Source organism: Lemur catta, chromosome 5 (assembly GCF_020740605.2).
Source record: "Lemur catta isolate mLemCat1 chromosome 5, mLemCat1.pri, whole genome shotgun sequence".
In the NCBI taxonomy this organism is placed as follows: domain Eukaryota; kingdom Metazoa; phylum Chordata; class Mammalia; order Primates; family Lemuridae; genus Lemur; species Lemur catta.
The window spans coordinates 11,910,290-12,043,932 of NC_059132.1; the positions used below are offsets into that span (position 1 = coordinate 11,910,290).

General features: G+C 36.6%; 2 protein-coding genes across 2 annotated transcripts; both read left to right on the forward strand.

The window, feature by feature from the left end:
- Positions 1 to 31,503: 31,503 nt before the first annotated feature.
- SPINK5 (serine peptidase inhibitor Kazal type 5) lies at positions 31,504 to 94,251 on the forward strand. The gene is made up of 34 exons (XM_045552672.1): positions 31,504 to 31,558; positions 32,715 to 32,740; positions 37,150 to 37,277; positions 37,962 to 38,025; positions 46,798 to 46,925; positions 48,222 to 48,285; positions 49,361 to 49,488; positions 50,934 to 51,000; positions 53,724 to 53,851; positions 55,165 to 55,252; positions 56,938 to 57,065; positions 58,284 to 58,365; positions 59,503 to 59,630; positions 60,405 to 60,483; positions 60,818 to 60,945; positions 63,615 to 63,663; positions 64,990 to 65,117; positions 66,162 to 66,249; positions 67,371 to 67,498; positions 68,165 to 68,231; positions 69,838 to 69,965; positions 71,451 to 71,547; positions 72,915 to 73,042; positions 76,318 to 76,390; positions 77,325 to 77,452; positions 77,615 to 77,693; positions 79,710 to 79,837; positions 80,637 to 80,706; positions 81,397 to 81,486; positions 81,595 to 81,722; positions 82,509 to 82,608; positions 86,677 to 86,807; positions 89,527 to 89,617; positions 93,953 to 94,251. Exons 1-34 carry the CDS (start codon positions 31,504 to 31,506, stop codon positions 93,959 to 93,961), a joined length of 3,261 nt encoding a protein of 1,086 aa, XP_045408628.1. The 3' UTR covers positions 93,962 to 94,251.
- A 22,683-nt stretch (positions 94,252 to 116,934) lies between these two features.
- On the forward strand, positions 116,935 to 120,046 carry SPINK14 (serine peptidase inhibitor Kazal type 14 (putative)). The gene is made up of 4 exons (XM_045552575.1): positions 116,935 to 117,001; positions 118,120 to 118,163; positions 118,905 to 119,041; positions 120,001 to 120,046. Exons 1-4 carry the CDS (start codon positions 116,935 to 116,937, stop codon positions 120,044 to 120,046), a joined length of 294 nt encoding a protein of 97 aa, XP_045408531.1.
- The last annotated feature ends 13,597 nt before the right edge of the window (positions 120,047 to 133,643 follow it).

A 133,643-nucleotide genomic window follows, 5' to 3' on the forward strand; every position in this document is an offset into this window, starting at 1 on the left:
TTAACTTTTTACAGTCTATCATTAAATATTATGCCTCTCTATTTATTATGTAATAATCTTATAATAGTATACTTTTATTTTCTCTTTCCCATCCTTTGTGCCATTGTGGTTATATATTTCATTTCTCTGTATGTAAGAAATTCCAAAATGTATTTAACTATTTTTGCTTTGAGGTATCACATCTTTTAAAATTATTAATAATAAAACATAATGTTTAAACTTTGTGTTCTTTGACAAAAAGCTTTTTATAAATTAATGAACTTTAATTTTTTGCTGCCATATGTAAATTATACTTTGAAGGACCTCTCTATGGAAAAATTCCAACCAAAGATGAAATGTACCTTTTTATTAACCCAGTAAGTATAACTAACTGAAATTTTAGAGCATAATTTCCAAGATATTCTATAATAATTTTAGTTTTGTGAGATTTTAATAAATATTTCAATCTGAAGAGTATTTAGTGATCAAATTATTTTAGAAAATGCTTCCTACTTTATTTTTCTCTAGGAATTTCATGTTTTTAGCAATTAAAGGAAGTCCTATGGTCAAGCAAAGTTATTTATTTAATTTATTTAAACTAAGATTGGCAAATGCATTTGATTGTAAAAAGCATTTTTCTAATAATACAATTGTAAATATCTAGTGTTTTATTAAATATATTTTGAGGATTACTCATTTAGAATACACAAATGGTTTTCATTTTTATTATTCCTAAATTCAAAAAGGTTAGATAATTTATCATATTTCATTTAATCATTCATTCATCCTCTTAAAAATCAGTTGAATGCTTACCATGTGCCAGACATTGTAATTCATACAGATAATGGTAGAGATGATCTTTAAATACAAATTATCTGGCTTCAAACTCAATACCCTTTCTACTGTGATTTTTCTACTATATCACAGGGGTCTTCATCAAAGCTTATTTATAACACCAGGTATTTCTAAGCCATTATGGAGTGGAAATGTAAAAATCTAATTCTAGCTAGTTCCTTATGACATGATCTTGAATAAATTTCTTCTCTACTCTGTATCTCAATTTTTCTCATCTGAAATTATAAATGTAAATCTAAATGTACCACAAAAGGAGTCTCTGAGTATTATTCAATAAAGGGTGAGATTCAGACAACTATCTTAATATACATGCAGTTATTTTATTTTTAGATATAATCTACATACACTAAAATTTGCAGATCCTAAGTGTGCAGTTTGATGAATTTTTGTGTGTACGTATATCTATATATAATCCCCATTCAGATCCAAGAATAGAACTCTTCTGTTGCCTCAAAATTTTCCTTGTGCCTCTTTATACTTAATGCCTCTTCCCCCAGCCATAGAAGTTAGCATTGTTTGAACTTCTATCACCACAGACTTGTTTTGTCTGTCTGGAACTTTTTATAAAGAAAATTATATGCCATGTAGTCTTTTGTTTCTGGCTTCTTTTATTCCACATAATGTCTTTGAGATTCATTCAAGTTGCTAGCTACCTCGTGTTGTAATGTCAGCAGGGCTTCAGTTTCGTAATCTACACAATGAAAGGGATTGGGCTGGAATGAACTCTAAAAACTTTTTGAGTTCTGAGAGTAACTGGGAGGCTCTTTCCACTGTTTTGCAAGAATTAAAATGCAAGAATTCTGACCTGAATCGGTTGCCATGATACCGTAACAATATTGGGAAGGACAGCTTTGAATGTGTAATCTGGTGAGAGGATGACGTTGCATGTCTGGGCAGGGAACATTTCATGCACCTGTGTTGCAGCTCAGGATGCCCTCATTGACTTCTGAGCCCTCCCACATCCAACATTCTTCCCATGTGACTTACTAAATTGAATTGTCTATATCACAAATTTGAAAGTCATTGATAAACAGGCTTACAACAAGACTCTATGCAAAGCTCTTACGTAGTTTTTTCTGGCAAGCTGTATTTGTAGTGTCGAAGAATAGTCTGTGAGGTCAGACAGACTCATATTCAAATCCTGGTGCTTCACTTCTATCTGTGAGACCGTAGACAAGACACTTACATTCACCCAGTCTATGTTGCCTCATCTGCAAATGGAGGCAATGATAGCTACTACACAGGGTTGTTATGAAGGACTGAACAAGATAACTCATGCAAAGTGTTCTCAGTGCCTGGAACATGGGTTGTGCTCAGCCAAGGATGGCTCTTAGTGCTGGCTGTGGCTTCCCAGCACAATCTGTCACCCTGTGCTCTTGCAACTGTGATTCCTCACTGAAGTGTCCTTTTTGTGCCCTTCCTGTTTGTTCACATTTGCTGGGACAAAGGTGGGTGTAAGCAGTGATAGTGAACAGCCACAGGATTTTTAACCCTCTTCATAGGGTAACTTTCAACAGAGAATAGACTGGGGCCGTTAAATGAGAAGACTGAGCATGGCCTGGAAGATGGGAGCCTTGGGTCTAACAACTTTCCTAGTAAGGAAACATTTCATGACCTGGACTAGGGCACTAAATCTCTTTGGAAGAAACTGAATAGTTAATGGTTTGGAGTATAGTTGTCCCTCAGTCTCCAGGAGGGATTGGTTCCAGGGCTTCCCCCATGCCAAAATTCATGGATGCTCAAGTCTGTCATATAAAATGGTGTAATATTTGCATATAACCTACTTACATCCTCCTGCATACTTTAAAATCATCTGTAGATTGCTTATAATACCTACTAATATAAATGCTATGTATACAGTTGCTATTCTTGTTGTTTAGGGAATAATGACAAGCAAAAAGGTCTGTACATGTTCAGTACTGAGGCAATTTTTTTCCAGATATTTTCCACCTGTGATTGGTTGAATCCATGGATGAGGAACACACAGTACAAAGGGCTGAAAGTATATGTTTTTCATTCAAACCACTTACTCTCAAATTCAAGATCTCCCCTCCCAAATTTTCTCATAAGTGAAAGCAATATAACATAGAAGTTAAGAAAAGGATCTGTGATCAGATGAATTGGATTTGGGTGCTGATGTTGTCATTAACAATATTTATAAAATCTCAGACAAGTTACTTTATTTCTCTGCTCCTTGGCTTCAGGATATGTAAAATGGGATGTTATGAAGATAGATTAACATAAGAACACTTTTAACAGTGCCTGGCATAGAATAATCAGTCAACAAATGTTAGCTATTACTCACAAAATGGGCATCATGCTATCTACCTCTTTAGGTTGTTGGAGATCTTTAAATGAACTAAGATAGGTTAACTGACTGGCACAGATTCTAATTATACTTCAAGCCTTATGCTATGTAAACATCGCACTTCATGAGAGAGTGGCTGGGGATGTGATATGATGATAAGATTTGAGGCAAAATCAAAATCAACAGTAGAAAATTAATGGATTTGCTATGTTTTAAATGAAAGAATAAGAAAAATGAGTGGGAGAAATTATATTTATGGTTTAATATATCTATGTAAAGGAATGCTCTTATTTTTGCTCTGATCTAGGGAAAACAGTTCTTTCTCAGGTGAGGTCCTTACTTTATGGAGCTTATATTCTAGTGGAAAAGACAAATAGTAAAGAAACAAACAGGTTAATAAAAAGAAGACTCCAGGTAATGATTATTTTATAAAGGAAAGAAAATAAACCATGTAATAGGAAGTGACTGGGATGCAGTGGAGAACCTGGTTTAGATTTGGTTGTAAAGAAAAGTCTCTGAAAAAACAATATTTCAGTTGAGCTGTATAAAGGAAACAGCCTCTCACAAATCTAGGCTAGGGGCTTTCTGGGCAGAAGGAGCATCTGGTATAAGATGCTAATGTAGAAATGAGGTTGGCATGTTGGAGAAACAGGAATAGGGATGATGGTTCTGGAATATACACGTGCTCCCTGGGTTATGGATGAACTACATTCCTGGGAATGTCTTTAGGTTGGACCTGTATGTAACTCAGATCCCTGGTGAATAGCGTGTATACAGTAATACTATTAATAAAAATAACAATACTATAATGGCTCATATGTGGTAATAATACAGTGTAATACTATAATGGTAATAATAATAATACCCCTGTACTGTAATAAGTTACAGAAACTAGTGTGCTCTTTCTTTTCATTCCTAGGGCTAATAGGAATGTTATGCTTATTTTGATCTTCTAACCAAATCAATAATAACCTTTCCATTTCAATAATTAATCCACTACATTACTTAGTAATAACTGATGCTTTCATTAGGACACTGCCTTTCACATATTCCATTATTCTCACTTTATTCCTTATAATTGTACTGATAGTTGAGCAGCTAAAGCCTAATGCTTTCCCAATGAATGATGGTATATGGCCTTTCTCCAAATGCTTAGTTATTTCTACTTTCGTTTCCATTACAATCACCTTTCTCTTTGCTGTACCCTCACCTGTACTATCAGTGGACTTTTGCTTTGGAGGCAGGGTCATAAGGGTAAATGCAAAATTGAATAAAAAAGTTAGACCAAAGTGATGCTGTGCATAAGTGACCATATAAACAATGAGACTAGCCGCTAGTGTACAGATGCTGCACCAACTAACTGCTTATATGCTTACATGTTTGCATGGGTGGAAGAAGTACGGAATGCTCCAAGTCAGTTGTCAGTAGCCCAGGGACTGTCTGTAATAGGCTAGGGGAAGAAACAACAGTACAAGCTGACATTGGAGAGATTCATTAGCACCTTGTAGGTGCTAATGCTGGAAGTTTAGATCTAATTCCACATGTGAGGTTTGATGGAAAAGAATCAGAAGGCTCTAAGAAGGTGGTTTAATTAATCTGGTTTATATTTTTAAATAAAACTACTATGTAAAAATTCAAATGGCAGCAAGGAAACTGATGAGGAGAGTGGGAGTAGCAGTCTACTTGAGAGATGGTGTGTCTAGTTCAGTAGGTAGCAGTGGAGAGATTCACGGTATGTAGTAGAGCAGTGGTCCCCAACCTTTTTGGCACTAGAGATGAGTTTCATGGAAGACAATTTTCCCATGGGGGGGGATAGTTTTGGGATGATGTGCAGTCAAACCTCTCTGCTAGTGATCATCTGTATGTGCAGCCGCTCCCCAGCACTACCATCACCACCTCAGCTCCACGGCAGATCATCAGGCATTAGATTCTCATGTGAAGCACAACCTAGATCCCTCGTGTGCACAGTTTACAGTAGGGTTTGTGTTTCTATGAGAATCTAATGCCGCCACTGATCTGACAGGAGGCGGAGCTTATGCCATGATGGGAGTGATGGGGGGCGGCTGTAAGTACAGATGAAGCTTCACTCGCCTCTCACCTCCTGCTGCCTGGCGTTCCTAACGCCACTGGTCTGCGCCTGGGGCTTAGGGACCACAGCTGTAGAGGAAGAATTAATAGGACTTACTAAAAGATTAGACAGAAAGGACTCATTTAAGAATCCTTGGTTTTTGGTTTGAGAAATTGAATCAAAGCTGGAGACATTTCTTAAGATAGGCTATGATAATGGAAGATTAGGATTGGACTGTGGATAGGCTCAAGTATAAAGAGCTGTATCATGGATATTCTATGGTGAATTTCACCATTTTTTTGGTATATGTTTAAGTTGTTATTTTCTTTTATAAAGAGTACTGCAATTACTCAACTTCTATGTTCAGGATAGCACTCTTGTTCTATTCCTTCATTAGCATAAAGAAGTTAAATTACAGGATTGGTGATATGCCCATTTTGAATATTTATAGACCCTGTATATTGCTCTTCAGAAATGCTGTACCAATTCACCCTCTCACCGCAGCACACAAACAGTGGTAGTTTTCACAAACCTCTCCTAGCATTGTCAGCATCTTTCTTTATAAGTCTTGTGAATTCAAATAGAATACTAATTCCAGTAACTAAGTACTGAGGGCCCTCTCTTTGCCTAACTAATTCTGAATGTTTTGGTAGGGAGTTGGGAGAGGATTATCAGAGAGAACACAGAATGAAATAATAATAGTAGCTGATATACATTGAGAGCTTATGATTACCAAGAATCATTTCAAGCACTTTATATATGTATTCATTTGTTTAATTTTAATTATTTAATTATGAAATAGCTACTATTACTATCCAGAATTTATATATGACTAAATGGAGGCAAGGAGAGGTAAAGTAACTTGGCCCAAGTTTATACAGTTAGTGGCAGATTCAAAGCCTGGCAATTTACCTCCAGAGTCTATGCTTCTAATCATTATATTCTATTGGCAATCTACAAAACATCTAGTGAGTGAATGTTTTATTTACATAAAGAAAACAGCATAAGATAGTATATGTGGTTCAGACATAAGCTACTCTAGTACCTCATTACTTACTATATTCCAATAGTAAGCAATAGCAAAATTAGTGGGCTGTGAAAAGCAGAAAAGAGTGGAAAGATCTTGATTCCAAGGCTCAGAGGAGTCACTGGAGGATTTTTGTGGATGGAAGTCACAAAGTAATGATTTTTTTTAAGGAACTAATAGTAGTTACTATTTATTGAATACCTAGTAAATCCTAAAAATTTTAAAATATTATTTAATTAATACAACAATCCTATGAGATAGTGTAATTTCAGCTAAAGCTCAGACATTTTAAGTAATTTGCTAATGCTCTGATGGTTAGTAAATGGTAGACGCAGGGCTCAGATCCTGATCTGCCTAATTTTAAAGCCCATGTTCTTTGCTTCCCTGCTTATAAATGTTACAAGGATGCAGATCAGACAACACTGCCAGACTGGAGAGTGATAGAGGCTGGGCAACGAGATAGCAGCTCACAGAAAAAGCCAATATCAATCCCATTTCAAAGGAGGAACATATAGTAACTCACAGTTTTTCTGGTTGGCTGTTTTATTTTCCTTGAAAACCCCACGGATGGCATATTCTGAAATTCTCTGAATTTTCTAGTAGTATACTGGGGACACTTGAACCACCTTTTTAAAAATGCAAGTTTGGTACACGATAAAGAAATGTGTGTGCTAAGTGTTTGGGGGAAGAAATTACATCAAAATTTAGAGAAAGCATCAGTTGGGTCCTGAGAAATAGAAGAGATTTAAATGGACTGTGATGAGAAAGTGGATATTGAATTAAAAGCAATTAACTTGCTTATATGGATACTTAGGAGGGGAAAGAAATCTAGGACTAGAGTCAGAATATATGTGGCTTAGTCTTGACTGTGACATTTCCTAGAAATTATATCCTGAAACTTAATTCTTTGGAGCTATCTTTCCTCATATGTGAAATGCAAATAAAAACGTTTACTTCACAGAGCTGTTGAAGTTTTGAATAATTAAGGTAAAAGCGTTTTACAATGTCTGAGACCAACATTAATGACAGAAGCTTCTCTGCCTGAACAAGGCAACATCCACAATTTTAAATATGTTTCAGGTATTTAAATTTTTAAATCTTAGGAAGACAAAAAATGAAAGATTCCTCTTATTAAGAAGAATTTGTTGCCTTTAGATACTCTATTAGGTATTGTGATTACAGAAATGTATAAGACATTGAATTTGCCCTGTTAAGATACACAGCTACAAAAAGAAAAAGCAATTCATAATTTAATCATTAAAATAGCATGTTGAATAGGTGATCTAGTTGATATGTGTGTGCTAGATGTATTTGAAGGAGGAAATGGTCCCTGAAGCCAGGTAGACAGAGAAGTTTCTTTGTAGCTGATGAAACTGTTTTATTTCAATTTTAAGGTAATGGACAGGTTCCTTAATTGATAATCTGCTGTTGTAATAACATTGTGTCATAAATTTGGGAAGAAAATGATGAACCAAACTAATCTTTCTCCCTCATTCATAGATATGGAAACTGAAACTCAAAGAGGGTAATTTTATGAGAATCTAGCTTTTTTAGATGATAAAAATCAGTACTCAATTCTAAATATACCTGGCTTCCAGATCACTGTACCTCAGCACTGTTTTCCTTTTCTGTAGGTAATTGTTTCCTTGGGATACTGCTGAAAGACTAAGCTCTATCATGTTTATGTCACTGTTTATATCCAGGCAATTTGATTTAAGAGTTGAGCTGTCTGCCACAAATGCTTTTTAGAACAAGGTGGGGTGGAAATAAATTAGTAAGTGAGCATAAACAGACATGAGTAGTCCTGGACAAAATGACATTCTTTAAATCTAAGGAAATCCTGTAGGATGAATCATATTTCATTCAATTCACATTATAATTTGACCTTGGAGAGTTTGATGGATATTAAGGACAGTGTTATTTAATTTTTTAAAAGGGGGATAGTGGGATCTGAGATACAAGGGGAAGAAAACAGTCATTTATTGAACACTTTTTATTTGCCAATTATTAGGCTAAATTCCACTTAACCTTAATTTTCACATTATTTTATGAAAACAATGCTATTATTTGTCCTCTTTTTAAAAATTTTTTTTAATTTTTTTATTTTTAATTTTATTTTCCTAAGTTGGATAAGAATATTTGTCCTTCTCTATCCGTGACATGCTGAAGTTCATGCACCTCGTAAGTGGAGGAGGCAGGCTCTAAAGCATGTGCGCTTTCTTATGCGCTGGTTTCCTTTGTAGTCTCCGGATTGGGTGGGATCTTACGTTTTCTCATCTATAAAATAGGAATGATATTAACTTTCTCATCTGTCTCCCACATAGGAACAAGCAAAGCAGACTTAGTATCCAATGGGCTAAAGATATGACCGTATTTTGAAAACTATTATCCTATTGTTTTCAGTTAGAGATGTGGGATCACAGATTTTTGGAACTTTAAGGCTGGCAGGGAGCAGGATGGCATGGCTTTGTCGGCACACCTTTCTAGGTTTGAAGCCTGTCTGTGCCACTCTCTAGTTTTATGATTTGGGGTACGAAATTTCATCCCTCCAAGCCTCAGTTCCTAATCTTAAAATGGGGATAATAATATCTCACAGATTTATTCTAAACATGAAACCAGAAGACAGGTGCAAAATATTAGTTTTCTAGTTCCAAGGAGAAGAGATATTACTACGTTACCTCCAGTAATAGGAATGTATTGTGAGATAATATTTGGCAATAAGAAGGCAGGATCCTAGGGGAAAATGTGATATACACATACCTGTAAGGGAATATTATTCATCCATAAAAAGAAGGAAATTCTGTCATGCTACAACATGAATGAACTTTCAGGGGATTATACCAAGTGAAATAAGCCAGTCACAGGAAGACAAATACTCCATGATTCCACTTATATGAGGTGTATAAAGTAGTCAAACTCAATGAAACAGAAAGTAGAAATGAGGAGATGCTGTTCATTGGGTGTAGAGTTTCAGCCATGCAAGATGGAAAAGTTCTAGAAATCTGATATACAACAGTGTGCTCATAGTTAACAATTCTGTACTGTACATTTAAAAATTTGTTAAGAGGCTAGATCTCATGTCATATTTTCTACCACAATAAAAGGACAAAGAAGAAAGAGGAGGAGGAGGAGGGGGAAGAGGAGGAGGAGGAGAAGAAAGAAGAACAAAAAATAATCTTAGGGAAACTCTGGGAAAGGGCTTTGGTTCAAGACCCAAAGCAGCTCAAATAAATTGTCCAATGGGATGACCGAGAATGTGCTTAAGGACCTACAAAGCTGAGGTACCAGAATTTTTTTAAAAAAGGTTTTGGTATTTCATTACAGTTAGGGTGTAGTCATGAAGGGAAAACTCACACGTGCTGGGCTGCTGTATACATGTTTTGTTGTTTAGTAATTTATAATTTTGAACTCCATATTTCATAGAGAGGCATGTCAATATAATTGCAATACTTAAAACCCCTGCCTTCATTTCTAGGAGCAATGGATGCTTTTTGCTACACCTTTCACTAAGTCTGACTCTGCTACTCCCTTGGCTTTGGCTACTTTTTTGAGTCTTATTTTTTTTTCCATTGCCAGTTGATTTTCTCCATATTACACTGCTCAAATTCTAGCAGGAGGGATTGTTTAGCTAAAATAATTTACATCACCCTTATTAAGCAGAAGTCTTTGTGCACAGCATCCTCAGGCTATGGATAGACGGCCCTTGGACGACATGTCCACTCTAGTCCAATTGGTGGCTGTCATCCTCATGCTCAAAGAGCAGCCTAGAGCTTCTTTTTAATCAATGGAATCAGGTGAGGTAATTTTCCATAGGCATGTCAGGCATCACAGAAGATAAAATTACGATTATTGTCATTGCTTGAAATTATTAGGCCATTAAATACAAAATGTCTGATTTCAAATCAAAAGTGTAGTTTATATCTCAAACAAGAAGCAGTACCATTAATCAAAGTGTACGCCTGAACTATTGACACAGTTTTGCCATCTTAACAGTGGCATGTTTATGCCAGCAGCGAGGAAGCCTGGAGAACAAGTGGTGATGAAATCACAAAAGGCGTTTTCCACAGCTTGTTGAGAATTGAATATTTTTCCTTGGAAGAAGGAGTTCAAAGCCTGCAAGAAGTGAAAGTCAGTTGGTGCAAGGTCTGGTGAATATGGTGGATGACAGAGAGTTTCCAAGTCCAGCTGCTGTAGTTTCAGCAGCATTCTTTGTACAACATGTGGTCCATCGCAACCATCCTATCATTTTGTCCAGTTGTGTGCAGTAGACATCCACTGTAATCAATTGACCAGGTTTCATGAAGCTGTAGTGAATAATACCAGCGCTGGACCACCAAACAGACACCATTAGCTTTTTTTGATGAACATTTGGTTTTGGACTGTGTTTCAGCACTTCATCTTTATCCACCATTGTGCTGAATGCCTGTGATTGTCAAAAAGAATCCATTTTTCCTTATACGTAACAATACAGTGTAGAAATGCCTCACCTTCCTTTATGTCATGACAGCAAAGAAAGGCAGGCTTTGAGACAATTTCTCTTCTGACACTCATTTAATTCATGCAGAACCCATCTATCTAGTCTCTTTACCTTGCCCATTTGTTTCAAATGGTCCAATATTGTTGGAAGAGTAAAGTCAAACCTTGCTGCGAATTTACATGTAGGTTGAGGTGGATTTGCTTCCACTACAGCTTTTAGCTCATCCTCTTCCACCTTGGTCTCAGGTGCAGGGAGTTAGCTACGCTCCCAGCAAAAAATCGGGTCCCTCAGCCAGGGGTTGTCACAAAGGATAAGGAAATAATAGAAAATAGAAAATAATAGAATATAGAAATAAAAGAATACACAGAGACGAAAGTACAGTTTTATAAAGAATAGACTTTATAGGTGGAGGCTAGGGAGTCCCCACAGCATTTCTGTGAACTGTGAGGTCACGAGTGAAGTGTCACATCAGTATTTATGGGTATAGTGATTGGTTGCCAGGGGTAACAGATTTACATAATAACAGGTAGTTCGTTTTATGTTAAAAATCTCCCAAAAGGCTTCTATAGATCCCTTAATTAACTCTATCTACGTGAGCAAACAGTTACATTTAAAGATGAAGAAAGGAGGCAGCAAGTCTGAATAATGTGTTCAGTGGGAAAAGATACAATCCTTCATAACATACCGCAGAGCAATTGAGATACAGAGGAAAATGGGGCAGTGAGAAATTGTCCACATTTGGCATCATTGTAATTTTCAAATTGTTTATGTGTATTTTCTCTTTCATTTTCATCAACAAACCAATACATTAATAAATATCTATATACTTCTTTGCATACACCCATTGTTCTAGATGCTGAAAATACACTCATGATTTAAAATGTACATTCCCTACACTTGTGATAAACGGGGAGGCTGGATGAAGCACCCTGTTTCTCTCACCTCTACTTGAAAACAAAACACTTATATTTAAGTTATTATTTAAGCAAATTTTACTGCTTAAGCATTGAGATATAATAAAAACAGAAACAAGTGTCAGAGAACGACCAGAGGATACCTAGAAAGATTCTAAAGCAGCAAGTAGTGAGGAAGTTAGGAATGGAAATGCTGGAATAGAAATTTGAGATAGACTATGGTTATAAGAGTGAAAAGGTTTGTAAGTTAGATCTCAGAGCTGTTCAGCCTTGGAGATGCTTGAAGACATAATAATGCTTGGAAAACTTAGAGGAGAGGGGTAGAAAGACCAGGGTGAAAAGTCCAATATTCTACATCTTCTTTTTAAAGTGGTCCTATCTCTGGCTGAAATGGTTTGTTGATAGATTCAAGATTTGTTTGTGCATTTTGCGTTCAGTAAAGTGAGGATGTGATTTTAAAAATCAGAGATGAGAAACTGGCCGATCTAGTAGATTATTCAAAAATAAGTGTTACCTAGCTTTTTCAATCAGTACCCATATCCCCTCTGAGTATCATAGTAGAGTCTCTTATTATAGAATCAACTGCCTAATCACCAAAATAGTTAACAAAGCTTTGAAAGCTTATTCTGGTTAATAAGCATAGAGAAGAGTTTCCAAACCACTGTGTTGGCATTTCGAACTGGATGATTCTTTGAAGGATGGTGGAGTGTCCTGGGCATTGTAGGGTGTTTAGCAGCATCCCTGGCTACTATCCATCAGATGCCATAGCTCCTCCCCAGTTGTGACAAACAAAAATGTCTCCAGACATTGCCAAATATCCCCTGAAGGGCAAAACTGCCTCTAGTTGAGAGCCATTGGAATAGGGTAAAGCTAATAAAAAAATGCAACTAGAGGTAAAACTCATTACATACAATGCTGTATATGATGTGAGTCGGTTTGTTCCCTGAAATACAGGGTGATGAAAGAAGAGTCAATCCCCAAATCAGGCATGAATGGGTGATTGAAAAAGAAGTTGTAGTTTGGGAAAATCATCCAGAACTGGGAGTCAGGAGAAATGGAATGAGTCCCAGCTTAGCCACATTCTAGTTATTTGTCCTTGAATCAACGACTTCTCCTTGTCAGAGCTTATTAATAAAATGAAAGGATTTGAATATACCATACTAGAATACACTAAGGACCATCCCAGCTCAAAGGCTATGGTAAGTTTGTGACTACCCATATATCTACGCCTGGTCATTTGGGTATTAAACTCTCTCCAAAACTATACAATCCAAAGGGCTGAGTGTGTTTTTTTGTCAGAGTCCAGCCTAACAGGTTTTCCCTCTTCCTTTTTTTCTTGTCTCATGAGGAGGATCATTCCTACAACTATCCTCACTACTTAATGAGACAACTAATTTTTCCTACAGCGATACTCATTTTTTCCTTTTGAGAGGAGGCCTGGGGTTAAACAGTTTTGGTTATCAAGCATTTTTGTTGTTGTTGAGCTCAGAAATATAAGCTAAGTGGGCAAGGAATCAAGGGTAAACTTCCACAGGAATGGTAGAGCCCAGACCTCTACACTTGCCTCTCAGAAAAACGGACATCAGAGGACATTCGGCATTTTCGCCATAAGTAGGCTGCCATGTTTCCATTTCATCACAATTCTGAGACATTACTTTGACTCCCAAGAGTTGTTTTCCAGTTCAGCTTCATAGCATACCAGCTAATTAGGCAACACGACAACAGGGTGGAGCGATACTTGCATTCTGGATGTCTCCACACCCACAGTGGATTTGGCCTGGTGCCGCTGCCAGCCACCCTCAGAGCAGTGGCATCTCAGAATGCAACCACACCCAGATGACAACAAATTACATTTTTTAAAAGATTCAGTTTAATGAAAAATTGCACATATTAATTAATCTAGGGGCAGAAGAGTGTCAGCTCTTTTCTCCCTCTTCTCATCCCCCCACCTTTTTTTTTTTTAGATTTTGAGGTGTAATGAGCTAGGCTTATTAAGCGAGTACACCTGATAAAGGCAGGAGTTGAGATGGCTTGATGGTCACAATACCAATTTGGATCAAATCAGGCCTTGCATTAGTAGGAACAGTGACTAGCTTTTGCTTAGTATTGTATAGCTCATGGAGTACTTCCACGTAAATTGCTTATTTATATATTCATGACAAATCTGTCATATGTAGTTGGTATTATTTTATAAATTAGAAAAGTGGACTCAGAGATGTCAACAAGCATATCTAAAATCACAGGTTGAGGGGTCCAGTCTTTTGACTCCAAATCTCATGATTTTTCCACTGTTTTTCCTAGCTGTTCTCTATGTAACTGAATGGTGGAATGTTCTGGTCAGAGAACTCATCCATTAATTCAGTATATATTGAGTACTAGTATGTTCTAGGTACTGCTTCCTCCTAAGGCAATATTTTTATTACACTCGCTGATATACTTGATGAGCACAGTTTCATTTGTCTGCCTTCTTTCTGTCTCTTTTTTTCCATCTTCCAATGTGCCTCACCTCATGAGTAATTTAGGAATTTATTCCATGCTCACAGTCCTGCCTCAGCTAAAAGTGAGGGCTGAAATTAAAACACAGACTTCCTAACTCCATACCAAATATTATTTCGACTACATTCATGACCTTGCTAGTGAGTTAAGGGCATAAGATCAACTGATAACAGCATTAAAAAGCATTATTTTCTCCAGCTGGGAAGCATGACATTTCCTTTCTTTAAAAGAAGATAAGATGTCTGAACATTTAAGAGCTTAGAATGAGCTATTTGATTTTCTGACTTATTTAAAAAGATGTCACTTTTTTTCTTTTCTTTCTTTTTTTTTTTTTTTTTGAGACAGAGTCTCACTCTTGCCCAGGCTAGAGTGAGTGCTGTGGCATCAGCCTAGCTCACAGCAACCTAAAACTCCTGAGCTCAAGCGATCCTTCTGCCTCAGCCTCCCGAGTAGCTGGGACTACAGGCATGCACCACGATGCCCGGCTAATTTTTTTCTATATGTATTTTTAGCTGTCCATATAATTTCTTTCTATATTTAGTAGAGACGGGGTCTTGCTCTGGCTCAGGCTGGTCTCGAACTCCTGAGCTCCAACGATTCGCCCGCCTCGGCCTCCCAGAGTGCTAGGATTACAGGCACCCGGCCAAAGATGTCACTTTTTCATGACTCAAATGACCTGTCAGTCCATTCAGCCATGTGTGGCTATTTTTTGTTGAGGGTGACCCAATTCCTTGCAAAGGCCTCACCACCTGGAGCAAAATAAGCTGTTCAAAGGAAGGGGCACTAACAAGTAAATGACTCCTTAATCCTAGATTGCTATTAATTTGTACCCTTACACTTAAGCACTGTTTTCTTTTTGGCACTTCCCACAAAATTTTCAGTTCTTCAAGAGGCATACAGGTGAATTTCCCCATTGTGATCTCTAATTCAGTGTAATGAACAGGCTAACAAGAGACTTCTAATAACAGTTTATAGTGAGCATTCCCCACGTACCAAATACCATCTAAAGGCTTTACATGAATTAACTCATTTAATCCTCATGGCAATCACTATTATAATTCTTGGTGTAGTGGTGAAGAAATTGAGTTAGAGAGTTTAGGTAAATTGCCCATCTTTACACAGCAAAGAACCCAGTATTTAAATCAGGTAGCATTGCTCCAAAGGCAAACACTTAACTTCTAAGTTATATTTCCTTCTGATTCTCAAGTAGCCTTCACTATATATGATTTGAACTGTTACCAATAATAGTTGCTTCAGCTTTTTCACACAATCATCCCAATCAGCTCTCAATAATCCTGTCAAGTGTGTGATACTCTTACCGTGATTTGCCTGAAGTCAAAATCCTAGCAAGTCATACATTTCCAAACCATTGTTGATCTTCTATGGTACTGATCTCTGTCCAGGTACTGTCTGGATCCACCTACAGGAGACGGTCTAGGAAAATCCTGAAATAGAGTTATCCCTCAGCACATGTGGGGTATTGGTTCTAGGTCCCTGGCACATACCAAAATCGCAAAGTCTTGCAGTTGGCCCTGTGGAATGTGTGCAAAAAGTTGTTCCTCCTTATACACAAGCTTCATATTGCATGAGTACTGTATTTTCAATTTGCCTTTGATTAAATAAAATTTGTGTAAAAGTGGACCTACGCGGGTTAAAACCTATGTTGTTCAAGGGTCAACTGTATTTTGCTTTGGAATTATGAAGTGGGAGTTTTGGAAGGATGAGAATCATTCCTACCCCTGGTTAAAATAAATTATGATATTAGTAGTTGAATCATATAGCTCAGGAAAAGGTGGTACTTAGGGAGTGTGTTGCTTATTTTTAAATTTAAAATAATTAGGAAAAGTCACTGTTTGTTTCAGCTCTCTTATCTTCATCTATAAACTAAAGGAAGGGGTGCAGGATAAATTTCAATGTCCTATGCATCCCTCAAAATATCTATTTACTTTGTCAAAAATAGCATTTTTGTTCTTAAAAATAATATCTACTTTGTGCAGAAAATTTATCAGATGAGAAAAGTGGAAAGGGAAACATAAAAAATCATAATTCCACCCACCAGAGATAACAAATATTAGGATTTTTTGGAAAATCTATTTCTGTCTATCTTAATACATTATACACATATAAATGCTTTAAAATAGTATGATATTAAATATAAATGTTTTCCAGAGTCAGGTTCATTGAGATAAATTTTATAATAGCAAAATTCACAATTTTTGGTGTGCCATTACATGAGTTTTGACAGACAGAATCACATATATAACCACCAGCACAATGGAGATATAGAGTAGTTCTATCACCCAAAAAAGTTCCAATATGCACTTTTGCAGTCACTCCCCTGATCCCCAGCCCATGGCAATTACTGATCTGATTTCTGTCCCTATAATTTTGTCAATTATGAAATGTCATATACATGGAATCATAAAATATGTAACTTTTTCAGTTGGAGTTCTTTCACTTAGAACAATGCTTTTGAGGTTCACCCATGGATTAGCAGGTATAGTAGTTCATTTCTTTTTATCTTTGAGTAGAAATTCATCGTATGGGTGTACCAAAGTTTGTTTACCTATTCATCAGTTCATGTACATTTGGATCATTTTCAGTTTTTATTGATTATGAATAAGGTTGCTATAAATATTCTCTTAAAGGTTTTGTATGGACATATGGTTTAATTTCTATTGGGTAAATACCTAGGAGTTAGATTGCTAGGTCTTATGTTAAGTGTACATAGGATTGTGTAATCTACTTTTTAAAAACTTGTTTTAAAAAATAATTATTCACAGGAATTTTCAAGGTATTACAAAGAGGTTCTGTGTACTCTTTACCCAGTTCCCCCCAATAGTTAAATTTTACATAATTATAGTATAATATTAAAACTAAGAATTTGACTTTGATTCAATGCATGTGTATATTCAATGCCATTTTATTGCATGAATAGAATTACATAATTACCCCTGCAATCAAGTTATAGAACTTTGCATCACCACAAAGATCTCCCTTATGCTATCCCTGTAAAGTCACACCCAACACTCTTTCCACCACCATCCTTAACCCATGACGACCACTAATTTGTTTTCCATGTTTACAGTTTTGTGACTTTGAGAATGTTATATAAATTGCATTATACTATATAACCTTCGGAGATTTTTTTTTTTAGTCAGCATCATGCCCTTGAGATTCATCCAAGTAATTGCATGTATACATAATTGATTCCTTTTTATTGCTAAATAAGATTCCATGATGCAGTGGAACATTGTGGTTGTTTCCAACCTTTGGCTATTACAAATAAAGCAACTATGAACAATTGTGTACAGGTTTTGTGTGGATATAAGTTTTCATTTCTCTGGGATAAATAACCAGGAGTACAATTGCTGGGTGGTATGATACCTGTATGTCTGGATTTTTAAGCAACTGCCAACCTATTTTCCAGAGCGGCTGCACCATCTTACATTCCCACCGGCAGCAGATGAGAGATTTGGTTTCTCCAAATCCTTACCAGGATTTAGTGTGGTCCCTATTCTTTTTATTTTGGCAATTCTGGCATTCTACTCTTTAAAATCATTTTCAACTCTTTCCCTTATATATCTATCACAGTTGAAAGGTACTACATCGTTTGTCATGGAGGCCCAACATTACTTTGTTCTTGGGTCTTTGCTTATGTTGTTCCTTTGCTGAAGTATCAGTCACATTCCCATCCCATGTTCAAATATCCTCAAGCATCAAGGCCCAATTTAAAGCCACATCTTCCAAAAAAAGTCATTGCTAATCTCTCAGCTAGAAATCATATATCTTTCCTGGACACTTCATCTGTGCTTCTTTTATGCATTTACTATGTTCTATTGAATCACTTATTTTCTGAAACAAGTATTATCTTCTTCACTAGGTTGCTAGATTCTTTAGGGTGGAATAATCTTTTATGTTGTTTTTTCTCTCCTTACCTTCCATACTTAGCGTTTTCAAGCTTTCAATTAATAAAACTCGACATCAATCCTATAAAGTGATTTTGATTTGAATTTTTTGATTGGCATTAATCCTTGCTGATTAGAGTATAAGAGAAAAGTGCTTAATTTCAAATATCTGTGTTGAACATTTTCTTAAGTTTATAGCATTTTCATCTTTACTTTTTTAAAGCTAATTTCTATATAACATTCAAAGTTTATAGTTTAAAATCCACTTATTCTATCATAGGCTCAGATAGTACCAGCCCATTTCCAGGATCCATAGTATCAGCTATAATTTTTCTGCTATCTACAGAGGTGTAAAACATAACCTCCCTAACACAAATCTGGATTTATTTCTGGTCAGATTTCATTGTTGGAGAGCTGTCCCTTTCAATGAAGTCATATCTGCCTCTAACTTCAATCGGATTCTACCTTTGCTTTCTTGGGTTGCATGGAGTAAAACTTTTTTTTTTCCTGTTTGATCCCCAAAATTTCAAGTCTTGCCTAAGTATTTGAAATGCCAAGGGATGACAATTCTGGATTAAAGTGAGTTGTAAACAGATACTGTGAATTCTATATACATTATTTGAATGCTTTATTTTCATCTAACAAAACAATCAATGGAAAACATTCTCTCATCCAATTTTTATAACTCTTGGCTACCTCTCATTTATTAAGTATAAACCATTTAGAATTGGAATGTCCCCTTGGTGAATTGATTCTTTGTCATCATAACATGATTCTCCTTATTCCTGGAGACATTCTTTGCACTGAAATCTATTTTGTCTATTAATATAGCTACTCAAGCTTTCTTTTCCTTACTGTTTGCATCATGTCTTTCCCCATCCTTTCACTTTTAACCTAGTTATGTCTTTAAAGTGTGTTTCTTTAGGCAGCAAACAGTTTGGTCTTGCTTTTTTTTGATCTAATCTGACACTATCTTTTAATTTACATATTTACATGTGCTACACATATATTTATGAATAATACATTTACACAGAATATATTTACATTTAATATACATATAATTTACATAAAACAGATTTACGTATTATAACATTGATATAGTCAGACTTGAGTCTACCATCTTATTGTTTGTACCACCTGTTTTTTTAATTCCTCATTTCCTCTTTTTTGTCCTCCTTTGGATGAATGAAATATTTTTTGATATCATTGTATCTTTTTTGTTAATTTACTAGCTATAAATCTTTGGTTGCTCTTACTATTTAGATGGTTATATTTAAAAGATATTTAAATAATAAGACAAAATATTATATATTTATACATGTAGTTACACTTTCTAGTGATTTTCTTTCCTTTGTGTAGATCCATATTTCCATCTGGTATATTTTTATATCTTCCTTTAACATTTCTTCTAGTGCAGGTAATCAGTACTCTGCTGAATGCATAAGAGATATTCAGATCTCGGGGGTTTCTGCTTTGTTCAGCTCTCTCATCTCCAGTTCTCTGTCCTGAGAACTCCAGCTGCTTTGTTCTTCCTGGAATCTGAGCTTTCCCCTCAGCACAGTCTGCACGGTCTGCAGTCTGTAGTGTCTCGGTTTCCCAGACACTCAGCTTTGTATCATCATCTCAGGGAAACTTTTGGGCTCTACCTGTGTTCTCCTTCCCTATACCATAGCCTGGAAACTCCCCATAGGCAGTAAGCCGTGGCAATGTAGGGGTACCTTGGCTTGTTTTCCCTCTCCCAAGAATCATTGCCTACACCATATGATGCCCAAAGTCAAAAACTATTATTTCTGTGTTTTTATTCTCATTGTTTCAGTAGAAGAATAAATCTTTTCTCTCTTACTCCATCTTAGCCAGAAGCAGAAATCTTATTTATCATTTAAAAACAAACTGAATATATCCCTTACCTCATACATTAATTTCTGCTTGTTTTTTCAGAATATAAAGCAGGTATTTTAATTTTCTCATCTTCCTTCTCAAAGTCTTCTCATCATTTGCTTCCTAATGAAGTTATGAAAGCTCTATCTTCAAGCATCTTTCACACTGTTAGGAAAGTTGAAGGCTATAGGGAAAAGACAGAATCTTGATTCAATAGACTTCTATCTGATTGCAGCTTTCAAGACTTACTATTTGTTCCTTTGGGAAGGTTTCTATAGCTCTCTAAATTTCAGTAAATTGGGAGTGATAACAATAATACATATCCAACCTACTCAACAGATTGATCATGAGGACATATGAGATCATATACAGAAATTATAGTTATCATTTCACTTATAATTTATAAAGCATTTTTATAAATGTTAGTATTTACCTTCATCACCAAGACTGGTTTACATTTATTTTTCTCTTTCAGTGTATTTGATGTCTTTCTATTTTTTTTATTTCTCTGTGAATGTCTGCCTCTCTTTTGTACTATCTTCATATTTTTTCTTTTTTTCCTAGCCTAATATCACTGAATTGGTGTTTAGAACTTGTTGAATATGAAAGAACAGAACAAAATATGTCAGGACAAGAGTCAGAAGGCCTGTGTTCCTGTCTCAGCTCTTCCATTTATGGCTAATATATTTGAGGCAAATCATTCAATCATGCTGATCTGTAACCTTCTAGACCATAAAATGTAAATAACTCATTCCCTGCTTAAATTAAAAGAGTTATTTAGAGGATCAAATATATAAAATAAGTAGTATATAAATATTTATATACATGTATATTGTTTACAAATTGATATTGTATAATGTTATTCTATAACTAAATTATTCATATAATTGCTCTATGGTATAATAATATAATAAACAGATAAATGCTATTATTAATGCCAGTAACTGTAGGGAGTACTTAGGTAATTTCCTACATGCTTTTAAAATCCTGTTCCCAGTAACAAAACTAGCATTTTCTATCTAGAAGAGAGAGAAGAAATAATCCCTATCTTATACTGCAGACTAAAGCTAGTTACTGTACTTTCTAAGGTTTTTATGTGGTTGGCAAATAAATGTCCACTATGTATATAATTTAAATATTTTAGAATATTAAAATTACTTTCTAGAAAAAGCTTTCATAAGTACTTTTATATTTAGGATTGAATGATGGAACATATTAATATCACATGGGAGGTGTCACTCCAAATAAACAAAAAACCCCACTAAGTGCAAAATAATTTTCATATTCAATTTTAATTTCAACCGTGCTCCCCATGTAGTGTTAGATAACTAACAGTGATATAGTGGGTTATATATCCATAATATAGTAGGTAGAGTGGATGATATAGTGGGTAAAATAAAAATATCAGATAAAAGAAGTAACCAGAGCAAAATTTTGGTTTGCATAATTATTTAAGGAAAGATTCATTGCAATTAGGTGAATTTTTCAGATAGATGAAACTATACCTTTTTAACTATCTTTTTACATGTCCTATAGATTGCCCATCCTATCCACATATGTTGGCTTACATAAATTACTTATCTGTTATATGGTTGAATTGAAGGTTACCTATTAAACCAGGAACAAGAACAGCAACAACAAAACCCTATTAATCGATTATAAAGGTATAGAAGGATTTAAACAATATTTCCAGGAAGTTGCCAATAAGATTATTCATATTTCATACCAGAATCAAAAGAATTGTCTGATCATGGCTTCAACTTGCTTTTAGGATAAATGCAAAGGTGTCCTTATAATGGGTGTAATATGCCCCTACGCACTTGTCCAGTTGCTATTCTTATTATCCTCTCCCTCACTTCTTGCTCTAGCCTCTTTGGTCTTACTCCAGTTCTATGCAGTGCAGTGTTTTCTTTCTTGCATGTGCCTGGAATGCTGTTACTTTCCTTTCAACTGAGTTTCACCAGCTGATAACATCTCTCTCTTTTTTTTTTAATAATTGAGCCTAATTTTATGTGAAAAACCCCCTCAATAGGTCAAATCTTCCTATTAAATGCTAGCTTTTCTCTATGGACATCTTCTTAAGATCTCTTCTGCAAATTCAATTGAACAATAATTTGTATGATTAATTTTTTCCTTCTAAACTGTAATCTCTTAGAGGTCTGCAATTGTATTTGTTTTGTTCACAAAGTTAACCCTGGGCTCTAGCATAGTGCCAGGCAAATGTGGGCATGTAGTAAATATTTGTGACACTCATGTGAAGAGTTTTATGGAATACCCCTGGAATGCCATCACACTCTTCTAACTTTGGGCTTATATTTTTAAATTTTTAAATCACATTTTAGTAATTTGGTGCCATGCCCAAGAATTCCCTGATTTTATACTTATTACTCATTTGCTTCTTCGTTTTTATTCTGCCTAATGAATCAAGGTTCTGGTATGACACAATGACTGTTGCTTTTGAACTTGGCACATTCTTAATTTTTAACTCTTAAGACTTAGATATGAGTCTCAGCTTGATCACTTACAAAGCATGTGGGCTGTTGTGAGTCACTGATCCTCTCCGTGTCATTGTTACCTTCCTTGTAAACTCGCCTTTTTTCTAAAGCAATTGAGATCTGTTAAAACAATAATTGTAGAAATGTATTGTAAATTATAAAGGTGAATTCAACTTTTAGATATCATTTTCACTCATTCATTCAAAAAAATGTAATCTATCTAATTGGAGAGAGAGACAAGTCAGCTGGCAGTTGCAAGCCTGTGTCACGAGTGCAGTGTGTGGAAGTGGGCACGGGGCACTACAGGAGCACAGATGACGGACACTCCAGGAGGGGCCAGGAAAGGAGTCCCAGGGAAGGTAATGTCCCAGCTGAGTCCTGCAAACAAAGAGACAGCCAAGTGAAGAAGAAGGGAAAGGTCATTCCACAATGGGAAGAAGGAATATGTAAATGCTTTAGCAGTGAGAAAAAATATGGAGCAAACTCTTTGAGTGGATGGTGTTTGGGTTACAGTAGGGGAAGTTTGAGACTCTGTCTAGCTCCGTTAAACAAATTAATGAAGGGCAAAACACGTGGGTGAAGTTGGAAGAGGAAAGATAAGAGTCACACAAGGAAACCAATCAGGTAATAACAAGTGACAAATATGAACTCCATTCTGAAAGTTTGCCAACATCAGTTTGCTTTCTACTTTATCTGATGACAAAGACTCTCCCCTTGACCAAAATTTAGTCAGGCTCCTCTGAGCTCTCTCCTCGACTTGGCCTCAACCTTTGCCTACGAGAACAGCAAAATCTCAGCACAAAGGATTTTGTTTGCCCCCGTCCACACTGACAGGATTGAAAAAACACTAGCATAGTTTCCAACAGCTCACGAACACAACCCTGGGATAAACCAGCCTCCACGTAAGTTTCTGCCTGAGGAAGCTGAATGCCGTCAAAAGAATTTCCTGCTTGCTCCAGGTTAAGCCTGACTATAGGTTCCTGGCTTTATCTTGGAGTATTTAGTTTAAAAAACTTGCAATTGCTCCAATGGCGCTCCTGTAAAGAAACCGTAAGGTTGGTGGGGGGCCGTGTAGCCGCCTCCCCTACTACAAACCCCTCTGCCCTAAGCTCCATTTTCCGCTTGAACAAACACCTGGTCCCCCCCAAGCCCAGCGACATCCTGTGACTAACACACCCGGCCCCCACGCTGTCTACCCGACCCTAGAGACATCCTGTTACTGAGAACTTAACAATCCACTTAAACAAACACCTAAAAAACAAGCCCCCCTGCACTTATGCCGCTCACCACATATAAATACCCTTTTACCTCAGTCCCAGATGACTGCGACGTCTCGAGTCCCTCATTTCTCCCGGCCCCGTTTCCGGGCCCCTCCTTTGAGGCCCGTTACCCTCACCCGGAAACACGCCAATAAAGCCTCTTTACTTATCCCTTTCAACCCTACCGGTCTTTCTTTCTCTGCCCTCACCTTTGGTGCCAAACCGGGAGGGGCGTCCGGGTGGCGCCGGCCCCTCCGACGGACTCTTCGGGCTGCCGGAGGGTCCCTCTTCGGTTCCTCGTCAACGGTGAGTCCTCCTGTGCTTGCCCGGGGCAGACCGCCTGCCCGGGACCTCTGTTTCCTCTCGGGCTTCACTCCCCACTCCAAAATGGCAGAGCTCGCCTCGGAGGCCCTCCCTCGGCTCCGGCCTGGGATTTGGGAGTTTCGGGGACGCCTGATTTCCCTCTTCCTGCTCACAGTCATTCGTGGCAGTGTGACCCGAGGGGAGACGTCCCTCCGCTCCTCCTCGCCACTAGGGTCCCGGGTCCGGCCCGCTCTTTCCGGTCTGAGTCCGGCACCGTGGGCAGCCAGATTTCTGAAGTTCCTCGTGAGACCCCCCTCGGGTGTCGCCTGGCCACTCTGAAAGGTCTGGGTTGGGACATTCGGCAAAACAGCTCGTGTTTTACTGCAGTGCGGCCTGGCCGATGTACGAATTGGACAATGACGCCCGTTGGCCCGAGAACGGGACCTTCGACTTTAAAATACTCCAAGATGGAGACAATTTCTGTCACAAAAACGGCAAATGGTCGGAAATCCTTTACGTTCAGGCTTTCTTTTTACTTCGCTCCCGTCCTTCTCTCTGGTGACAACCTGTCACCCAGCGCAGATCCCCCTGGCGCGAGGGCCTGCGCCGCCTCCCTCTGTTCCGCCCGGACCTTGTCCCTCAGCTCTCTCCGACCCCCGACTCCCCTCGCGCGGCCACGCCGCCGCCGCCGCCGCCATTTCCCGGTCCCTCCGGGCCTCGTCCCGTCCTTCTGCTCCGCGCGGCCACTCACCGCCCCCATCCCCGTCAGTCAGCGCACTCGCCCTCACACAGACCCTCCGACCAGTCTCTCCTCTGTCCCTGGCCAGAGGTGGCGGGCGCTGAGGGAGCCGTACGTGTCCGTGTCCCCTCTCTCAGACCGAAAAGCCAATGGGGTCCTTTTCCAATGACCCAACGGCTTACACCAAAGAGTTTCGCTACCTGACACGGGCTTATATCTCACTTGACATGATATTTGTGTCATTCTCTCCTCCACCCTAATGATAGATTTAAAAAAACGTGTCTGGACGGCAGCCCAGGCCCATACTGATGAGGCCCATCTTAGGGACAGCTCTATGCCAGTCGGGGCTGGGGCTGTCCCTCGCGGAGGGCCGGGCCGGGGGTACCAACGCGACACCCCGGCCTGCCGGGAGGAGACAGCGAGGCGCATGTTACGGTGTGTTCTTGCCGGCCTCCAGGCCGCTGCTCACTGCGCTGTTAACTAAAAAAAAATTACTCAAAGGCCCGATAAAAACCCAGCAACTTTCTTAAACAGCCTCACAGATACTCTGGTCCAATACACCCGCCTAGATCCGGCCTCCCCTGCAGGGACCACTGTCCTTACCATCCATTTTATTACCCAGTCCTCCCCCTCCCTTGAGACCCGTTACCCTCACCTGAAACACTCCGATAAAGCCTCTTTACTTATCCCTTTCAGCTCTCTACTCAAGTCTGTCTTTCTCCGACACCGACCATCCAAAAACCTTACAGAAACAAAAAGCAAAACAAACAAACAAATAAAACACTTGCAATTGTAAATTCTTTCTCTGCCCCTTTCAGGGATAAATCTTCTGCAACTCAGAAAGGTCTTTCTCCAGGACCTGGAAGGCATACTTTTGAAATGCGGTCATGGAGGAGGAGAGGGCCCCTGTCTCCCAGTCTCTGGGGAAGGTAGGAGCCAGACTTCGGTAAGTGCCAATCAGCAAATACAGACGGCCTGATGGCAAAGCCCAACCCCACCCCACAACGTCCTTTAGTTCTTTTCCTTTAGCATGCTCCAGGGTTAAGAGAGCCTCCTGCCTGTTGTTTTAGTTAGTAGAATTGAGCTCAGTTCACACTGGAGTGTCTTTCTCCTACTGCAGTAGCACGGATAAAATCTGTTGTGCCATGTTTGACAAATGCCCAGCACTGTTTCTCTTCGACACTATTCTACAGTTCGTAAGTTTGGTATAATGGTTACTTAAAGAGAAAGGGGCCTACCTAAGACCCAATTCTCAACTGTACCCATATATTTTTACAGTGTGCATGTGGCTGTCAGTACATATGGTGAGAGTATTGCTTGCTATGGCTTCCATAACCAAATACCACAGACTGGGTGACTTAAACAACAGAAACTTATATTCTCACAGGTCTGGAGGCTAGAATTCAAGGTGTCAGCAGGTTTGGTTTCCTCTGAAGCCTTTTTCCTTAGTTTGTAATGGCTAGCTTCTCACTGTGTCCTCACGTGGTCTTTCCTGTGTGCATCTCCGTGTGTCCAAATTTTATCTTCTTACAAGGATATCAGTCAGTTTGGATTAAAGCCCACTCTAACAATCTTATTTAAACTTAATTACCACTTTAATGGCCTTGTCTACAAATACAGTTGCATTCTGAGGTATGGGGGGTTAGGGCTTCAACATTTGAATTTGGGGGGGGCACAATGCAGCCCGTACAGTGAGTGCCTGAGATAAGTCAGTCACAGATACAGGTAATGTGGTTATTGCATGAGTAGTGTTTACAAGCCTGGGCTGTGGAGTTTGCTTTTATTGCATTGATGGTCATCATTTGCAAAGATCACTGCTTATAAGCTGTATGGAAAGTAATAGAATGTCACCAAATCTCAATTTCTTTACCTGTAAGAAAAGAATAAAATGATACATAACCTTTATATTTCTTGTTGTACCTAAGTGCATAATAAATGCTATCAAGTTTTATATTTATTTACAAATTCTTTTATAAAGATAGAGATTATCTTTTCCTCACTTTAATTATAAATCTATCAGTTTTATTATTGTTTACTGTACTCACACACACACACACACACACACACACATTACACATATAAAATATACACTGCTCTTTTCCCAAAATTTAGTATAGTCTTAGCTACTTCAGAATTAACTCAAATGATTTTTTGAAGGACTGTAGCTCTACAAACCTCTGTTTTCTATTGCCAGGATAAATCTTAGCAGACTTTAGACTATACTAAATTTTCAGGTGACAGAGTCCACGGGTTAGGGGTTCAAGTAACACCAACTATAGGGAGAAGGTGAATGTTGTTTTTAAAAACCAAATATAACCCCATATATAAAACTTAACACAGCTAAAAATTAGACATTGAGATGGCATGATGGCTCACATCTGTAATCTCAGAGACTCTGGAGGCTGAGACAAGAGGATTACTTGAGGCCAGGAGTTCCAGACCAGCCTGGGCAACAGAGCAAGGCCCCTTCTCTAAAGAAACCCTATATATAAAAATTAACACAGCTAAAAATTAGACATTGAGCCAGGCATGGTGGCATGTGCCTGTAGCCCCAGCTACTTGGGGGCTGCTGTGGGGGGGGGTCACTTGAGCCCAGGAGTTAGAAGTAGAGGCTGCAGTAAACTATGATTGTACCACTGCACTCCACCCTGGGCCACAGAGCCAGACCCATTCTCTAAAACCAAACCAAACCAAAACAAAAAACTAGACGTTGAAGTTTTCCTGTTTTCTCAATCCTAATCTAATAAAAGCAACAATTATGCAATTATATCTATAAATAGCAGGGTCTATATATTCACTAAACAAAAAGTGCCCATCCCATTCTATTCTTAGATAAAACAAGATGCTTATCTCTGTAGTTTCTTAGTCTTTCCAGACAAACAGAAAGGAATTCCCACAGAGGGAGTGAAGTTAGTTGATAATGGAGCACTTCCAGATAAGTAGGTGAGTAAAGGCTGTTTTCTGGTTAGTGTTTTTCACAAAGGAGAATATAGACATGTTTAATTGATGAGGGAAATTATTAGAACTACAGGAAAGAAGATCAAAAGTTAAGAAAGTGAAAAAGAAATTATTTCGTCTTCTAAGATCTATTAGAATATGTACTTTTCAATGATACTCACGACATACATCTTTTTGCCAGAGTGATTATGGGTGTATAGGTTATATGTGTGTGTTAGAGATTAGAGACAAGAAATACATCAGCAGTAGAATATTGCACCCAGTTTAAAGCACTGTAATGTCTGGATTCTCCTTGAAGTGTGTGAAGGTTTGTGAGGTAGCCACAGGGTCTTAGGAAATGAAGGGTCTAAAAGGTGAGAAAGTGTTAAGTTTGGGATGACCATCCAAACTAGTTGCTATTCTAGGGTTCTTTAATGGTACCATTTTTGGCAGGTAAGGAAAAGATAACAACACTGACTTTGCTACGTCACAACATTGCATAAACAAATCAAGAAAGCTAATGAATGGCAGATTGTTTTGAAAGCTGTGGAAGGTGATTTAATCATAAGGGACTATAGTTATTTATTAACTATTACCATCAGCAAGGAACTCTTTCTGTATAGAAAAAGAGAAGACCTGAAGGATGATATGATAACTTTGGATTTTGGAAATGATCTTTGTCTTCAGCGACATCACTGGTCTACAGAAATCTTTATAATTTTCTCATTTTTTTCCCTCTGACTCAATATCCTTCATGTGAGTTCAGATTCTGGGCAACTTGATAAATGTGTAGGAATGTAAAGTTTATAGTTTTTGTTATCTAATCCCACTCCTTTCTAATGGGAGGAAAGAGGGTTCTACATGTTTGATGAATCATTGAAAGAGTTGAAAACAAAAGATGGAATTTTGAGTTTGAGAAAAACGCTGTGGTAACCTAACTGTAACCCAAACCCAAGTTCTCCAAGACTTCAATCTCATTCAGGTAAATTTAACGTCCATGGTGATTTTCAGGAATGAGGAGTGATTAACAGAGGATGTGATGAATCACCTCTGCATTTACAACATTCCTAAAATAAAATGGAGAAAAGGCCCGGATGACATGAGCTAGCGGATGGGTACTTCCAATTTGGGGCGTGCTCACTGAATCTTCCTTTGGCTAACCTTCTCCTCTTGAAAAACATTATCAGTCTCAAACCTTTTGTTCATCATTTCGGAAAGTTCTGTATGTCAGTGAGGAGCTCTGTTCTGATAAGAAGGAAACCAACTCCTGCAATGTTTCCTCATGGCAGAGATTCCTCAGAGAGGCAGTCATCACCTGGTTCTTCTGTTCCACCCAAGCACCATTTCCACTCCTGGGAATACTCTCCATCTCAGCTGGATTTGGGGCCACTAAAACATATTACACAGTCACCAATTCTATTGTAGGGCATTAAACTTTTCTACCACCAATAACAGATTGTATGGTTGGGACACATTTCATATGGCCTGACAGGACAGATGAAAGATACAAAATTAGTATTGGTATGTTAACATTTGGAAGATGCTTTGAAAGATAAAGATAAGAAATCAATGATAATTGAAACCTAGCAATAATTTTGTTAAGTTCTAAATGGCTAATGATTTGATTTGTTCTAGGCATTGCAGTTTAGAATACAATTACAAAATGAAAAAGGGAATATGTAACTTTATGTTTTAACTTCACAATGTGTTGCGGGCATTATTCTAGGCTGAGTAAACTTAAATCCATTCATGAAATATACATTTAAGACATGTTGACTTTTCTTGGAATCTTAGAAATTATGTAATACAACCATATAATTATAATGACATAAAAGTGAAAGACTGATGAGCTATCATTAACTATAAACTTTATCACATACTTGGTATTGTTCTAAGCATCACACACACACACATATATGAATTACCTCTAAACCTTAGAATAATTGTACAATGTAGGCATTGTTATCTCTATTTTACATATTAGGAAACTGAGGCTCAGAAAAAATAAGTGACTTTCCCAAGGCAACATAGCTAGTTAGTGGTAAGTCAAAATTTGGACCCAGATCTACCTAGCTTTAAAGCCAGGTTAATTTCCATTATACTGTGTAGTTGCAAAGACAGGAATAGAAACAGATTTTCTGACTCCCTGTCCTGTTCTCTTTCCATTAAGCTATGACGGACTTTGATTTTCTAGACTCTAAGAGTAATTCAGTTTGAACATGCTCTCTGTAGTCACTAATTTTACTCTACCATTGGAAGGTAACAAAGCTATTATAATAGTGCAGACCTTAAAAGCAATGATTATATTTTTATGAGAAATAAATTATTTCACGGGGAAAAAAAAAGAAACGCCATACTCTCACTTTGATGGGTCTCAGAATACTGACATGGTCCCAGAGTTGGCCAGCCTTGATCAATTTTCTGGAATGATCATAAAATGACCTTTGACTGCACAAAATTGAAAACCTTCTTTCTATGGATGTGAAGACACTGGGATGTACTGGAATCAGCCACTTTGACTCTGGCTTCAGTTTATCTTTGCATGGTTCTTCAGGTGCTTTCTTAAGCTGGTAAAGTAAAATAAGCTGGTGGAAAAAGGTATTACTTGTAGGATGAAAGAAGAAACTAAGGAGAATAAACTTTCTCTAGAAAAAAATGTTATGTTTATATATTTATAATTTTTAATACCTTATTTCTTCTTTTCTTCTTGGGAGACTATATAACACAGCAATTCAGGAATCAAACTCAATTTAGCAAAAACTGATTGAGTCAAATTTTTCTTTTCTTTTTTTTTTTTTTTTGGTAGGGATTGGATCTTGCTATGTTGCCCAGGCTGATCTCTAACTCTTAGCCTCAAGTGATCCTCCTGCCTCAGCCTCCCAAAGTATTAGGATTACAGGAGTGAGTCACCATATCTGGCTGATTGAGCCACATTTTTCAAATAGTAATTTGAGTAGTGATGGGCTATAGAAAGTTAAACTTTTGAGTTTCTAATGTTTATGATTATGATATTTGGTTAGAATATAAGATCAGATTTTAGGATATCAAATATCTTTCCTATTGAGAATATTAAAGAGTAGTTGTATACAAACTTTGTTTTCACAAAATTTCTGTCTTTACTAATGTATATGGGTGAAACAGCATGTGGAGTGGAAAGAATATTGAACTTGTGGCTGGCTTGTGGGTACTGGCTCTGCCTCCTCCATCTAAACTGTGTGCTCTTGGGAAAGCCATTGCTCCTCTTCCCCGTATATTCAATGTTTGAATTTTGCTAGTTATCTCTTAGGGTCATTCAACTTTAACGTATATATGCGTCTGTGACGTTGAATTCAGATGCTTCAGAACATCTATGAATGGAAGCAGCAGGAAGCCTGTTTGTCCACATGGAAATCTTTAAATCTTTACCTGACTGGTAGGACAACCAATCTGTCGTCTTTTCCCCTCCTTTCCCGCTTATGAAGGGAGTCCAGTTAGAAACGTGTTTGTCTACAAGGTGGTATGTTTGATGTTACTGGGGAATTCAGTTCTTATATAGGATTATGGAGTATTCAACTTTGAGTAGGGTCCTTGGACTTAATTTATTGCCTTCTGGGGGAGATATCATGAAAGCACATTACTGCTTTAGAAATAGACATTATCTGTTCAAATCTGCCACCTTGACAGGATCCTAAAGGATGGAAGCTAAAGTGGTGTGGTACAGTAAGTCTAGCACGACCTTGAACAACTGGTTTTATATGATTGTCGTCACCAGTACTGATGAGTATATATACAAGAGAGCTACATCTCCACGAGTTCAGACTTGGAGCACCAGCTGAGCAATGCACGGAGCAGACCTGTAGCCGACTTACATCATCTTCAACATGAAGATAGACACAGTGCCTGTGCTTTTGACCTTGGCTCTTTGCCTTATACAAGGTGAGTAATTTGTGTGTAATCCAAGCCTCTTGCCACACATCTCGAAGCCGTGGGGAAGGGACTTTTCTCCCCCCACCTCCACCAAAAAATATTTATGTATGTATAATCCTAAAATACCTTGCCAGACGCAGAGGTTTTGAAGATTTATGTATGATATATGTAGCTTTATAACTATGTTATCTTTAGAAATGGCAAGTAGTTTGAGATAATCTGAATTTTTTCCATGAGAAATCCTTCCATTTTTTATTAGTTCTGAAAAGCTAACAGTATATATATATATATATATGGAACAGGCATTTAAAACTTATATGTAAATAAATATTTGTGTTTTAAATAAAATATTAAAAATACAAATTCAATAATCTGTTCTTATTTTAAAGTAGTAGTGCATTCTAGCTTATTTTATTTTCATGTTTTCAAATCCTAAATGAATTGAAAGTCTTACTCCTAAGGAGTGAGGGACTTTTGTGGGAGCTAGGAGAGAGGTTTTTGCATTTGCTATTTGACTTTGAAGGGAATGTGGATTGCCTAGCATTAACATTTTTAAAAGGAGAACCTCAGAGACAGAAAGTCAGTGAGATTACATATAAACCTAGTGCTCACTTTCCTAAAATAAGTGTGTAGGTACAAAAGAGTATGTTAATGAGAGAGTATAATAGTCTGTGATTTTAATTAATTTTAATTTTTACCAGATCTTTAATTTTTGTATCTGTAATAAGGAGGCAGAGTTGCCAGAATTCAGAAAATTGAATTTTGTGTGTATGTATGATGTAAACTTCATGTTGGATTATACTTTTAAATTCTACTATAATTGGTATAATATTTGGCATGTATTTTATGTTAAAATTTTAAAAGGGAGCTTGCCATACTGTACTCTGAGTGGAGCTTCTGGAAATTTGCTATTTTGATGAGGTCAGAAAGTACATGATTATTAATTTCAAAGTACTTGGAACTTGCTGAGCGGTTGGGCCTTCGTGAATCTCCCAGTGCAGTGCCCTCGTTTTATTTGCCATGGTCAATCTTAACGTGTTCAAAAATAAGTTGTGGTTTGACAACATATTGTCATTAAAGCAATCAAGACACTGTATCAAGTGAATTATTTTACTTATTAAATATTTTATATTTCCTTAACTTTGGTTTCTGTATTTTTGTCCAGATGCTGCCAGTGAGGATAAAGATCAGGTTAGTCCTGCTTTTTCTGTTCATTGAATCCATTCCAAGAAGTCTAAAGTAAAACTGTGGCCAACACCTTCAAGTTAACAATGCAAACCTATTATACTGATAGGTACTAATAGCTTTTCTTAAAAACATAGAAACGGGTCTTTTTGAATCAAGGTATGATCTCTCTCTCTCTGTTGCTCATGCGCACACACACACACACAAACACTCAACATGTCGATGATGATGGATGTCTGCAAGAGGCAATTTACCCTGTTAAAGGAGTGCTGGGGAATTTCATAGACAAACTAAAAATAAATCAACTTGTGAACTACTATCATTCTGTTTAACATCCAAACAAACCAGGATATACCACATAGGAAGCTAAAAGAAATTTTCTGGTAATCATTATGGAAAAAGGGGTTGTCTGTATCTTGTACATAGTGAATGTATATAGTTCATCTAATAAATATTTATTGAGCGTCTCTTATGTTCTATTATGTGTCAGACCCTAATTGAGATGCTGGGGACATTCTAAAGTAAACAAAATAGATGAAAATCCTGCCCTTTGGAAACGTACAGATTAATGGAGGAAAACAGATACGTTAATAAGTAACTTAGCGGGATATATAGTACTTTAGATAATAATTAGTGATAGGAGGCAAATAAAGCAGGAGGCAAAATAGGAATTCCTGGGAATGCAGGTGGCATGTGTTCTCATTGGATAGTCAGGAGAGTTCTTTCTGGAGAGAGTATTTGAACAGCAAACTGATGGTCATGAGGGAGTGAGCCATGAAGATATTTGCAACTTACAGCAGACTAGGCAGAAGCACTTGTGCTGGCAGAGGCCCTGACCCAGGAAGGTGCTTTACCAACTCTTGAAACACTTTTCTTTGAGAAATAAAAGAATCATTTTCTATAGAAGTTAAATTGTTCCATCTATTTAAATGACAAGTTAAAAGGCCAATTATACACACACACATGCATTTTATATTTACATATGTATACTGCTGTGTGTGCCATTAAGCACTTAAAACACAAATTTCAAGTGTTTCAAGTGTTTTGCTAAGTATGTAGTAAAATTTGCTGTCTCTCAAAGGCCATAAATCGACTCTTCTTTACATCAAAACTCTTAGAACCATGGTTAGAATACTCTCTTGCTGCATTTTATTGCAACAGTTGTATTAAAAAGAAACTTCTTACAGGAATGTTTTAGAGAATTTCATCATAGTCTCTGTTATTTCATCTAAATTTGCTGATTAAGAAGAGGTCCAGAAAGTACGGTAGTGTGAAAAAAGGCTGGATTTGGGGGAACTAGAGAGCCATTCCCACTTGGATGTTTTATAGTGGAAAAAAGAAGGATACTGTATAAATCCCACTGCACATAAAGCCATCATTTTGTTTTTCAGAGTCTGTGACAAGGATGGTGGATTTCCTGCAGATGGTGCAAATTTTACACCAATATTTTTCATACCATTAAACTCTATTTCACTGAAAAATGTCTTAAAAACATAAGTTTATCTATTTGTTATATTAGTGTAAAAGGCAAGAAGAACACAAAGAAGTAATCACTTATTGGAAAACCTTTCTAATCCTAGTCTTTGGATACTGTGTCAGAAATGACAACTATTGATGTAGTCTTTCTTATGGTGCTGGAATTTTTGTTATTTTCCAAGTTTAGTAGATTGGGTTCTTTCTAGCACCATAAAAACATGTTGAAAGTTATAAACATAAGCCAGAACATCAGGGAGAAGCACTGTCATAATCTGCAAGGATCTTGACCATATGCTTAGGTTTGACATCACAGAGGGTTATTATAAAAAGCCCAAAGCAAACTTCTCAGTGGTCTGACACCAAGATGGGGCAATGCCAGCTCCTGGAGGATTCTGTCATGATGTCCAGGGATGGACAATGGAAGGCAGCGAGCTAGACCCCAGCCAGTGAGGGAAACAGAAAGAACTTGGCCCTGCAGGGCTTCAGTGTTTTTGAGATATGAAGAAAACAAAACAGCAACAATAACAAAACAAAACAAAAACAAGGCAGGAGCTGAAAGTTATACTGCAAGTCAACAATTGCTGAAAAGTCATTTCCCACCTCAGGATAACCTGTTAGTTTAGATATGCTCCTGTTTCAACCCTTTCTATGATGGTAATTGGAAGGATATTCCATTTTACTCAGAGAAAAACCCAACTCATGCTTTCAATTTTTGTGATCTTTTCCTGTTTCACAAGAGAGTGCATTGGATAATTTCATAACTCAGTCAAATAGCATTGAGTCTCATCTAAGCCAATTAAACACGGTGAGCAAGTTTCTTAACCTACTCTCTGGGCCTCTGATGCTCATTTGTAAAAAAGTGGGTCTTTCAGGAATTAGGTTTTCATCAAATTGTGACATTGGAAAAGTCCAATTGAGGAATTATCCTGATTGATGCTATTCTTTTATAATTAGCCACTTGAAATTATTTAGAGCTTCATTCCAATATTATCATGACACTTACCTCACAAAGGGTATATTTCTATTACAAAGATACCAAGCTCATTTCTGGTTCTATTATAAGGGTTTTAGGACTTTATTAGAATCAGTTACATCCAGCCAGGTAAGCAGTAACTTGCAAAGTTGGCATAAGGTACTACAGAGTCAGCGATCAGACACAGACCTCAGGATATCCAGTTGTTAATCTGTTGCCAGAAATTACTACTGTGCTACTCTGACAAGATCACTGGGTAGTAATAATAATCTTAGAGGTATTTTAGCAGGTTACCCTCAGCAAAATTTTCCACCGCTGGTCTCTGATATTATTTAGTTATTCTTTTTCACCATTAACTATTCTGTAAGTGCTACCAACTGCCTACCGGGTTTAAGAGGCTAGATTAGGTACAATATTACCCATTCAGACAAGGATACTTCTTCCCTATTTGCTGCTGTATCTGTGGAACCTAGCAAAGTATAGTAATCTCATAAATAAGTGATTGTCAACTGATCAAATGATTATTATAACGACGTAGGAGGCTAAATAGAATCGTATAATAAATCCTTTGGAAGAAGTTGTGTTTGCTGGAGTTGAAGCAAAAGCTATTTTCTTTTAAATTTTCCAATATAAAAATCTTGAAGCAGAATTGTTATTTTTGGCAAAATCAAAGCAATAAAAAATAAACAAACAAAAACCCTTTAGATTCAGAAGACTTGCTCTAAAAGCCTAGTGAATTTTCTAACCTAATAGAGAATATAACAATTTAAATCAGTACTTTACTGAGATAGCTCAAATGCACAAATAATTTAAAGCTCCTAGAAAAGAGTAACATGTATCAGACTTTCAATAAAATATATTTAATGAATGAATGACAAGAGAGAACCCTCACTTGTGAAGATTATTCCACTGTCTTTCAGCCACCAATTCTATTATTCAAAATGGTTTCCACTCTCCTTCCTAAGTGTGTCATAATAGTCATTGGTATTAAAAAAAAAAAAAAGCCCACAGCATGTCTTCAAGGATGTCACATACAATAGTAAAATAGTGGTTCCAGAGGACGTGCCAAAAAAAAAAAGGGGGGGGATGAAAAAAGGTTTAAGCAAGTTTTGAGAAAATTGCCCTGTATTTCTATAGATTCACAAGCTTTGATTTTGATGGAAGTAATAGTGCAGGTAGCGTTGGTGGTGATGGTGGTTGAGGTGGGACTATGGGCACTTTTTAAGAAAAGAATACAAATATAAAAATGCAAAATGGCTAGGTCTCTCACAGGAAGGGGTTGTGACAGTGAAGGGCCCTGAACCTTAAGTTTTATTAGTTTTAAGGTAAGTCGCCCGGTGCTCATATGACAAATGATATGTCAAAGGATCTGAGGTCTATATTACCAAGGAATATATCACACTCCCACCCCCCGCTGCCATTTAACAGCTGCTAATATTTCTAGGAGCTGGTATCTTGCAGTACACTTTATGGAAAATATGGACAGAGGCACTTTAGAGTTTTCCATGCTCACAAACCTTGTCTCAGTCCTCCAGCAATATTCTCATATTCTTTCTACAGCAATTACTCTTGGTCTACAGCGTGCATCTTAATATATGTGTCATCTTAATATATTCTAATAGTAATAATGGCAACTGCCACCACCACCACCACAATAATAACAATAAAGGAGGAAGAAGAGGAAAGAGGAACTTACTTTGAATATTGACTCCAAGTCCCTTGTTCTTTCCATTTCACTAATTGTTTCACATAAATGCTTATTAGGTGAACTTGCCATCTCCATCAGACAAGCCAGAGTCATTATTTTTGTTTATGTTATTTGTATCAACTGACTGAATGGCTTCTGTACAAAGGGGATAGTGAGCATTATAGTGCTCAAGGAGGTTCTACTTAAAAGAAAGCCTTGTTTTAATGAAGTTTCAATAAACAGAACTTTTTTTTGTTTGTGTGTTTGCTTTTTCCTCAGGAAACATGCAGTGAATTTAGGGCATTGATGAAAAATGGAAAATTATTCTGTTCCCAAGATAAAGAACTTTTTCAAAACCCTGATGGAATAATGTTCATCAACCAATGTGAGACATGCAAAATGATATTGTGAGTAAAGGTTTTCTTTTTTTCAAGTGTTTGAGTTACCAGCTATTCTCTGGACTAGTAAATATATCCTTTTTCTTTTCTTTCAAATGTATTTTTCTAAGCCTAAATGGTTAAATAAAAATGCTTAACAGATCACTCTGACACATTCCATCCCATAAAGTTGGATAATTGTCACCCATCTGGAAAGGTTTTAATAATCATTCAGATGGGATTCCAAAATCATTGCAGAGGGCCCAGTATTTATATAGCACTCTGTAGTCTTTTGAGGATGTAGTTCCTCTTTGAACTTCTTGGTACTGGGGAAAAAATGGATTTCAGAAAGAATGTCAGATTCTCTTGGCCCATTAATACCTGGTTCTGTTGTAGCCTAGGGCCTGAGAAGATCCCCTTGAGAATAATGTCAGACTGTCCTGGGAGCAGCCAGCCTGCAGAAGGATTTAAGTAGGTAGGATACATCCTGATTCAGTGAGCTGCAAGTGTCTTTAGACATCTGGGATTATGCTAGATATTTTTCAACATTGAAGAGAGATTTGTGGTACTGTGCCCATTCCTGGACTTCCCTCCACTTCTGACACACCAGATTGGGCTAAGGAGAGCAGTCAAAATTAAGTTTATCATGGAAGCTGTTATACCTAAAAGGTGGGCAAGCAATGTTAAGCTATGCTATTCCTTTTTCTCTTCCAGGGAGAAAGAAGCCAAATCCCAGAAAAGGGCCAGGCATTTAGCAAGAGCCACTGCCCCAGCAAAGGTGAGACTATTTAGAGCCAGCCTGTTATGTTTGCTTTCCAGACGATGTTGATTCTATTTAGAGGTATCTGTTTATTTCCTAATTACTAGGTCATACCTGTTGTGAAGCCAACTACTTAGAAGGGAGGGAACATGGCTTAGTCCAGGGGTGGGCTAAATATCTGGTACATCTTGTCCATAAGCCCAACCCATGACCCAACTCTCTGAAAACATTTTGGGCACTGACAGACGCTAAGAGGTGGAGTGAGCCAGTGTGATGTTTGCCTTGCGTGGCCATTTCTCATTCTTCTTGTCCTGTCTTAGCTCCAAGAAGAGCCTTCCTGGGACTGTGCGATTTAAGTTCAAATTTCAGAATTCTTATTTATCCTCTATGTAATTTGGGCAATTTATGTACTTCTGGGTCTCAACTTTTTCATCTGTGAAGTGGGTTGTCGACCAAATGAAAAACTAAGTTTAAAAAGCCAGCCTCAGTATTAACATGTTTTAGCAGGCATTCAACTCATTCTATTGCCTTTCTCTTTTCTTCTTTTGCTTCTTACTGCGTATCTTTTCTAATATTGGAGGCTTTTCCTAATTCAAGTAGAGTTACTTGTTTATATCTATTTTACAGATTGGGACTAATCTAATATTAGGCTAGGCTAATATTTTGTTTGAGAAAAGTGTTCTGTGGTAAAAAAAAATAAATAAATAAAACATTAAGAAGTAAAAGAAAGAAACTGCACAGATTTTAGCCCACTGAGTAGCCATTCCATTTTATAAATGCTTTTATTCATACAACATTTTTTATTTATACAAAAATATAAAAATAAAATTGAAAAATAAAAATTTGGGACCCAGCTTGGTGAAAATTTCTGATCTGCAACATATCACAATTAGGTTATCAACAAAGCTGGGACTGGGACTATCACCAGCTATTCTGAAAACTACTCACATTACTCCAAGTCTCCCATGCAGCTTCTTCTCTAATTTCTCTTTTTCTCTTCCTCCTCTCCTGGCCCCAACACATAATTAAAATGATCAGTCAGAGTAGGCACACCCTAATTACTTATGACCTCCACGGTCTAACCAAGCTACCATCTTTCTCAGTAGTGTTACTCAGGAATGTCTGAGAACCTCAGCCTCCGCAGTAAAGATAGTTAACTAAATTCCTTGCCCAGACTCAACCAGTCTCACTTTAAAACAATAATACAATCACTGCTCAATTTATCAGTAATTGCAAATCCTTTATCTGTAGCAAAGGGAAGCTGGTTCTGTACACAATACAATGGGATCCAGAAAGGTTTAGTGACAATTTTTAAACCTGCCTTTATTTGTTACATTCAGAGAGAAGCTCACTCTGTAAGTCCATTCTCCTTTTCCTCCTCTGTCACCTTCAAAAAAAATGACACATCAATGGTGTTCAAAAATATAAAATACAAGCAAATGACAAACAAAAAACCAAAATACACACATAAGCATGCACACATATGCACCAGTCTTAACAAACCTATTATTTTTAAACTGTTACTGGTTAGAAATTTCTATAGGTAGTCACAAATTTATTGAATTTGAATTAAATAAAAGTTTTAAGAAATAAAATTATAGAACTTTAAGACATTATACCTTTCTGTTAGTATTTTATGCCTGAGTTATAATTTTTACCCGTAGATAAAATTCTTACAGCTATATATTAATAGTTTACTATCTAGGAGATTACCTACATATAAGTTAAGGTAGTTAATATTTGGTTGTGTGCCTTTCAAGTAATTTCTGTCTAAATTTTTACTTGCTGGTGTTTCAGTGGATTCATGCAGTCACACTATATTTTTGTTGTTTTTCTTTCCACTGTAAAAGAGAACAATCTACTCACTTTCTCTTCTTAGATTCCTCTAATCAAAAATCAACCATATTATTCACACTGAGAATAAGGTGCTCTACCTTTCAAGAATTTTCCTCCTACAGACATCCTATCTCTCTCTCTTTCATCATCAATTTCTTCTTCATTAGCATGTCATCCTTTCACCTCCCAACTCTAATATTCACTCCTTCAGGAAGTCTTGGTACTGCCTCCAAAATATATCCCCAATTTGACTTCTTTTCACCATTTCCATCTCTACCACCCAGTCCAGTCATCTGCCATTTCTGATCTCTAATGTCTTTGGTCCATGTGGAGATTTTTGCTTTTTAATTAATGAATAAATTCATTTAATGTTTCTCATGATTTAGTTGCCAACTTTATGGGATATTAAGTTCATATGACAGTATGTGTATTTCTGAGTTCCCTATTCTTGTCAGATTAGTTCATCTTTTTAATAACTAGTATAATAAGTCTGCTTTCTTAGTTCATATTGAAAGTTGACTTACCTATGTGTAGATATTTATTTTCCATGTACATATTAGAAATAAAAAATTATTCAGGTTATAACAAATCCAACTTGAATTTGGGAACCCAATGTAATTAGGGATATAAAGAACTTATAAATTAATTTGGGTAAAAACTTTTTGTAATATTAACTTGACCAACTAAAGCAAATAGAGTAGCTTATAATTAATTCATAAAATTTCTATGTACTTTATGCAATTTATAAAATATTCTTCACAAAGATTCTTATAATTTTTTGTTAATGCCTAGAAAATGTATAATTTTGTTGCTACTTAGAATGTATTTGTTTTTTACAGTATGTTTATCTGTTTATTGTTGGTATAGATAAATTTCTATAGGTTGGTCTTGTATCAGACAAGTTTATGATATTTTTTGTTAATTTTAGTAATGTATTGATTCTGTTATTTTTTTCTTGGTAGTTGATCATATCGTCTACATACAATAGGAGTTTTATAATTTCCCTTTCAATCTTAGCACTCTTTTATTTCTATTTCTTTCATTATATGATTGGCAAGGATCCAGAGTTGAGTAAGCAGTAGTGATAATGATGAACATCAACCTGCCTTCCCTTTCCCCCATATTAAACGGAATACATATAAAGCTTTTCCATTAAATATAATGTTTACCATAGGAGTTTTTACCTATAAACATTAGCTAGTTTTGGAAAGTCCTTTCTATTTGTAGTCTGCTGCATATACATTGATTATTATCAAATGTCTTCTCTGCAATATTAAAATAATTTGATATTTTTCTCTTTTAGTTTACCAATATTTCAATTTTCTGGATATATTTCCTAATGTTAAACTATCATTGTTTTTATAGAGTAAATCATACCTAATTATAATGTATTTTTAATACATTGTTGAATTTAGATAGTAATATTTTATTTAGAAAATTTGCAGTTGTGTCCATGAGTAAAGTGAGTCTATACTTTTCTCTTTTTAATTGTTCTTATCTGGCTTTGGAATCTATATGAAGTTCCCCTGAGGGGTGGCACTTCAGGCTATGAGTGAATGAGGAGGTCAGCAAATCCTCTCCCCAAAAGCAACTACAAAGCTAGGCAAATTGACCAAAACAAATATTTTAGCACTCTGAAAAGTGACAAGCAGCCTATGCCAATCTGAGAAGAATTCATGCTTGAAAAATTGCTGAACTTTGGATAGAAAAATGGGAGTCTGTGATATTCTTGCTCAGGGATACTCCCATCTCACCCTCTGGTTTGGTTGGAATGGAGGTTCTATAGAGGGCAGACTATGAACATCAGCAATTGCACTGCCACTGTTGAAGGAGGCTTATCTAATTTGAAGTAATGGGCAACAGCTATGCCCAGAGGTGCTTTCAGTGTAAGTGAGGATTTTCACTGAGAGTAAGAAGATGGCCTGAGGTTGCAGTCATGGTTGGGGCAAGTATATTTCTGGCTGAGTCTTCACACATGGGTGGAGGAGAATAAAGAGGGGGCAAAAGATTCAGAAACTCCTGATCAACGGTAAGCCTGAGCAATATGCATTAGAAAACACAAAATAGCCCAGTGGGAAGCAAATGCTAGGGTAGATGCCAAAGCGTCCTGAACTTTGCATGCCATCCCCTATACACAAAGGTCTATCCGCAAAGCATAAAAGCCTTATTAGCTTGAGGTATTTGAGCACAGATTGTGTCAAATCATTAGCTGGCCAGTAAGCTATAAAGATTTAGGGGGGAAATACCTAAGAATCCAGGCTTAAAAAAAAACTATAAACATTTTCTTAACAGACATATTAACAGTTACAAATTATAGGAGAGAAAGATTTAAAGATTTAGCCCAGGCAAAAAAGGAAAAACAAAAATGCAACAAAAATAACCTCAAGGGGAAAAATCTTAATCCCGAGTCCCTAAAATATTTTACCTAATATGTCCTGTTTTCAGTAAAAATTATGAAATATGCCAATTAACAAGAATATATGACCCATACTCTAGACAAAGAAGTCAATGGAATTTGTCTTTGAGCATCTACAGATGTTAGATTTAGCAGACAAAGATATGAAGCAGCTATTAAATATGTGTTCAGTACACTAAAAAAAAAGTTTGAAGAATTACAAGAAAGTATTAATATTATAACAATGAATAAGCAAATAGAAACTTTCAATGAAAAGGTATAAATCATTAAAAAAAGACCAAATGAAAATTTTGGAGTTGAAGAGCACAATAACTAAAATGAAAAGTTCAATAGAGAGGCTCAAAAGCAGATTTGTGATTGCATAAAAAAAGAAGAATTAGCAAACCTGAAGAAAGATTAATAAAAGCTAACAATGGAAGTACAGAGAACCAACACTGAAGAAAAATGAACAAATTTACAGATCTTTTGAGCAAGCAAGCCAACAGGTGTATAATGGGAATACCAGAAATATAGGAGAAAGAAAAAGGATTAGAAGGTATAATGACCCAAAATGTCCTAAATTTGATGAAAAAAGTAATCTTAACAATCAAGAAACTCAACAAAACCCCAAATAGGACAAATCCAAAGAGATCCACACTAGACCCATCACTATTAAAATGTTGAAATCAAAAGACAAAGAGAAAATTTGGGAAGTGGCAAGAGAACAATGACACATCCTATATACAGGCTACAATTAAAGGCTGGCTTCTCTTCTAAAACAATGAAGGCCAGAAGGCAATGAAATGACTCAAAGTTAATGCTGAAAGTGCTGAAAGAAAAAAAAAAAGGATTAGCCAATATTCTACTCTTGATCTTAGCCAAAAAGCCAAGAAGCAATAAGATTAGTCAATATTCTATATCCTCTAAAACTATGTTCTGGAAATATGTTTATTTTCTGTTTCTTGGATGTGGTTTTCTATAAAAATCTAATGGCTTAAGCTTTATATTTTTTTAATATAACAGTTCCTGAGAAGTGTTTGTTAAAATCTCTAACTTTGGTTATTCATTTATCTAAGTTTTCTACATTTTGTTGATTACTGTTTGACATATTTAGAGACTGTATCATTAGCTGAATGTATGCTCAGGATTGCTATACTGTCTTGTTCTAGTCTTTCTTTTACTTTATGTAATGTCCTTCTTTGTCACTTATAATGTATTTTGGACTGAATTCTATTATTAAGTGTTAACATTGATGCATCTGCCCTCTTCTTATTCATTTTTGTCTTATATATTTTTTCTCATCTTATTGTTTTAATACTTATTTAACTTTTAGTTTTAATTTTTCTCTAGCTATCAGTTCATGGTTGATTCTCTTTCTAAAAATCCAGTCACTAATTATCTTTTAATTTATGGATTTAACTCATTTACATTTATTGTTATTTCTGTTATTTTAGGACTTGGCTCTCCCAACTTTTTATATTTTCAGTTAGTCTACTTTTCTAAAAGTTATTTTTAAAGTAGTTTCTTTTTTCCAGCTTTTCTTTGATGGCAATTTAAATGTAACATACCTATTTTTATTCTTGTTATGACTATCCTTAACCAAATACCCATACTTTAAATTATTTAGTACTATTGCTAATATCTGTGTCTATTGCCAATATCTGTGTCTTCTCTCATAATATATGCTAGCCTTCTCTCAATTCATTTATTGTAAACACCTAAACCTCCACAGTTTTGTTATTAACTAGATTTTATCTTTGAGTTATGGCTATTTTTCTCTCATTCTTTCATTTTTTCATTAATTCTAGAAATTTTTCCTATTTTACAAAATATTTCTTCTTATGTTTTTTCCCTCCTTTGGGGGACTTCTAATTTAATTCTTTACATTCTTTAGCTTTTCTTTTCTATTTTAAATAGTTTTTCATTTACGTTGCCTTTTAGAAGAGTTCATTGATTTGATCTTCTGGTTTACAAGTTCATTATCTATTTGTACCTATCCCACTTTCATTCTTTATATTGTTGGAATTCTTACCATTTGAATATTTTCCATATTCAAAGCTTCTACTTTGTTTTTCCTTTATAACTTCTTTTTTTTTCTTGTTTTATATTGTAGACATATTCTTTTATCTCTTCAAAGCATAGTCATTCTTTTAATAAATTATTTTTCCACCCATTCCAAAAATTCTGCTTGGTATATGTTGTTTAGTATATTGTATTTCTTTTAGGTTGTTTTATTCCTCAGATATACAGATTTTTTTACTGTAAGATTCCATAATGGCTTTATTTTTTCTGCTAAAATCAATTAGCTAATGTTCAAGGCCAAGCTTCAGTCTGTACCCCTCCTGGTAAGCGTAAGGATAGAACAAGGAATAAGGCCCAGAGCTAGAAGTTCTGGGACTACTACTACCGACTGCAGTTTGCTGCCACTCCACTAGGTCAGAAATCCATCTGCAAGTTCTCAGATATTGTCAACATCAGGAAGAGGTGTTTCCTGTAGGTTGTGATCCACTACTTACCCCTTGGGGTTTGGAGGGGCGGGAGGTGGAGTCATAAATCCTTGCACCTGCTCTCATCACCTCCCAGATGGCCTTTTGACCTGCTCTGTCATTCCTCTGACTACACCTGTGACCTACTTAATGTGTTGCTGTTGATTTTCTGGTGAATGGGGGACAGCAGTGATTGTCCCAAATAAATTACTCTGCTCCATAATTTCCCCATGCTTCTGTAGTATTTCCAGAAAGGATTTTTGAGAGAAAACTAGCAGTCATCCTGCTTTTTCTTTTATGCTCCAGTCACACTTCTCTTCTTTTCTGCCTTTGCCTTAAACAGGATAATCTAGTTTCCATCACAAATGCTTCAAAATTGTAGTTCTCTATGTCTAGAATGTTCTTCCCTTAGAGATTTAGCAGTTTTCTCCTCCTCATCAATCTCATCTCATCTCAAATGTCACCTTTTGAAGGAAGACCCTTCTTGCCACTATATTTAAAATAGTCACCATTGTAGGCCCTGTTGTATTCTTCCATTTATTTTTCAAAGTACTTACTATAATCTAAAATTGTTATATATATTGTCTGTCTTTTTCTATCAGAATGCAAGCTCTTTAGAACATGTATTTCATTTCTCTTTTTTGCTATAACAGCCTCACAGTCTAATAGAATGCCTAAATCTAGTTAAGGTGTAATAAATTTTGTGGAATAAATTAACAAATGAATTAATGAAGTAACATATATGGCTATTACTTATCTTACTTCCACTCTATTTTTAACTTCTTCCTAAACATATAAATAGTGGAGTATGTTCTATAGCTTTTCTTTTCTAAGTTCTTTTTTTCTTTTTCATGGCTTTCTAGAAGAGTTTTTCAATCTGGTCATCTGGTTCAAAAATTCATTATATATTTGTATCTACTCTATTTTTATTCCTTATAGTGTGTGACATACTAGGCCATCACAGGTCTATATTCTAAATGTTTCATAGTTAGCATTAAAATATTTGTATTATTACAACTATGACATCAACAGTTTTATTTTGCAATGTGATATCCTAAAGAAAAAATCTCCACTTTTATTCTCTGGTTTTAGATAGAAGTTAAATTTAAGTTAATTCTACATCTTCTTTAGCTAGCTTAGGTCACAATAATAATGAGTTGCCAAATAATGTTTCATAAGTATTCCTTTGATCCTTACCACCAATCTGGAATGTGGGTAGGGTGTGAATCCCCATTTTTCAGATGAGGAAAGTGAGGTTCAAAGAGGTGGAGTGAGTGGGAGGCAGACTTGAGATTTAAACACTAGTCTTAAACACCAGTCTTCAGTTATTACCTGATGCAGTTGTTTTTCTTACCATACAGGTTTGTCCCTGTCATATTAGAGATTTGGGGATTTCTTCTGTCATCCCTAAAAATTTACTTGGCTTGATTGTCAATCGAGAAAACATTTAAACTAGCAACAACAATAAATGGTTATGCTGTGCTAGGCACTGCTCTAAGTGCTGTACATGTATCAACACATTTAAATTTCTTAATAGTCCTGAGAGGCTGGTGAAATTATACTCTAATTATTTAGAGGGCACTAAAGCATAGAGGGGTTATAACTTGTCCAAATCACACATCTAGTAAGTGGTAGAGTTAAAATTATAGACCCAGCAGTTTGGCTCTTAATTACTATCCTAATCATAGAAACTTTATTATAGTTTATAGTTTACAGAGAGATTTCATATCCATCATCTACGGGGCCTCACTGGGTCTCCGTGTAGAGAGCAGGCAGGATTTGATAGACAAATATTAATAGTATACTAAATTTCAGAGAGGTTGTTTGGCCTACCTCACCCAGACAGCAAGTAGCTGAAATCATACCATAATCCTTTCTTTTGAAATCTATTTATGTCTCTGTTGTTGGATCATGTTTTATTATCCTTGATTTTATTAGCTCACTATGGTTTCCATAATGTGCCTTTTTTCTCCAACGACTTATATTACTGTGGGCCTAAAATGTTAACGTTTATGTACCTAAGAAATATTTTATCTCTTATATTTTGATGTTCCTTGATCATGTGTCTTGCAGCTGAACTGTGAAGATTTCAAGAAAGGAGAAAGAGATGGGGATTTTATCTGTAGCCTTGATAACGCAGCTGTTTGTGGCACAGATGGAAAAACATACAGCAGTAGATGTGCGCTGTGTGCCGAGAATGCGTGAGTATCCCCTGAAGCAGGCTTTCTCCCTAAAGCATGTTCTCTGTGTAATTACATGACACAGCTTTTTCCACAGTCTTTAAAATAACAATCCATTTTGTGGATTAGTACAAAAACTATTAGTACCACTTCTTTTACAACGCTTAATATGAAAAAAAAGTGTGTAATGTAACACATTATATTTTACAAATAACTTTTGTGTGTAATCTATCAGATAGTTTTCACTGTCTCTATGAAGGATAGGGAGATTTTGTGTGTGTATATATATATATAAACACACACATGTAAACACACACACATATACATGTATACATATATATGCACACATATATACACATACACACATCTACTATCTATCCACCATCTATCATGACATAAACAGAAAACAAAAAATAAACACATGAAGAATATACAGGTTTTTATTAGATATATATATTATTATACAACTATGAGCACACTGTATATTTATTCTTAGTATGTCTTATGTAGGGAATCCCGTTATAAATCTTTAAATGTCTGGTCCAGATAAAAGTTTCTCTCGAGAATCATACTGCATCTTGTATTTCTTTCCTAGCAGCTCTGGCTACTAGGAGACTCCATAATAACATTGGGATTTTTTAAAATAGTTTTCCTCATCTAATATCCTCTCAAATAACTTTTTTTCTTATCACTTTTTAATACTTAGGTTTTTTCTTTATGTTGTTTTTATTGATTTTTATTGTTATACAGATGCAATCATTGTAAGTTGCCTCATCTTTTTAGAAAGTAGGATCTATCACATTTATGGTACTATGTTTTTAGATATACTTTAAAACTCTACTGTACTGAACAAAGTTAATCATCAGGACTTTATGTACTTTCTGTGAAAAATAAAGTACTAGTTAGCATAACCCAAATAAAGAGTACTATGATAAGATGCTAAAAAATACGAACTTGAATTTGTTTATTTAAAACAACAAAAGCAACAACAACTAAGTTTTTGAGGGGCATCTAGTATCTGGTTACAAGCTTTACTTTTGTCCATCTTTACTTGAGGATCCCTACCCTAGACATAGGGGAAAAAAAGATTTCTGGAAATAGTATTTACATGTCTAAGTTGTATCACCCCTTCTGCATGACTCCATTTCTTTGACTTCAAGTTATAAACAGGCTCTTATTAGAAAAAGTAAGTAAAGAATGCAATGTGACATCTGTTTTCAGGAGCAAAGGAGAATCACAAGACTAGAGAAGTTCTGTTTGAATACAGGGAAGTTCTTTGATAATTAAACTGCTGTGTCTCCTGACTTTTTATTATAGGAAAACCAGGTCCCAAATTGACATCAAGAGCGAAGGGGAGTGTGAGCGCAGTAATCCCGAGCAGGTGAGGACCAATGTCAGAGTGGTGGGAAATATTGGGCTTCTGACTTCAGGAAGAAAGCAGATGTGCTCTGTCCCTCTTGGGTGGGAGGCTTGGAAGGAAGTAATTCTTGCTTTCCTTGAAATGGGATACTGAATCCTGCCTGCTAAAATGAAAAAGCAGAAGATAGTTCCTGAAATGGGATCAGGTCTATTTCTGCTTTCTATTAAAAAAAATTAGAATTCAAAAGGAAACTCCATCAGAGTGCTAAGGTGGTCATGTTAATTATTAAACAGCACTTTCTAACTCTAAACTTTAAACTTCAGTCACTTACCCTGAGTTGAAAGCCCAGCATTGTCACTGGCTATCAGGAGACCTTGGGCAAATTACTTAACCTAAAATGAGATTTGGACTAAATAGCTTTTTTTCTATGCTAAAATGCTGTGAGGCTATAATGGTAGGGGAAGGGGAAGGAAGAAATTATCTATATGTGTCACACGTGAATTTTTCTAACTGAATAATTTTCCTAATTTTCAAGATTTGATAACCTTTTTATACACTCCTAGCGCATCTGAAGTTACCTCCACTAAGGCATTTAGCAAGTTTTGGGGCAGAGAACCTGCAGCATTGTGGGCCACATGTGTCCTTCTGGATCCTTGAGTGTGGCCTTTTACTGAATCCAAATTATACAGAACAAATCCCGTTATTAAAAGGGAAAACATAAATCCTTTTATTAAAAGGATTTGTACTGTGAAGTTTAGATTCGGTCGAGGGGCCTCACTTGGGGACCTGTAGGGCCACATGTGACCTTGAGGCTCCAGGTTCCCCACCCAGTGGGGCAAAGACTGTGCTCTTCCTGAGTTCTAGCACACAGCAGGTTATCAATGTTCACTAAATAAATGAATAAATAAGTAAATGAGCTCCATGCTTAACCGTATGAGTCATACAATACTTACTGAGCTACTGCTACGTGACTGGTACTGCTATAGATGGCCCATCACGATGGCAGAGGCACTAAGTTCTGTAAAACTTCTGACGACAGTGTTGAAGGCATGACAGTTAGCATGGTGAATGCCAAGTTCCTTTCTCTGTCCTTCAGGATGTATGCAGTGCTTTTCGGCCCTATGTCAAGGATGGAAGACTTGGGTGCACACGGGAAAATGATCCTGTTCTTGGCCCTGATGGGAAGACACATGGCAATAAGTGTGCGATGTGTGCTGAGTTGTTGTAAGTATTGGCATCCCCAGGTGGACCCAGTGAGGGGTGCACGTGGTTGCTGTCCGAGTCACTCCACAGGGAGATAAAGTCCTTTTCATGAAGCATGCGATCCTTTGTCTTTATAATGTAAAATAGCTCTTTCTTCCAGAAGGGCTTCTATTCTTTTTCTTCATACCATCTACTGAAGTTTCTTAAAAGGAAAGGATAAGGTGATCATGTTAGTTATTAAATTTGAGACTCAATTTTTTAAAATTACAATGACTTCAAGACACAAATTGTTTTATAACACACAATATTTTAAAATTTAGAAAGCACTTTCATGTAGAATAATCTACATCAGTCATTTGACGTGCATTGCTTCGATTGAGCATGTGTAGAGATCCTTATTGAATATTGACAGTCTAGTTAAAATAGTAATAATAATAATGTCATGTGTCTAAATTCAGTATAAAAGGTGAAACATTATGAAAGGGTAGAACTATTGAGTTAATCCTTCTCTGAGTGCCTGGCACTGCTCTGGGCACTGAAAACTCAAAAGTGAATGAGATCCAATTAGTCTTTCATATTCTTGTTGTTAAACAAGGTATAGCCTCTCTGATCCCATGTGTCAGCAAGCCTCAAAGTGCTATATTTACATCACTGGATCTTTAAAACCAGGACAGAGATTTAACAGATTAATAAACTTCACACCTGCCTTTGAAAATTATAGTTAGCCGTTGTAGAATTCAAGAGCATGTCCTATCAGGTTCATAAAACAGTGATTAAAACTGGTTTGCAGACAGGAAATCAACGTGATTTTCACTTTCCTATCTAGGAGGCATGTGTTTTCAGTGTTCCAACCTGCCCTGATTCTGTGGTTTTGCTTCTTTTCATGCACTAGCTGAAAAGGAGAATTTAATTTCTTTAACCTCTGGTTTCTCCTTCTGTAGAAGTGAGGTAGCTGAGCCTGTCTCCAGGATGAGACTGAAATCAGACAATAGATGTAGAAGGCTTAGAAGCCCAATTCTAATGCTGCTTTCATTAGCAACCATGCTTTTACATGAAAGAAAACAAGTGCTTTACAAGGTATACAAAGTTATGCTTACGGGTGTGGATGGCAATACCTCAAATGCTCAGTTGGGTTTCACCCTTGTCACAGCATTGTGTTAAAGCTCTTGGTTCTGCCTGTTAAAGGGAATTTTCCTGACAATCTTCTGTTTGTCAATCAAGGTGTCACACCCTTCCAGTTTTACAGAACAAAGCTCCTAATTGACTGTCAGTGAGTCAGTTTCACACCCTTCCTTATCTTTGGCAATTTTTCTGGCTCAGGCACTAAAGACAGGGAAATGCTAGCCTCTTGTAAGTGAATCAGTTTCAACAAGTTATGGCAGAGAATATGAAAGCGTTTAGCACAGGACTGGACACTGAAAATATGATCGAGCCATAAACTAACCAACTGTTTACTTTCTTAACAGTTTAAAAGAAATTGAAGAAAGTGCCAAACGAGAGGGTGTAATCAGAATTCGACGAAATGCTGAAAAGGTAAATGACTTCATATAATTTGGTTCTTGTGATCATAAATATTAACAAACTTATTCTTGAACTTTTGAGGTCATGCAATAAAGTCATTGTCCTTTATTATCACATGAGTTTTTTTTCTTAATATCAAATTCCCCAAATTGACTATTCCTAGGATATTAATGATTAGATTCAGGTTTTAAAAAGCATTTCCCACCTAAGGTTCAAAATGTACAATTTCTACCCTTGCTTCTTCCCCCACCCCCAAAAGATGCTATAAAATAGAAAGTTTATGCAAACCAAATTCTGCTTAATTTCCACCAGCTATCTATCTGGTTTAGTGTAAACCCACTTTACTTTGAATAAAAATTTTTAAAAATTGCAACCAAATGTAATTTAGACAGGAATAACTTTAAAATATTTCCAGAGTCTTTTAAATAGCATGTCCACTGGAAATTTTATGTATGATTCCATTGTCACAGTTGGAGTTACTGACTTTTCCACTATGGTTATTACATTCAATAAGACCCACATGTGTAAAGGTCTTATTTCTGCTTAAACAAAAATCTCAGACAAATTTTTAGATTATGGTTTTAAAAATACCCTTAAAATTAAGTTTTTTCCCAAATTATTTTATAATTTAATTTCATTTAGTATAAAAAGTCATTTCTTTTGTTAATTGAAGAAACACTGTAGATAATGCTGCCTGGATTTCTTAAATCATCTAGTTTCAAGAGAGGGATAGTCATTACTTTGCCTTTTGTTGGGAAGTCCAAGCAACTGTGTTTTACCCTTAGTTCTGTCATGCTGTGGGTGTGTGACACTGGGCACATCATTTCCTCTCTGGGCCTTAATTTTCTTGTCAGCATAATAAGGAGGTTGGATAAATGACCTCAATTTTACCTTCCTGTTGGATTATGATTCTACATCCTGTACTCTTTGGTGCAGATACAAGTATACCATTTTTGTAGAATGTAGGGCTTGTGTTTTACTATGGGAAGAAAGTTTCTGGTAGTTAAGAGCTGACTCTTCACTTCATAATACTATTTAATGAAGCAAAGCTCCCACCCTAAATAGGGTATTCAAAGTTTAAATTTAGAAAAACAAAAGTATTCGGAACTGTCTATAGTTTGCTCAACACTCACCATGGATTAAAAAACAATTCTTTTGTGGTGGTTGTTAAATTTCAGTCTAAAACTTTGGGTCATCCTCTGATGTTTACTTCATAAACATGGAGAGTTCTTTTCCTCAGTTTTTCATCAAGTCTCAGTTGTACTTCCCTTTTCCTCCCTGTGGCTGGGGTCATTGTTTTGGTGGGGCCATTTTGCATGACGGTGTTGAATAGGACTGCTTTGTAGTGATGGCTCAATATGTGCCCCATAATTAACCTGTCAGTGGGTTGTTCACAAAAGTGTTTCTTCAGAAGCTCCCTGGATGAATCACAGTTTATAAACTGAAATTATCATTGTTTCTCTTATGGGAATCATTGAGCATTAATTTTATTACCATGCTGTGATTATCAGGTGACTCTGCTTCTGCATCTGTATTCCTAGATGGTTACAACTGGGGAGTTGGGAGCACACCCATTGCTCCTCCAAAAACAAATATCTTTTTATTAGGAGGCAATTAGCATTCTCTTTAAAAGTGCCCCAATGGAAATTTGAATTATTAAACAAAAATCAGAGAATACTAGATCTAGAAAAGCTTCTCCAAAGCATCTGTTCCAAAAACTCAATGTGGAGATGGTAAGATTGAGGTTCCCAAGGGGATGGGACTTGGCTATGGTCTCCCAGTGAGTGAGAGCCACAGTCTGGGGGCCCAGGTCTCCTGACTCCCAGCCATGATCTTTATACTCATGTTTTCTTGGCTGAAATGGCAAGATGAAGATGATACAGCTGAAAAGAAGGTTATAGAGCAGAATTTTTTGTAGGTCATATTAAGCCTAGAGTAACTTGGAATATATTTTTTGTTAAGTTTAGCCTTCACCAAATATTAATAGTAGAATTTTCAAAACGTAGAGGAAAACCTTGAAAGTACTGAACCAAAGCACCAAGAATCTGAGAACAAATCTCTCTTGGATTTTTTTTGGAAGGTACAACCTTTTTAGGTTTTCTAAATAAACATCAGCCTTGATGGTCTACCTCTCTAAGGTGGGGGTGAAAGGAAATTAGATTCACTCTCTATGAGGTTTCCAATGTCAGAAATAATCATCAATAAAGCAGACAGAATATATAAAAATTGTCCACAGATCCACAGAGAAAACAAACTAAAGCATAATGCTGTTGGATATCATCTTGGTCCCTTTTCCTTTCAAACTAGTATGGATCGTACTTGATTTAATCCATATTAAGTAACTTTTAAACATCTCATCTCACATTTTTTTTTTTTGTCTTGGCTCTGTATTTTGTTGTGTTTGTATTGAAACCTTGTGAAAGATCTCTTCCACCAGCCCCTCCCATGGATTTGGAAGTTGAAAAGTACTGTTGAGTTTTGGTTTTAGGAAATACTTGCTCAGCCTTATTCTTTCCTAGGATCTTTTGCCTTTTAATAAATATACTACATAGCAGATACAAGTGCCAAGTAATTTGACAAGATAATTACTATTTGTTATTAAGTCTCATTAATATGTCGTATGCATTTGCCAACCCTTCTAGACCTGAAATTTTATGATTATAAATCTATCATAAGGTTTCGAGATTAAAGAGTAGAAAAATAGAAAATATAATCATTTGGGTTTTTTTTTAAAGGACTATTGCAAGGAATATGAAACACAAGTGAGGAATGGAAGACTTTTCTGTACACGGGAGAGTGACCCAGTCCGTGGCCCTGATGGCAAAATGCATGGCAACAAATGTGCCCTGTGTGCTGAAATTTTGTGAGTATAGAAACAATTTCTGTAGAGTGAGGCAAAAGACAGAAGTGGAGATTAATTGGAATGATGAGTAAGAGTAATGTTCAGGGGAAGTTTTGTTTTTTTGAGAACTATTTGAGCTGTGTTATATCCTCTGCAGATCATAACACTGTCTAGTGAGTAGGCACCAATGATGTGTGTATATTGCTGAGTACAAATGGGTTCCATTTTCCACTTGGAAGACTGGCTTACAAAATGCGTCTTAACATTCTCCCCTGTGACTTTTGTGAGCTTCTTTGTGAACTAATCATAGTACAGAATGGGGGTAAAAGCAGGGAACAAGACTTTGATTGTTTTTCTTTGGTAATTATCTCATTGTGACAGAGTTGATGGGACACCCTCAAAAAATTCATATTTTTACATTAATTGGATTATGCTCATCTTTTCATCTGGGACATGGGACATGGGAACTAGGGCAAATCCCACAACATATAAATTATGGTCTTTATGAAGACCTCAGATGAGGTCTTGTGACACTTTCTGCCAGATCCTTGAGCTCTCTAAGCCCTTCCCTATGTTCTCTCTTCCTGCCAGTTCTAATGTCCCTCCTCCTTGAGATTACATTTTCAGATTATCCTTCCTTGGATAAGACCTCTTAAAGTCCCTAACTGAAATTCAATGCTAATAATTCTTAGCAATTGTCTTTTATAATAATCACAATTGCTGGTAAATATATCGTTATTTCTCCATTTGTTGACTATCAGTCTTCTCCACTAGGCTCAAGAGTTCCAGGAGGACAGGGTGTGTGTTCGTATTATGCACTATGGTTTGCCCAGGGCCCAGGCCAATGCTTGCCAAAAAAAAATAGTTACTAACTAAATGATGAGTGAATGAATGAACTAAAATATGAATGAAGATCCCTGTTTTCAAGAAGCTTAAGGTTAATAGCAGGAATAAGCCATGGGCATGTACACACACACATATTTATATATTGCAAACAAGATGAAAACTGTTCCATAAGAGAAGAATATTCAGTTATGAAAAAAAACAGTGATAGATGTAGAGCCCATTTCTATTTGAGATTTGAGATGTCTTCTTCAAAAAGATAGATTTAAACGGGGGAGATTTAAAAGAAAAGGAGATAAAAAAAGACCATTTAGTGGAAGGAAATGACGTATATACTATAAAGGCAAAATTAAAGGCAAATTGGGGATTTAAGGTGATTTGAAAGTATACTAGAACAGGAAAACTTAGTTGTTTTGCCATCTGTACCTAGCGATTATTTTTTATGAAGATATGAAGCATCTGTACTCATTTATTTATTTTTCTTTTTCCAGCAAGCAGCGTTTTTTAGAAGAAAACAATAAAGGAGATCAAAATCTAAGAAAGGATGAAGAAAAAGTTAAAGTTAAAAGAGAAATTGAGGTGAGGATTAGTTTGCTAAATCTAGTTGTGACGTTTGTGTGTGTGTGTGTGTGTGTGTGTGTGTTCCTTTAGTATGCATTTTCAATATTGGTTAATATTTTCCTTACTACTAATAGTTTACTGAAAACTAATTTATAATTGTTTTATAAGATTCAGGAGAAAAATTATGGCTTTACAATTTCTAGCTCTATTTGGAGGAAATTAATCAAGTCACATTAGTAAAATAGTTTCACACTTCTAAATGAAGGTGATATATCAAAACATTTTCTGAATTGAAAGTGTGATATGTACTCTTCCAGTATGTGGTAGCTGTTATGGAGGTATTCATTTTAACAACAATATCAATGTAGAATTTTAATGTTCTTCCTTTAAAATCATACTGTATTCTGCTTTTTAAACATCTCTTAAACTAGTCACCTGAGTGCTTTTCTGCTGCTATCACTTTAGCTCAGAAACCTAATAATTTTCCTTATGAAGGCATTAGCATCTTGCCTGGTCTATGTAATTTTAGTCTTCGTCTTCTTCAGTACTCAAGTTTCAATTCATCCGCTATATTTTTTTCATAGACTAGGAGATGTTTCCATGAGTCAATGGCATTACAAAATGTCTGAGGATATCCTAAAGTATATGGGGAACCTTTCATTTTGTGTAGAAACCCTATCTTACTTATTTGTTATTCGTAATTGTCTATTCTTTTTTGATGTGTTGTTTGTAGTTTTACCTTCTTCCTTGTGTAACTGTGTCTCATTGTGAGGCCTCATTTTCAACTGTTTTCTACCCCTCAACCCTAGATAACAAAGTTCTTTTAATTTTAGTATTCAAATGTCCCTCCACTATTTTTTATATTTATTTCAAAATTTCTCCTCCCTCCCTCCCTTCTTTCTTCCCTTTCTTCCTTTTCTTCCCCTACTTTCTCTCTCTCTCTCTCTTTCTTTCTCTCTGTCATTCTTTCTCCTTCTGTAATCTAATTATTATAATTCCTCTAATTTTATCTCTATTCACTCAAATTCTCCACACATCTAGCTATCATTCTTTGTTATAAATATTTATCATTTTCCCATTGCCCTAGAATAAAATCCAAATTCCTTTCAAAGTTTAGCAGTCTTATTTTTAATTGATTTTCAGAGTCTCCTTTTTGACCACTTCCCAAACCTTCATCTATTTAAACAAACTAATTCTGTAGCTACTATACTCATGGATATGTTAGATTATCTCAAAAGAAGATGTTCTTTCACACTTCTATGCCTTTGCATATCATAATTCCTCTTGGAGGACCTTTTTACCACATTGTGTTTCTGGATACATCCTCAAGATAGAACTCAGACATAAGTCATTCTCTGAAATTCCATGAATCATTCTTTTTTTGTACTTGTGCACCCTTATTTACTTCAGACCTGTGTTACATCCCTTAGCTTTTTATATTGCAATTACTTATCCTGTCTACTGATTGATGAAGGGCCTAAATAAATCAGATTCATATTTCCCTAACTTAATATAGTTTGACCACCTAAATGGATGAATATTACAAGGAGAAAAACATCACAAAATTTCTGGATAATTCTAAATCTTAAAAGTTTTATTTTTTTCATCCTTAATTTCTCTTTTCCAAATTATTTGTAAAACAACATTTGACATTTATAGAGAATAGAGAATTATACCTAAATTGTCTCATTTTCATTATTCAGAAACGCTGCAGTGAATATCAAGCTCAGGCAAGGAACGGAAGGCTATTCTGTACCAGAGAACATGACCCTGTTCGTGGTCTAGATGGAAAAATGCATGGCAACTTGTGTTCCATGTGTCAAGCCTACTTGTGAGTATAGAGTGTTAGAATGTCAGAGGAAGAAGGGACCTTGCAGATAAATCTAATAGAACCAACTTTTTTCATAAATGGAGAAACTGTGGCTTCAAGTAGGAAAGTGAGTTGGATAAGTTACACAGGGAATGTCAGTAAGAGCCCTGAGAGTAAGTACCTAGAGTTATTTATTTCAAGATGTCTTATTTTCTCTGATGCTCCCTCTTTTGGCACCGGAACATCTTGACAAACATGACTTTGTGCAAATATTCATTGCCTTCTCACCCCTGAAGCTTCACAGGTGAACCTGTTTTAGTCAGCAGCTTATAGGCATCTGATCTTCCATGGGGGTTTAGGGTCCAAAGTTAGCACTTAACGCAGAAATTGAATGAAGTCAAATTGCCCATGAAACAACCAATGGATGTTACTTTATATAAAGTGACATTTCTCAAAAAATCAGAACTGCCAGTTTTCTTTCAAAATTTAGAATAGCTCTTACTTTATTTGGTTGAGTCAGATTAAATATTTGATTTATGGCTTTTTGTTTTGATTGACAACCAATATGGTTGAAATATCATCAGTTAACTGTACGTACCATGCAATTCCATTGTACAAAGCAAATTTAGGATTATTTGGTTTATCAGTGTATGGAAATTCTTGGCTATTTTCCATCTGCCTCACATTTTGTCTTTTGGCTACAACAGCCATAAGTAAGCAATACACTGAAGTTTAAATAAAAGCTAGGATATACCTAATATGATAGATAGATCCTGGATTTGAGAGAGGGGTGGTTGTAGTCATATTCTGAGAGTATAGCCAAGGCCTTCTCTGCCTCTCATCCTCTCTGAGAGATAGTGGGACAAACTGATGTGCTTTGTTAAGGTCACTCTCAGCCTCCAGGTGTTATGTCACCATGGTTCTAATTTTGATGTCTCTGTAGTGGACATTGATGATGCTCCTTTTCTCACCAAATGCAAGAAAGCTAGTTTATCGAAAGCAAGTTTTCCAGGCCCACTGTTATTGCCTTTCTTCCAACATTAAGTAGAAACTATGAATAAGTCATGGTATCATACCATACTGGAGGATGTTTAGTTGCTTCTCATTGATATGTAGTGATAAAGGAATAACATTGTTTCTCCCTAAGAATGGAAAAACAGACTAGTAGTGCAGGGGTGTGGAGAAATCATTGCATGCGTTTGGTCCTAATGGATTGCTTTCATTTTCTCTCTTGTTTAGCCAAGCAGAAGCTGAAGAAAAGAAAAATTCTGAAGCACAAGCAAGAAATAAAAGAGAATCTGGAAAAGCACCCTCATATGCAGTGAGTGGAATCCATCCAATAAATCCTACTTGGCACTATAATTTGAACACACTTCAAAGAGCCTAAAGGGTGGAATTCTGCTCTGTAAAAATCCCTAGGAGCCCTACACTTCAAACTGTGGATGACATTGAGATGAATGTTATGGAAGATTCATCCATTCTGGTTGCTTCAGAGGCTAACCGTGTAAAATGAAATGAACTTACTTGAAGTCTGAAAAACTGGGTTCTACTTCTAGTTTCATCACTTAGAGACCCTGTTAGCTTTTGCTAGATACTTTGCAGAGAAACTCTACATGTATACTTTCTTCACATGAATTTCTGAACTCTCACATCTGATTTAAGATAAAAATACCACGATTCCCAAAAAAGCATGATTCTTATGTCTGAAGTATTAAACTACGAGTTTCCAAAGCCTTAGGTCAGTTATCATCACCTATTGCTTTGATGATGAAAGTCTCCTAATTCTCCCTCTGGATTTTGTCCTTTCTCTAATCCATCCATTCTCCCTAACACAGCTTGAGTAATGTTTCAAAATGTAAATCAGATCATAATAACCCTTAAGTGGCTCATCATCAACTGCAAGAGGTATTCTAATCTCCTTACTTCTCTTCTTCGGTTCTTTACCTTCATTCAAAAATTCCTGCTCTGCTACGTGCCATGTAGTTTCCCACCTGTGCTTTTCAGTTTATTTTATTTTCATAATCTGGTGTGTATATTTCCCAATCTAATTTTGCCCAGGAAGATCCTATTCACGCTTCACACTTACCTAAATTATTCTTGCTCCTTGACATCTTCCTTGGTTTCCACATTCAGATTTCATGGTTCTGACCTTTGAGTTCTCAGATTTTCTTGTACCTCTGTGTTTGCACTTATTTTATTCTATTTAGATTATAGTGGAGTTTGCTTGTGTGTCTTTTTTACTATATTGGGACAACCTATTATGCCTTATCGGTTCCTATCTCTTAGCAAATGGTAAGATTTTTATTGTTGTTGAATTAAATTTTATATTAGAGAGAAACACAATTAAAATCCTGGCTCAAGGAGATATAACATTAGTTTCTGCCAATGTAGATGTCTGAATTTTCTTCTCTGAATAGAAATAAAACAAATGCCCAGCTTACTTTCTTTATCTTGGCAGGAGCTTTGCAGCGAATATCGAAAGTTCATGAGGAATGGAAAACTCCCTTGTACCAGAGAGAATGACCCCATCCAGGGCCCAGACGGGAAAACGCATGGCAACACCTGCTCTATGTGTGAGGCCTTCTTGTGAGTAGTACTGCGGCTGGGAAAATGAGGGGAGGGTTTTGTCTTTTCTATTTAATTTCTATGTTTAATTAGGAGAGGGCCACTTCAATAGGAAAATAAAATAATTAAGGGATATTTAGAAAAAAATGCCTGATTGGAAATGTGTAAAAACCATGTCTTTTGAGGATTGTGAAGACTTGGGCACACTTAGGCAAGGGGAGAGTCATTGTCTTGAAATATTCAAGTAGTTTTTGTTTTTAAATGGGGAAACAGGATTAGTTCTGGGTTATCTCCATGGATTAAAGCGAGGCCAATGGGCCAGTGAATGAAAGCTCTGGAAAACAGGTCCCAGCTCAGGGCCAGGAAGAACTTCCTACTAGTTTGAGGATTTCAAAGATAGGATGACTTACCATTGGCTGTCAAGGATGATGTAGGTAGAGATTTTACTGGCAGATTAAAGCGAAGGCTAGTCATCAGAGACACAATAGTGAGCTCTGAAAGTTTAGAAAACCACCTCTAGCTAGGGTTTAAATCCCTAGTCTATGCTTATTATCTCTGTGTCCTTGGGCAAGTTATGCATTCTGTCTCTCAATTTCTTATTTGTAAAATGGGATTGTAATAATAATTTTACTATATGCCATGATGAAAATTTCATAGTATGAGCACAGAGTGGGTTAGGTACATTATAAGAATTTAATAAATGTTAACTGTAACAATTCAATTATATTTGAAATCACTTCCAATATGGAGATTCTATGATTTTTACTTATCTCTTATTTAACCACTCTCTTTTAGCCAAGCAGAAGAAGAAAAGAAAAAGAAGGAAGGTGAAACCAGAAATAAAAGACAATCTGAGAAAACAACTTCTTTTGAGGTGAGGGTACCTTCTCCAACAAGTCAGAGGCATATGGAGGTGGCATTCAAAGAACACATAAGTTCCCTAAAATTGTATGAAACATTTATACAGTTTGTATTTTTGTGTGTATTTGTATGTGTGCAGGCACACATGTGCATATGTGACCAATTTCTTGGTTGAGGGCTCATTGCTTTTATCACCTAAAAATATCCACAACTTCCAAATTAAGAACTATTCTAAAATAAGCCAATTGCTCATTCCCATTTAGGAGAAAAAAGTCTAAACTTCAGCTTTTTTGCAATCTGATCCAACCTGTGTTCAACACTTCCAACCTTCTTCTCCAATTTCATAGGAATTGTGTAGCGAATACCGCAAAGCCAGGAAGAGTGGACCACTTCTTTGCACCAGAGAGAATGACCCCATCCAGGGCCCAGATGGGAAAATGCATGGCAACACCTGCTCCATGTGCGAGGCCTTGTTGTAAGTAGAGCAGTGGCCCCAGGGCTTCTGAGGGATTGAGAAGTAGGAACTGCCCTAGGAAGTTTTCGAACAATTGTGCATAATGCATTTCCTCTTCAGTGTAGTGTTTAGTTTTGGCTGTAACATTTAAATGGGCTAAAAAACAAACAAATAACAGCAACAACAATAACAAGAAAAAAGCAAGTGGAGGGTTTTCAGATTATATAATAACTCTTGTGATATAAAGAGATGCAAAATAAGCCAGACAGAAAAACAAATACTGCATGATCTCACTTACATGTGAAATCTAAAAAAGTCTAAGTCTTAGTAGAGAGTAGGGTGGTGATTACTGGAGGCTAGAGGTGGGGTAAGGGTGGGGGTTGGGAATGAGGAGATGCTGATCAAATGGAACAAAGTTTCAGTTAGGAGGAATAAGTTTTTGAGGTCTATTACACAGCATGGTTACTATAGTTAATAATAATGTATCATATATTACAAAATTGGTAAAAGAGTAGATTATAACTGTTCTCATCACAAAAAGAATGATACGTGAGTTGACTATGTTAATTAACTTGACTTAGTTCCATAAATTATACAATTATTATTTGTCAGTTAAAAACACAAATTAAAAAAAAATGAGATGAAGAAGAAATAATCTAGAATCTTTCACCCAGAAAAGAATATATGCCATGATAATCACACTAATTGTTTTTAGTTTTCCAAAAAGCTATCAGCTAAAATAGGAAATAGATGCAATTACATGTACAATATCATTATAGTGCATGGGAGATTTTTATGAATTTTTAAAGTTTATTATCTTTCTACTTATTCTGTGTGATTTTAAGGAATAGAATTAAATGGGTAAGAGCTACTACTGAGAGACAAATTTGTGTTCAACTTGAAGACTGATCTTGTAAGAGAGTAGGGAAGGACTCAAGAATGGTGATTTTGTTTTGTAGAAGTTGGATGCCCATTTATAGAGGGCTTAAAGTATGGGACTTTAGAATGGATGCCAGGATCCTGAAACAGGAGTTTATGAGTTTCTTATACTTGATTTTTGACCAAAGGGATACCCAATTTATTTTCTATGTGTCAAGAATCAGTGAAAGGGTTTAGTTTCTCAGTCTTCCCTGGTAGAGAGCAATATAGTCCCACAGGTTTCTCCCACAGTGTTGGAGAAACAGAGCGCTCAAAATCTATTAGATGGTAAGTTAAGAAGATGACTATATAATTGTTATAACAAACATTTATTGAGTTCATGTAATTGTCAGGTACTAGGAGCTTTGCAACCTAATCTCATTTAATCTTCACAACAACATATGAAATAGATTCTGTGTTGTCACAAGTTACAGATAAAAAAAACAAAGGCTCAGAAAAGTTGAGAATGATGGAAGAGTCAGGACGGTATATACGACATGGAGATGAAGAAAATGATAATGTATGTCTCACCGTAGGGTGTAGACAGGATATAATCACTTAGCAAGGCCTTTACCAACTTCTGGTAGATATATTTGCTTATATTCAGGCTTGTCTCAACCTGTTTTCCTTTTTCCTCCACATTAATCTTTTGGTAACAAGGAAGTAATTCTGCTATCTAGTGTTCAGACTTGTTGCCTTCTCTGACAATTTCCCATTAGGAGGAAAAATGCTGCTTAAATTTTTTAGTCAACTTAGACTTGTGGTAAAGTTTATTAATAGATCAGTTTTCATATGAAAAAGTCTGAAAAAACCTACAATTTTGAATCTATTTTATCTCACATGTTTATCTCACAAACATAAAAATTTCTTATCAAAATAAATCTTTTATCACCTCATATTTTGTAGATATGTTAACAAAGGCTATTGATTTTCTTGAGAATCATTCTACCCACTGTAGTCATTTTTTTGCACACTCTCATACCATGTGACCATAGTCTTTCCAACTTTTTAAAAAGTTTTAATTTGATCGATGAGCAAGTCTTATGTTGATTGGAACACGTTAAAGCATTTTCACAAATTATATAATTTTTGTCTATACATGATTGAGTTATTTGTATTACATATACAATTATGCTATAGATCCAATCTGTTAAACTCAATTTGCAACACTGTTAGTTATTCAAAATGTAAGAGCTATCATTTTCACTTCATTTCCATTGTATGCCTATTTTTGGAAGGGTTACTTTCAACAATGATGATGATGATGATGATATCAATCTCTCATGTCTTATTACTTCTTCTACTCCTCCGCTGCCCCTCAACCTTCTTACCTCTACTTAAAAATGAGGAAGGCACAGAGAGGTTAAGCTCTTGTTTTCCTCAGACAGTCTGGCTCTGCAGCCTTTCCTCTTAATCACCATGCTATACTGCCTCCCAGAAACCAAATAGTGGCACTTTATAAAGAGTTATCACAGATACAAAAGAATGAGCAAATGAGAAAGTATTATTTGAGTACATATGCTGGGAAGTTAAATATGTGTACTCCTTAAGTAAGGGCCTTTCTCTTGCTCACCATTCTCTTGAGGTGAGCCAAAGCATTCTTGTTTATTATTTAATAAAATTACAAACTACTATGGGAATATCTTTGGAGTTGCTTGAGAACAGTCAAAGCACTGAATGATCAATCTATGAATGTTAAGGATCTGCTATACTGCATTAAGATCCATTTCTTCTTCTCTCTTCCTTTTTTTTTTTTTTTTTGTTTCTTACAGTCAGCAAGAAGAAAAAGCAAGAGCAAAGGCTAAAAGAGAAGCTGTGAAGGTAATTTTCTCTGGAATGCTGATGCTATGTTCTGACATGTTTTTCTTTATAAGAGCATTCTAGTTATCTCGTTAGAATAAATGTTTCTTGCTTAATTTTCATGCCTGAAAGGAACAAAGAAAACTTTTAACCAGAAGTTTCCCGAGTACCAATTTTGTTTCATGATTATTCAAATTTTGAGGTTCATTTCACAAAAAGTATAGTGTTAACTTTGTAAGGGATTTTCCCCATATTTGGCTTTTATTAGATTTCTGTTGTTAGGCACAGACTTTTAATATTAACTTGTATAGTTTACTAATTTCAATTTACATAATTCACATATCTATTATTTCAAACAGTGCAAGATCCTAATCATTCCAACATACAAAACAAGTGCACATATGTTATTATATTTGATCTTTGTCACCACCCAGCTATGGAGGAAGTACTGGGTTCCTTGTCCCCAATCAACATCATTAAGTAGTTTCTTTGACTTCCCAATTATTTTTAGTCTACCTTCCGTGCTTTTATAATTTTATAATTTTACAGATAGCAGAGCCCTGTGTGTAGAAGTTGGATTGCTTTCATATAATAGCCATATACAAGATTTACCTTTATTTATTCTATTTCTTAACAACAGTTGCGTAAGTACAAGCCTAATCATTATTTGGGGAAAAGTTGACAGTTTAAAAGTTTACCTTTGAACTGACTCATTTTTTTCAATAGCTGTTTCTGTTAGCCGGATCTATCTTTGTATTGATAACTTAGAATTGAAAATTTGTTTCAGCCCTCATATCTGACCAGTTGCCAAGTCCCCTGAAGATATTTCCAATGGTCCTAAAACACTCCTCCTTCTCTCCATTCTATTGTTACTCCCCTCATTCAAATCTACATCCCCCATCCCTACACTTTATCAGTTCACTCCCAGGAAGATGTCAGTTTCTCCAAGGATCAGACTTACTTTCTTCTCTCTCTATAAAGATATATCTTTATTTCTTAGTTTAAGCATGTTTTTTGTCTTCTTTCTCAGCCTCCTAAAGAAAAAACATGGCTCAGCAATATTCTCTGTTCCTCCAAGAAGGCACCTCTTCTAGGCCTGCCTATGGACTCTCCCCACCTCTGATCTTTCATAGCTTTGATAGACTATGATGTGCACCCCAACACAGAAATGTTTTCTAGTGGTCTGTCAGCCTTCTTCTGCATCTTGATCGTAATCACCCTCAGGAGAAGGATGACAAATATTTCCAGGTCTGCTACACTGCCAGGACAATTCTGTATTCATGATGGAAGCTCCATGAATACTTACTGATTTACTGCTACCTGTTATCACTTTTCTTAATTTTCCAGGAAACCTGCAGCGAATTCCGGGACCAAGTGAGAAATGGGATGCTCGTCTGCACCAAGGAGAATGATCCTGTCCGTGGCCCAGATGGTAAAATGCATGGAAACAAGTGTGCCATGTGTGCAAGTGTGTTGTGAGTATCCTTCCCCATCTCTTCCACTGAATTTCTTCATCATTGATCACCCCCAAGTTTTAGATTTTTCATACATGTGTAGAGTATATGCTATGGGTTGTATGATAGTGTAGGGATGAGGAGAAACTTGCCCTTTCCCCTGAAAGTTAGCTGAAAGATCTGCTCACAGTTGAGACAGATTAATAAGAGAAATGTTTATTTACCAATACCATATGCATGGGAGAAATCACAGAGTAATTACCCAATATCCCAGTGAAGTGGAGATATTTTTATACATGCCTTTGAGAGGGGAGGGGGGAAATGAGGAGTATAGGTAGGGGTTGTTAGGGACAACGAATGGAAGGGGAAACAGATTGATTTGTAAATTAACCTAAACGACAGGTATAGTGTTTTAAATGATTTGGGTTAGGTATTTCTCCTTTCAGGGACATTACTGTATGTAGATGAAATGTATACTTTGGTAAGTGGCTTAGTGTAGAGTGACACGCCTTAGAAGCAGGCTCATATAGTACCTGTTTACTGAAAGGTTTTCTCATTAAGCATGCCCAGGGCCTCCTAGGCCTTTGCTTTGCTGAGCGGTGCGGGTAACACCGTGACCAGAGGTCCACTGTGTAGGGCAATATAGGAGAAGCTGATTATTACCATCTCTGATTCTTCTCCTTCTTAGTCTCCTAATCCCTTCCTGAACTTTAATATAAATGTTGAGAAAAAATATTTAAATAATTCCTGTTTAAAGAGGTGCAAAGTTATTATCTCTTAACGTTCACATGTCCTGGTCCAACCTTAAATATATGTGCTTAGTTTCTTCAACAGAGAGGTCGACAGCACAGGCAGTAGAATAAAGTAGACTTTTTAGCGGGGGACCATAAACAGCTTTATTTATCGGCATCATTGGCCGAAGCAACAGCACCTCTTGGCCTGAGTAAATTTATACTGAAGACTGAATCTGACATTTGGTTTGGAAGATCCTCCTTCCTTCTTAAAACATACTACCAAAGAGAATGGGGGATTTTATTTAGCCTGTGTCATCTTTTTCTGTTGCAGCAAACTTGAAGAAGAAGAGAAGAAAAATAACAACAAAGAAGAAAAGGAGAAAGCTGAGGCTGAAAAAGTTAAGAGAGAAGCAGTACAGGTAGGTGTTTCAGATCACAAGAGCCACGTAATATTCAGTGATCACTCTCTATAGACAAGTCTCCTACCCTTCTCATCACCCCTGCATCCTCAGTGACTGCAAACTGAGGATAGGTATTTGGGTCCTCATGTATAAGAGGAGTCCTTAGTCCTTATTCAATTTATTTGCACAAAAATCTATTAGTTGCTTATGCATTGGAGAGGGGATCAATTATTTTTCTCTATCATTTACAATATTATGCCATCAATTTTCTTTATTTTTTAGTTATATCATTTGCTTTATTCTAACTTACAGTTGCTTCTGTGTATTTTCTCCAAATAAAGTAAAAACTCTGTATTAGTTTTCTGTGGTTGCTGTAACAAATTGTCACCACTTGGTGGCTTAAAACTACATAAATCTTATGGTTCTGTAGGTGAGAAGTCTGACAAGGGCTAAAATCAAAGGGTTGGCAGGGCTGCATTCCTTTCTGTGGTCTCTAGGACAGTCTCTGTTTTTCTAGTTTCTAGAAGCCATCCGTGTCCCTTGGCTCTTGGACACCTTCTTCCATCCCCAAAGCCAGCAACGTTGCATCTCTCTGGCTGTTCTTCTCCCAGTCGCATCTCCCCCCTCCCTCTCTCTTCTGCTGCACCCTCTCAGTTTTAAGGACTGACCCTGTGATTATGTTGAGCCCATTCGGACAATCCAGGATAGTGTCCCCATCTCAAGGTTCTTGAGTAATTATGTCTGCAAAGCCCCTTTTGCCATGTAAGGTCATATCCTCACAGGCCCCGGGTATTAGGACTTGGACACACTGGGTGTGCGTGTTGGGGAGTGGGGGTGCTATTTTGCATAGCACAAGTTCCTTAACCAATTTAAGAGACCATAAATTAGTCTTCTCTGTATCTCTTGTGATGCCTAGCACAGAATAACATTTGAATTGAAGGTTTTCTAATGAGATAAATAATAGTAATCTTAAATTCCAAATAATGTGTGGCCCAGGCCTCTGAAAAGCATCTTAGCTAATATCAACCTTTTGTATCAACCATCTAGATCCATTATTTTTTCAGTTTTCAAAGACGTAATGTGGAGGAAGCTTTCCAATGTTCAGTTATCTGATTCTTAAATCCTCCTTCTTTTGACAGGAGATGTGCAGTGAATATCGTCACTATGTGAGGAATGGACGGCTGCCCTGCACCAGAGAGAATGACCCTATCGAAGGTCTAGATGGGAAAATCCATGGCAACACCTGCTCCATGTGTGAGGCCTTCTTGTGAGTAGAGATGCAGCCACTGTTGCTGCTAAGTGTAGGGGAAGATAAGCCCTGGGTGGACAGAAGGGATGACACCACAGGCTTTCTCTAGAGGTGGATAACAAAGGCTGTCTTTGCATTGAGTTTGGGGATTTATTATTTATTATTATTATTTAGAGTCATATACTCAGCACATTTCTTTTTAGTGTTCTCCAGTGTTCTGAAAGGTACTTGCATCACCATCAAGAAAGGACCATGTGCTTAGGACAAATTACCCGAGCTAGTGGCATAGAAAGACTAGGACTTCTGTTTTCTGCATTTATAAGTCATTATCATGAATAACCCAAAGGTGTAATCATTAGTTGCTAATAAATTGAAAATTTTCTAACATTTAATCAATATTGTAGTTGCTTTCTGTGGAGAAGGACAATATCTTTATTTTCCAAAAATAACACAGTGGTGAAAATGTATTTACTGGTTTGCGATGGCTTATGTGTCTTATTCTTTAAGAAACATAAAATACAAGAACAGTGGTAGGGAGGAGCATGCATTTGCCTTTCTACTCTCAAGCTAAGTGGTAGATGTACAGAAGAAGTAATGGATTAGTTTTTATCTAGAGAAATTTCTTCTTAAGATAGTATGTATTGGTGCTATGAATAACTGTTTTTTTCCTCCCTCCTCTTACAGCCAGCAGGAAGCAAAAGAAAAAGCAGAAGCTGAATCCAGAGCAAAAGTTAAAAGAAATTCTGAAAAGGTAGTTTTCCTGGATTGTTCACACTACACTGAAAGGATACAGTTTTGCAGTATTTCTGTAAAAATAACCCATGGAATCATTGAAGGCCCTCACTGTGAGGGAACTGGGAGTTCATTTAGTCCAGGGGATGAGAAACTTTATCTTAAAGGGACAGATACTAGATATTTTAGGCTTTGTGGCAATATAATCTCTGTCACAACTACTCAACTCTATCATAGCTCTAAAGCAGCCAGAGATAATGCACAAACAAATAAACATGGCTATGTTACAATAAAACTTTATTTCTAAAAGCAGGTGGTTGGTCAGATTTTGCTCCAGGTCACAGTTTGCAAACCCCTGATTTACTCTATTCCTATATTTTAAAATGAAGATTTGGAATTCAGAGAGAGAAGGAAGAATTTGCTTACAGAGTTAGTGGGAGTATTGTTATCATATCTTCATATTTCAAAGTTCTCACAGTCGAACACTGGAAATAATAGAATACAAACCTAGACTTCCTGACACCAATTCCAACATTCTTCCTATGTGTTTTGAATTATCCTATTTGGTCAAACCAGGAATAAAATGTTCCTTGCTTTACCTTTGATTATTTTCTGGTATCCGTATCTGGGGAGATAACAAAAATGTAGCATCCCCAAATAATATTTTTTTTAGTTTAAGAAGACTAACTCCAGGTAAGTTATTCTAGCTTGTGGTGATTTCCCTGCCCTCATCACAAACTATTGAAACAGCATGTTAAATTCTTTAAGAAAGGGGTAGAATTCAGAATGAAAAATAACGTTGAAACCGTGTCATACATAGAATGACTGAAGTATCTGGGCATATTTAGCTCTTGAAAAGAATATAGGGAGGTGTGGGAGAGCAAAAAAGCTTTTCCCAAATATCTGAGGGACTCTCATGGAGGAGAAGAAAAATATCCTTGATTTCTCTGAAGGAAGTCAAATACTTTAACATTGCTGGTATGAAGAAACATACTCATCCCATTTTTAATGATGAAGAAAATTAAACCCATATAGCAGAGATACTATAGGATTTATAAGAGTTATTTTCTAAGATTCCCCAAAAGTAAAGCTATTGCTCATTTTTGGGAACTGTCTAGTGGATTGAACTGTCTGGAAGGTAGTGGAGTCTGTATCACTGCAGATGTTTCAACAGAAGTTGAGAGACTTGGCAGGCAGGACATAAAAGGGATTGAGAGATAGTGTGCATGGTTGACCTAGATACACTTTGAGGTCATATCCACACCTGAAGTTTTTAAATTCTGTGTCATGTGCAGTATCTTTTTGCATTCTAACATGAGAGATGAACAGTAAAGCCCTGAGCAACAGCTGTGACCAGTCCTCAGAAAAATTCAGTCTAAGTCTTATGTGCAATGGCAGGTATAGTCTGGATTTGGGGCTAACTCTCAAAGAAAAAGAAATATGAACCTCTTTTTAAGTCCTGTGTACTTAATAGGAATTAAACAATATAATTACCAGGAAAAAGAATCCTCAGGTCATTTTCTCTCTTTCTCCACCGCCCCCCCCACCAGGAAGTACTTAGTAGGAACCCAACAAACTAATTTCCAAGAAAATACCCAAGCTCTTGCCTTTTCTCCTTTTTCTAGGATACATGCAGTGAATTCCGAAGCCTTTTACAAAATGGAAATCTTTTCTGCACACGAGAAAATGATCCTGTGCGTGGCCCAGATGGCAAGACTCATGGCAATAAGTGTGCCATGTGCAAGGCAGTCTTGTGAGTGCAAAAAAAATCCTCTGCTGTGGACTGGAAGAGTTGGGGAAGCAATGAGATGGGCAGATCATATATGTTATTTGTCCTGGCCTTATACACAAAGGAAACAAATAATTATCTTTAAAGTATTTGAGATGAATCTTCCTTTATAATGATTCACAGGTCTAGATTCATAGTTCCAGAAACAGATAATGTATTACTAGGTTATTACATTCTCTATTGTTCCAGGGTAGAGCCTACTGGTAGATCACAACATTTCTTGATAAAATCCTAAGTCCTTTGCTGTCAAGTGGATCCCTTCCCTGGATTGTCTTGGAATTCTCATTGGGAAGAAAACACACAGATTTTACTGTCAATCTAACTCCTCACTTACATTTCTGAAAATATCACATTTTCAGAAAATGAAAAGTAGCTCTTTACATAAAGTTTGGAAGTACACTTAAGATATTTAAGTCATTTAACAGTCATTTGCTGAACATCTACACTATACAACACATATAATAATTATACAAAGATGAATCAAACAGACACTCTTCTCAGAAATCAGGTAGTCCACGAGGGATTAGACATGGGCATAAGGTAATATAATACAAAGGAGAAATTTTTAAATGACAAATTACATGTGTTGTTTATTATGTCACTTCAGGGAAAGGACAGTTAATAAAAAGTTTTATGGATGGATAGAACTGGACCTTATAATTTGGATAAGATATGGACATGATAGGAAGGAATGAAAGGAGAAACAGAACAGGATAGCTGAAGATCCAAAATTAAGAAAACTGTAGTATATACAGTCAAAAGCAAGTCATTTAGTTTAGTTAGAACTCACCAACTTTACCAATTTTGAATGCTAGAATGAAGATTTTGAGGTCAATTCTCTCTGTAATGGGAAACCACTAAAATTTTTCAGGTAGGAGAGTAAGTGGCATAAATGTAGTTCCTTTGGGAAGATTCATATGTCAGCAGTAAAAAGGAGAAAAAGAGAAGGAAGGGATGTAGGATAGAAGGTGAGCAGATCACTGTGAAGGTGGAATCAGTGGTACATGGCAATAGCCATGTGAGCTGAAGGACAGGGAGCAATTAGAGATGATTCCAGTGTTTTGTTCTTTGGAAAACGTCAAAAATCCAATTGAAAAAACACATTTAATATAGAAGTAATTATTTGGGGGCCTCTCGAATATATGTATGATAAATACAGCTGGAGATCCTCGATGAACATATAGGAAGTGCTAATTAATTAATACTGTCTGTCTTTTTTGTGGTAATGTACATGTTGGTTTTCTTTTACTGTAGTAAGAGCTCTTCCAGGCAAAGGACTCCACATAATTTATCTTTTTTGTTCTTGGAGAAGGCCTGCAACATAGTAGATGTTAAGTCAATGCTGGTGAATCCTATACATATCTTATTCGGTCGTGTGATGAGAAACACAGAAATATACCCCACTCTCTGTAATCTATTATTGCCTACTGCCCACTTTCTGATTTCCAGCCAGAAAGAAGATGAAGAAAGAAAGAGGAAAGAAGAGGAAGATCACAGAAATGCTGCAGGACATGGTTCCAACGGCAGTGGAGGAGGGCATGCTGAGGTGAGAGCTACCACTAATTTCAGTAACCAGAGCGGGCTCAGCTCATTGACAGTGGGGCTATGAGGTGGCCTGCATCGCCTAAGGCAAAGGTGAATGTATGCAGTGCTGTGTCTGGAAGCATCCTTGGAAAAACAGAGACATTTCCCCTTAATTAAGGTTGTATGGTAGGATATGGGCAATTTTTCACCTCCCTAGGCTTGTCTGGAGTTCTTTGCACCTGAAAATAATTAACAATATGCAGCCTTTACCCCAGTCTCCTGAGTTCTCCTTGCAGTAATCTCATTTCGGTAATCTCATCAGCATCACATGTTCTTTCTTGCCCTGGATGGAGCCACTTTTTTGGGATATCTTCTCTGTTGATCCAATGCAGAATAATATGGCGAAAGAGCATAGGCTTTTGAGTCAGGTAGTCTGGGGTACGCGATCCTGCCCATACCACTTGGATTTGTGAAACATGGAGTAAATTACTTCATCTCACTGAACTCTAGTATCTCTAATTTAGCAATAATATTCTAGGGATAAAATAAAATAACTTAGGCAAATGTTTAGCACATTTCTTGAGACATTTTTAAGTGTCAGCATGACAATATTGCACGTGAGGTCATTCTTTGATTGTGAACACAACATCACAAGATGACAGCTATCTTATTTATCTTCTTACAACTCTGGAATACCAAGACCACCTCTTCACTTCCAGGTTTGACACAGGCCTAGTATTTACCTTCGATAAACTCTAGCCTTTCTGATTTTTTTTTTCATCTTTTCTGCTTTAGGAGGCTGAGTTCTCCTAAACAGGAATAGACTTAAGAGTTTTTGTCTGTCTTCTCCATAGTTTGGTCAAGCCTACTTTCCTTAACATTTCGTATAACTTTGTGCTTTCTCCTTGCATTTTTCTCTCCCTTTTATCTACACCAGAGGTCAGCATGTTTTTTTCTGTAAAAGTCCAGATAATAAATAGTGTAGGCATGGTGGGTTGTATTGTATCTGTTGTGGAAAAGAAGCCATAAATAATATCTAAATAAATGAATGAGGATGTGTTTTGATAAAACCTTATATGTAATAACAGGCAGCAGGAGAGATTTGGCCTGTGGGCTATAGTTTGCCAACCTTTAATCCATGCTATTAAATTCCAGCCATCTTTATAATTTCCTTCTGTAGAAAGCAACATTAGTAGCCGTGACAACTGACCTCTTTTCATTAGAATAAGGATGATTCTAGCCTGTCTTTCTCTGGGGCTAGCAACCCTAGATGTTATATTTCTTTTAAGGGGAGGTTGATAAGAAATTTCCTTACACAAATTGTTTAAGATACTTAATAATACAGTAGACTAAGTGATCCAAGAGACCTGCTTTCTTCTCCCTTTTCAGGACCAATGTGCTGAGTATCGAGAGCAAATGAAAAATGGAAAACTCACCTGTACTCGGGAGAGTGATCCTGTACGGGATGCTGACGGCAAATCATACAACAATAAGTGTACCATGTGCAAAGAAATTCTGTAAGTACTTCTCTCATAGGCATATCTAAAAGATAGTCACATATTCCTCCTGAATTAATGGCTATTTCTCATTTTCTATTGTTCCTTCCATGAAAATTATTCTTTTTGTTAGTTTGCAAATATTACCATTTTCTCTTGCAACCCCTAAGGAACAATAGACCCTAGCAAGGGTAGCTAATCAAGTGGCTGATTCCTGCTCTATTCCCTATTATAATTCTGTGACCTCTAAGTGCCATCATGATAAATAATTATTCTTCCTTGTGCCTGAATCCTCGGAAGACTTTATGATGGTCATTTGGAATAGTTGGCGAACACAGTTTAAGAGAGCTGGTTTCTTGTCATATGCATGGGACACACTTTTTGCATAATCCAGGTTCTATTCTTTCTATTTTTCTCTGGGTGAATGATATTAAGTCAGAGTACTTTATGATCTGGCTCGGCCTCTTCTGATGTGTGTTATTGGGCAATATAACTACTGTTAATCCCATCTATAAAATGAGGTAGTTCTAGATGACCTTGAAGGGTACCTGTAGTTCTAAAACTTATTACAATGCTCTTAATTATGGCATTCAATTGATATGTATTTCATAAATATTTATAATGTTCCCTCTTCTCACAATACACACGCATTCTTCATCTTTCTCACCGGAAAAAAAAAAAAATGACAATCTTGTAGTAGTACAAGCCATGTGAGAATATATAATCCAAATGCTGGATTTTACCAATGAGAAAAACTGAAGTTGGTTTACTCAGGTTTACTGAAGGTCTCATGGGGAGTGAGCTATAGAGATAAAACTACAATCAGGTTCTGAATACTAGCCTAGTATTAATATTTATTTATTCTACATCATTAAAATTCTTCGGTAGAAGCAGGATGGCAGAGTAGGGTAGTGCTAGAGTTTTAGCATCTGATGGCTATTTCAGGTCCATGTTCTTGGGCAGGTTATTTAACTCTCTTAGGCTTCAATCTGCTCATATTTACAGTGAAGCATTGCTTAATGATAGAGATACATTCTGAGAAATGGGTAATTAGGTGATTTCATCATTGTGCGGACATCCTAGAACATATTTACACAAACCTAGATGGTATAGACTACTGCAAACCAGTATATGGTATAGCCTATTACTCCTAGGCTACAAATCCATACAGTATGTAACTGTACTGAATACTGTAGGCAACTGTAACACAATGGGAAGTATTTGTGTATCTAAACATATCTAAACATGGATAAGATACTGTAAAAATATGATATTATGATCTTATGAGACCATCATCAGTATTACAATTTTATGAAACCATTAGGTATGAAATGTCTGATTTCCTTAGGTGCCAAGTTTGACAGTTGATATCTCTGACATTTCACTTTGACAACTCTTGTTTTATTTTTATTGTGAAGGTACATCCTCAGTCTTTCAAACGCACATTTTGGCTTGTGATTATCTTTCACAATTTTTAAGAGCAATTTCTGTGAAACCAGGGATAAGTCAAAAATTCATGTTATTTTCGAATATGAATTCTGTTGTGGAACCAGTGCTGCACAGACAACTTGAAATATCAACCTAGTGTTTGAGAAGGATGTGGTTAATGAACACACAGTATGTCAATGGTTTGAGAAGTTCAGTTCTGGTGATTTTAATCTTGAAAATGAACCACGTGGACAACCTGACACCAAGGTGGATAATGATGAGCTGAAAGCTGTAGTGGAAGCGAATCCATCTCAACCTCCATGTGAATTAGCAGCAAGGCTTGACGTTACTCTTTCAACAATATTGGACCATTTGAAACAAATGAGCAAGGCAAAGAAGCTGGATAGATGGGTTCTACATGAATTACATGAGCGTCAGAAGAGAAATCATCTTGAAGCTTGCCTTTCTTTGCTGTCATGACATAAAGGCAAACCATTTCTACATTGTATTGTTATGTATGATGGAAATGGATTCTTTCTGACAATCACAACTGTTTAGCACAATGGTTGGATAAAGATGAAGTGCTAAAACACAGTCCAAAACTGAATATTTCTCAAAAAAAGCTAATGGTGTGTGTTTGGTGGTCCAGTGCTGGTATTATCCACCATAGCTTCATGAAACCTGGTCGATCAATTACAGTGGATGTCTACTGCAACCCATTGTATGAAATGGTAAAGATATTTGTGATTAAGTGGCCGAGATTGGTCAATGGAGACAGGTCAATTCTCTTGCAAGACCACGCTTGACCACATGTCACACAAACAACACTGCTCAAACTACAGAAGCTGGACTTGGAAACTCTCCATCATTCACCATATTCACTAGACCTTGCACCAACTGACTACCACTTTTTTAGGCTTTGGACCCCTTCTTGCAGGGAAAAATATTCTATTCTCAACAAGCTGTGGACAGTGCCTTTCTCTATTTCATTGCCACTGGCTCTCTAGGCTTCCTCTCTGCTAACGTGAACAAGCTACCATTAAGATAGCAAAACTGTGTCACCAGCTTCACATGCTTTGATTAATTTTACTGCTTCTTGTTTGAGATATAATGAACTAAACCTTTGATTCAAAATCGGACATTTCATATTTAATGACCTTTAACATATGCTGTTGTCATTGACTGAAATGTCATTATGTGGCACATAACTATACGGGAGGGAGGAACAACAATAATCACAGTAGCCATGTAGTGTTTCTTTTTAGAGTTAAATGAGATGAACCACGTAAAACTTTTAACATAATGGCTGGCACAAAGTAGACACACAATAAATGTGAGTTGTCACTGGTAAGTAGTGTTGTCATTAGTGTTCAGTAAATATTAGATATCACCATTTACAGTAATAAATAATGACTAATATTATGGTCTCTTATATTATACTATACTTAACTGTACCATGTTACCCCTTTGTACAACCAATCACTTTGCAGATATGATGAACATAATTGAGATAGCTCTTCATTTATGACTTTCTTTCTGCATCACACATTAATAATACAGAATTTTTTAAAAGAATAAATGATTCTTAAATGCAGAAAATTACTAAGATAAAAATTTACTATTATAAAATACTTACCTGAAGTAGTTAACAAAAAAATGGATTTTTTTTTAATAATCTTTGGAGACCATTCATCATACAATAAATGGTTTTCAACTGCCTGGTATGTGACAGGCACTCTTCATGGACAGGTACTTTTCAAGTGAAAAAGACAATTTCCTGTAAAGAAGGTGGTTAAGGATACACAAACTCTCAGGGTCCTTCCAACCCTGAGTCTGTGTTAACAAGATGTTTTCTGACTCTTATCTAGGCATAGAGAATCAGAGAAACAAAATGAGCATTCTGGCTTGAGATCAAATGGGACTGGATCAGCATCAGGAAAGGTGAGTCATTAACTATGCTTTCACAAAAATGGTCTTTCTATAAGTCAACACTGGGCCATCAAAAATATGGGAAGAGGATGTCAATGTGGTCAACTGAGATCTTGCCCTTAGAAGGCCAGGAGCCATCATTAATGTGAACATCACTAACTTGTTCAGTGTAGAAATCTGACATCAAATGAAAATCTTTCAGTCTAACACTTTACAAAGCACTTTTATAAATAGTAGTTTATTTAATTTTCTCAACAGCCTGGACAAATAAGACTTTTTAATCTTATTTTGTAGATAAGGAAAATGAGGCTCTGGAAGTATATTAATTTGTTATCGCTACCGTAACAAATCATTACCAACAGTGGCTTACCACAAAACAAATTTATCATCTTACATTTCTGGAGTTCAGAAGTTCTAAATCGGTCTTACTGTGCTAAAACCAGTGTTGGTAAGGTTGTGGGTTTCTGTTGTCGTCGTTGTTGTTGTTTGTAAAGGCTCTAGGGGAGAATCCATTTCTTTCCTTTTTCTACCTTCTAGAGGCTACCTGTATTCCTTGGCTGTGGCTACCTTCAAAGCCAGCAATGGCCAGTCAAGTCTTTCTCAAATTGTATCATTCTGACATTGACTCTCCTGCCTCCTTCTTTCATGGATGAGATCCTTTGTGATTACATTGGGCCCACTCGGATAATCCAGGATAACCTCATCTCAAATTCAGCTGACTAGCAACTTCAGTTCCCTATTCAACCATAATTCCTCCTTGCCACATACAGCAACGTATTCATAGGTTCCAGGAATGAGAACGTGGATGTCTTTGTGGGCCATTGTGCTGCCTATTCCAGCAAGCTTAAGTGGTTGCCTTACTTTTGGATTGGAATCTTCTGATTCTCAAAGCAATCAAATACTATGTGAAAACAGCATTTCCAGTGTAACCTTTTCATCCTTTCAGGATATGTGTGATGAGTATAGAAGCCACATGAAAAATGGCAAGCTTATCTGTACTCGAGAAAGTGACCCTGTCCGGGGTCCAGATGGCAAGATGCATGGCAATAAGTGTGCTATGTGTAAGGAGAAACTGTGAGTATTTTTCAAAAATGAGTTTTTGACCATGAGTCTTAAAGTATAACAGCCATTTCTCATCAGTTTGAAAAAGTGACAATTGCTTAAAAAGCAGATCTAGTAATTAATGAGGTTCTTGTTTACTTTGGTTGAAATGCTTTTTTCCATCTCTTCTTCCAGGGAAAGGGAAGCAGCTGAAAAAAAAAAGAAAGAGGAAGAAGGTGGGAAAAACACAACAGAAAAGAGGAATGATGAGGAGGTAATACATGTTAGACGTGCTTATTTGGGATATAATGGTAAATGAGAAACTCATGGCCAGATCTTGCAAAGAAATAGCATGCTATTCAGTGCCCTAAGAGCAACTTTGATGCAATTAGCATACATTTGTAGGACCAGTGAAAATTGTCAAACTATTGTGGTTACCCAGTTAATTTCATTTTTGAAGTTTTAAAACAAACAGTCAAGCAACCAAAAATTACAAACAAGAAAGTGAGTATCAAAAATTTGGAGTGCTAAATAATATTAATAAATTCTTGATCTGGCATTTCAGTGCCACCTAGTGTTCAATTTTAGGCTTTCTAAATAATACTCAACTCTTTAGAACACCAGCACATAGAATATTACACAGCACAATCTCTTCTCCCTTTAGGGACTCTAATTAGAAAAGCAAAATGGTAAAATTTCCCCAGGAAGATTTTCCTATTAATGAGGCACCTTTTCATTAGGCTTATCCTAACTAAACAAAGTGAAACATTAATAGTGATTGTCATTATTTGAAAATACTTCGAGAATATCTTTTATGCATTTTGGTAGATGAATGGCTTTGAGAAAATACTTTATTGTACAACTTCAAATGATTTCTAAAGGCCATCTATTTAAAATCTTGGTCAGCTTTCAATTTTATGATATTTATTTTAGAAATTTCGGACAGAAAAAAGTACTATATGTTTGTGTATAGAGAAAATATTGAGATTGTGTGTGTATATGTATCTGTGTCAAAAAGAGAGCTACAGTTTTATCTATACATGCAAAGTAAAATAAACTTTACAAATTATTATATTTAAACCTCTTGCAAATCTATGCAGTAGGTGATATTGTTCCAATTTTATAGTTGAGAAAAACTCAAGAGAAGTTACCTACACATAAATAATAAAAAGAAGAGCCAGAATTTAACCCTTAAAGTAAGGGTTGCAACATAGGAAAATGGGTGCTATCATAACATATGTGGTATTGTGGGCACCTGGAAATGAAAGTAATTCTAGTAATTTCTGAAAATGATGGTTGTGAGACATTTAATATGCTGATCACATATTCAATTCCAGAGAATTTTTTAAATGCTGCAGTTAAAAGCAGGCCTAGAATTGTTTATGGGCATCACAAGTTTGAAAAAGAAGGGTAAGTGCAATCTAGGTTACTAGTGGTATTTTTTAAGGCAATGCTCCTATATTTCTACTTTGGCTCTTTGGCCTTAAAGAAAGTTCAAGAGCCTTCTGTAGATCTCCAAAGATTTTAACAGAGGCCTGATCCCGTGGACTCAGTTCTATTAGCTCCTTTTTAAGGTCCTCATTTTTCAATGAACAAAAAGGCATCTCCATTTCTTATGAATGGAAATAGGAGTTTTATTCCCTGGTATGTAACAACAAATAAGTGAAAAGGTATAGCTTGGTTGTTAGCAGATTTCTGATCGCAAATCTAATATTGACTTTACTTAATATCTCTGAGATATATTTTTCTTATCTGTAAATTAGGGAGAATAAGCATTTATTTTATAGGATTTTTATGACCACTAAAGGAAATCCATTAGCACAAACACCAAAGTGCCTGGCATGATAAAAAAAATTTTTTTAATTGTTGTTGAGGAACAAAGCTGAAAGTTTACATGTTTGTGTGTATTACCAGAGGGTGTCTCTTAGTTCCTTCCAGGACTTCTGAATTATAAGACTTTTTATGTGTGGAATAATGAGTATGGTTGTAGGGAGATAGGTTTGTGGCTCAGTTTCATAGCAAACTGTAAAAAACTGGAACGGGCTGCTTTAAGCAGTATGAAATTCCCACTGGGGCAAGACAATCATTTGAGAGGATGCTGTGAAGAGGATACAAACTTCTTAAGCAGAGATTGAATAAAGTGCCTTTAAAACACATTCCATCTCTTAAATTATATTTTTCCTATTTTTTCTTTCAAGTGTTATGAGTTCCTATCTAATCAACCAATCATGTTCTCAGGTTTTAAAGATCAGACTATTGTAGCAATATCTTTTTTTACTCCTATTGGCAGGACCAGTGCCAGGAATTCCGGAGCAAGCAGAGAGATGGGAAGCTTGTGTGCACCAAAGAAAATAACCCTGTCCGAGATCCATATGGCAAGATGCACCCCAACAAGTGTGCTATGTGTCAGAGCATCTTGTACGTAAAGAAGTTCATCGATGGTTTTGATAATTGTGCCTGTTTGCCAGAAAATAGCTTCTGTTACTTTTAGAACCTAAGGCACTTAGCATCACACTTTAAAGATATAATAGCCCCTCGATTTTCAAGAGGATTAGGTTAGTTTCCAAACACTTTCATAAGAATTTTTTATTTTGATGATAAGAAGCATAATCATAACTTGAGCCTCTGGGGAAGGAAGACAGTTATTGTGTGGCAACAAAATCACTGACTTTTAAAGAGGAAGCTTATCAGCTAAGTAACCTGGGTCAGGCCAGTTCACTTTGCAGAGCCTCAGTTCATTCTATATTTTAATATAAAGGGAACAATAATTGCACAATATAGTTTTTGTGGGGATTTGGGAGATCTCATTTTTAAAAATGTTTATAAACTTCAAACCACTATACCTATGTAAAGAACAATAAAAGCTGAGAGTTTAGTTATAATTTAATTAGAAAAGTAAAAATGAGAAATGAAGCAACTGTCTAAATGAGAGCTATAAATATATTATATTAAGGGCAAAAAAATGACCTTTTGGGATCATACCATTCTGGATAAGAGTACAGTAACTGAATCTATAACCATTGGCTGCATTGCCGCAAATATATTGTTATGGAAATTTCAACAATCAGAACTGATTAGTAAAAAAAAAAGCATTTTTAGATTTTTTTTAGGTTTGAGAAATAATATTAGATTTGCAAATGTTTATACTTGGAGAAATACTTGGTTAAAGACAATTCAGTAACAATGCTATTGTTAACATTCTTTTTTTATTTTGCAGTGAGCGAGAAGCTAATGAAAGAAAAAAGGATGAAGAAAAATCAAAAGCCAAGCCCTCAAATGATGCAAAGGTTATTTCTTAAAGAATACCAAAATAAATATTTTACTTTTCACCTTTAGAATCCTGCATGCTTCTCTAGTTTTTGGATAATAAAGACACTAATATTTACTTCAAAGAAAAATGATTTTGCCAATATTGTCACTTTGGATCATAATAAGATGTTTTTTTCCTTCTGGCTTTGGAGTTTGATACTTTTTTTGATTTTATAGGGAATTCTCCTAGAGTATTTGGCAATTATTTCTTTAGTCTTTCCTCTTTGGGAGAAATATGAATTAAAAAATAGGGGACAAAATTTTTGTCCACCTCAACTGCATGCTTGTTTCTGACACTTTAAATGTTAAATGAGCCTTCAGGAAGCTTATTGACATTGATTGCAATAATTCAGCTAATAAAAACTAATCTCAAGCCTACCCTTTTAGCTTCCCTCTTTGATGTCTTTTTTTCTGTTTTCTCCAGATGACTTTCTAAGCATCAACGAATCAATAATGTGCATGCTATGTATTTTTCAAGCCTGCAAAGAAGACATCCTCTTTCAGTTCTTTAACAATAGTAATCACATTTGTAGAGTTAGATTCCTTTGAGATTGTCCTTTGGTCGAGAACACCTCATGTGGAAAATGGGGGAAAGGAAGGATGAATGAAAGGAAGAAGGAGATGAGGAAATCCATCAAGTGTTGTTTTATGTTTCCCTACGGTTTCAGGACCAGTGCAGAGAGGCTCAGAATGAAGCAAAGGATGCAAAGTTTGCACGATCTGAGCGTCCCTTGGCCTCTGTTGCAAGGATTAGTACAGTGAGTCTGAGCCCAGGGCCAAGAGAGGATATCCTAACACCAAGTTTGAGAAAATCACCCAGCAAAACAGGGAAAAACCGTGTTCACTTCCCCGTTCTCATTTTCTAGGACGAGTGCAGCGATTTTCGAAAGCACGTGAGAAACGGTGAGCTCATCTGTACTCGAGAGAACGACCCAGTGCGTGGTGCTGATGGAAAGTTCTATAGAAACCAGTGCCACAAGTGCAGAGCTGTCTTGTGAGTAAGAGGATTCTGCTGCCCCTTCACATAGCAGGGGAACTGAATTTCTAGAAACTGCTGATTGAGCAAGTATGTGTGCTCATGAATCCCATGGCACCCTTAAGATAAGTCTTTAGCATCAACCCTTAAGTTGAGAACACCTAATATAGTAGAAAGAATAACTGGACTTAGAGGCAGGAAATCCAGATGTAAGTTCTAACCATGAAACTTACTAGCTGTGTCATTAAAAAAAAATTTTTTTTTAACTTTCAGCCTCATAGCTATAAGAAATTATTTCAGATCTTTTTTTCACAACTAGATCAGACTCAATTGAGATGTCTTTTTAAAATAAAATACAGATTTTTACACCCCCCAAATTACATTAAATTTATTTTTTTGAAAAGGTTTATAGGTTATTCTAATGAAGAAGCAGATTCTGGACCAATGGACATGATAGATGGTAATGATGATGGTTATGAAAACACTGTGAACACAATAATCAAATTTATTTAGCTTTTCATAGTAAATGTTCTTTGAAGTAGGAATTTCCGATGCTACTCTCTTTTTATGTTCTAGAAAATTGAAACCCAAGGATTTTAAGCCACTTGTCTAAGGTCACACATCTGTTAAGTGATAAGAGCTCTAAGCCAGCTCCTAATTGTGCACTTAGTATATCATCCTGGTCACTCTGAATGTTCCATGGTTCTATCATTTTTTATGAGGATTGCATAACTTCCCACTGGAAGCTATACGAGTTGATCCCTGTGCATATCATTTTAAATTATTTTTTGTTTTCTATTCTAGTCAAGTAGAAGCTTTGGAAAGGGCAAAACTTCAAGAAAAGCCACCCCACTTTAGAGCTTCTGAAAAGGAAGAGGACCCAGACTCCTCTAATTCTTCTCTGGTAAGAATGACTATTTCTGAACAACTATTTATTAACTTAATTCACTTGACTTTTTAGACATGTTACCACTTGCCCTCCATAAACACCACTTCCATAGAGGGGTTGGGGGTGGGCTGATTCAGTGCAGCCATAAGTCCTTTGAGAACTAAATGGAGTTCATGCTGGGTGACAGTTCTGGGATTTCCCATCAGTGAATTATTCTATACTTCTTGAGATTATTAGCCCTGCTTCAATGTAGTACACTGGTGGCTGGGTGCAGTGGCTCATGCCTGTAATCCTAGCACTCTGGGAGGCCAAGGCAGCAGGATCATTTGAGCTCAGGAGTTTGAAACCCCATCTCTACTAAAAATAGAAAGAAATTGGTTGGACAACTAAAAATATATGGAAAAAATTAGCAGGGCATAGTGGCACATGCCTGTAGTCCCAGCTACTGGGGAGGCTGAGGCAGAAAGAATGCTTGAGCCCAGGAGTTTGAGGTTGCTGTGAACTAAGCTGATGCTACGGTGCTCTAGCCCAGGCAACAGAGTGAGATTATATCTCTAAATAAATAAATAGTACACGGGTGTGTAATGAGTGTGACTAATCTCACATACAGTCAAATATGTGGTCAGGTGCCTCGATTCTGCAGTTTCAACAGACCAAAAAGGCTCATCACCCAGCTTCTGCTCACTGTTGTCTCCCAGCCAAATCCTTTCCCGGTAGCCAGAATCACTATGCTGAGCACACTCACACTGGTGAATTTCCACCAATCGACAATTCACAGTAGATAAAACTTCTTATTTAAGATATAGGTTGAGGGTCACCAGTAATACATGTCTTAGTGTACATTACCATAACAGCATTTCATTTTTAGAGCCTTGACAAGGTGAGAAGTAGAAAAGACAAAATGGGATATGAGAGCATGACAAGGTGAGAAGTAGAAAAGACAAAATGGGATATGAGAGCATGACAAGGTGAGAAGTAGAAAAGACAAAATGGGATATGAGAGCATGACAAGGTGAGAAGTAGAAAAGACAAAATGGGATATGAGAGCATGAAGTAGATGCATGAAGTAGCATCTCAGATGGGGCCCTACAAGAGAAATTTTAGCACCTAGGCTGATGACCCAGAAAGGAAGAAAGAAAAAGATATCAAATGTGAATTTTACATAATTCTTTACCCAATTCAACTGATAATAGATGACTTGCACATGTGAAATAAATATGTGTTAATTACATATGTCTAGTAAACTGTTCTCCACATCAGGAACCCCTAAGCATGGAGAAAAGCCAGTCACAAAATCTGTTCTTCTTAAAAAAGATTTTACTAAAGTATAATAGTCACAGAGAAGAAGTATGCATATCCTAAGTTTATAGCTACATGAAATACCACAAAGTGATCACGCCTGTGATACCAGCCCCCAAGGTCAAGAAATAAGATATCACCAGCAGACCAGAAGCCCCCTCATGCTCCCTCCTAATCTGCAGTCTGGTTTGGAGCTAAGATTTCTTTTGGAGAAGAGAGTCACATTCATTATGAAATTTTTTTCATCAATCCAGCAGTCCATTTGTCATTCTACAAATATTATTGAACACCTACTATTCTTCTAGGCATTATTTAGGCGTGCTAGATCAATAGCCATAAACAAAAGACAGAACTTTCTGCACTCATGGAGCTTCTGTTATACTGGAATAACAGAGACAATAGATGATATGAATGAATAAAATGTAACGCCAAGGAGGAAATAAAGCAGAAAAATGGTATAATAAATGCTGAGATGGGGAGAGGATACAATTTTAAGTAGCATGTACAGGGAAGGACTCTTAAAAAGTGATATTTGCACCAAGACCCGAGGGCATTGATTCTGTAGGTGTATCTGAGGAGAGCACGGGCCAGGAAGGAAACATAACAGCAGAGTCCAGTGTAGTTGGAACAGAGCAACGTCAGAGGAAGTTGTAGAGGAGGAAGTCAGGAAGGTGATGGGAGGTCTTATTATAAAGGGTTTTGTAGATAATTTTAAAGATGTTGGCTGTTGTTCTGAATGGAGGTTTTGAGAAGAGTGATATGATCTGATTAATGTTTTAAAAGAATAATTCTGCCTACTGTATTGAAAGTACACTGTGGGGAGGCAAGGAAGGAAACTGGACAGTTAGCTATTGCAGTAATCCACGGAAGAGATGTTGCTGGTTTATACCATGGCTGTAGTGGCAGAACTCTTGAGAAACGATTGGATATGGAGGCTGTTTTGAAAGTGGAGTCAACAGAATTTGCTGAGTTGATGTATGACGTAAAAAAAAAAGAGAGAAGCATTCTGTCTTTGTTGCCTCTGTTTGCCTCTTTATTATAGTGCTTTATCCTGGTACTTTTGGAACATTGTACCAGCAGTTACCTGAAAAATACAATCAATATACCTGGTTCAGCCATACCTTTGCCAAGGATTCATAGAGGTTGCTTATCTAAATTCTCCCCGAATAGTTATATCAATATGGAACTCACCACAATCTAAAGCAGTTTGTTTAAATGTTTGAAATATTTATCAAAACAAAAGAACAAGCACATAAGTCCTGCTTGACTCCTCTGAAATGAATATTAACATATATAATATAATTAAATTTTCTATTTCTTCTTTGTATCTGTTTTAGGAAGTAATTTTCAAGGAATTTATTAATTTCATCTATGTTGTCAAATTTATTGGCATATAGTTATTTATAATTTCTACATTATCCTTTTAATATCTATAGTTCATATACTGATGTCTTTTTATCTGTAATATCAGTAATATTTGTTTTACTGCCTATCAGATTCTTAATCTTTTCAAGCAGGTAACTTTTGACTTTGCTGTTTTTTTTTTTTTTTTTGTCTCAATTTCCCATTTGTATTGTTTCTTTTTTTCTATGGGCTTAATTTGCTCATTGTTTGCTAGCTTCTTGAGATGGAAGTTTAAATCATCAATTTTAGAACTTTCTTCTTTACTAATGTATGTATTAAAGTTGTAACTTTCCCTCAAATCACTGCTTTGGCTGTAGGGATTTGATGGGTTATATTTTCATTATCATTTATTTCAAAACATTTTTAAATCTTATGATTACTTTGAGTCATGAGTTATTTAGAACTCATCCTTTTACTTTCAACCTGCCTGTTTCCTTATATTTAAAGTATATTTCTTATAAACATATAGTTGATTCTTTCTGTTTTTCCAGTCTGATAATCGGTCTTGTAACTGGAGCACTTACTCATTAATATTTAATGTAATTACTGATACCATTGGATTTAAGTCTGCCATTAGCCTATTTTCTTTCAAATCTGTTCTTTATCTTTTGGTCCTACTTTTTGCCTTTTTATCCTGATAAGTCAAGTTTTTATTATTATTATCATCATCATTAATTATTGAACTTATACTTCTAAAAGACTATAAAGAGCAAATATGTTTCTTCTTTTACATGGAAATTTTTTTTTACCATGGAAAACATACTGACAACTAGCATTTACTGAGACTTATGTGACAGACACTGTGTTAAGCATGCATTTACATGCATTATCTGATTTAATACCCTAAAGCAATACTATAAGGTAAGAGCTACTATTATTCATTATTTTCAAGTAAGAAAATTAAGGCTCAGAAAAGGTAGATAAGTCACTTCTCTAGTTAGTGGCAGAACTAGGACTCAAATATCCATGCAATTAACTAGTATTTACCTCTGAGTCTTTCCTTTCTACATTGCATATAACCAATAATTTCATTTTATTATTATTATATTATTTCTAGCATGATTATCATCCTAGTTTTCTTCCTATGGTCATGCCCCAGCTTATTGTGTCCCTTATGATATAGGAAGGGTTTTGCTTTCTTATTGCTCTGTTCTTCCTTGTTTCTTTGTTTACTTATTTTCTGTAAATAAAAATTACCAAAACCAGGAAGTTAAATGCACCTAATATGGTGTGCAAGAAATATGAATTCACATGACTTACATCACAGTTCCTTTACTATCATTTATTCAAATTGGATTAAGGAAATCAAGAGGTTCTTTTAAGCCCATCCCTCCCCTTGAATGCCACTAAGCAAGTCTGCTTTATGTTTTCCTTGTGCAGGATGCTGACATGTGCAAAGACTATCGAGTATTGCCTAGGATGGGTTACCTTTGCCCCAAGGATTTACAGCCTGTCTGTGGTGATGATGGCCAGACATACAACAATCCCTGCATGCTCTGTCATGAAAACCTGTAAGTAAACAAATTGCACCATCACATCTTCAAGTAGAGAAGTTCTTGACTCTAATGTCAGTCCTTAGTAGTGCACTGATAATAATTTGAGGGGCGTTGCAAGTAATTCATTAATCATAGAAGTTAAAAATTCAAATTTGTAAATTATCTTTCTTATATGTAAAATAGAAAAGATTTAAGGTTATTCCTTTAGTAAAACTGCTTATATGCATTGTTATGTACTTTACTAAGTAAAAGAGAAAAGAAAACATGGTGGGGTTACAGAACATCTGTATGAGACCGAGTGTGGTGGATCACTCCTGTAATCCTAGCACTTTGGGAGGCTGAGGTGGGACAATTGCTTGAGCTCAGGAGTTCAGGAGACCAGCCTGAGCAAGAGGAAGACCTCTTCTCTACCAAACATAGAAAAATTAGCCGGGCATTTTGGCACGTACCTGTAGTCCCGGCTACTGGGGAGACTGAGGCAGGAGGATCACTTGAGCCCAGGAGTTAGAGGTTGCAGTGAGCTGTGATGACATCACTGAACTCTCCCTACCTGTGGCAACAGAGCGAGATTCTGTCTCAAAAAAAGAAAATCCATATAAAGTGTAATATTCATGGCGGTGTGAACATCACCCATACTGTGTGTATAAGAAAAACAGTTGAGAGCCATTGCTAGAGAGAGTCAGCCCAACCGATAATATCTAAAAGGTCCTATGACTACAAGACAGTCACTGATTTCCCAACTTCCTCTTGAAGGAAGTGGTACTCTACAAAAGGAAATTGGTACCATACAAAAGAAAAGTGCTCTAAGATAAATGCCAGACCTGATGTCTGCTTTCAGATTTATCCGTGCATCTCTAGGTATATTATCTCATCATTCTGAGTCTCATTTTCTTCATTAGAGAAATGGAAACAGTTCTCTGAGCAGCTAACTTCTCAGGTTGTTGAGAAGAACTGCTAAATATAGAAATATTTTTATTTTAGGTTAAACATAAAAGATTCATTTTAATACTTTTATTATTGGCTTTAGCTTTTTGGTTGCTTTTCTGCTCAAGTGTTATCTGATTTGGGTAATGATTTCTTCTTGCCTCTGTACATACTCTCAACTTCTCCCAGCTTCTCTTTGACCAGCTTTCAACGAGAGCATGGTGGAAAACCTTGGTTTTTCCATCCCACCTACTCCAGACCTACATTGCAGTCCATGCACTACTTCATCCTGCTTAGGGCACCATAAGCAAGGCCCAGGGCCTGAGGATAGGACTCCTTGGTATCCTGCTCTTTAATCCTGGGAAAATACTTAAATTTGCATTGATTTCCTTTTGAATGGAGTAACTCATGAAAGAATAATCTGGTTCCAAGTTCATAGACTTAGAAGCGTAAAATCTGAATATGAGTGCTTCACACGTTCCTGCATCTGTAGGTAAGTTATTGTAGATAAGACACTTTCACATTCACTCGGTGAATCCCTGTGACCTTCTGTGGAGTGGTATCATCTTCATTATACAGAAGGTTAATATGAGGCTCAGAGGGTGCAGGTAATTTGTTTAAAGTCGCAAAGCTAGGAAGTAGGACAGACAGGATTTTAACCCTGTTGATTTGTTATGGTTCAAAATATGGTTTTCTTTTGTTGTTACTATACTACAGTTGTATCCAAGGCGTAGTCCCTTAAGTATTTGGGGATCAAAGATTCCTTTAGTAATGTGAAGAAAGTTACCTCTTTCAAGAAAAGAAAAAAAATAACATGAACATGAACAATTTGTACATATAATATTCATGGGCTCATGGACCACTTGAAATTTGTCCATAGACCTTACAGAGTTTCAAGAATTAAGAAATTCTTATTTAAGAAATGAACATAACTATTCAGGAATTTAGTTACTATATATACCTTATCCCAGCCCCCAAATCCTTCTTCTTTATTATAAATGTCAGGGCCTAAATTATCCATATGATTTTCTTCAAAATTTCCATTAACTGTATAGATCCATAACAAGTCATCTTCTGCTCGAGGAAACTTTAGAGTAAGAAACTCAAATGATGAAAATATTAATAAAACATGTTTCAGGATGGCTTGTTTGGATAAAGGAGCTGGGAGTATATATTACAGAGAAGATTCAGGTTATACCAGGGAAGAGGAACCAATATTAGTTTCTGTGGTTCTAGAGGAAGATATAGGGGGAACAATTTCAACTTAAGCAATGTCCAAAGACAAATTGCACTGCCATGATAGATAATGAGTTTCCCATCACTAGAGGCAAACAAGTAGATGTTTAATTCATAATATGTCTTAAGTGAGAGGCATTAAAATTCATACTCTTTAATATTCCTTCCAACTATAAAACTCAGACTGTATTATTGTGTCTTGTTATATTTTATATTGCCCAAGTCACATTATAGATACAACATAGTCCAACTTTTCTCCGTGATCTAATTTTCCCATCTATAAAATAATGACTTTTGGACCAGATATGTCCAAGTTTATTTCCAACATTGAACAATTCTATGAGTATATTAGTGAATGAAATGTGATGAAATAGGTCCAGGGCTTGGGAAAAATCTGGAGCGGAACAGAGAGACTGAACCTGGATGATACCTGCTACAAATGGCTGAATACAGATCCCTTTCTCTAATTTCAGTTTGGTTTGTTACTCAAACATCACTCACATCGGTCCTTGTTTTTTCTCTTTATAAAACTGTGGATTTTCCTGCTGTTGAAGCTCCCTCTGATCTGTTTTAGGGTACGCCAGACTAATACACGCATCCGTAGTAAAGGGAGGTGTGAGAAGAGCAGCACCCCAGAAGCAACATCTGCCAGCGTGCCCGCATCTGTAAGTACACTGGCCTCCGTGATCATGATGCGGGGAGCAGTTGGTTCTGCTTTTATTCTCTCGCACTGGGTGATGGACATTTCTCTGGCCAGAGAAGTGATACTAAGTCAGGTGACTCCAGAATTGGTCACATTTTTACTGTGAGGATAATTAACTAGTTATTGAAATATGTGGGGATAATGATATGGCAGTTAACATTTTAAACTGTTTCCTGGGCTCATTAATAGATTGTTGAAGAGGAAAGTCTCTAGTGTAACATTACTTATTTCAGGGTAGGTTTTCGTTCTCTGTGATCTACAATAAAAAGATGAGACAGAAACAAAGAGAGGTCAGATAGTGACAAAGCTGGATTTAATTCATTTCTGCATAACACCCGTGTCTTTGCACTTTTACATTGCATTACATTTTTTCCCAATATTTAAAGTTGATGTCTTTCATTAAACCCCCTAGAAGGATGTTTCAACATACGTTACTGAGTTTGACATTTTCCCTGGTGAATGTATTTGAGTAGTCTCTTCCTCAGGCAAAATGGTATGTCTCTTGGAAAAACAGGAATTTTCAAACAAAAGAAAACATTTTACAATAAGATAAATATGGGTTCAAATTCCAGTTTTTGATATTCTTCAACTATGAGACCTTTGGCAAATCACATAAATATCTTAAACCAAAGATCTTAATGAACTATGAAAATATTCAGGAAACACTGACTTTTAAGTATCTTGGCACAGTGTCTGAAAAATTAATGGCATATTTTATTAGTATTATCACTTTTATTATGCCTAAGATGCTGCAAAATATGAATTTAGAGAAAGTTCAAAGTAGGAACCTAGAAAAACAGCCCCTGGCACAATGCTTGTTTATTATTAATAAATTATTTCCCATCAATTATATATTAATAAAATTATGTTTAATATTTATATTTTAAAAATAAGCAATATTCTAATAGATTATATTTAATAAAATGATTTATTATTATTCACAACTGTCTTTACTCCATTCTCTTGCAACACAAAGCTTTGGCAATATGGGATTGGAAACTATGTGGCCAGATTCAGGGATCTTAGTCAAACAACACTACATGAGGCCATATTCAAAAAAACTACTCAAAAATCCTTGATATGGGAAATTGGGAAAACAAGAGCTATAAGCTAGGGTGTTTCTGGTTTCACACTCGCAGCTAGAAGGCAGAGTAGAAAAGGCTGAGGCCCCAGTGGACTTAACAAAGTCTACCCTCATGTGAGCTTGACAAAGTCATTTATTTATACTGAATTTTTTTTATTTCAGAATATTACAGGGGTACAAATATTTAGGTTACGTATATTGCCTTTGTCCTGCCCAAGTCAGAGCTACAAGTATGTCCGTTGCCCAGATGGTGCGCACCACTTCCATTAGGTGTGAATATACCCTTTCCCTCCTCCCCCCAAACCTGCCCGGCACTTGATGAATGTTACTACTATATGTGCACATAAGTGTTGATCACTTAATACCAATTTGATGTTGAGTACATGTAGTGTTTGTTTTCCCATTCTTGAGATACTTCACTTGGTAGAATGGGCTTCAGCTCTATCCAGGATAATACAAGAGGTGCTAGATCCTTACCAGAATCCATAAAAAAGGGAGTTTAAACTTTTACTCTAGTCCTCATGTTGTGTTTGCTATCTTATTACATATAAATTCGTTGTGGTTTACTCCCCATTTTATTGACAGAATATACTGTTCCCCATCCTCACAAACACACCTACTTACATATATCTCAGGGCAAGGAGGTCAAAAGAACTTTATGCAAGTCCAGTAGACCACACCTTAGACCACACTTCCCTGTGACTCCCATCCTGTGTAGGCAGCTTGTCAAAAACTACTTTATGAGACAATCTCCATACGGTTATACTGATAAAATGTATTTCTTCCGATGATGAAGAATCTTGTCAGGGTTCAGCACATAAGGTTTTGTGAGGGAATTCTTTCCTTTCATGTCTGGGTGTTTGCTTTCCACCAGAGTTCTGTAGCAGGTATTAATAATGACAGGAATTATTGATGATGTTAGTTAGTGGAACAAATCTTTATAGCAAAAAAGTATTCTGGACATGGGTAAAATTTCAGTTCCTTTGTCTGATTCAGTGGTGTGATCTTAGGTACCAGATGTACAGAGAGGTGATGGCCCAACATTATTCTGTTGGCTATTATGGATGTATGTATTGGGGGGGGGTGGTTTGGAACCTATCGCTGGAATTTTATTCCTGGGTGGAAGATTCTCTAAGAAAGCCTGGAATCCTCAAGCAAATCAGCAAGAAAAACCTAAACGATCCCATTAAAAAGTAGGCAAAAGACATGAACAGAAGCTTTTCTAAAGATAGGCTAATGGCCAATAAACAGATAAAAAATTCTCAATGTCGCTAATCATCAGAGAAGTGCAAATCAAAATTACGGTAAGATATCACCTAACCCCAGTGAAAATGGCTTTTATCAAAAAGTCCCAAAACAATTGATGCTGGTCTGGATGTAGAAAGGAACACTCGTACACTGCTGGTGGGACTGCAAATTAGTTCAACCTCTGTGGAAACTAGTATGAAGATTCCTCAAAGAACTAAAAGCAGACCTACCATTTGATCCAGCAATCCCACTACTGGGTATTATCCAAAGGAAAAAAAGTCATTTTATCAAAAAGACATTTTCACTAGAATGTTTATAGCAGCAAAATTGACAATTGCAAAGATGTGAAATCAACCCAAGTGCCCATCAATTCATGAGTGGATTAATAAAATGTGGTATCTGTATACCATGGAGTACTACTCAGCCATAAAAAATGAATTAATACTTTTTGCAAAAATCTGGATGGAACTGGAGACCATCCACCTAAGTGAAGTATCTTAAGAATGAAAAACAAAACACCACCTGTACTCCTTATTAAATTGGAACTAACCAATCAGCACTCATGTATGGAGATGGAAGTAAAACTCAACGGAAATCATGCAGGTGGGAGGGAGTAGAAGGGACGGGTAAAATCACACCTAATGGGTACAGTGTACACTATGTGGGTGATGGGCACACTTATAACTTTGACTCAAGCAGTATAAAAGCAATCCATGTGACCAAAACATTTGTACCTCCATAACATTCTGAAATTAAAATAAATAAGTAAATAAAAGGCCGGTAGTCATAAGTTTCCTGGAAATGTATGTTGAGGATCCTGGAACCCATACTCCGCTTATTCTCTAAGTATATAGTACTTTCTATTATACAGTAACTATTTTCAGTAACTACTTACATTTATGTAGGTCTTTAGGGTTTTACGTGCATTTTCCTTTTGCATCCTCACAATAGTCCTTTGATTAGGGAAGACATCATCATCTTCCCCATTTTACAGAAAATCAGCCTAGAGGAAACTTTGTCATTTATTAAATTTTTTCAGTACAATGTCTTGGGTCCAAATGTAGATCTTCTAATTTTATTCCATGTGCTTTGTCACCATTCCTTAGTTGTTTAGGAGATTCTGAAAACAAGGAGCTCTAGAGAAGACATTATCTCAATTAAAAGATTTGCTATATTGGAAGGAAATTCATGTATTAAGGAAAATACCAGTATTATTTTGTGAGATGAATGAATGACTATTCTCAATTTCATGACAAAGATTTTCAAGGATTCAACAAAATCACAGCTTTCCAATTTCAAACCAAAGGAAACCTCACAGAGTTGATATAAGCACTAAAATGGAGGTGTGAGTTTGCAGTGACAAGTGTTGCTCATGCCCTGGATGGTACTAGCTGAAGATATGCAACCACATGGAAGGAAACTTCCTGAGGCTCTTGCCCCCTTTCAAAAATTTCTTAAATGTTGATTTAATGTTTTAAATGTTGATTTCAAGAGTATATCAATACATGGATGAGTCAAGCAAGGAAGACAGCTGATTACAGTCTAATAACCTAAAACAAACTAAAATAGAAAAGCATTAGTGTTACAGGAATTGGATTCAACTCATGACCTAATGTGAAACCTTGGCAAGTCACAAATATCTCTGAAGCTCGATTTCCTCATTTGCAAAATGGTGTTAATCATACCTACCTCTTTTTGTTACAATGAGGGTTGCGTGTAATCAAGAGCAGAGTTAACCCATGTTCATTTTTATGTCTTTCTTAAGAGGTAGCACATACTAGGTGTTCAATTAATATTAACTGAATCAAGTTGGATAAAATGCAAAAGTGATTTAAAATTGCTATTTCTTGGCAGAATGCAGGAATCTATGGATTTCTTGGATTAAGATGCAACTGTAAATATACAGCTCATATTTCTGTGGTATCCTTGAGTTCCAGCATCTAACCTACCCATCTTCTCTTCTAGGACAAATGATGGAAGGATTGGTGAAAGCCATCAGGAAAAACAGACACCCCAATTCTGAATAGCCTACTTCACCATCTGTATATACAAAGAATTCTTCAGAACTTGCTTTATTTACCGTAGAAAACAATACAGAGCTGTTGGGAATGGACTCACTGATTTTCAGTCTTTTCCATCTTTTTCCTCCTAGACTCTGTGATCTGAGAGCACAGAGACATCTCCATCCAGTCTGTGCTCAGGAAATGTCCTGATCACAATGCTGTCTGTCCAACTGCCTGTTCAATAAAAGTAAACTCAGCAGAGCACCCTTCCTAGGATTTCTTTGTTACTGCCTGGAACATTGGAATTTGTTTTTACAGAAAGGAATAAACTCTACCTTTTTGTCTTGCTAAGCCCATTGGTGGAACAGAAAATGCTCATTTTTTTTTCATATTCAAGATGCTGTCATAGTTGGGAAGGAGTGTCTAGGTGAGAGGTGGGGAGATATGGGCTCCTAGGCAGCCAACAACTGTGTAAAGCTAAATGAGCTATGAATCAGCCTCACCTTGACTACCCATCACCATACCAGCTCCTCTACCTGGCTTCTAAATTGGCATGGATGGCATAACTATTTCTCGGTTATGTAGGCCCCATCCAAAGAAATGACCAGTAATTCTTCATGTCCAGTCATGTTACCTCTTGACAATTTCCTATGTCAGGATCTTGTACCCATAGTCTGGCGAAGACTAAGAAAATGAGTTACCAACATGTGCAAGTCTCTAAAGAAACACTCTCCAACAGAAATGTAATGCAAGCCTCACGTGCAATTTTAAATTTTCTAGTAGTTACAAAAGAAATGAGTAATATTAATTTTAATAATAAATTTTATTTAGCCCATTGTATCAAAACTATTAATGTCATTAATATAAACTTTTTTACTTACTAAGTCTTTGATATTGGTGTATATTGTATGCTTACAGCATGTTTCAGTTTGGACCAGCCACATTTCAAATGCTCAATAACTACATGTGGATAGAGGTAGATTAGATAATACAGCTCTACCATGAGCTAATGGCATGGGAAATCTAAGGAGGGACCCAAGCATTAGATAGCAGTGAGGTGAAACAACTTATAAGCACCTGCCTCCATGACGAAGCTGTGTCATTACCTGGTCTTACCTAGTCATTTTGTTCACTTAAAGATTCTGGGCTGGTGCTGAATAAACTCCAGAGGGAGAAATTATATGCAGACTCCATCATAGCCCAAGGTGTTGTCAGCTACAGAAGAACTGTGCCTGGTGTGGGAGACCTACTTGGATTTGGGGAGTTAATTTTATACTTTTTCTTCTTGTTTTCTTTTTTTAAAATAAGTCTCCACTAGACCAATGAAAGTAGGATTTTGTGATCTTTGTCCTTTGTAACTGAGTGAAAATAAACCAATCTCTGTTCTGTGTTCTTTCTATTTTATCATTAAGAAAAAGGGAAAACAGCCTGGTAAATCATTTTCAAGCATGGAAAATATAGACTTCCTTCAGAAAAAAAAAAAAAAGGGAAAATTCTGTTGAATTATTTTCTTTGCCAATTCCAGGATGTACAAGATGGGTTTAGAGAGAGTCTGTGACCTATGAGATCATCTCTCCTGTATCTCCTTTCTGTTCATTTCTAGGAAATCCAGAAACTCTTTTTATGGCTAAGTCATATATGCTTTTTTGAGAAGATATTTTGTTATGACATTTTGAACATTTTATTGAGCTCTAAACAAAAATGCTTTACATTTATTTTATTATTATTAATAAGTAATATGCTCAAAAAACTTTTTTAGCCCACCTTTAAGGCCTGACCAATCCTTGGTAATCATCCTGAGTCCCAGAGGGAGAGTGTGGCTTAGGGACAGAGTGGTGTGGAGGATGGTCTTCTGGAAGAGACAGGGGCTGGGGAGAGGCCCAGTGACCTCAGGGGTGAAGGTCGAGGGTGAGGTGGGGGGTGCAGAGGTCAGGAATAGCACAAGGCCAAGCCAAAAGAAGTTGAGAATGGAGTGCGGCTCAAGAGTTGGGTTCAGAGTGTGCATGTATTGAACACAGTAGTTGGGATTTGGAAAGCTGAACATTGATTTCTTTTTGGATATACAAATGAGCGGTGTTTATAGGATGTCATCTGTGTCAAAGCACTAACAAATATATAGTTGCACTAAATATCAAGTAAACTAGTCTTTGAGTTACTTCTTGAGTTATATTCTAATGAATAGAAGGCAAATTAAAAGCAGACTCATCTTACCGAGGTTTCAAAATGAGCTCTAAAATTCTGAACCAGGAGGTGACAAATGATCCTAAGATGGAACTAAAGAAAGCAAAAATATTTGTATCACCCTACCTGGCTACTACCACAGACTTATGTATTTCTCCATAATTGCTACTGCCAATTCCATTTTAGAATATGAGTTTTCAGAGATCTGTCCCTTTCAAACTCCTTATTTTTTCATGTGAGAAACTTTACAGAAGGCATCCTACCTTTCTCAGGCTTCAGAAATACCCAAGGAGAGCACTTGTCTAGGCTATAGTTCTCCAACTGTTTCTAGAAAGAGCCAGATATTAAGTATGTTAGGCTTTGTGGAACATATACTCTCTTTTGGAACTATACAATGCTGTTGTTGTATACATAAATGCAAATACATAAATTTACATTATGTAAATACATTCCCACAGCTGTGTTCCAGTAACATGATGTTTACAAAGTAGATGGTAGGCTGGATCTAGCCCATGAGGCTGTGTTTTCCCTGGTGTAGACCAGCTCAGTAATGGACAAGCATCTGTTGCTTGCTCTTATTTGTAACTTGGCTTCTCCTCGCCCCCTTTTTTAACCTTAAACACCAACCACACTCCTCATTCTATGACAGTGATCATGATAACAGAACAAAAATAGAAGCTGACATTTATGAAAATTTAATATATGCTTGAAACTGAGAAAGGCACAGGGCAGAGCTCACATTTGTACTCCAATCCTATGTATTGTGTTATGGATTGAATTGAGTTGCTTCAAAATTTGTAGGTTAAAACCCTAACCCCGCAATGTGACTGTATTTAGAGACAGGGCCATTAGGGAGGTAATTAAGGCTAAATGAGGTTATAATGGTGAGGCCCTAATCCAACAGGATTAGTGTCTTTATAAGAAGAGGGGGAGATACCAGAGATGTGCATGTGCATGAGGCAAGGTCACGGGAGGACATAGCAAGAAAGAAGAGAGCCTTCACCAGAAACTGACATTTTTGGCACCTTGATCTTAGAATTTTGGCCTCTAGAAGTGTGAAAAAATAAATTTCTGTTGTTTAAGCCACCCAGTCTATGGTACTTTGTTATGGCAGGCAAGCCAACTAAGGCACGAAGCTCTTTCCTTTATACTTTGTGGCCTTCTTGATTGACTTTGACCAAGGTCAGTCTCATAATCTAACCCAGTTAGATTATCAACAGGGCATCACATGACACTCCCTGAGGACTTTACCAATGGTGGGCAGTCTCCCAAACTGTTCCCTACAGAAAGAAGCAGAACAGGATGTCCTAGTCTTCCTAGGACACTATCTTGGCACACAGATTCCTTTTTCTTTCCAGTATTGAAACTAAAGTTCTATCTAAATAATTAATATATGACTATGAATCATTCTTAAAGCATGAAGAGAGAACAGAGAAAAAGACTGTGTCAATTTTAGATAGGTGCCAGGGAAGAAAATCAAGAGAAATATTTGTCTTTCGTGATGGAATTTTCATTTGATTCTGTAGCCCCTCCTGGATTATTTTGAGGGATGCTGTGTAGTCTTCCTCTAGGTCATTCTGTGCACTTTATTCTAATCTGTCGTGATGATTGTAAATCTTTCAAGCCTATGGACATCTTGCATTCTGCCTTATGTTTTTTTTTTCTTTTATAAATTTCAGACCCTCTTTTTCTTTTCAGTAGACTTTTGCAATCATCTTCTGAAAGATTTGCTTGTCTCCACCCTTTACAGTTCTTTTTAAATTTCCAAATGACTTCTTTAAAAGACAGATCTGTTCAATTCCCTGGTATAAATTATTTGAAAATGCCTACTAAGCAGCCACGCTGCACTAGAACAAAGCAAAACTAGATAAACCTAAAATCTAGGCATTATCCTTTTCTTCCCCTCTCCCTGTCATCCTCCATAAGTTAATCATCACATTTGACAAAGCCATAATCATCCTTTCCTGGTTGACCACAACAGCCTTAGAACTGATCTCCCTGCTTGAGTCTTCTCCCCTTCATTCCATCCTGCACCGTAGGCTGAGTAATTATCTAAAATTAGAATTTCAGGATATAGTGCTTAAAGCCTTGAAGTGGCTTCTCTGGTCTCCAAGATTAACTCCAAACTCCTTCAAGGCCTCTGTTCAGCTCTTCTGCCTCAACTCTTGCATGGTCCTCCTTCCCTTCTGCACTTGAATGATTTTTTTGAACTCGTTTCTACCTGTCCCCTCCTCCTCACATATCCTCTCCACCCACCCCTGGTCCTGCTCTTCCCCTTTTTCCTTCTATTTTATAAATTCCATCTCTCCAAAGTCTAGACTAATTCTCCTCACCTCAGGAAAGGCACAGCTTTATTCTGGAAGTCTTTTCTGACCTTGCTCCCCTATGAATGGGAATTATTTATCCCTTCATTATGCTTTTATAACACCTGTCCTTACTCCTATATTACCACTGTCACTGTTCAGTAATTGCTTATTTACAAGTCTGCCTCTCTCACTAGACTGTGCCTTCTGTAAGAAAAAAAGACATTTTAATGTCCTTGTTTATACAAGAACATTGTGCCTAGTACAATGCCAGGCATGGAGCAATAGCTCATTAAAAATTGTTGGGTAAACTTAGACCTTTAAGATAAGGATTTTAAAAGGGAATAATATTTAGGACAGACACTCTTCAGTTCTGGTCAAGGACATAAAGCCTACAAAGATAAGGGAGAGACATGATTTTCTAAAAATTTAGGGATTTTCGCATTCTCCTTCCTGGAACAAATTAAAAATTGCTAGCACTCATGGCAACAGCTGGCACTGTTGAAAATAAGCTAGTTTTGTGGAATACGAACTTATCAAATGTATCTACCTCTCCATGAGGAAGGCTATATTTATGAAGTCGGTCTCAGAAATATACAAGCTGAAACTAAAAAGAATGCAATAAGCAGCATGAGCCTAGAAAAATATCCTGTGAGTTATGTTTTTGGTAATTAACATTTTATTAACTTTTAACTAATTAATTTTTATCATCTAAAGAAAAGATATGTACTTAACATAGATCTCAACAAGGGAAAAGTATTTATTTCAGGTTGATAAAATCTTGGATTGAAAGAGCTAGAAGAGACTTAGAAATGATTTTGCCAATATCTTTACTATATGGAGATCCTGAAGCTGAGAGGAAAAGCCATTTTCTGAGCATACTCTAAAGAGTAATCAGAAATACAAATTCATGTAAATGGCTTATAATTTCATGTTCCTTACATCACATCCTTTAGCCTCATGAACCCCAATCTCATGTTCTTTGTGTAAATAATATTGTCTATCTTATTGTGGTTTTAGCAAAAAGGAATGGAATTTATATTCAGTGATCTTAGAGAAAATTGTTTGTTATCTGAAGAAATGGCCACTTCTTCATATTTGTGATATACTTCAATTCTATATATATAGAATGTCTGTAGAAGAAAGTACACTTGCAGATTTATTCAGCATATAGTGATGGGATTAGTGATTAAAACATGAATTCCAATGCCTTGACTTACATGAAAGTGATCCAAAGTGGCAGTAACAAGATGAATAGTTGCCAGCTATTATATTATCATATCTGGATCCACTTTAATTCCTAGGGCTTTAAGCGAGAAAGTTGCCAGAGCCCCTGTTGCTATGGTATGTAAAAATGAGCTCTTGATAAGCATATTTGCTTATGTTCTAGCCATTGTTTACAGAACAGATCTTGAGGAGCTGACCGGGAAATGCCACATCCTTTTCCAGCCACAGGCTATTCCTGTGCTTGTGGAAGAAGCAGCTGGGTGAGCCCCAGCTATGAGGGCTTCCTTAAGGACTTCTGGTGGGGCTGCTCACCCTCAGATTTGCTGTCTTAGTTCATTTTGTGTTGCTGGTATACAGAATACCTGAGGCTGGGTAATTTATAAAGGAAAAAGGTCTATTTACCTCATGATTTTGTAGGCTGGGAAGTTCAAGAGCATGGCACCACATCTGGCTGGCTTCAGGGCAGGGCCTTGCACTGGGTCAAAACACAGCAAAGAAGTGAAAAAGTGCGGGACCCTGTGCAAAGAGATCTCATGGCAAGAGAGGAAGCAAGAGGGAGTCTAGGAAGCTAAACTCACTTTTACGACAATCTGCTTTCTAGTAAAACTAACCCAGTCCCATGAGAGTGAGAACTCACTCATTCCCAGGGGGAGGATACTAATCTATGCATGAGGGATGGATAGATTATTTTTGGGTTCTCATGACCTAAACACCTTTCACTAGGCCCCACCTCCCAACCCTGCCACACTGGGGAGCAAATTTCAACATCAGTTTTGGTGGGGAAAATTCACATTCAAACCATAGCATTAGCTTTTACCTAGAAGCAAAAGATAAGATTTTAAGAAAAAAATGGAATTTGATACTGTCATTTTTATGTCAATGTGTCAAACAAGAAACAATAACACAACATCAACAATGAAAGCAATAGTTAATATCTATAAATTAATGTTCCTTGTATTTTTTCCTTACTTCTATCACAAAGCTATCAGAAAAAGGTATACACTTTTGCTTTAGAGTATGATTGAGTTAAACAAGACAAAAGCATAAATAATGGGCAAGAAATTACTCTTAGTGGCTTCAGTACTTTGGAAAATAACCAAAAGATAAGAAATAACATTTCAAGAAAAATAAAAGGGACTTGACCAAGAGTGCTTCTTGGTATGCTTTCCACAAATGGTATTGGGAAAACTTGATGTCCATATGCAAAATAATAAAATTAGAACCTTATACCATTCACAAGAATCAACTCAGAATGGATCAAAGACCTTAAATATAAGACCAGAAACTGTAAAACTCCTAGAAGAAAATACAGAATAAAAGCTTCATAATACTGGTCTTGGCAAAGATTTCTTGGATATGACACCAAAAGCAAAAGGAATAAAAGCAAAAATAAATTATTTGGATTACGTCAAACTAAACACCTTCTGCAAAGGGAACAGTCAACAGAGTGAAAAGGCAACCTAAACAACTGTATAAAATATTTTCAAAATATATATCTGATAAGGAATTAATGTCTAAAATATATAAAAAATCCCTATAACTCAATAGCAAGAAAACTAGTAACCCAGTTATAAAATGGGCTAAGACTTGAATAGATATTTCTCTAAAGAAAACATAATAAATGGCCAACAGGTATCTGAGAAGATCCTCAACATCACTAATCATAAGGGAAATGCAAATCAAAACCACAAGGAGGTATAACCTCACACCTGTTAGGATGTCAATTATCAGGAAAAAAAAAGATAAGTGTTGGTGAAGATGTGCAGAAACTGGAGCTTTTGTGCAGTCTTGGCAGGAATGTACAGTGGTGCAAACAGTGTAGAAACCTGTATAGAGTTTCCTCAAAAAATTAAAAATAGAACTGCTATATGATCCAGCAATCCCACTCCTGGGTATATATCCAAAAGAACTGAAATAAGGATTTTGAAGAGATAACTGACTGTACTCTCATGTTCACGGCAGTGGTATTCACAATAGCTAAGACATGGAAACAACTTCAATGTTCATATACAGATGAATAAAGAAAATATGGTATATACATACAATGGAATATTATTTAGTTGCAAAAAGAAGGAAATCCTATCATATGCTGCAACATAGATGAACCTTGCGATATTATGCCAAGTGAAATATGCTAGTAACAGAAGGACTAATATTGCACAATTTCATTTATATGAGGTATCTAAAGTAGCCAAACTCACAGAAAAAAAAAAAGTAGAATATTAGTTGTGAGGGGCTGAGGGGAGGCGGAAATGGGGAGTTGCTGTTCAACGGATACAGAGTTTCTATCATGTAAGATGAAAAAGTTCTAGAGATCTATTCTGCAATATTGTGCTCATAGTTAATACTGTACTTAAATTTTGTTACAAGGGTAGATCTCATTCAAATGTTTTTGCCAAAATACAAAAAAAATCTTCTGTTTGGTAGCATTCTGAGGAAGCAGAAGACTCCTGACTCTATGACTTCCAAAAGTGTCTACTGAACCACAGATTCAGGTGCTCAGTCCCAGTTGAAATCACTCTGTTCCATGTGTGCTAGGGAACCAGAGAGCAGCCTCAGAGAAGGGAGCTGTTAATGACTGGCTTGGACCATCAGAATGCAGGAAGCTACCATGATTGTGCGGAGATTAGAGGGCCTGCTTTCACTTTTTATGCACTTGTAAAGCACCTCACATCCTCATAAACTCCAATAATGAATAAGACAAAGTCTTCCCAAATCCAGGCAAAATCAGATGTAATTTTATTTACAAGAAAGAAAAAAAAAGAATAGATAATTTTCTATACCCAAATTTATTGATCAAAATGCACACCTACCATGTTTGGGATCATATATGGGACAGCTAATGCATTCTTTTGCATTGTATGTTTGAGTCAAAGGCCAGCTTCCCTAGAATCACAGCCAATTTAGTTTGAAACAAAAACTTTGGGCCTGTTAAGCAATGGAGTAAGTAGAGATGGGCCTGGATTCTTTGAAGTAACTTTTGGTTTGAGCAATGCATTGTGATGATATTGAGTTTAACATAATTCTATGTATTGTTTATACATCCTTAGATAGTTACTACGTGGGTGGCAAAAGAAAGGAAGAAAGGAAGAAAAATGCAGGCTGTTGACAGGATTAATTTCTCTGTTGTTCCTAAAAGAATTCCTGGAAAGGAATAGACATAGGAGATGGATATAAAGGCCATTAGTCTTTGACTCTGAACTTTAAAAGGAAAGTAAACATAAAACAAAATTAAAAAAAAACAAACAAACACATTCTTCCTGGAAAGGAAGGCGCGTGCGTGAACACTCACACGCACATGCATACACACACACACACACACACACACACACACACACACGTGTCAAAACCTACTTAGTGAGTGTGAAAATCAGAGAGGAAATGAAGATTCCTAGGTTTCCTGGGTTAGGTTACTACTGACAGATATTGACAGAGTGAAACTGGAGAGAGGCCACTTAAAATGAGATTTAGCACAACATGTTGGCCTGGAAGATCATATAAAATGTCCAGGAGGCGATGTCCAGTAAGCAGCAGAGAAGTGAACCCGGAACCCAGGTGGAAGATCCTCCCTCATTGTCTTTGGGGAAGAAATCAGAGGCAGAAAATCCACGTGGACACAGGACTGTGTGTGGGCGTTAGAAGGTGTGGCACAGCAGAAAGCATCTTATACTGGAATCAGGGGACCTGATCCATTGAGTGGCCTTGCATAAGATACTCCCCCTCTCAGGCCCTCACTTGCTTTTTCAGTGTGGTTTAAATCAGAAGTTTGCAAATTGATTTCCACAGAACCTTGTGGTATGCGGTCAAAATGCAGGTACCCTGGAACCGTGACTTGCTTCTATTTAAGTGACTGCCATTCAAAATTCTGTTTCACTTGGCTGTTTGCTTCCTAAAATTACATTTGAGAAAATGAAGTTGTACTTTTTAATTAAACAACAATAACAAAAAGCTTGAAAACCACAGACCAAATGTTTGTTTAGAGTCTCTGCAGCTCTAACATCCTGTGAGTGAGCCGTTGTTCTCACTTCTGTTATCTACCTGGAACATGGTTGGTCTGACCAGGTGCTTCACTATGACTTGGGAGGACCATTCGTCCCATTCAGAAAAGCTTTTGGAGAGCACTTTATCTTAGTATGTAGAGTTCAAGAGCTGATGAAGCATCAAAATAAGGGTGAGGTGCATGTGTTCAAATTCCAAAATGGCAGAAACTATTAATAACATGATAAAGTTCTATCTGGTATTGGAAAATGGAAAGTGTGAATGAAAGACACACACCTTAAAAGAAATTAGAAACAGACTCAATCAGTTACTTGTGACCACAAAATCTGCAATTGGAAAATCCAGTTTTGATTAAGATTCTATCACTCTGCAGCTGTCTGCTTTGAAGAATTGCTTGATTCCTCTAATATCTGGACTCATCATGTGTGAAGTAGAGATATTGTATTCTATCTTCTACAGAGACAATGTGAGGACCACACGAGATAATATGGGTGAAAGTACTAACTGATCGGAAATCCCTAGGCTTGTATGATGGAAAAAATATTAAAGTTAGTTGCATGTAGTGGTTGTGTGGACAGATAAAAATATGTAGATAATGGGCATAATGGAATGTACTCAACAATTTCATGGTTATAACCTTAAGATATATGTGACAGTATTCTAAAATCAGAATTTTCATTTTGAATATCCGTTTTAGTAATGAAGTGGTATAACTTAGTAAGGGAAAAATGTATTTTAGAAGAGAAGCACAAGCCTAGGATTTTGGAGACCTGGCTCTCCCTATGGTTAACTGTGTTACTAATAGAGTACACATAATCTTTGTGAGTTTGTTGCCCCATCTATTAAATAACAACAATATGATCAGCATTTTTCACGCATTTATTTTAATCATTGAAATGATTAAATCATCATAAGCAAATGCACATTATGTGCCTTCATAGGACATTATTGAGGGAAAAATGCAGGTTCCCCACCACATAACAGAAACACTGTACTGCGCTAGCCGGAGTGCTCAGAAAAATTGTTACAAAGCAGTTTAAACAAGTACCAAGATAACTGCTGGCCCCAGGAAAAGTGCCCAGCACTTTCTTGCCTTGAAGTAGCCAGCTTAGACCAGCCCTGACTGCTCTAGAACTGCGTTAGTTGTCCTGTAGTGCCCTTTCCCAAATTGTAATACTAAAATCCCCACCTGGTGGAAAATTGTAACATCCTTAACGTAACGTGAGTGGCATGTGCCTGCGTGATTTGTTTCACTGTGAATAAGCAGAAATATGATGCAAAAACTCTGAATTACTCCCTGGGAAGGGAGTTAAGGCAACACCAAAGGGCAGGCAGATGTGGATTTTGCTAGCAAGAAGCTCCTGTGGGAAAAATTCCTTCGCTGGCCAGGAGCAAGTACCCTAGTAAGTAACCTCTAATAAACTCAGTTAACTGGCCAAGCTGGACTTGTTGGAGTCATTCTTTGGTCTCTCAGCTCCATCTCAGTTTGGGGGCAGTTTTTCTATACTGTCCAGGATTTTCCTGAAACAATAGTAAAGTATCTTCATACTCTAGAAACAAGGAATTATCAGTGCCAACTACTCATGTTATCTACCACTGTTCATTTTAACGAGTGTCCTCATTGCCTCTATTTTCTATTTCAACTCACCTACCTGTAATAAGACATTTATACATGTAATATCCTTTACACGTGTCATTTCAATGTTTGTTTTCTCTTACTACGCCAATTATTGAGTTTGTTCTCAAGTACAGCATTGTATTTGCTGACAAATCAGGAGGTCATTATGCAAAACACCTTTTTGGTAGATGACTGTCATGGTAAAACTGTTCCAACTGTCTATAAATCATGATAATAAGGAAACTTTCCTTGACAAAGAAAACAAATGTCCTATCATGAGTTCACAGCCAATCATTGAAAAGTTCAATTTCTAATGAAGGCGGGCCCCCGCCTGTCTATGAGTATATGTATGTACGGGGCAGACTGCTCTGTCTCTCTCTCGGACTCCTTGCCCCAGCGCAGTGTATCTGTCACCGTCATTCGCCATCACTATGAAGGGCATTGCTGCTTTGGCCATCTTTGCTCTGGCAGCCACTGCATGGGCTACCCCTCCATCTGGTGACTCAGGATTTCTTTCAAAAATTCATGCCTTTATGTTAACTGTAATATATTCAATCTTCATTAAATTATAAAATATTAAAGTCTGAAGATACTTTAGAAGGTTTCTATTTGGATTGGCCAGATTAACAAAGCGAGGTGGGTCAGACCTTCAGTGAGAGGAAGAGAGACTGAGACGAGGAATAAAAGGGTAGGGGCTCTCTGTGCAGTTCCTGATCCGGATCTTTCAGGTTTATGATTTACCCTTTCAGGAACAACTTATGCAGCTTGGGGACCATGACCCACCCTACTCTGGTCATGCCCCCAGGAGCTCCTGGACATCTCTGACAGCCCTTTCTCAATAACCAGGGCTTTCCTCTCCAGATTGTTTGTTTGTTTGAAATCAGGGCCATATACATCTTTGTCTTCATTCTGAGTTTGGCCCTGAGTAAAGAAATGACCTCTGTTAAGGCTGGATTGGGCTGAGCAAAGAATATTGTTGGGAGATGGGTTTGGGTTACTGTGAACAATGGATTTAGCTTTGCGCTTCTAACTGTGAAATATGTTCTTTCTCCAGTTCCTTCTTTCCAACAGCTCACTTCACTCTCTGCTGGTGATCAAGCCAAAGGGACAGAGGTGAGTGCAACCTTCTCTGTGTGGTCTTTATAAAAATGGAATCAGAACTAACGTGTAGAGCGAGCTGTGAAAGTAGCTAAATTGACTCACAGTGGACTGAAATAATTCCTCAGGAGTTAAAAAAGTTCCTGCTCTGCATCTTTCTTTCTCTAAAGATTGCAGAGGCAACCTCCTTGCAAAAGGAAAACAGCAGATAAAGTAAACTTTTACCTTTGGGCAGCATTTTAAACTTTTCTGAGTATTTTTCACATACGTTATTCTACTGGACTCTCATTACAACCCTAAAAGGAGACATTAACATTTCCTTGTTACACAGAGAATTCTATTATGGGGTATGTTCTGGTCTGATTTATTTCTGTAGCACAACACCTGGTCCATAGAAGATCTTCCAGAGCTGTTTGCTGAAAAACTAAATAGACTGATGTTCTTTCTGCTCTCTTCTTCCTCTTTCACCATCTGGATATGAGAATGACTGCAGAATTGAAGGGACAGAATGCAGGGTATTTATTATATTTTGTTTGAATTACAGGTGGACTGTTACCAATACAACATGAAAGGCTCACGGGTTGCATGCCCAAGGATTTTCAGACCAATATGTGGCACAGATCAGAAAACTTACAATAATGAATGCCTGCTTTGCATGCGAAACCAGTAAGTATACTTGATTTGGAGTTCCCTCCTTTTTTTTTTTTTTAAAGATTATAAAGCTCACACTGGCCCAAATCTGCATGGACTTTTAAAACATGGTTTGACAAATGCTACCTTTTTGTATGTTCCTCCAGTATTTCTTGGACATTGCTCTTTTAAAATAATGAAAAAAGAAAAGTTTAGCTGTATTTCTAGTGTGTGTGTGTGTATATGTGTGTGTGTATGTGTGTATTTATGAGGGTTGTCCAGAAAGTATCCAGCTATGTAATATGAAAAATATGTATTAACAATGGCTGGATACTTTCCTGACAGCCCTCGTATATCTTTGCTATTTAGCCAAATTCTCATTCACATTATACACTATCTTTGGGGCATTAGCCCATAAGACATTTTTATGCCCACATTACATTTATGGAAGCAGGATCTCAAGCAGGAAATGTATCTTGGTCAAATTTCCATGAATCTCCTGTTACATCTTTGTTTTTGCATTTGGGAACTTTGAAGATGGCTGTCTCTATTTTGTCTGTTAGTCATGGATACATAAAATTTTGAGAACTTATATGGAAATATAACACTTTGATCTAACCTTCATACCCCAGAGAAAATCTGTGCAGCTTCTCATAATCATCTAGAAAATTGTAGGAAAGAGAATTATAGTACAAATGGGTAGTTGAAATTAGCATATCCCCACCACCACCAGCTCCACAAATTTAATATTAAGTCTTTACCTTTAATAAGATATGAGTCTTTAGAATAATGAAAGAATTGTTGTTACCAGGCTTTCAGTAGTATAAATTCAATGCTTTATGGTTAGTGGTTAAAATCATGAGTTTTGGTGCCAAACATCTGGATTAAAATCCAGATTTCACTTAGTAGATTGGTGACATTATGCAAATACCCGAGCCACTACAAGCTTTAGTATTCTCATCTGTAAGATAGAAATTATAATAGCATTTAGGATTCACTGTGATAAAATGTCACAAATGTTAGCTAAACTGACACAGAGTGAATACATGGAAATAAGCTCTTCTTTCTTCTTATCCTCTCCTCCTTCTTTCTTCTATTTTCTAGCCCTTCGGAAAATTTACAGTTGAATGTAATAGCAAGCGCTATTCACAATAAGGTTTCTCAGGACTCGCAAGTTGATGCACTAATTAATACAACCAGAAGAGATTAAAGACTGATGAGATCTTATTGATTATATTATCTCTTCTTTTTAGATGGCATGAATCTAATACTCAGCAAGGAGAAGTAACTCCTTTCTGAGTATTAGATTTTTGTATAACAAAATTGTGCAGACTGTAAGAGCCAGGAAAGGATTTGGGCATATTTTCTTTTTCTTAATCTCAGTTTTAAGAATATTTTCACAGTATCTTATGCATTAGATTTTCATCTGAATATTCATGGGCTATTTTTAAAAATGCTCAATTTACTTTTAGTGTTGATTTCTTTTGTTATATTCTTAGTTTTTAAATGTTCATCTATTAAAGATATTTACAGTCAATATTAGCCAACTGAAGTAGTAATTCAACCAGAGAGAATTCAACCAATGGGCATTCAACCTCATTCTCAGTCCAGGTCAGAAAACAGAGAAATAACATATGACTGTATTTTATTGTATAGTCTATGAAACCTCAAATTATTGCATTACATTTAATAAAATCTTCTCTTCCAGAGAGCAAAAATTACAACTCAGAAAACTTCATGATGGTAACTGTGTAAGTATATGCAGAAATTTTATTTACTCTTAATGTAAAAGGTTACAATAACTCCTCACTTTCATAGAAAAGAACTATTTTAAAATACATTTTCTAGAAATCATTTATGACTGTGTATGTTCATAGATAAAGCGTCTGGCCAGCCTAAAGAGAAGGCCTAAATTAGCAGAGGAAGAGTTCACAAACCTTACTCATAACCCTTAATTGGGACATTTTGGTATACATATGGTTATTTTCTAATACTGAAACTAATTACAAGGTTAAGATGAGGATTTCAAGGGAAATTAGGTACTCAAAGACACTCTTATAACAAGAAAGGAAGTTATAAATAAAGCATGAAAAAATTCAAGAACAAGCATAGAGACCATTCAGGGGTAAAGAGCTATATGAATGTGATGTCAGTAGTTCTAAGAGCTTAAAATGTGATATAAGAGCATCATAAACAGGGGTGGTGGCAGTGAAGACAGCTCATTGTAGGGAGGGACACCTAGCCCAATTTGATGGGTGTGGGAGAAAAACATCATCAAGAAACTGTTCTAAAAGTAGTTAAAATGACATTTACAGGAAAAGTGGGAGCTGGCCTGGTGGGTAAAGTGGGTAAGCTCAGGCAAGACAGGAAAACAGCAGGAGCTGGCACAGAAATGCACAGCAGCTGAAAACAGTTGGGAACTTAGCCCAGAGGTTTATCAAGAGTAAGAGGCAGAGGAAGGACATAAGCACACCTGACAATAAAAGCACAGGTCAGGAGGGGTTTATCTTCTGATGGGAAATCACTTAAGTATTTAAAGAACAAGATCTAATTTGGTTTTTAAAAGATCACTCCAGCATCAGTGTGGAGGGTAATCAAAGCCTCCAATGAGCGTGGAGGATGAGCAATAAATCGACAGACTTAAAACTGGGCAAAATACATCGAGGGCCTGAAAAGAGTGAATGACAGTATGGCGAGGAGAGGGCTGATTCAGAAGTAAGTACCAGATGGAATCCACGGGGTCCATTCATCACTTAGATATGCGGACTGAGTGAGAGGGAGGACCTAAACACAGGCTGAGCTGTCTTTTGCTGTAACAAGATTTCAATGTTGTTGGGGCAGAGTATGTAAGCTGCAAGGGTATGTCTTTTTGCATGTGGGATTTTGGACCAAATGATTACTCAAGGTCTTTTAAAAGTTCATTCTCCATAATTTAATTTTTTTTAAAGACATGGTCTTCTCTGTCACCCAGGCTACAGTGCCGTGGCATGATCATAGCTCACTGTAATCTTGAACTCCTGGGCTCATATTTTCTATGATTTAATGATTTGACACATAAAACTTTGTTTTTGACTGGACAGATTCAGTGCACCAAATATTCTGAGGTGTGTACGCTGGAATACAAACCTCTCTGTGGATCTGATGGAAAAGAATATCCCAATCAATGTGTATTTTGCAACGCTGTTGTGTAAGTTCTGAATTTAATATATGATTTGCAGAAATAGCCTCTTCCAGAAAAAGCCAGAAACCATCTTAGCTACCTAACAGGTTAAATGCTACTATGAACCATAAGAGATCGTTCATTGATAATCAGAATATGTAAAAAAAAAAAAAAAGAAAGAAAGAAAGAAAGAAAGAAAGAAAGAAAGAAAGGAAAAAGGAAAGAGACAGAAAAGGGGAAAGAAAAGATAGAAGGAACAAATGGATGCTAAGAAAGTGAGAAAATTGATCAGCATCATGATGTTACTAAGTGGCAACTAAAAGAGAAATTTGCAGATTCTTTGGCTCCTAACACCAGCTTTTACTACTGCATTGAATTCCTCTTTTCTCCCCTGTTGAAGCTTAGTGATTAATTGCTCACCTTTCGTGCTGTGTACTCATCTGACTGGATTGATCTAAGGATATGGAACTTTTCATTTAAGGTCTCCAAAGGCTTCCTTTTAACAAATAACTTCTTTTGCAGGAAGAGTAGTGGTGTGGTTTTTTTGGTAAATCATGGATCATGCTGAGTCTTCCCAATGCTCAAGGGCACCAAGTGCCTCTCTGGTAGATTCTGCTGAGAGGACCACTTTCTCCAGGATGGCTGAAGAGGCAAGCGGTGTTTTGGTACAAATGTGGATTTGATTCTTCAATAAAAAATTCTCAGCAGGAAAACCTACTGTCAGGCTTGAACTCTGTGGATGTGATTCTTCTCTTAAGGAAAATATTTATGGTCATTTTCCTAAGCTATAAGTCGCATGGAAAGATTTCCTCCATTTTTATTCAAGTTGGGAGCTGGAGATTATATATTAGTATCTATACCAGTGAGAGGAGAATCCGCTCTTGTCACCTCATGTTATAAAAACTCAAATGTTTTAAGTAAACATGGGTCAAAGGATGGATCCACCCATTAGTCTCCCATTATCCTTAGCACACTGATGGAAAGTGGAAAATTCAGATTTAGAGAAAGAGTGAGAATCTAAAACACTGTAAACTAATCAGAACAGACCAGGAGTGATGTATACTGTAGGTATCACCTTTTAAAGAGGACTCAGCCATATAGGGGCTCATGCAAAAGAAGTTGTCATGTTAGGAGGAGAGGTTAAAGACAAGATGACTTGACGAAATGTTGAAGTCACTAAAAAGACCTCAGGAAAATTCAAGGGAGCTGAGAAAGGTGAGGGTATATAAAGAATCTTTATGAGACAGAGACTCTGGAATTTTCTCAATTTTCTCAAGTCTGGGGCTCCATAGAGAACACTCAGAGTATTAATACAACATGCAGAGATAGATATTTCACCTTGATAAAGAACAGAAATTCCTAATAGTCAGTCTACAAATAGGAAGAAAGTTATGCTGTAGAAATTTATGTCGTGAGCACAATGGTTTTTAAACGGGTTGCTTAAATAATTGCCAGCTATGCTGTAGAGATTTGTGTGTTTGTCTCTAGCAACATATATAGAAAAGCCAATAGGGGTCAGACAATGTGTTGTGTGGAGAGAAACAATGCAAATGGGTAAAAAGAAGAATCCGTGCCACGGAGGAATTTTCAGACTACTGAGAGAGACAGACTTTAAAGAGTTGATTACTATACAATGTAATAAGGACAATAATCCGGTATTATTAAAGGTTCAATCAAGACAGAAAAGAAAGGCCGGGCGCGGTGGCTCACACCTGTAATCCTAGCACTCTGGGAGGCCGAGGCGGGTGGATCGCTTGAGCTCAGGAGTTCGAGACCAGCCTGAGCAAGAGCGAGACCCCGTCTCTACTAAAAATTGAAAAATTATCTGGCCAACTAAAAAAAATATATATATATATAAAATTAGCCGGGCATGGTGGCGCATGCCTGTAGTCCCAGCTACTCGAGAGGCTGAGGCAGGAGGATCGCTTAAACCCAGGAGTCTGAGGTTGCTGTGAGCTAGGCTGACGCCATGGCACTCACTCTAGCCTGGGCAACAAAGTGAGACTCTGTCTCAAAAAAAAAAGACAGAAAAGAAGATACAAGGTATTAATCCCATAATGTTATCCGTCTACTTGGGCTTCCATAATGAAATATCACAGATTGAGTGGCTTAAACAACAGAAATTTATTTTCTTACAGTCCAAATCAAGGTGCTGGCTAATTCAGTTCCTGGTGGAGGCTCCCTTCCTGGCTTTCAGATGGCTGCCTTCTCACTATGTCCCCTCCCAGTGGGGGCAGGGAGGAGGAGGGAGAGTTATCTGTCTTTTCTTATAAAGACATAAATCCTATGGAATTGAGGTCCCACCCTATGACCTCATTTAACCTTACTTACCTCCTAAAGGCCCTATTTCCAAATACAGTTACATTGGGGATTAGAATTTCAACATGTGAATTTTAGAGGGCTACGATTCAGTTCTCTGCAGCTATGTTGCCAGAATTTTATTTTTTATCTTTTTCATATGTGAAAATAAAAAGCATGACAACATAAAGGCTGGGGGGAGGAAAATGAAAGTGTTCTGTTGTCAGCTTCTTATAGTATAAGTAAAGGGGTATCATACAATTTAAAGGCAAACTGTGAGAAGCTAAGGGTGTATACTATAAACGCTAAAGCAACACCAAATAGCCAACAAGGGAGATAAGGTAAAATAATAATTAAAAAAAAAAAAAGCCCAACTCACCCTGGATCACTGAAAGATCAACTCACAATAAGGCAGATTAATAAGAAAAAAAGATTTATTTACCCCACACATAGGGAGAATCACAGAGTAAATATCCCAGTGGGGTCCAGAAGTTTATATACCCTCATTTTAGAGAGGAAGGGAGATGAGGAATATAAGTAATTCTGTTTAGAGGCAATAAATGGTTACTAGGGAGAAGGAATATACACTTGGGAGAATGAATGGATGAGGGAGGAAATAGATTGACTTGTAAATGATTCTCTTTGGAAATTAAAAGCTCTGTATTTCTGCTCAGAGGCAGGACATTGGTACTTTAAGACAGGAGTCTGCCAACCTCCTCATTTGCTGGCAAATTAATAAACTCTTCTTTCTTTCTCCTCAAACCGCTTGTCCTTGTCCTTCTGATGTGGCCTCAGAACAAGTGCTGAACTTTTGGTAACAATTTCTCATTGAGAAACAGAGGGGGTCATCATTTATACCTGAATGTCACAAATTCAGAAAACTTAAATACTGGAAGTTGCTTCCTCAAGTCTGCCTTCCATGAGTGATTATTTGTTTAGTGACTTTCCTTACTGTGGTTTAAGCTCTACTAGGGTGAGGATGATGCCAATCTTTTTCACAGCTGTATTTACAGTGCTCCTCACACTTCCTGACAAATCAGAATCCCAGAGTGTAGAAGGTTTATGGGAACTCACCTGATCAGTGATGCTCTTGCCACTCTCAGAAAGTTTGCTGAAAAATCAACTCACAATAAAGCAGATGAATAAAAGTTATCAAATTTATTTAATGTGTATACATGAGAACCCCCAGAAAATGAGGATTCAATTCCCCAACAGGATTCAGGAGTTTACAGGCCTTTCTGGTAAAATGGGTTATGGGAGAGGGGGAAAGGAGGAATTCTGTTGAGGGGCAAGAGAGGACCAGCAAGGAGGTTGAATGGATGATTACCTGGTAAATACTTTCCTTTTAGAATTTAAATGAATCTGAGAGATGAGACATTATCTTCTTAAAGAGTCACACCCTTGACACCTTGGTCTTCTTTTTTTAATTTCAGAATATTATCGGGGTACAAATGTTTTGGTTGTATAAATTGCTTTTGTTCAGTTTGAGTCAAAGTTATTGCACCTGTTAGGTATGAATTTACTCATCCCCTCACACCCTTGGTCTCACAGTGAAGAAAAGGACAATTGTTCTCCTTAGTGGGTCAGGATCTACTAAGGTAGGTAAAGAAACTTCATGAATTTTGGCAAAGTCAATGGTGGTGGTGGTGGAGGAAGGTCAGCCCAGAATGTTAAAATGTCATATTTGGGGGTAAAAATATTTCTAATTTCCTTCAGTCTGCTAATAAAATCTGCAGTAAAACAAAGTAGAAAAAAAGTAAGTTATTTAGTCTCAGATGGAAGGTAATTTCATACTTGTTATTATTTTTTAATGAAATTAAATGAGTCTGATCCTACAATATCCACATCAATAGTAGTGGCTAAGAAGAAGCCAAAATAAAATAGCATTTATTGGTAGTTTATCTGGGTCAGGCAGTTTTCCAAGCTGTTTAAATGTTTGCTCAACTGAACTTCCAAAGAGCATTTTATGGAAGGTGTGATTATCTTGTAATGCAAATGGAAAAATTCTGTGGCCCAGAGAGAAGAAAGTCCTTCCCAAGTTGACAAAATATTATAACCAGATCTTCTGTTTCTGCATTCAGAATCCTTTCTAAACAATGGAGTGGCTCTACGTTTCTGAACTGGGAGCACATTATTTCTTCAGGAAGATAACAGGGTGTTTGCAAAATTTTCCACATTAGATTATAAGTATGGAACCCAAAATTGGATGAAAACCACCTCTTTCATATTCTAGGTGACCCAGGTTCTTTCTGGAAGTTTCCAGTAAGTATATTTATAAGCATTTATTAAGATGAAATAATAAGAGATAAATTAACAGAGGAAAGTAGAAATATTTTCATTCCAGCATTGTTAATGTCAATAAAAATTTGATATGACCTTAACTGAACAACAAATAAAGAATACTAGTATAATCAATAGCCATATATTTGGTGGAATACAACATCAGGCATCTAAATTCATGTTCTATGTGATTATCTTTAGAGATCAAGAAACTGTAATAGTACATAAATAAATGAAAAAAGCAGGAAACAATTTATTCTATAAAAAGTGATTGAATATTATAATAAAAACATGTGTATGTGTGGCTATGTGTGGTTATGTTCTAATTTTTAAAAATTAGAAGAACATATTTTAATATATGTTTAATAATTATCTGAGTTGTGAGATTTTATACCTTTTAATTTCTTTTCATATATTTCTATTTTCCAAGTTTTCTAAGTAAAGATATATTTCCTTTATTAAGAAAAATTATTCTTTCCAGAAAGGAAGGTAGAGGCAAGAAGTTCAGATAACAGCAGAAACTCAGCTATGACCACGTGTCTTCCTTATTAAAAGTGAAAAGGCTCCGATTGCTACAGGGACGAGGCTGGACCCACTGCAGACAGCATCCACGTATTTCAACCTTCACTGCAACCTCCTGTTCCAACCTTCTCTCTCTTAGGCATTTCCACACAATTTTTATTCTGGCCCAAAGTACTAATTATCATTGTGGAACATGTTATGCTTTTTCTGCCATACTCTCTCCCACTGTGGTATGTTTCCTCAGGCCTCTCTTGAGCGTTCCATTCCTTATCCCCCTCACATCTTCCCCTGCTGAGGTTTGACCTTGATTCAACCTGAATGATGGGCCTCCAGGGCTTGCTCAACCCAGCACGCAATGCCTCAATGCCTTCTCTCTCCTGCGCAGCTACTCTAGCCCCCCTGGAGACCCCAACACATGCTCCTTAAAAAGAAGATGTGCATTCCTCTTCCTTTTTTCTTCTTTCTAAGGTGTGTTGGTCGTGGCATGGAGGATGGGGAGAAGGGGCTTCTGCATTGTGCTTTAGGCCTCTGGCTGCAGCTGGATCTTCTACTGTTCCTGCTCCATTTCTGGGGGAATCTATGGAAGATGTCAAGATAAGATGAGGGTTTGCTTAGCAAAAACATGGCATCCCAGATTGTCTCAAGAACAGGCACAGTAGGCAGCTCTGCACTTGTACCAAGAAATTCCCGTCATCCTGGGAGTAGGGTACTCTGGAGACCTTTTAATGTCTCAAATGATACATGTCACACCATAGCATATCAGCAAAGAGCTTATATAAATTACCTGTTGACCAGTGCTGCAGAACAGAGACAAAGGCCTAGAGGACATAGGGAGGACCAGGTCACTTTTGCAGGGCGAATACAGAGTTAAATGTGGTCCTTGGTCAGGCTCTGGAGCCTGCAGATACCATTCTCCGGGATTGGAAATGTTGCTACAAGGGAAGTAAATCCAAAGGGAGGATTTGACCATTAACTTTCCATTCTGTGTCTGAATTAAAATAGCTTGGGGGCTCCCATGAAATGGCACAGAATGATTTTTCTCCCTAGGCACCGTGTCAGAATGCCCCAAGAGAGTCCAGCATATAAAGTCAAAAGACTCTTAGCACAGCCAGGAATGCCGGAAATATTAGAAATTTTTGTCTTAATCCAATGAACAAGTACAGACCTACTTCCTCTATTGAGAAGCTCTTGTTGTCTAGAAACCTCTAGTAGCCCCCTCTTTCTCTTTGTATCCTCTCAAAAAATTTATGTGAAGCTTCAGGTAAAGAGTTGCCTTTTCAAGACGTCTAAAACAACTCCACACTGACATGATACAGGGATGCCCATAGAGTAACCTCTGATTTACTTCTGTCTTCTGAGTATTCACAGACCTGTCCCTGAGCTCTATGCTTTTAATCTTTAATATGGTTCATCAAGGTTTAACTTTTCCTGATCATTTGTTCTTGGGGAAGGGTGGAATGAGCTTTCTGAACATGGTGTACACAGAATATAATGAACAGACTTGAGACGACTATTTGTTTTAAGAGTTGTCTTAAATCTCGATTATCTCTACTTTGGTGATTGTATAGAAGGCAATACCCTGAGACAAGATCTCAGACCGTCATTCCAAGGACAGACCAGGAGGGAAAATGGCCAAATCTTTCCTGGTATTCTGCTCAATTTTGTTCATCTTTATACATATGATATTATCTTCTGGTCAGTAATTTGGCTGGTCCTGGCCAGCATGTGAGGTTGATTTGTGGGCTTTGACTTTGTAATCTGAAAGAGAATGCTTTGGAATTATTTTTAAATTTAAATGGATCGTTTATATAAAAATATATAAAATGTCATATATATCTGCATATATATTAGAGATAAAATGGGATGTGGTCCAAATATATACATATGTGTGTGTATACAAATACCTATACATCTGTGTATATATTTACAGAGACAATAGGATGTGGTCCAAAAGACTCAGGGTCAGTGTGTGGGCAGGGGTCTTAGTTTTGCCATCTATTACATGCAGGTTGAGACAGAATTTATGGGGGCAAGGAGGTTTGGATGATTCAGTGAGTGTCTAGCATGTTAGAGTGTCCAGCAATATCCCTGTATCAGAGCACATCCTGAAAATTTAGACTGTTTGAAAAGGCTTTGCCATGTATTTGAGTGGATCATGACCTTTTTGTCCTCTTCTAGAGCAGTCATGCAAGGAGTCATGAAGAGACCCAGTCTCAAGGACTTGAGACCGTAGTTTTTCACATATCTATCATGAACTCCTGAATGTCACCCAAGCAAGTGTCTCTCCCCTCTCTGAAAAATATGGGGATTGGATCAAAAGATCACTTTAAAGTTCTAGCATTTCCTGTTTCTTTCATAAATTAGCCAGGAACTCTAAATCCTCTCAAGTCTAAACTAATTAATGTTAATTGAAAAAAATTATTTGTTTCACTGAATTGGCAACCTTTACGAGAGCAGCAGTGCATCTAAATAGTCCTCTGCTGGTTATTTATCAGGAATAGAAGAATTATTTCACTTCTTTTTTTTTGAGACAGAGTCTCGCTCTGTCACCCTGGCTAGAGTGCAGTGGCATCATCATAGTTCACTGCAACCTCAAACTCCTAGGCTCAAGCGATCTTCCTGCCTCAGCTTCCTGAGAGTTATTTCACATTTTTTTTTTAAAGAAAATGAGTGAATACATGTATGATTGAAATAATATTTTCAATTGTTACAAGATTCCTTGGTAATGAATTAGAACTCTTTTATTCTGTCAACAGATGAAGCTATGGTTTACCCGGGATAAGATTCTGTAACTATTTTCCTATATTCTCTAGTTGTAGGACTTCCACGATACTGGCCACCACATGGAAAATTTAAGGTAATTAAATACATCTCTCCTACCTTGTATCTGTACCAAGCTTATGGCACTTACAGAGCCCCTCAGACCACCATCTTCAAACTGCATAATCCCAAACTGCTTCAAGCCATCACTGACACAGGAATTGTCCAGGGAAGAAATTCACCTGAAAGCAAGCAGACCTGGGTCCTAATCTTGATGGGACATATGACTTCCTCTCTTTTTAGTTTTCCCTATAAAATCAGGGAAGCCAATCTCAATGATCTCACATTTCACAACTTCGAGATAGTAGATGGTTTGGGGATTTTGAGAGTGGATAAAATGTGATAAATATTTTAAATTAAGGCATGTAGATACAGTGAAATATCTTTTCCAATTATAGAGCTTCAATTTTCTTAGTTGAGTTGCCATAGAAAATCTCTAAGAATGTTTCCAGATCAAATAGTCTTGGCAGAAAGGTAATTGAGAAGAAAGTCAAATTCCCAGATAAATTATCTGTTTATCCACTCTTTTTCCCACTCTAACATAGCAGGCCTCTGTTCTTATTACTGAGGAGGTCCTGACAACCAGGGTGTCATCTTGTCATCAGATGGGATAGACACAGTTTCTGGTTCCATTGCTTTGTGGAGGTGAGGCTGTGAGAACTTTTGTAAGACTGAGATATGGTCCTGACTATGCTTAAATTTTCCTAATAAAGACAAAAGGTGACCTACCTATCTAAGTGTAGTTCTAATTGTACCATTCTTTTTAACTCAATTTCAGGTGAAATGTCCATATAAGAAAGTAAGCTTGAAGTGGTACAAAGGAACAGCGGATCCCTGTCCTGGCTTATATCAACCCATCTGTGGCACCAATTTTGTGACCTATGACAATCCCTGCATCCTGTGTATTGAGAGCTTGTGAGTACCATTTGAGGAAAAGAAGAGAATGGTGGATATGCTTGTGCATAAGCAATTACTATCTAGCCCTCCTATCAAGTCCATTAACCCTGAAGGAGGAATCTGCCCCAGTTTTCATAGATAACCATTAGCCCCCACTTAGAGAAGCATGCAGTAACAGAAAGCCCACTGGAGTAGAAAGTAGACTCCTTGTACTGAGTGCTGTTCCTCAGGTCTGTTTGCTCTTTGAGCCCTTACATTCCCATACGCCAATTGGTGGATTTCCACTTGAAGTTCTGAAATTCTTTGATTTGAAGATAAATTGTGTTTTTTGCCTTTTCTTAGGTATCTTCACCTCCTAATGTGTCTGAAATCTAAACTAAAATGAGGTGACTGCAAACTTTGGGTCCTTCAGCTAAAAGTCAATGCTCAGTGTTTTGGATTTATGTAACATAAAATCAGTGTTTAGACACTAATCTCACAGCACAATGGTTATAGCTTTGATATCTATATGGGCCAGTGCATTTCACAAGGAGAAAATCTTTCCCCATGGCATCAGATTGGTGGCCTCAGCACAACAATCATTTTGTAATGTTGTGCCAGGAGCACTGACAGGAACGTATAAACCCCAGGTCATTCCCACTAATGACTATTTCAGCCAAAGAGTGAGAGTATCGACAGAACAGCTGAGGACCGATGTACCTTGCACATCGCAAACTTAGACCTGATTCAATAGCTTATTTTCAAAATGTTTGTAGCGTATGTGATAATATCTTCAGTGGCATCTCAGAATCATGGAAAGATAACTGGGTAAGAAATCCAAAAACCTGGCTTTTGTCTTTGGTCAGTTCTCTTTATGCTCTGCACCTTAGCTTCCTCAAATATAAAATAAGGGGTCTAGATAAGATAATTTTAAAAGTCTTTTTGTAACCCTGACATTCTATTATTTAATGAAGTGTTTATTCTGACTCTTTCTTTAGGAAATCTGAAGGCAAGATTAAGTTTTACCGTGATGGAAAATGCTAGCTGAGTGGACTTGGATGTGGAAAAAGATGCCTTCTTTTTCTCTCCATCACTCCAATCCTCCTCTTGTACCTCATCCCTTTTTTACCCCTCCTTGCATGTGTCCTTTGTGATAGAGAGCTGCCCCTGTTGAGTTTGCAGCAGATAACTCCAGATCTCTTCTACAGACCTCTCCCCCACTGATTCCCTGCCTTCTATAGTCTCCCTAATAAATAAACTTTTCTGAAAGCCTCATTTGACTTAGATCTCAGATCTGTGTCTAAATTCTCACAATTAGAACAAATGGAACATGTAAGCCATCGGTCAAAGACAAACATTGGGATGAGTAAGCTCTCTGATACTGTGAACGGTGAAGCAATCTGTGTAAAACCTCCAGATTGTCTTACAAGGAATGCAACAGAAATTCCTTCCACATTCTGTTGGCATTTCTATAGAGCATTGTGCTTTGCCTGACTGATTCCTGTTGTCCAGCTTCTGCAAACTCCTCATTAAACATCCGCACTTTTGGACTTAACCTTGACCCAGAGGCATTTGCACATGTGCAGCTTCGATCAACAGGGTCCTGAACCTTCACAGCTCCACTTTTTTTGCTAGAAGGAAGTCTACATTGTTGGTATCCATGGATGTCCCATTGGTCATTCACCTTTTTCTTAATTTCTCTGGACACATTTTAAACTCTGAAACATACAGGGACATATTTTTCTCTTGGTTATGCTTCATATATTAATATATGCATGTGTACATATTATATATATAATATGGATAGCAGATTGATATGCATTGATATGCTTTCTTCCCTTCAGCAACTTGCTCCCTGATGGCTTGGGAAAGAGCATCTATTCTGCCTCTCCATAACTTGTAAGGTTGTGGTCAGAGTCTGTACATGTTCTTCTAGATCTTTGATCTTAACGACCATGCTGACTACATGGTGAACACATGGCTCCAGTGAAAAGGAAACAATTGCTTTTTGTCTGTTATCTTTAGAACATGAAGAACAAATGGTCTGGGGAGAAGAAGATGTTCTTTATAGCATGCCAGTTCCCATTGCTTCAAGTCCTGGGCTATGCAAGAACACTAAGAACTCCAGGGAGGATTGCTTTTTACACTGTTGCTTTAACCTCATGTTCATAAATCTTTTTTTCTGAAATAATTAATTTGCCATAAAAATCATCCAGTAGATTTTTTTTTTAATTTCAAAACAGGTACTACTACCAGCCTTGTGTGAGATCTGGGCTCTATTTATCTTGAATCTTCTCTAGTGATTGTATCTTGGCTTTGAGTAGTTTCCTCACATGCAAGCACCAATTAATAATTTACAGGGCCTTCCATCCAGCTCTCCCATCCCATGCTGTGGCCTTGTTTATTCTTTTCCCTTCTTTTTTCTTTTTGCTCCTTTGATTGGATAATTCCCACTAATTCTCTCTTCTGGTTGATCAAGTCTGATTTTAAAGCTTTCTACTGAGTGTTTTTCCAATTCAGCTATTATGTTATTTATCTCTAAGATCTCTAATATTTCTACCATTTATTTCTATTTCTTTGCCAATTTCTTTTTGGTTCATGAATAGTTTTCCAAATTTCATTTAATTTCTATTTGTATTTTTCTATAGTTATTTGAAGTTCTTTAAGATGATCATCCTAAATTCTTTGTCTGTCATTTTACAGATCTCCACCCACATCTTTAGGGTTCATCACTGGAGCTTTATCATTTATTTTGTGGTGTCATATTTTCCTGATTCTTTGTAATACTGATGTTTTTGCATTGGTGTCTGAGCATTTAAAGGAGTGGTCAGTTCTTCTGGCATTTGCAAGTATTCTTGGGTGGGATATACCTTCACTATTTAGTCTAGCCATCAGATTCTGGGTGGGCCATCTTGTAAAGGCCATGGGCAGGCAGACCTTGGTGTTGGGTTTTCTAATTGGGCTGATACAATGCCTGTGAACTGAGTCGAGTGGGACTGCTGGCTGTTCTCCATAGTCCAATGAGACCACTGGCTGGACTCTGTGGTCTGTCAGAGCTGCTGGTTGGGCTATGTGATTGACTTTTGTTAGGTAGGGTTACAGGCTATTTTCCCTATCTGGGTGGTACTGCTGCTTGTAATCTGTAGTTGGGCAAGGCTCTGAGGGTGGATAAAGTGCTGTGGTTGCTGCTTGGTCACTCATAATGGGCAGGGCCAGGTGCTATGCTCCAGATATGTGCAGCAGCGGGCTTGCCTCTTTGCCTGGGCCTAGGCAGAAACTCAGTCTGGCCTTTGTAGCTGGGTGGAGTTGCTGCTCAGTTGCTAGGTTTCGGTGAGGCCAGATGCTCCCTCCACAATCTACATCTGTATAAATATGTGCTTGCCTCCTTGCCTGGAGAAGTCTTAACCAGAGAATTGAGGCTGGGTGGGGAATCTGGCTAGGGACTGAAGCCCAGCAGACCTGTGAACTGTGCTTCCTGCAGAGCTATGTTATTGGCTGGTACCCCTGCCAGGTACTTCCACTGGTCAGAATGAGGAGTCACCACTAAGATTGCACCAGTTGTTGGGAGCTGGTTGTTTTGTTTCTAACCAACCCCAAGTAGTCTAGCCCTGTCAATAGCCCCAATTTTCCCCATGGGGTGAACCATATGCGGGCCTCTTGCTAAGTAACCGAGAATTCTAGCAAATTCAAGGTCTGCCTTCATCTCTGTCTTCCCACTTTAGAAGCTGTAGGCCTAGTGGAATCCTCTCTGTGGCACTGTGTCGGCTTCAGAGAGAGGGCAATGGGCTCAAAGTGAAATTGTTTCTCTTATAATTCTAATGGAATTTTTCTCAGTTCTGTGGTCCAAAGGGTTGCTTGTCTCAGCCTCACTCTCAAGTTCTAGGATACTCCCAAAGTTATTGCCTGTGGATAGTGGCTAGCTGGATTTCTGTGAGGGGGACTGGAGCTGAGGAACTCCTATTTTTCTCTTTTGCTGACATCCCACTGTAATTTGAAATTTAAATTTGTATTTGTATTTTAATATCATTTTCTTTGAAGTAGTAATATATACTCTTTAAAAAAATCAGGAAATATAGAAAAGTACATTTAATTGAAAAACATAACATTAATTATGATACTTACTATATTAATGTTGGATAAAAATCTTTCGTAAACTCTTACTCTCTATCCTTCTTCACAACTAGGTACATAGATTAACAGAACGACAGAAATGAAATAAAACAGGATCATACTATACATGCTACTTTTGAAATGAGAGTTTATTGAATAAAAGATCAATATCCAAAAATAAATTATACTCTAAATATTTACAACAAAGAAAAGAAAATGAAACTTATCTAAACAATATTATTTCCCAGAATATTTTAAAAATTGAATACATAATAAAGAAAAGCAACTCTAATAAAAAAGTATGTATGACCTCTACCTTGAACATTGCAAAATATTAATCAAATATTTTTAAAAATCCTAAATAAATGGAGGTATATACTCAGTCATCATTTTAGTAAATCAGTATTACAAAGATGTATATTCACTCTAAATTTGTTTTATAGATTCAACACAATCCTAATCAAATAGGTAGCAGAGTTTTTTTTAGAATGACAATGTGATTTTTAAATTTGTTTGGAAATGCAATAGGAGAAAAGAATGGACAAAATAAGCTTAAGGAAGAATAAAACTGAAGGACTTACACTAACAGATTACAAAATTTATTCCCAAGCAATAATAATGAAGGAAATTTATTGGTGCAAAAATAGACAAATAGATCAGTAGAATGGAATATAAAACCCAGAAACAGATCCAGCAGGTTAAATGAATTCTCAAAACTTCTACAGTAAGTTAAAGAACCCTAGTTCTCATTGTATAAAATACCTAGCTCCCAAGATTATAAATATTATAATAAATAGATATTAGATGTCTACTATTTCCTAGAATTGGTAGAGAGGGCACTAAACTGACACAATATCCACTTACATAGAATTTACATTATTATATGCAATACAAAAGACCAAGTCACTTAGCCAAGTAGTTACAAATATGTTAGGAAAGAGGAGCAGAGGGTCCCATGAACTTCTCTTCTACGTTAGGAGTCATTCTATAAAAGCAAACTCTGTAGAGCCTCAGTGAAAAGGAGACACAAAGCTTCTCCTTGAGTGGTTAGGATGCAACTCTGCAATATGGGCATTTCCTCTCCTAAAACTTAGTCACGATGTTAACATGTCATAGTTTCCCTTGGAACACTGACGTAGGAGGAGATTGAGTAAACACGTACTCATAGAAGTTAAGTTATTATTATTAAACAAAAACAATATACCTTTGACATATTCATCTTTCCTTCAGAATAGTCTTCTGTGTCCCTTTCTCACTGTTGGAAAATATTCAGCAAATGGAAATTGAGCAAGGCCCTGACCATTGCAGTGCACATATTCTTTTATTATTACATTTAGTCACACAGGTATTGCATCAAAAAAGAGAGGTTAAGAAGACTCATTTAATTATGCTAAAGTATTTATACTTTCTATTTGATAAGTCCCAATAACTCCTAAAATCAATGATATACAAAACTAAGTTTATTTTGATCTCTACTGAATCTGCACCTCTTCCATGCTTCTTTACTTGATGAATAGTAGTACTATGGAGGGATATTCTTCATCTCAGAGCTATATTAGGTTTATATCTCTCTATTAGTTAGTCATTAAGATGCCATAATCCTCCTCAGTACAGGATGAGCATCCTTAATCTGAAAAATCCCAAATTCCAAATGTTTTAAAATCTGAAAGTTTTTGAGCACTGACATGGTACTCAAAGGAAATGCTCATTAGAGCATTTTGGATTTTTGGATTAGGGCTGCTCAACTACTATATATTCTGCAAATATTTCAAAATCCAAAAGACATACAAAATCTGAAACACTTTCATATCAAGCATTTTGAATATGGGATACTCAGCCTGTAATATTAAGTAGTATCATTAAGTAAGGAGGAATCATAAATCATTGTTTGCAGAGCTCTGATTTCTAAGTTCTGGTAGTAATAATAGGAATGTCTAATAGAACACAAAGTGCATAAAATTTATAATATATCCATTTTGAGTTGATTTTTGTATATAGTGTAAGATAAAAGTTCAACTTCATTCATTTGAATGGGGAAATCCAGTTTTCCCAGCCCCATTTATTCAAGAGATTATTCTTTCCTCACTGTATCTGCTTGGTTCTGGGCTTTCTATTCTGTTCTATTGGGTATGTATGTGTGCCAAATGGTTTTGACTATTGTAGCTTTCTAATATTATTATTTTAAATCAGGAAGTGTGATGTCTCCTACTTTGTTCATCTTTCTCATAATTGCTTTGGCTATTCAGTATATTTTGCAGTTCCAAATATATTTTAGAATTGTTTTTTCTACTCCTGTGAAGAATGCCACTGTAATTTTTATGAAAAATGTGTTAAATCTATATATTGCTTTGGGTAGTATGGACATTTTAACAATATTAATTCCTCTAATCCATGAGCAAGGGATATCTTTCCATTTATTTGTGTCTTCTTCAATTTCTTCATCAATGTTTTGTAGTTTATTTTCAGTGTACAGATCTTTCACTTCCTTGGATAAGTTCATCCCTAAGTATTTTTTTTTAATGATTTTGTAAATGGGATTGTTTTCTTGATTTCTTTTTCAGATAGGTCATTTTTTGTGTGCAGAAATGCAGCTAATTTTTGCATGTTGATTTGTTTCCTGCAACTTGACTAATTCATTAGTATTATTAGTTCTAATAAGTTTTTGTGGAATTCTGGAGGTATTCTACATATAAAATCATGTCAACTGCAAATAGAGATAACTTTATTTCTTCTTTTCTAATTTGGATGCTTATTTTTTTTTCTTATCTGATTGCTCTTGGAGTAGTTCTGTACTATGTTGACTAGAAATGATGAGAATAGGCATCCTTGTCTGATCCTGGGTCTCAGAGGAAAAACCACTGGTTTTGATGTTAGCTACGGGTTTTTCATGAACGTCCTTTATTATGTTAAGGAACTTTCTTTCTATAACTAAACTATTGAGAGTTTTTATCAAGAAAAGATGTTCAACTCTGTTAAATGCTTTTTTCTATATCAGTTGAGATGATCATGTGGTTTTTATCTTATATTCTATTAATGTGATGTATCACATAAATTGATTTGCATATGTTAAACCAGCCTTGCATGCCAGGGATGAATACCACTTGGTCATGAGGTATAATCTTCTTGATGTGTTGTTTAATTGTTTGATAATATTTTATTGATGATTTTTGCATCAATATTCATTAGAAATGTTGGAATGTAGTATCCTTGCTTGGCTTTGTTATTAAGGTGATACTGGCCTCATATAATTTGTTTAGAAATAGTCCCTTAGTTCTTTTTTTTTTTTTTTGAAGTGTTTAATAAGGATTAGTATTAATTCTTTTTTGAATACTTGGTAGAATTTAGCCATGAAGCCATCTGGTCCTGGACTTTTCTTCATTGGGAGGTTTTAATTACTACTTGAGTCTCTATTTGTTACTGAATTGTTCAGGCTTTCCATTTCTTCCGACTCAATCTTGGTAGATGTATTTTTCTAGGAGTTTATTGATTTCCTCTTAGATATCCAATTTGTTGATATATAATTTTTCACAATCATCCCTTATGATCCATTTTATTTCTGAGGCATCCATTGTAATCCCTCCTAAACATAAGACCAGAAACCACAAAACTCCTAGAAGAAAACATAGGGGAAAAGCTCCTTGACATTGGCCTTGGTAATGATTTTTCTGGATATCACACCAGAGTATGCTCTAAGTGTGGACAAAAGGGTGTGCGTGGTTTTCTGATGGTCACAGGACCTAATTGTCTACAACATTTATACTCCACTGTTAGAGTATAGAATCATTGCTGGTAAATGGAAGCTCAACAAGGGAATTAATTTCTCTATCGCTTTTGCATATGGTGCAACTATGTGCCTAATTTTCAGCAATGATGAGTGAAAATCTTGTGTTTCAGTTTTTAGCCAAGTTGGTGAAGAATTGCAATATTTTTTCCTCCCACCACTTTGATGCAAATGAGATGGCCAATTTGAGCCTTGCATTGAAGATGGAAGAGACAGACGTGAGAGCAGAGTGGGTCTCTCCATCACTGCTTGGAAGAAAGCTGCCTGTGAATCACAGACACAAGCATCTGGAGTTTATACAACTGAGAAACAGACTTCTACTCACCATAAGCTATTATACAAAGGAGTTATTTGTTACATCAGCTGAGATAACCCAAATAAAACATTCATAATAAAAGGTGTGATGCAAAGTTTACCTGTTTTAAATGTATGGATATAAGAGAGTTATTAGGTTATGCTAGCTTTATAAATTAAATCATACAAGCATTGATTCTTCCACCCATGATAGTTATTTAGCTTCTACTATTTTTTATAATGGTTGTAAAGCATGCTGACATATGTCAAATAAATCTCTATCTTCAAAGGCTATAAAGTATTTTAAGTAATAAATAACTTTTCTAGTAAGTAAGATAGATACTCATAATATACCACATACTATGTGCTGTGAAAAGTATAATGTTGTTTTAAGTCAGAAGAGATTGTTGGATTCCTTCTTGGGTAATTACAGAATACATTTTAGGATAGGTTTTATTTTAGATAGTCAGGAAAGTTGAGTCAGATTCTGATAGGCAGCAGTAGTAAAATGTATTTGAGCAGAGAAAATATTAGTGGGCAAAAGTACAAGAAGAGAAAAATCCAGATTACTCAGGATTCTCGTGGTTTGAGCCTGTGATGTTTGGCAGGGAACCTGGGAGATGAAGTCAAGACGGAAGTCTGCTAGATCACAGAAAAATCTTGAATTCCAACCTAAAGCTCTTTAACTTTATTGGCTCAGCTTTGTTAAATAATGGGTGTTACTCCCAGTTGTTTTTCCCTGCGGTAGCTTGGCCAGACCAACACTGATAGGTTTGGAAGAGAATTTGTGTTGCAGAAATAATGGGAGTTTTGAACTTAGAAATAGAAATACTTACAGAAGCTTTTTATTCCCAAAGTTCAGGGAAAAGCTAATGATGACTTTTTCAAAGTAAATCACCTGACCTGGGCAGTACTGCTTTCTTGCGATTTTAAAAGACTTTGGCAAACTTTCCCCTTGCATTGCGATGTCCTAACAAACATTTAAGAGGCTTCCTCTGATGGTTATAATTAAGCTTCAAAGGAAATGAGGAAAGCAGACATTTAGTTAGACTGAAACTATTTCTTTTTATCCCCCATTGTTACCAATGTATAATTCTACCTTGCTTGTTTTCCTTCACGTTTTCCAGAGGGTGAATAAATGTTCTGATTTAGGATGATAGGAAAGTCAGTATGCTGGCAAAAATTTTTACTACTGTCTGATTTAGAGCCAGCTCTCATTTCACCTTAGGCCACTGTACACACTTAAAACAGCATGACGTCGCAGAACCTGTTGGGGACTGGCCTCTTCTCAGTCTCCTTTCAATCACCCTTAGCAGGTGTCCTATGCTCCAGTCTGTTGACTCTTTGGTGTTCATGTCATCAACAGCCTTCACACTTCCATGTCTGTTCCCATGGGATGCACTTTAGTTTTTTTTCTCTCCATGTATGTCTTCCTCTTCTTCAACATCTCCCACTACCACTCTGTCTCCAAACAGCCTTATTCTGCCACAGAACCCCTTTATCCTTCATGATTCATACGGGTGCAATGTGTTCTTTTTAACGGGGCCTTTTCTGATGACACCACTTAGCAAAGTTAAGTAGTTCTTTATTTATGTATTCATAGCTCTTTGAGTATATTCTATTTTATAGAATGCTATCACATCATATTGGAATCATATTGTTTATATCTGACTTGCTAAACTGTGGGCTTCCTGAGTACAGGGATAACACAATGTTTTAAGTACTGTATTTAAGGCATATGCAAATTGCTATGAGAACATCGAGGAAGCAAAGCCAAACAAAGCGTTAGAAACCGTTGAAAAATCTACATGTTCAAAGAATGGCATAGAAAATTAGGAGGCAGTTTACATAAGATAACCAAAAGAGTAACAAATAACACATGTAAATAAATAAGAAAACAGTTTGTATTTTTTTATTCAAAAACTATTTTTTGACCATGGGCTCAGTCCAGGAAAATCAGTAATAGAATGTAAGAGAAAAATAAGGTAAACTTACACGTTTGCCTTTAAGTTCATTGTAATCTCATGTTGTGGACAGAGCTACTAAACATGAACCAATCAGCAAGTGATGTAACACAGCAATTCAGTGCCCACCTCTGTGTATAAAAGTCCTAAGAATAGTGGGATAAATGACCACAGGAATAGAATTCAGTCCTGTTCCCTTGCACACTTTCCCCATCCCCCAACATGGACTTTTTTGTTTGTTTGTTTCTTATTATGGTAAAATATACATAACATAAGATTCACCATCTTAACCGTTTTTAAGTGTACAGGTCAACCGTTCAGTGGTATTATGCTCATTCACAGAGTGTGCAACCATCGCCACCCTCCCTCTCCAGAACTCTTCCATCTTTCCCACCTGAAACTCTACACCCATTAAACAATGAAGTGCATTAACCACTTCCCCCAGGCCTTGGAAACCATCATTCTACTTACTGTTTCTATGACTTTGACTGTTCTAATATGTTACAAAAGTGGAATCATTCAGTAATTACCTTTTGGTGACTGGGTTACTTCACTTAACATGATGAGCTCAAGATGTATGCATGAGATAGCACATGTCACAATTTCTTTCCTTTTTATAGCTGAATAATATTTCATTGTGTGTGTGTGTATACATGCACATACGTATACACATATATGTCACATTTTGCTTATCTGTTCATCTGTTTAAAGACCTTTGAGTGGCTTCCATGTTTTTAGCTACTGTAAATAATGTTGCTATAAACATGGGTGCACAAATAGATCTTTGAGATCCTGTTTTCACATATTTGGGGTATATACCTAGAAGTCCCACCTAGACTTTTACAAAAACCTTTTAACTGCCACTGTATTTACGCTCTTAAATAATTTTATTGTTAAAATTCATGCAATCATTGAAGATAGGGTTCTACATTAGGAGTCAAAAAGATCTCTATTTTATTAAGAATAATGATTGGCCAAAATGAACAAGATAAAACTTGATTAAAGGCTTTTTATTGAAATCAAGAAAATAAATCATAAAGAGAGAATGATAGAGAGATATGATTTCAAATTGAAAGCGTGTGTTCTATATGTTCATTTACGTTAGTTATAAACATCCTAACTGGGACAAGATTCTATTCTTCCTGGTTACATTCATTAGTCCATCAACACCTTTTCATTCCGTTGTTCAATAAGTTACAGTGGTCTATACATATATCTTTATTCATTCACAAATACAGCATGAGACCTTATCTAATGCCTTGCTGATGTTCAAATCCATTAGGTGTACTATATACCTCTTACCTAGTTACCTTGTCAAAGAAGAAAACAAAGTTATTGTGACCTTTTTAAAAAAATACCTAAGGATCATGGCATCATTTTATCCTGTTCCTCAGCCCATACTAAAATAATCTTTTTGAATATTATCTGAATTAATGTTGAGAGATTTGAAGAGGCTAACTATAAAAACATATATATATATATAATTCCACTTTTAAAAATAAATTTAAGAAAAAATATCCCAAAACATAAAAAAGAAAGTAAATTAAGAAGAAAGAGGTCTTTGAATGAAATGCAAATTTTCTTAATAATATATTAAAAGTCATAACATCGGTTAGCTTCCAAGAAGTTTTATATAGCAAACTATACTTTACAATGTAGTTTGATTTTCACTGTGGTTGAAGTAATGTTTAGAAATGTAGATTGCCTCGATCTTGATGAAATGGGAAATGAAGAGAGCATAGATGGTGGAGCAGAGACAAGGAATGGTGCAGGTTATATGAATTGAACGGAAAGAGAATTGTCATTCGATAATTGTCAAATTGCAAAAACTGACTTCCAATACGTACTTGACAGTCTATGTACTCTTGTGAAAGAGTAAATGAGCATTACAAACTTTCCCGTCTATCTCATCAGGAAACCCGTGACGATATAGATATTTCCAATTGAGATTGAAATCTTGTTAAAATATATCCTATAAAAGTCAAAGGAATGAAAGAACTGGTAGAATACTAGAGATGACCAAATATTTACATGTTAAAACAAAGACGAAGATAGATTTTGGAAAATGTCAGCTAGAATAGTTACTAATAATCTCTGGCAAACAGAATGCTAATAATTTTTAAAATCATATTTGTTTTGTGAATAAATATTTGTGGAATAATTGCTAAATACATCATGGAAATTTGGAGGATGTAATATGAATGCAATACAGATTCTATTAACAAGGAGAATCTAGACAAATAAAGGAGATAACAAACAGGCATAATTTTACAAAGTAGAACAGTTTCACAAGAAAAGTTTAGAAGAAGTACTATTAGTGTCAAAGTTCAGGATTCTCAAACTCAAATGCCGTCTAGGGCCAGCAACAAGTAAGGCAAATGAGTGAAACAAGAGCACATTTAAGTGAAGCAGGTACCACTAAACTCCAGCTGACTTTTGCTATGGTAATGAAGGGCCAAAATATTTTCAGAAAATTTTCTGTTTTATTTCGATTTTTTGTTAAATATTCAAAATTTAAAAGTTGTGGCTATTTAAAAAAGTATTTAAAACCATTGGATAGGCCCTATAAAATACACTAACAAGCCAAAGTTGGTTTTCATGCTACCAGTTTAGAATGTTTGCCTTAGTGGATAAAGAAATGTTCTATGAAGACTACTGTAATTTGGACTTCTCATTGTTTGAAATGCAGAATTAAGACACATAGTGATGAAAGAAAAGAACATCCCAGGCAAAGGCAACCCTTTGAGTTAAGGTAGGCAAATATGAATGTAATGGAAATAAATGAGAAACTATGAAGAGCTTATTTTGGGAAGGGTGTAAGATCTATGATGGGAGGAGCAGGAAATATGATAATATGAGCATTTAGGAAAGAAGGTGAGGGTGAGTAGTAGTCCACACAGGTTCATTAAAAGCAAGTCATGCCACACTTGCTTCATTGCATTTCATAAGGGTGAGAAGCTTGGTACCGTGCCAAAAAATATATGAACACTGATTTCCATAAAGTAACCTTGGAGATAAGTTGGTGAAATATCTTTGAGCCTGTTTTGTTCAACACTTTCGTCATGACATTGATGATGACTGAGAAGACATGTTTAGTAGATTTATATTAATAGCTGATACAAACCTGGGAGGGATTGCTAATGGGATAACATATTCAAGCCTAAACAGTCTACAGAGACTGATTACAAAGTTTGGCAAAAAAAAAAATGATATTTATGATACCAGAAAGTCAATAAAATAAGTAACCTGGAAAGCTACCTTTATTAAGAATACTAAGACTCAGAAATGTTAATTAACATCCTTCAAACCATATAGTAGGTGGCAGAAATGGAATGCACATCCCAGATCCATCAGGAATCTAAGTCTATGCTCATTCTTACCTATCACAGAACCACCGAGTACAAAAGTACTATGTATATTTCTCCGAAGAATTTTAGATCCTGTTTTCTTTGAGTGGAAGATAGAGGTAAATGTCTTTCAAGATGATAATCAAAGAGTCTATGTTTTGTTTTTTACTGACCAAACATTAATGATGATTGAACCTAATAGAGTAGAGTGGATCAAATTTTACATAAACTAAGATTTGTAAGTGTCAAAAAATGAAATTTTCTTATTCAAGTGTTCTCATTTTCATTTCATAGCAATATCAGAAATACTTATTTTGCCATTTAAAGCTATGTCAATCTCAGTCATTCAACAAACATTTTCTGAGTGCTCATTAATTGCTAAGCGTGGTTAAATGTACTAGGGATACCACATTGAAAAAAATTAGCAAAATTTCTCCCACTAAGCCCTCACATTTCACTAAGTTAATGTGTTTCTCTGGTTCTACCTTCTCATTCCTCTTTTTCCCCACAGATAGCATTTGGATTCAGGAGAAAGCTTAACGTCATGACAACATTGGCCCCTGTGGGTATTTCTTACCAGTTGGTTTCTGGATATTAACTTCTCTCCCCCCAGGAATTGCTACAGAGCAGTATGTTTCCTATGGTCACTATCATAGAGGGCCTGGGTCCCCATTCCTCCCACCCCTGTTATCTAGCTGATGTGCTAGCACCCTCTGCTGAATTATGTAATCCCCACCCCAACTCCCACTGAGCTATCAATTGTAATGTCCTTGCTCTAAAATCAAAACTCTTCTACTTTACCACTTGTTTATCTTGGGGACTATAAATTTCAGCTGCTTTTTCTGATCTTCCTTGCAGCATAATCTTCCCACATTTTAACTTATTACATATTTTCTCTATGATATTTTAAATAGCAGTTTATAGTTTGATACAAACTTTCTCATTATCACTATGACCATTCTTTCTTTATTTATTTTTGTTCCCCTGAAAAAAGTTATAGCATCTCACTCTTTGATCTATCTTGCAGTTAAATTGGCCATGATAGTTAATGGAATTCATCTAACTCATACGAAAAGTATATTTTCAGGGAGCTAAAACTTAAAGATCTTTACTATGATTACTTTTTTTACTTTGCAGAAAAAAGG

Bases quoted from the DNA above. Each gene is read 5' to 3' on its own strand.
- SPINK5 (XM_045552672.1), top strand. From the start codon at position 31,504: ATGAAGATAGACACAGTGCCTGTGCTTTTGACCTTGGCTCTTTGCCTT. The intron at 31,559-32,714 runs GTGAGTAATTTG...ATTTTTGTCCAG, and splicing joins GGCTCTTTGCCTTATACAAG to ATGCTGCCAGTGAGGATAAA. The intron at 71,548-72,914 runs GTGAGAGCTACC...CTCCCTTTTCAG, and splicing joins GTGGAGGAGGGCATGCTGAG to GACCAATGTGCTGAGTATCG.
- SPINK14 (XM_045552575.1), top strand. From the start codon at position 116,935: ATGGCCAAATCTTTCCTGGTATTCTGCTCAATTTTGTTCATCTTTATA. The intron at 117,002-118,119 runs GTCAGTAATTTG...TATATTCTCTAG, and splicing joins ACATATGATATTATCTTCTG to TTGTAGGACTTCCACGATAC. The intron at 118,164-118,904 runs GTAATTAAATAC...ACTCAATTTCAG, and splicing joins CACCACATGGAAAATTTAAG to GTGAAATGTCCATATAAGAA.